The following is a 144,179-nucleotide window of genomic DNA, read 5'->3' as shown; positions in this document are numbered from 1 at the left end:
GAAATACATTAGCAATAATTAATTTCCTATTTTGAGGCACAAATCAAAATTGCTTCAAGTAGTGTTCTTGTCCCCTTAATTGACAAAAGGTTTAGCGTGATAATTTATTGCAGCCTAATGTTACTATGTCTACGGTACAACAAAAGTCTGTTTTAAACGTCAAAGTTCTGATAAGGACTGGTATACATTATGTATCTACTGTGCATTGGTAGATATTTTGATGGGGAATTAATGCCAGGACTTTTTTTTTTCTTGTTTATAAAAATCAACTGTATGGCAATTTAAATTTTTTTTTTTTTTTTTTAAATAGTGTTTGCAGATGACCTAAAACTCTGTAAAGGAATACAATGTGAGCAATATATTACTTTGCTGAAGAGGGATTTAGATAGACTTGGGGACTGGACACTCAAAAGGCAGATGAAATTTAATGGAGAAAAATGCAAAGTTATGCACTTCGGCATCAAGAGTGCACAAGCAACTTATACCCTTAATGGAAGCAAATTAGAGATAATCACACACGAGAAGGACTTGGGAATTGCTATAGACCACAAACTATGCAACAATGTGCAATGTCAATCAGCAGTGGCTAAGACCAGTAAGGTATTGCCATGCATGAAGAAGGGCATTCATTCTCAGGATAAGAATATAATTTTGCCTCTTTATGAATCACGGGTAAGACCTCATCTGTTCTAAAGAAGGATATTATGGCACTAGAAAGAGTGCAGAGGAGGACTACACAATTAATAAAAGGAATGCAACATTTTAGCTGTGAAGCGAGGTTAACAAATGTAAACCTCTTTAGTTTAGAAAAAACGTCGCCTCAGAGGGGATATCTTAACATTATACAAATATATTTGTGGCTAATACAAACCATTGTGTGGAAATCTATTCACAAACAGGACTTTACATGGGACACAAGGTCATGCTTTTAGACTGGAAGAAAGAAGATTTAGTCTAAAGCAAAGGAAATGTTATTTTTTACCATAAGAACAATAATGATATGGAATTATCTGCCTGAAGAAGTGGTTTTATCTGAGTCCGTACATATGTTTAAACAGCAACTAGATGCAAAAACAGAATATTCAAGGATATAATTTTTCAATCTAGGGTAAATGCTTGATTAATCTGACTGCCATTCTGGGGTCAAGAAGGAATTTTCTTCCTAGTTTGTTGTAAAATTGGAAGTGCTTCAAACTGGGGTTTTTGCCTTCTTTTGGATCAACAGCAAAAAACAAATGAGGAAGGCGGAACTTGATGGACACATTTTTTCAGCCTATGTAACTAACTATGTAAACGTAAAGAAATAAACATGGAATGTTCCTGCTGATAAATCCACTTTAGTTTGCCACAATGCATAAATGTGGAAAATTGTTTTTATTATACACACACAGTTTTGCCAGCGCTTGAATTAAAATAGTAGGTCTGTCCCCCTGTTACACCTCTTCATCAAAACTTTACATAGGGCCATGGGATTGGAGATTTCTGATTTCCCTTGATCTTATTCCTACGTATCTCAGCCACACTTCATCTCCTTCTCTTGCCCCGCCTCTCACTAAAATTCTCAATCTCTACCTCTCCTCTGGCATATTTCCATCATCCTTCAAACATGAAACTGTAACCCTGATTCTAAAAAAGCCCAAACTTGACCCTAACTCCCCATCCAACTACCCCATCTTGCTACTGCCTTTTGCATCCAAGATCCTTGAAAAACTTGTGTACTTGTGTATGTGAGACTGACAGACTTCCTAAGTCCAACTCTCTGCTCGACTCACTTCAATCTGGTTTCCTGGCTCAGTCCTTTGTGGAAACAGCTCTGACCAAAGTATCCAACGATCTACTTGCTTCAAAAAGATCATGGTCACTATTCTATCCTAATGCTCCTTGACCTTTCCGCTGCTTTTGACACTGTTGATCATCAACAGCTTCTTCTCATCCTATGTAATCTCAGTCTATGAAATATTGCTCTCTCCTGGTGCTCTTGCTACCTCTCCCAGCACTCTTTTAGTGTTTCTTTCTCTGGCGATGCCTCTTTCTCTCTCCCCCCTCCCCCTCCCCCCTCCAACGCCTCTCTGTTAGTGTCCCCCATGGTTCAGGCCGTGGTCTCCTACTGTTCTCGATCTATACTGCCTCCCTTGGTAAAACTCATCAGCTCCTTTGGCTTCCAAGATCACTTCTATGCAGATGACATGCAAATCTATCTGTCCTCTCCTGATCTCTCCTCGCAGCACTTGACTAGAGTCTCTGACTGCCTCTTTGCTATTTTGAACAGGATGGCTGCCCACTTCCTTAAGCCCAACTTGTCCAAAACAGAACTTCTGGTCTTTCCTCCTTCAGGTGTTGCTACTCCTATTTCTGTCTCCCTCCACATTAATGGTGCTATCATCAGTTCCACCACACAGGCTCCCTGTGTAGGTGTTCTATTTGACTCCAACCTCTCCTTCACCTCTCATGTCCAGTCGGTCCCCAATCTTGACACTTCCATCTCAAAAACATTGCACGCATCCGCCCCTACTGAACGCCAGATGCAGCTATGGTGCTGGTCCATTCCACTGTCCTCTCTCACCTTGACTACTGCAATCCGCTTCTCAGTGGTCTTACGTGCTCCCAACGTGCCCCATTACAGTCTATAATGAATGTGGCGGAGAGGCTCGTTTTTCTGTCCGCCCGCACCTCCCACGCCTCACCCCTGTCAGTCCCTGCATTCGCTTCCCGTAAGATATAGGGCTCAATTTAAAATTCTGGTTCTTGCTTTCAAATCTCTACATAATGCTGCTCCCACCTATCTATCCTCCCTAATACACAAGTATGTCCCGTCTAGGCCCTTATGCTCTGCCCAAGACCTACGTCTATCCTCTGTTCGTACTCCCACCTCTGATGCTCGCCTTCAAGACTTCTCTAGGGCTGCATCATACCCTCCCCTTTTCCGATAGACGCTCACCCAGTCTCCACTTCTTCCAAAAAATAAAAATCATCAAAAACTAACTTTTTCACAAAAGTATATCAATTAAACTGTAAATGGGTCCCAACTGATTCCTCTCTTGCAACTGTCCTTTAAAAAAAACAAAAATAAAACCAACACACTAAGTCTTCAGTGAATACTATTCTACTTCCCTAATACTATCCTTACCTTTTGTGTCACTTTACCCCACTCATGTAAGCTCATTAAGAATGGCCCCTTAACCCCTCTGGTTCCTGGGTGTCAAACTTGTCTGGTACAATTACATGTTTGTTAGTCCATCCATTGTAAAGCGCTACAGAATGTGTTGAAGCTATACAAATAATACAAAAATATTTCGCCTCTCTGCCAAATCTCTGAATGAAAGGCCTTTGCTTTGGATTTTCATTTTCGTAGGCTTAATCTTCATCAACACTGTGGTCTGGACACAGATAGAAGATGTTTGAAGCAGAGTCCTTTCATTTGGTGCCACATTATTCAGGATTCCCTGGTTCTGGATTACTATAATTACCTACTCTATGCAAACACCTCAAGGAATAGGAAAAAGAGAGCTCAGTCGTTGAGCCAGCCACCTCTCACTACATTAACAGCACCCTTCATGGAGGTGGTTAGAGAATAGTGTGAGCAACGCACTGACTCACCCTTGGTTACATGCGGGTTTCTGAAACCCCATCACAGAACGGGTTTGACCCACAAAAATGCAATCAATTATTTTGTTCCCTTTCATTCTCTAGTTTGAAACTGTCCTAATCAGTCATACTCTTGTGGTTTCTATTGTATTCTATATCCAACAAAACTAACATTAATAGTAGACACAAATCAGGAAACACAGTTGAACAACTTACCGGGATTCTGTTCTGAACAATCTGTGCTCCTCTCCATATATTCTAGAATAGTCACAACACACCTGCGATTCTCTTCCATCAATGCCAGGTCCGAAGCACTGTTTCCATCCTAGGCAAGGGGGAAAAATAAATAAAAAATGTCTAAAAGTACTGTCCAAATTATCGATTATATTTTTTTCCAACATGTATAATGGCATAAATACAAATGGTTTAGAGTGAAAATCTAGTTCCAAAATAGAAATTTTAAAAATATTTTCAAATATACACACCCTAGGTGGACAAATCTACTCATTTTTGAGCTCTGGCATTTCGGTAACATCCATTGCATAAAATCAAGCACACCACCATGAAATCTCCATAGACAAACACTGACAGAACAATGGGTCATAATGAAAAGCTCAATGGGTCTAGGATGAAACAAGTCAGTTTGTGTAATGTATGCCATATCACATCGTCCTCAGTCAACTGTAAGTGCTATTATTGCAAAGTGAGGTGTCTAGAGACAATTACAGCGTAGCCATGAAATGGCAGACAATACTCCCTCAGAGAGAGCCAACTGCTGAGACACATAGTACATAAAACTCATCAACCATCTGTTGCATCACTCACTACAGCATTCCAAGCTGCCTCTGTAAGAGACATCAGCCAAGAAATCTACTTAAAGCTTCTTCAATAAATATTTCCATGGTCAAGCAATAGTACACAAGGTAAGTAAAAAAATAAATAAAAAAATAAATTTTACACAATTTTAGGCAGGGGGACCTACCTAGAAATGCCCTAAAGGATAATATAGGTTAAAAAAAAACAACTCATGTAACCCTTTGAGGAAGAGGTTCCAGGTCCAAGATAGCCTACTACATAGGCCGTATCATCAGTAGATAGCAGATATGGCTCACATTATGAAATCTTACCTGTGGCTATAAAAAGCAGGACTATAAGACACTAAAAAGCTCTAAGGTACTAAACCTAGCTGCACAGAAACAGCCAATCAGCACCAGACAGAAAGAAGCGGAGGTCTATCACGTTCATAGTGTGTTTGATTATCTGATATTTCACTCTGTTTTACATCCTTTCTGACCTGTGTCACCCTTGACCCAGCTTTGTATGCATCTTACCTGATCTCTGGCTCATCTCTGACCTCTCTTATCATTTGCTCCTCATTATATACATTAAGCCTGGCCATTCTAATTACCAGTTATAAATTACTGCATTCTCTGTCAAATCAAAAGAGGGTTCATACACTGTGTGGTAGGGTATATACCATGGCAGGTGACTGTCTAGCAAGGGCTCTTCAGTAACCACATTAAATTCTTTGGGGGTTTTTCCCCACTATTTTCCTGTTGGCTAACAGCACTGTAATTTGGTGACAGTTACATTTACCGGGCAATCATTGATCCAGTACTTCTACTACACTCAGAATCCTCATAAGTAAGCAAGTTTGGATAAAGTTTGTTTAGAATGTGTCCCCTCCTAGATTATATGCTTAGGTTAAGGTTACACAAATTTGTATAATTAATCTTCATTGTATAAACAAATATACATTCTTGTATTATGCAGTAACATTTTAGTTCTAATATGTGCGAATGAGTGCCATCTAGTGGAAGCAATAATCAAGCCTAGCAGTTTATATTAAAAGGACCACTCTAGGCACCCAGACCACTTCAGCTTAATGAGGTGGTCTGGGTGCCAGGTCCCTCTAGGATTAACCCTTTTTTTTTTATAAACATAGCAGTTTCAGAGAAACTGCTATGTTTATACTGAGGGTTAATCCAGCCTCCAAAACCTCTAGTGGCTGTCTCATTGACAGCCGCTAGAGGCGCTTGCGTGCTTCTCACTGTGCAAATCACAGTGAGAGCACGCAAGCATCCATAGGAAAGCATTGTAAATGCTTTCCTATGCGACCGGCTGAATGCGAGCGCGGCTCCTGCCGCGCATGCGCAGCCGATGACGTCGCAAGGAAGAAGGAGAGAAGGAGGAAAGCTCGCCGCCCGGCGCTGGAGAAAGAGGTAAGTTTAACCCTTTCCTCCCCCCAGAGCCCGGCGGGAGTGGGTCCCTGAGGGTGGGGGCACCCTCAGGGCACTCTAGTGCCAGGAAAACGAGTATGTTTTCCTGGCACTAGAGTGGTCCTTTAAAAGTGTACAAAAATGGTGAATCTATGAGAAAAATAAATTGCAAAGGCACAAACTGTTTCATCTGGAATAGTTTGACAGAATAACAGACCTGATCCAGCAAAGTAGGGTCCCCACCTTTCCGGAGCAAGGCGAGTAGAGCCTTACAACAGCCCCAGGATGCAGCTACATGTACAGGAGTCAACTCCTCTATGGATCTGAAACCAAGAGATAAGAGCATCAACAACAAAGGAAGATGTATTTATCGGTATGCGAGAAAGTTCTTATAGAAATTCTACTTGAAAATTGGCACACTCTAGCCCCCCAAAAATGTGTTAAGCTTTCTCTTTTTTTTTTCCTAACATAAAATAATAATTGATTAGGAAAAGATGAGCTTCTAAAAGCAAACACATTTGATGTTTTGCTGATAAATTAATTTTCTTTCTTGGTGGTGATAGTACATAAACCAAAACAGAAGGAAACAAAACCAGATCTGGTAAAGTCAATGTCTTTCTATATTGTTCCTCCTTGAAATGTCACCCAGTTCTAAGTCTAAGTAAAGTCCAAAAAGGAGAAAGCTCGTATAATACATACTGTGAGAAGCCCACGCACAAGAGGTAGAATATGTAATAGGAACCAGGGAGACCAGAGCAGAATAGCTTTTTGTTCAGAGTTCGAAGAGATCTTCTAAGAATCCATCTGAATTTGTTGGTGGTACATTGTAGCGTTGGTGTGAGAGACTACTGTTCATCAATTTTCACAGTAAGCATTTTACCTTAGCATATAATAAATTGCATATATACAGTTATGCTATTGTCAGCTGCTTCATGTCTTCTCCCTCTATTTTCTTTTTAAAAACTGGTGGATTTAAAGGGACACTCAATATATTCATTGTCTGCTTCTTACAAGGTACTTTGCAGAGGTATAACATGTTCGATAGAAGTTAGAGGATCACCTATCAATCTAGCTATTTAAGACAAATGTAGATGTCTTCAGAGTTTAAACAGTTCTACCTTCCTCTAAAAATGTGAAACAGAGTTCCTATTTGGATATTTTGTCTCCTCGTGTTGCATTGGCCAAGACTTCCCACGTTATAACTCAAGGACTCTACCATCATCTGAAAGAATAGGGAAAAAAAAAATAGAAGGAAGCATACCGGACATTGGGATCACCTCCATCTTGCAGTATCAATGCCAGACATCGAAGGGCACTCTCACTCTCCCTCCCTGAGGCAAGGTGAATGGCAGCAACACCATTGGGCAAAACCAAGTTTGGATCAGCACCACGTTGCAAGAGAGCTTTTACCTCTCTAGAGAAAAACAAAAATGTCATTCTATTTTACATTAATGCAATAAGAGATGAGCAGAATTGAAACTAGGAGCAACTAATTGTGTGTTCATGTTCTTCTCATATTCCAGTTTAATTATTGCAAAACTATTTCTCATTGGTCGCTTTCAAACCTTTCCCACACTACAGTTTATTAGGAATGAATTTATTTTCTGTCACTAAATAAAGGCCTCAATGTTCCCATAAATTACATTCATTCTCTAATTCGCAAGTACTGCTCAGTCACTTCACCTGTCCTTTGTTTACACGGACATCTTCAGCTCTCACTCCAAATACTTCTTGTGGGCAGTACTATTCCTACATGCCCTACCCTCATCTTCTCCAATAATTCCACACAAAATAAATAAATAAGTGTTTAAAGGGACACTAGTCACCAGAACAACTACAGCTTAATGTAGTTCTGGTGAGTATAGTAATTTCCTGCTGGCTTTTAATGTAAGCACTGCCTTTTCAGAGAAAAGTGTTTACATTGCTCCTTACGGACATCTCCAGTGGTAGTCACTCAGACGGCCACTAGAGATGCTTATTGGGTCAATGCTGCACGGTATGCAGCATGGACATTCAGCATCTCCAAACTCTGCATTGAGATGCTGAATGCTCCCCATATAGATGCATTGATTCAATGCATATCTATGAAGAGATGCTGATTGGCACAGCGTGGCTATTTTCCATGCATGCTCAATCATATCCCAATCCCTACAGTTCGCTGTAGTGGTTATGGTGATTCTAGTGGTCTTGTAATACCTAAACCTATAAGAGGAGTAATTTCTATCTTCAATTGTCCAAAAAAGACCATAGCTGATTAAATCCTATTTAGCATGCATCCCACTTTAACAAATTCTGCAGAACTCTGTCATGTCTAAACAGGTACCATTACACATTCAGCACCAATCTGTCAAAATGTTAAAATCAAGAAACTTCGAAATGAAAAATAACTGATATCTAGCTTTTTAAAAGCGGGACACATTTATGTTGGACTTCGAAAACAATGCAAAAAATTACATTTATTTTGACAGGTATTCTCACTACATAATATTTACAGGCTCACCCTTTTATATACACTCTCTACATTAATACACAACGTGCAATTCCCAATACAGCTTCCTGTCTTGATCCTTTCACTCCAGTTTGACAGCCCCAGGCGTTGGGACCTGTTTTGTTATTATAACAAACAAAAAATAAATAAATTAAAGTTGTTATATACTTGGCTTATAATACGAATATACTGATAACTCACTGAGCGTCCTCATTATCCACCGCCTCGCAGAGCTTCCGAGCCAGAGTCTCCATCCTGATACAGAAACATCCACAGTGATTAGGGACAAATAAAAACAGACTTAGAACCCAGATTGGAATGTCGAGAGAATGAAGGGCTGTATGGAATGGATTCTGCTGAGCTTCACGCGATCCATAGTAAACAAGGCATTATGAACATTCTTCACAACAAACTCCACAGGAAACTGACAGCCATGTTTCAGGTAGACAAAAGCAAACAAGCTAGCGATTCAAACATCCCTCCTATAGCCCGGTCCAACCCTCTCAGCTGCTCACCGCCCAATGCATGCCTCCTCCAGAATAGAGGGGGCTGTTACTCTGTGTAGCCCGACCTCTTTTCCGGTAACTCCTTCAGACATGTGTACCTCCTAGTATACGCCTTCACTCCAAACAGGCAGCCATGGCTTTTAAAAAAAAAAAAAAAAAAAAAGGAGCCACCAAACTCCATTTTGCCTGCAGTGCAGTTTATTAGTGGATATAATTCAAGGTAGCATTCACTAATTAGCAACTAGAAGTGATTTGAAATCTGCAATGTGAAAAGTAAGGGGGAAATAGCTGGACGGGAAAAATTATCCAACTAAGCTACACAGGGAACAGGGTTATTTACTAAAGTAAGACATGTCAGAATTATAAAGAGAATTTGAAGTGAATTTAAACGTTTAGAACAAAATAGCTGAAGTGGAAGCAGTTAGATTAGAGGATTTTTTTATTTTTTTTCACCCATTCAGTATTTTGGCCATAAATTTGTTTTTCTCGCCATTCTAAAGATACCATTATTTTCATCATATCACATAATTTACTATAAAAAAATTATAAAATATGATGAAGAAATGGAAAAAAACACTAACTTTGACCCCCAAAATCTGTTACGCATCTACAACCGCCAAAAGACACCCGTGCTAAATAGTTTCTAAACTTTGTCCTGAGTTTAGAAATACCCAATGTTAACATGTTCTTATCTTTTTTTGGAAAGTTATAGGGCTGTAAGTACAAGTAGCACTTTGCTATTTCCAAATCATTTTTTGTTTCAAAATGAACGCAAGTTACATTGTAACATTGATATCTGTCAGGAATCCCTGAATAACCCTTCAAATGCATATATTTTTTTTAAAAGAAGACAACCTAAGGTATTAAACTTGGGGTATTTTGATTTTTTTTTTTTTTTTTTTTAATTCTTTATTTTTGTTGTGCTTTTGAATAAATACAGGTATGCTCATAATGTCACAACAACATTAGTAAGCCGTCTTAACCCCTTCAGGACCGCTGACGGTTCAGGACCGTCAGCGGTAAAACGTGCGTTTGGACCGCTGACGGTCCTGAACCGTCATAACGGTCTGGGGCTACTTACCTGATCGCCGTCGGTCCCACGGCGGCGATCAGTGCTCCACCCGGTCCAGGGGGACTGCCTATCTGCCCGGGCAGTCCCCCCTCGGCAGATCAGGACCCCACGGCCATGTGATCACTCGATCACATGACCGCAATAGGGGTCTTTGTATCTGCCTGCAGGGGGACTGTCTGTGCTGACAGGCAGTCTCCCTGCAAGTAAAAAATCCAAAAAATAAAGTAAAAAAAAAACCAGTGTAAAATCAGTGTAAAAATAAATAAATAATATGTGTATATATATATGATATATATACATGTATTATATCTATATATAATATATGTATATGTATCATATATATATATAATGTCATATTAAGTGTATTTTTATATTTATATATACGTATATTAATATAAAAATACACTTATATTTAAATTACACACGAATATATACAATATATATATAATTGCTATATATATGGTATATATATATTATTATAAAATACAAATAATATGTTAATAAAAATAAATAACAAAAAATAAAAATAATTTTTAATAATTATAAAAAAATATTTATATATGCAATTTTATTCTAACAGTATTTTGATATATATATATATATATATATATATATTTATATCAAAATATACTTAGAATGTAATGATATATATATCTATGTATAAATAAATAAATAAAAACAATACGAAATATACATATGTCCATATACATAATTACATAAATAATTTCATAAATATACACGTAGACGTCAAATATATAAATATGTATATATATTAAAATTCTACATGTGTATTTATGTAATATTTTTACCTAATTAAGTAATTTTAATGATTGCAATTTGAGGGACCTGCCTGCCAACCCAGGCCGAAAGTCCAGATAATTTAATTTGCTAGCACTGTGTTTAACCCTGTAACTTTCTATGACACCCTAAAACCTGTACATGGGGGTACTGTTTTACTCGGGAGACTTCGCTGAACACAAATATTAGTGTTTCAAAACAGTAAAACATATCACAGCGATGATATTGTCAGTGAAAGTGAATTTTTTTGCATTTTTCACACACAAACAGCACTTTCACTGAGGATATTATTGCTGTGATACATTTTACTGTTCTGATACACTAATATTTGTGTTCAGCGAAGTCTCCTGAGTATAACAGTACCCCACATGTAGAGGTTTTATAGTGTTTGTGAAAGTTACAGGGTCAAATATAAGGCTTGATTTTACTTTTTTTTTTTATTGAAATTTGTCGGATTGGTTAGGTTGCCTTTGAGAGCGTATGGTAGCCAAGGAATGAGAATTAGCCCCATGATGGCATACCATTTGCAAAAGAAGACAACCCAAGGTATTGCAAATGGGGTATGTTCAGCCTTTTTTAGTAGCCACTTAGTCACAAACACCGGCCAAAGTTAGCGTTTCTTGCATTTTTAACACACAAACAAATATAAATGCTAACTTTGGCCAGTGTTTGTGACTAAGTGGCTACTAAAAAAAACTGGACATACCCAATTTTGAATACCCTGGGTTGTCTACTTTAAAAAAAATATGTACATGTTAGGTGTGTTTCGGGGATTTATGACAGATAACGGTGTTACAAGGTCACTATTGATACATTTAAAATATATATATATTGAAACAGCAATTTCCTACTTGTATTTATAGGCCTATAACTTGCAAAAAAAAGCAATAAAGCATGTAAACACTGGGTGTTTTTAAACTCGGGACAAAATTTTGAATCTATTTAGCTGTTTTTTTCATTAGCTTTTGTAGATAAGTAAAAGATTTTTCAAGTAAAAGTCCAAAAACATGTTTTTTTTTTTAATTTTTCACCATATTTTATTATTTTTTTTAAATACAATATTGGACATAATACAAATAATGGTATGTAAAGAAAGCCCCTTTTGTCCTGAAAAAAACAATATATAACTTGTATGGGAACCGTAAATGAGAGAGCGGAAAATTACAGCTAAACACAAACACCACAAAAGTGTTAAAACTGCTCTGGTCCTTAACGTACAAACATCGCAAAAACAGGCCGGTCCTGAAGGGGTTAATTAGAGATGTCCCGAATAGTTCGCTGGCGAATAGTTCCTGGCGAACATAGCTTGTTCGTGTTCGCCACGGCGGGCGAACATATGCGATATTCGGTCCGCCCCCTATTCGTCATCATTGAGTAAACTTTGACCCTGTACCTCACAGTCAGCAGACACATTCCAGCCAATCAGCAGCAGACCCTCCCTCCCAGACCCTCCCACCTCCTGGACAGCATCTATTTTAGATTTATTCGGAAGCTGCATTCTTAGTGAGAGGAGGGACAGTGTAGCTGCTGCTGATTTAATAGGGAAATCGATACCTAGGCTAGTGTATTCAGTGTCCACTACAGTCCTAAAGGACTCATCTGATCTCTGCTGTAAGGACAGCACCCCAAAAAGCCCTTTTTAGGGCTAGAACATCAGTCTGCTTTTTTTTTCTGTGTAATCTAATTGTACTTGCCTGCCTGCCAGCGTGTGTGTCAGGCTCACAGCATATACTGTGCCCACTTGCCCAGTGCCACCACTCATATCTGGTGTAATTTTAAAAAAAAATAGCAGTCAGTTTCCTTCACACGTGTGCGTTTCAGGGCCTGCCAGGGCACAGTGTCACACCAGTGCAACTCATATCTGGTGTAACAGTAGTGTACATTAAAAAAAAAAAACCTAGAAATTTGACTGTGAAATAATAGCAGTCAGTTTCCTTCACACGTGTGCGTTTCAGGGCCTGCCAGGGCACAGTGTCACACCAGTGCAACTCATATCTGGTGTAACAGTAGTGTACATAAAAAAAAACTAGGGGGCGTGGCTTGGACGTCGACCGGGATGGCGGCTTAAACTGAGCGCTCCGCTCCACCGGTATCCAGAAAGCCCTACTAATCAGTTTTAAATAGCCCTAATGGGACGGAATCGACGGGGGGAACCTACCAGAACCCCCAGGGAACCCCAACCTAACCAGCAGGGTCCGATGGACGGATTCCTCCACAGCTCCGCAGACACACGCGGTGAGGCCTCGGGATCCAAGATGGCGCCCGCTCCCTCCACACCTGAAGCTTCTCAGGCCTCTACCCTGGATGGCATCGGAGAGGAACTCCACACCATAGCAGCATCCATGGCCACGAAGGCCGACCTCCTGGTGCTCACGACCACTATCCAGGACGCCCTGCGGGCCGAAATGGCTGGACTTCGGGCAGAGGTGACTGCGCAGGGACTCAGGGTGCAAGAGCTGGAACACTCACGCGAGGCCCACAGCACCAGGTTAGCATCCACTGACACGGCAATAGCCAGACAGGGTGACCTGCTCCTACAACTCCGACGGTCTGTAGAAGACCTTGACAACCGGGGGCGACGCTGTAATATAAGAGTGCGCGGCATGCTGGAAGTGGAAGACGAGGAGGACATCGAAGGCACTCTAACGGCCCTCTTCCACCTTATTATGCCCGTTGGTAACCCACTAGAAATCCGATACGATAGGGCACACAGAGCCCTGAGGCCGTGCTCAATAGAGGAAGGCCCTCGGGATATTATATGTTGCCTGCAATCCTTTACTACAAAAAACGCCATAATGAAAGCTGCGAGAGACCGACCCACATGGGAATACCGGGGGGCACACATAACACTATAATGATCTGTCACCGGTAACACTGGAAGCCAGGAGAGCCCTGAGGCCCGTTACGTCACTCCTCAGGGAACACAAGGTACCTTACAAATGGGGCTTCCCATTTGCCCTTTCGGCACGACACTAGAATGGCTGGGCTTCGATCCGCTGGCCGGAGGATGTCCCCAGGTTCCTGGAAGATATGGGATTGCCACCTGTACAGGTCCCAGACTGGATCCTGGGACCGCTGGATGCGGGTCAGAGGCCCGAACGGGCACCTCGCCACCGCAGGGGAAGGTCACCACAGGGACCCCAGCTTCACCGCCAGGGTATGTAAATATAGCTATGGCCGCTCCGAGAGTGCCGACCCGCCGGGGTGGATCTACCATCCCTTTCTCTGGACAACCTCTTGACCTTGGTCCAGCAGCACTAACCCTTATAGGCCCATCGGCCTCCTGGACAGGCTTGCATTGTCCTTGACCACCACAGACACAAAAGCTGGGAGACGGTCATATTGATACTAAGAGAGCCACGTTCCTACCCGCATCAGTATTCCCGCTTTTTCAGGTACGCTCAAAGACTCAACACACCCGCACTAGAAACACGCCAGCGAGAGGCATCAGCTCGGCACAGCCCCCCTTCCCTGGCAGAACATTATACTTCAACACTGACTCTCCTCATCTGCCATTGGGGTTATTATTTTTCCCTCTAGTGACACTGTGAGGGGATCCTGGCAAGTTCCTTGGGTGGGGGGAATCTGGGGGGCAGGAGATTTGGGAATATGACCTGGACTGTCCCCTTCTGCTTCAACCCTCACTGCAACTCCCTGGATGAATCTCACGGGCCTAAACCGCTCACTTTGCCGGGACACTGGAATCTGAGTCTCTCCCCGGCCTGATAAGTATCTTCCATTACCATATACCATCGAGACCACCTCATATGTTGTTCTGCATAATGTATTATACCTGTGCAATTCGGTATTATGATATGGGGTATCCTGGGATTGTACATAGGGACTTATGGGAAGGCAGTAAAAGTGTTGCAGGAAGGGAGAACGCCGACAGAGACGTAGGACAGGGTTGTGACAGAACTGGGGACAGGGAAGGGGAGTAGAGACGACATAAATATGCACGATCTGTACGGTACTTAACTAATCTCCCCCCCCCCCCCCCTCACATACAAAAAAAAAAAAAGGGGGGGAAGGGTGGGAGGAAAGCCGGGAAATGTTGCTGAGTTACACCTACGGCTACTGCAGGGAGGTTCCCACACCCGAGAGATACCTATGAGACGAAGCTAGAGTCTAACCCATACTCGAACTGAGCAGTACTGAACGGACGAGAGATTTAGGGGCCAACAATGGAATGCTCTGAATGGGCACAACTAGATTTCTAATTCACTATAACGAACCCTGACGGCCAACATAGGGGTATATAGGTATGCTCCATGGGGTCAGCCTAGGGGACGGGAAATGGGGCGGTCACACCGGTGGGCTCTGCGTGGAGGGGTGGCGAAATTTGCTAGGACCTTCTACTGTTACTAATGTTTGCCATCAGCTTATGGTTTAGATTGGTGATATGGTAATAGATTGAATAGCAGTTAGTTGTCTGCAAGCGTGTGTGTCAGGCCTACAGCGTCTCTGCCAACTTCTGCAAGTGCACAGTGCCACTCATATCTGTTGTCACAGTAGCTTGCACGCATAGTACCACTAATCGAAAAAAAAATGACAGGCAGAGGCAGGCCACCCCGCAGGGGCCGTCGTGGTCGTGGTGCTGGGATTCCCTTTGGCCCTAGAATAATGCCCAGTGTTCAGAGGCCACGTACCCTGAACTCGAAAAGTTCTGAGGACATAGTTGACTGGCTAACACAGGACACCCAATCTTCTACAGCTTCCGCTCGGAACCTTGACGCACCATCCTCCTCCAGCTTAGCTTCGGGCACCTCTCAAGTTACCACTCGCCCACCTGCCGCCACCACCAACACTAGCACCACAGCCGCTTCACTTGATCTGTCAGAGGAGTTATTTACACATCAGTTGGAAGATTGAGTGATGCGCAACCATTATTGCCAGAGGATGTAGATAACAGGGATATGTCTCAGTCAGGCAGCATTACACACATGGACGTATGGTGTGATGATGATGATGATGATGTTGTACCCGCTGCTGCTTCCTTTGCTGAGTTGTCAGATACAAGTGATGCGGTTGATGATGACGATGCGTCCGTGGATGTCACGTGGGTGCCCGCTAGAAAGAAGAAGAACAGGGGGAAAGTTCAGATGGGGAGACAGAGAGGAGGAGACGAGTTGGAAGAAGGGGGAGGTCGTCGCAAGGAGCTAGTGGCACAGTCAGACAGCGTGCATCGGCACCCGGGGTCAGCCAGACAGCACGCCAATCAACGCATGCTGTGTCCACCACCAGAATGCCGTCATTGCAGAGCTCAGCAGTGTGGCTTTTTTTTGTGTGTCTGCCTCTGACAACAGCGATGCCATTTGCAACCTGTGCCAAAAGAAACTGAGTCGTGGGAAGTCCAACACCCACCTAGGTACAACTGCTTTGCGAAGGCACATGATCGGACATCACAAACACCTATGGGTTCAACACATGAGTACAAGCAGCACACAAACTCAAAGCCGCCATCCTCCTCCTGGTCCAGCACCTTCAGCCACGTCAACCACTGCTGTCCTCCTTGCCCCCTCTCAACCATTCGCCACTCCATCTCTCGCCTTGAGCAGTTCCTGCTCATCTGCCCACAGTCAGATGTCTGTCAAGGACATGTTTGAGCGTACGAAGCCAATGTCACAAAGTCACCCCCTTGCCCGGCATCTGACAGCTGGCTTGTCTGAACTTTTAGCCCGCCAGCTTTTACCATATAAGCTGGTGGAGTCTAAAGCGTTCCAAAAATTTGTAGCTATTGGGACACCGCAGTGAAAGGTACCTGGCCGAAATTTTTTTGCACAAAAGGCAATCCCCAACCTGTACTCGATTGTGCAAGAGGAAGTAATGGCATGTCTGGCACACAGTGTTGGGGCAAGGGTCCATCTGACCACTGATACCTGGTCTGCAAAGCATGTCAGGGCAGGTATATCACCTACACTGCGCATTGGGTAAACCTGCTGATGGCTGCCAAGCATGGAATGCGTGGCTCTGCAGAGGAGTTGGTGACACCGCCACGACTTGCAGGCAGGCCTGCTGCCACCTCCTCTACTCCTCCTACTCCATCCTCTTCCATAACCTCCTCGGCTGAGTCCTCTTCTGCTGCTGCGTCTTGCTCCACATCAACGGCACCCCCCCCCCCCCCCCAGCTCCCCAGGTACTATTCCACATCCCGGATACGGCAGTGTCACGCCGTCTTGGAGTTGACTTGCCTGAAAGCAGAGAGTCACACCGGACCAGCACTCCTGTCCGCCCTGAACGCACAGGTGGATCAGTGGCTGACTCCGCACCAACTGGAGATCGGCAAAGTGGTTTGTGACAACGGAAGAAATTTGTTGGCGGCATTGAATTTGGGCAAGTTGACACATGTGCCGTGCATGGCACATGTGTGTAATCTGATCGTACAACGCTTTGTGCATAAGTACCCAGGCTTACAGGACGTCCTGAAACAGGCCAGGAAGGTGTGTGGCCATTTCAGGCGTTCCTACACGGCCATGGCTGTCAGGGTACCTGAGGCCTCTACCTCTAAGGGAGGTAGAGACTTGGTGGTTTATCCGTCCAGGCGAGCTGTTTCCTCCGTTCCTCGCGGTTCATCCAGTCACTTAAACACCGGCCGCGAGGAATCCACGTCCTTTTCTAGCAGGACGCTCAATACGTGACGTCATGACGCTATCACGAGCGACCTGTCACTCAAGTGTCCGATATCCAATCGGTACTTGTCAGAGCCGTGATTACCATCCAGAGCCAGGGTATTTAAGCTTACTTCTCACTTCAGCTCATTGCCCTGTCGTGGTTCTAGCTTGTCTAGTCACTCAGTGCTCTGGTATTCTAGTTTGCTCTATTGGTTTTGACTCGGCTCGTTGTACTTCCCTGCTTCTCTGTTATCCCTTGACCCGGCTTGTCTCTCGCTTATCTGTCTTCTCGTTCCCTCGACCTCGGCTTGTCTCTGACTATTCTTTATTACTCTCGGTACGTTAGTCCGGCCATTCTAAGGCCCGGTATACGTACCTTTCCACTCTTTGTACTCTGCGTGTTGGATCCCTGTCCCGATCCTGACATTACGACAGGGCCAATGGATCCTGCAGGTACAAACAGTCAGCTTGGTTCTTCGGATCCCAGGTTTGACGCCATGGAGCATAGGATGGATCAGATGGCTTTGGCACTACAGGCACTTTTGTCTCGTGCTAGTAATCCACCTGAGGAGACACGTACTCCTTCTATTTCTCCTGCAGTCTCAGGTCTAGAGGTAGCCACTGTAGGTGCTTCTTCCCGTATTACCCCACCAGTACGTTATGGCGGGTCACCGGAGAAGTGTCGTGGCTTTCTAAACCAGATTAGCATCCATTTCGAATTACAACCCCGCTCTTATCCTACAGATAGAGCGAAGGTTGGATTTATTATTACTCTACTCATTGAAAAAGCTTTGAGATGGGCCAATCCTTTATGGGAGAATGATAATCCACTAGTCTATAATTATAATGCCTTTGTAGCTGCGTTTAGAAGAACTTTTGACCCTCCTGGTAGAAAGGTCAATGCAGCTAGATTACTGTTGCGCCTTAGACAGGACAATCGAACACTTGTGGATTATTCACTAGAGTTCAGGTCCTTGGCGGCAGAAATTAAGTGGAACGAACAGGCTTATATAGATGTGTTTCTGAATGGGTTATCAGATGTAATTCTTGACGAGGTTGCTACTAGAGAACTCCCTGAAAATTTGGAGGATTTAATTTCTTTTATATCTCGTATTGATGAACGCTTAAGAGAGAGGCAGAACACTCGAGATAGGACCCGTAGACCCTCCTTTAAACTAGCGCCTACCTTTCAAATTTCTGAGTTCGAGGACTCACGTATTCCTGAACCTATGCAGATAGGCAGTACTCATCTCACAGAGAGGGAGAGACAGTACAGGAGAAGGGAGGGTTTATGTATGTATTGTGGAGTCAGGGGTCATTTACGCCTAAATTGTCCCAATCGTTCGGGAAACGCTCGCACCTAAGTTCCTCTAGAGGACAGGCCTTGGGTGTTTCTACTTTGTCCTCTATTCACAACTACAAAGAGCTCAGGCTTCTGTTACCCGTTTCTTTAAAGTGGGAGAAGGGAGTAGTTAAGACTATGGCACTAATCGATTCTGGAGCTGCTGAGAGCTTTATAGATCAGGGTTTTGCTGCCAAGCATGCTATTCCATCCCAGTTAAAAGAGACACCACTGGCCGTTGAGGCCATCGATGGTAGACCGTTACTTGAGCCTGTTATTTTCCATGAGACCATACCGATTAACTTAACTGTTGGCATCCTACATAGAGAAGACATATCCTTACTGCTCATTTCTTCTCCGTCTATTCCCATAGTTCTGGGGTACTCCTGGTTGAGGAGACATAACCCTATTATTAATTGGGAGTCAGGGGAGATAGTTTCGTGGGGAGAGAATTGTCAAGAGAAATGCTTGCGGAAAGTCTCACCTCTCGGCTTAACCAATACATCGGCTAACTCTGACAATCCTACAGAGACACAAATTCCGTCTCAGTATCTAGATTTAAAGGCTGTATTTGACAAAAAGAAAGCCGATACCTTACCCCCACACAGGTCCTTTGATTGCAAAATTAACCTACTCCCTGGTACCATGCCGCCCAGAGGTCATGTATACCCGTTATCTACGAAAGAGAACTCAGTTCTAGAGGAGTATATTCACGAAAATTTAGACAAGGGATTCATTAGAAGGTCCTCCTCCCCTGCCGGGGCTGGATTTTTTTTTGTTAAAAAGAAGGATGGTTCTTTGAGACCTTGTATTGATTATCGAGGCCTAAATAAGATAACCATTAAAAATGCCTACCCGATCCCCTTGATTACCGAACTCTTCGATCGTTTGAAGGGCTCTACAATTTTCACCAAGTTAGACCTCAGAGGGGCATATAACTTGGTGAGAATCCAGCAGGGACATGAGTGGATGACGGCATTCAATACTCGATATGGTCACTATGAATATACTGTTATGCCTTTTGGGTTATGCAATGCACCAGCTGTATTCCAGGATCTGATAAATGAGGTTCTTAGGGAATTTCAGCAAGATTGCGTCATTGTATACCTAGATGATATACTCATTCATTCTAGTGACATTGAGATTCATCACAAGCAAGTCAGGAGGGTTTTGCACAAGCTCCTCCAGCATGGCTTGTACTGCAAGTTGGAGAAATGTAGCTTTGATCAAACCCAGGTAACCTTTCTCGGCTATGTGATCTCTGGGGAGGGATTTAAGATGGATCCGGATAAGCTCCAATCCATCCTAGAGTGGCCTTTACCCAAAGGTCTGAAAGCCGTACAGAGATTTATTGGTTTTTCTAATTATTATAGGCGCTTTATTAAGGGCTATTCTTCCATTATCGCACCTATCACTAACATGACCAAACAGGGGGCTGATACTAAGAATTGGACTACTGAAGCTCTCCTGGCGTTCAAAACTCTCAAGGAGCTTTTCGCTTCCGCTCCAATTTTAGTTCACCCCGACACTTCTCTGCCTTTTTTACTTGAGGTAGACGCATCAGAGACTGGTTTAGGTGCTGTCCTATCTCAAAGGTTGGGTATTGATAAACCATTACATCCATGTGGATTTTTCTCTAAAAAATTGACCGGTACTGAGAGCAGGTATGACATTGGTGACAGAGAATTACTAGCGGTTATCAAGGCTTTGAAAGAGTGGAGACATTTATTGGAAGGTACTTTACATCCTGTTACCATTCTGACAGACCACAAAAACTTGTCTTATATCGGAGAGGCCAAGCGTCTGTCCTCCAGGCAGGCTCGTTGGTCGTTGTTTCTTACCCATTTCAATTACGTTCTGACTTACAGACCTGGGTCAAAGAATTCTAAAGCCGATGCGCTATCTCGCCAATATGAACCCTCTGCCTCAGTTGAACCACTGTTGTCCTCCATTGTACCCAAATGCAATATTATTGCTAATACCAGTCTCAAAATTCATTCTCCGCTACTTGACCAGATCTTGAAGTCACAACATCTAGCTCCCGGAAACACTCCTGAGGGAAGAAACTTTGTTCCTCCTGAACTTCAACTGGAGCTCTTACAATGCTTTCACGAAAGTAAAATAGCTGGTCATCCTGGTATTCGCAAGACATACTCTCTGATATCCAAGGATTTCTGGTGGCCTTCACTTCGAAAAGATATTGAGGAGTTCGTCGCAGCTTGTGAGACTTGTGCCAAGACTAAACTACCTCATGCATCTCCATGTGGCCTGTTACACCCCTTGGACATTCCTGAGAAACCTTGGTCCTGTTTGTCCATAGACTTTATCGTTGATTTGCCTGCTTCCAAGAGACAGACTGTTATTCTCACGGTGGTGGATAGATTTACTAAGATGGCCCATTTCGTGCCATTACCTAAACTTCCGACTTCTCCTGAATTGGCGGAGATTTTTGCGAGAGAGGTTTTTCGCCTACATGGGATTCCTTCGGAGATTGTTTCTGATAGAGGTTCTCAATTTGTCTCACGTTTCTGGAGATCCTTTTGTTCTCAAATGGGTATCAAATTGAACTTCTCCTCTGCCTATCACCCTCAGTCTAACGGAGCTGCTGAACGTACTAATCAAAAGATCGAACAGTATCTGCGTTGCTTTGTTTCCGAACACCAGGACGATTGGGTCGGTCTGATTCCTTGGGCAGAGTTCGCACACAATAACCTTGTTTGCGATTCAACTCGCTCTAGCCCTTTCTTCATGAACTATGGCTTTCATCCTTCGATTTTTCCTTCGGTTTCCTCTTCTCAGGGGATACCGTCGGTTGATGATCATGTCGCCAACCTGAAGAAATTATGGGATCAGACTCGGCAAATTCTATTACATAGTTCCTCGCTGTTCAAGAAACACGCTGACAAGCATAGAAGAGCGGCTCCTGTTTTTGTTCCTGGGGATAGGGTATGGTTGAGTACTAAGAATATTCGCCTAAAAGTTCCATCTATGAAATTTGCTCCTCGCTACATAGGCCCTTACAGGGTTCTCACTCGTATCAATCCGGTTGCGTATCGCCTTGCTCTGCCACCTGCCTTACGCATTCCTAACTCCTTTCATGTCTCCTTGTTGAAACCTCTTATTTGCAACAAATTCTCCTCTAAGGTCTCCTCACCTCGTCCTGTTCAGGTGGAGGGTCGGGAGGAGTACGAGGTCAGCTCCATCATTGACTCCAGAATTTCAAGGGGAAAATTGCAATATCTGGTCAACTGGAGGGGATATGGTCCTGAGGAGAGGAGTTGGGTACCTCAGGAGGACGTTCATGCTTCTCGCCTTCGCAGAGCATTTCACCTCCGCTTCCCATCTCGCCCCGGTTCATTCCGCCCGGTGGGCGTATCTGAGAGGGGGGGTACTGTCAGGGTACCTGAGGCCTCTACCTCTAAGGGAGGTAGAGACTTGGTGGTTTATCCGTCCAGGCGAGCTGTTTCCTCCGTTCCTCGCGGTTCATCCAGTCACTTAAACACCGGCCGCGAGGAATCCACGTCCTTTTCTAGCAGGACGCTCAATACGTGACGTCATGACGCTATCACGAGCGACCTGTCACTCAAGTGTCCGATATCCAATCGGTACTTGTCAGAGCCGTGATTACCATCCAGAGCCAGGGTATTTAAGCTTACTTCTCACTTCAGCTCATTGCCCTGTCGTGGTTCTAGCTTGTCTAGTCACTCAGTGCTCTGGTATTCTAGTTTGCTCTATTGGTTTTGACTCGGCTCGTTGTACTTCCCTGCTTCTCTGTTATCCCTTGACCCGGCTTGTCTCTCGCTTATCTGTCTTCTCGTTCCCTCGACCTCGGCTTGTCTCTGACTATTCTTTATTACTCTCGGTACGTTAGTCCGGCCATTCTAAGGCCCGGTATACGTACCTTTCCACTCTTTGTACTCTGCGTGTTGGATCCCTGTCCCGATCCTGACAATGGCGCACTTTTCAGATATCCAGTGGCGAAACAACATGCCAGTGAGGTGCTTGATTTGCGACAGCCCGACACGTTGGAATTCAACACTCCTAATGTTCAACCGCCTGCTCCAACAAGAAAAAGCCGTTAACGACTATTTGTATGACCGGGGTGCTAGGACAGTCTCTGCGGAGCTGGGAATTTTTTTGCCACGTTACTGGACGCTCATGCGCAATGCCTGTAGGCTCATGCGTCCTTTTGAGGAGGTGACAAACCTAGTCAGTCGCACCAAAGGCACCATCAGCGACATCATACCATTTGTTTTCTTCCTGGAGCGTGCCCTGCGAAGAGTGCTGGATCAAGCCACAGATGAGCGTGAAGAGGAAGAGGAAGAGTTGTGGTCACCATCACCACCAGAAACAGCCTTATCAGCATCGCTTGCTGGACCTGCGGCAACGCTGGAAGAAGATTGTGAGGAAGAGGATTCAGAGGAGGAATGTGGCTTTGAGGAGGAGGAGGAAGACCAACCACAACAGGCATCCCAGGGTGCTCGTTGTTACCTATCTGGTACCTGTGGTGTTGTACGTGGCTGGGGGGAAGAACATACCTTCAGTGAGATCACTGAGGACGAGGAACGGGACATGAGTAGCTCGGCATCCAACCTTGTGCAAATGGGGTCTTTCATGCGGTCGTGCCTGTTGAGGGACCCTCGTATAAAAAGGCTGAAGGAGAACAACCTGTACTGGGTGTCCACGCTACTAGACCCCCGGTATAAGCAGAAAGTGCCTGAAATGTTACCGAATTACCGCAAGTCGGAAAGGATGCAGCAGTTCCAAAATAAATTAAAAAGTATGCTTTACACAGCGTATAAGGGTGATGTCACAGCACAACGGGAATCTAACAGGGGAAGAGGTGAAAGTATTCCTCCTCCTCCCACGACCACGCCGGCAAGGACAGGACGCTTTACAGACGTGTTGTTGATGGAGGACATGCAGAGCTTTTTAAGTCCTACGCATCGCCACAGCCCTTCGGGGTCCACCCTCAGAGAACGACTCGACCTACAGGTAGCAGACTACCTCGCCTTAACTGCAGATATCGACACTCTGAGGAGCGATGAACCCCTTGACTACTCGGTGTGCAGGCTTGACCTGTGGCCTGAGCTATCCCAATTTGCGATAGAACTTCTGGCCTGCCCCACTTCAAGTGTCCTGTCAGAAAGGACCTTCAGTGCAGCAGGAGGTATTGTCACTGAGAAGAGAAGTCACCTAGGTCAAAAAAGTCTAGATTACCTCACCTTTATTAAGATGAATGAGGGATGGATCCCGAAGGGACTGACAGTGGGCAATACATTCGACTAAAAAAGGCCTGATGAGGGGGACGTAACAGGGATTAAACTGATAAGAATAGTACTACCCTATCTGGTGGCACATTAGATTGCACGCGCAGTGCCCCAAATTTGAAGTAGGAGGACCGACCAAGCATCTTTTTCCATCTCCCGGTTCCTAAAATCGATGTCATATACACGTCCCCTGATAGGGGACGTAACAGGGATTAAACTGATAAGAATAGTACTACTTAACACACCACTCCTATCTGGTGGCACATTAGATTGCACATGCAGTGCCCCAAATTTGAAGTAGGAGGACCAACCAAGCATGTTTTTCCATCTCCTGCTTCCTAAAATCGATGCCTTATATACACGTCCCCTGATAGGGGACGTAACAGGGATTAAACTGATAAGAATAGTACTACTTAACACACCAGTAAAAAATAGGTCGCAAGAGAATACTGAGAACGGGCAGCAACTGAAATAGCCTGCCCTTCGGTCGGTCACCGCTCAGTTCTCAAGCTGTTTTTTGCTCATCTTGTGCCATTACAGAGAGAACTTCTCTGAAACATATCAGACTGGTCCCACCCATACGGGCAGTCCAGATCCGAAATGCCAGCAAGTTCCCTCTGCACGAGAGACACAGCAACCCCAGACGATCGTTTCAGCCTTGTAAGGCATCATCAGTGAGGCATAGCTGATATCTCCCTAGGCACCGTGAGCAAGGGGTCCACGTCTGGATTATCCCTTAAACTTGTGGAGAGTAAAAAATAGGTCGCAAGAGAATACTGAGAACGGGCAGCAACTGAAATAGCCTGCCCTTCGGTCGGTCACCGCTCAGTTCTCAAGCTGTTTTTTGCTCATCTTGTGCCATTACAGAGAGAACTTCTCTGAAACATATCAGACTGGTCCCACCCATACGGGCAGTCCAGATCCGAAATGCCAGCAAGTTCCCTCTGCACGAGAGACACAGCAACCCCAGACGATCGTTTCAGCCTTGTAAGGCATCATCAGTGAGGCATAGCTGATATCTCCCTAGGCACCGTGAGCAAGGGGTCCACGTCTGGATTATCCCTTAAACTTGTGGAGAGTAAAAAATAGGTCGCAAGAGAATACTGAGAACGGGCAGCAACTGAAATAGCCTGCCCTTCGGTCGGTCACCGCTCAGTTCTCAAGCTGTTTTTTGCTCATCTTGTGCCATTACAGAGAGAACTTTTCTGAAACATATCAGACTGGTCCCACCCATACGGGCAGTCCAGATCCGAAATGCCAGCAAGTTCCCTCTGCACGAGAGACACAGCAACCCCAGACGATCGTTTCAGCCTTGTAAGGCATCATCAGTGAGGCATAGCTGATATCTCCCTAGGCACCGTGAGCAAGGGGTCCACGTCTGGATTATCCCTTAAACTTGTGGAGAGTAAAAAATAGGTCGCAAGAGAATACTGAGAACGGGCAGCAACTGAAATAGCCTGCCCTTCGGTCGGTCACCGCTCAGTTCTCAAGCTGTTTTTTGCTCATCTTGTGCCATTACAGAGAGAACTTCTCTGAAACATATCAGACTGGTCCCACCCATACGGGCAGTCCAGATCCGAAATGCCAGCAAGTTCCCTCTGCACGAGAGACACAGCAACCCCAGACGATCGTTTCAGCCTTGTAAGGCATCATCAGTGAGGCATAGCTGATATCTCCCTAGGCACCGTGAGCAAGGGGTCCACGTCTGGATTATCCCTTAAACTTGTGGAGAGTAAAAAAAAGGTCGCAAGAGAATACTGAGAACGGGCAGCAACTGAAATAGCCTGCCCTTCGGTCGGTCACCGCTCAGTTCTCAAGCTGTTTTTTGCTCATCTTGTGCCATTACAGAGAGAACTTTTCTGAAACATATCAGACTGGTCCCACCCATACGGGCAGTCCAGATCCAAAATGCCAGCAAGTTCCCTCTGCACGAGAGACACAGCAACCCCAGACGATCGTTTCAGCCTTGTAAGGCATCATCAGTGAGGCATAGCTGATATCTCCCTAGGCACCGTGAGCAAGGGGTCCACGTCTGGATTATCCCTTAAACTTGTGGAGAGTAAAAAATAGGTCGCAAGAGAATACTGAGAACGGGCAGCAACTGAAATAGCCTGCCCTTCGGTCGGTCACCGCTCAGTTCTCAAGCTGTTTTTTGCTCATCTTGTGCCATTACAGAGAGAACTTCTCTGAAACATATCAGACTGGTCCCACCCATACGGGCAGTCCAGATCCGAAATGCCAGCAAGTTCCCTCTGCACGAGAGACACAGCAACCCCAGACGATCGTTTCAGCCTTGTAAGGCATCATCAGTGAGGCATAGCTGATATCTCCCTAGGCACCGTGAGCAAGGGGTCCACGTCTGGATTATCCCTTAAACTTGTGGAGAGTAAAAAATAGGTCGCAAGAGAATACTGAGAACGGGCAGCAACTGAAATAGCCTGCCCTTCGGTCGGTCACCGCTCAGTTCTCAAGCTGTTTTTTGCTCATCTTGTGCCATTACAGAGAGAACTTCTCTGAAACATATCAGACTGGTCCCACCCATACGGGCAGTCCAGATCCGAAATGCCAGCAAGTTCCCTCTGCACGAGAGACACAGCAACCCCAGACGATCGTTTCAGCCTTGTAAGGCATCATCAGTGAGGCATAGCTGATATCTCCCTAGGCACCGTGAGCAAGGGGTCCACGTCTGGATTATCCCTTAAACTTGTGGAGAGTAAAAAATAGGTCGCAAGAGAATACTGAGAACGGGCAGCAACTGAAATAGCCTGCCCTTCGGTCGGTCACCGCTCAGTTCTCAAGCTGTTTTTTGCTCATCTTGTGCCATTACAGAGAGAACTTCTCTGAAACATATCAGACTGGTCCCACCCATACGGGCAGTCCAGATCCGAAATGCCAGCAAGTTCCCTCTGCACGAGAGACACAGCAACCCCAGACGATCGTTTCAGCCTTGTAAGGCATCATCAGTGAGGCATAGCTGATATCTCCCTAGGCACCGTGAGCAAGGGGTCCACGTCTGGATTATCCCTTAAACTTGTGGAGAGTAAAAAATAGGTCGCAAGAGAATACTGAGAACGGGCAGCAACTGAAATAGCCTGCCCTTCGGTCGGTCACCGCTCAGTTCTCAAGCTGTTTTTTGCTCATCTTGTGCCATTACAGAGAGAACTTCTCTGAAACATATCAGACTGGTCCCACCCATACGGGCAGTCCAGATCCGAAATGCCAGCAAGTTCCCTCTGCACGAGAGACACAGCAACCCCAGACGATCGTTTCAGCCTTGTAAGGCATCATCAGTGAGGCATAGCTGATATCTCCCTAGGCACCGTGAGCAAGGGGTCCACGTCTGGATTATCCCTTAAACTTGTGGAGAGTAAAAAATAGGTCGCAAGAGAATACTGAGAACGGGCAGCAACTGAAATAGCCTGCCCTTCGGTCGGTCACCGCTCAGTTCTCAAGCTGTTTTTTGCTCATCTTGTGCCATTACAGAGAGAACTTCTCTGAAACATATCAGACTGGTCCCACCCATACGGGCAGTCCAGATCCGAAATGCCAGCAAGTTCCCTCTGCACGAGAGACACAGCAACCCCAGACGATCGTTTCAGCCTTGTAAGGCATCATCAGTGAGGCATAGCTGATATCTCCCTAGGCACCGTGAGCAAAGGGTCCACGTCTGGATTATCCCTTAAACTTGTGGAGAGTAAAAAATAGGTCGCAAGAGAATACTGAGAACGGGCAGCAACTGAAATAGCCTGCCCTTCGGTCGGTCACCGCTCAGTTCTCAAGCTGTTTTTTGCTCATCTTGTGCCATTACAGAGAGAACTTCTCTGAAACATATCAGACTGGTCCCACCCATACGGGCAGTCCAGATCCGAAATGCCAGCAAGTTCCCTCTGCACGAGAGACACAGCAACCCCAGACGATCGTTTCAGCCTTGTAAGGCATCATCAGTGAGGCATAGCTGATATCTCCCTAGGCACCGTGAGCAAGGGGTCCACGTCTGGATTATCCCTTAAACTTGTGGAGAGTAAAAAATAGGTCGCAAGAGAATACGGAGAACGGGCAGCAACTGAAATAGCCTGCCCTTCGGTCGGTCACCGCTCAGTTCTCAAGCTGTTTTTTGCTCATCTTGTGCCATTACAGAGAGAACTTCTCTGAAACATATCAGACTGGTCCCACCCATACGGGCAGTCCAGATCCGAAATGCCAGCAAGTTCCCTCTGCACGAGAGACACAGCAACCCCAGACGATCGTTTCAGCCTTGTAAGGGATCATCAGTGAGGCATAGCTGATATCTCCCTAGGCACCGTGAGCAAGGGGTCCACGTCTGGATTATCCCTTAAACTTGTGGAGAGTAAAAAATAGGTCGCAAGAGAATACTGAGAACGGGCAGCAACTGAAATAGCCTGCCCTTCGGTCGGTCACCGCTCAGTTCTCAAGCTGTTTTTTGCTCATCTTGTGCCATTACAGAGAGAACTTCTCTGAAACATATCAGACTGGTCCCACCCATACGGGCAGTCCAGATCCGAAATGCCAGCAAGTTCCCTCTGCACGAGAGACACAGCAACCCCAGACGATCGTTTCAGCCTTGTAAGGCATCATCAGTGAGGCATAGCTGATATCTCCCTAGGCACCGTGAGCAAGGGGTCCACGTCTGGATTATTCCTTAAACTTGTGGAGAGTAAAAAATAGGTCGCAAGAGAATACTGAGAACGGGCAGCAACTGAAATAGCCTGCCCTTCGGTCGGTCACCGCTCAGTTCTCAAGCTGTTTTTTGCTCATCTTGTGCCATTACAGAGAGAACTTCTCTGAAACATATCAGACTGGTCCCACCCATACGGGCAGTCCAGATCCGAAATGCCAGCAAGTTCCCTCTGCACGAGAGACACAGCAACCCCAGACGATCGTTTCAGCCTTGTAAGGCATCATCAGTGAGGCATAGCTGATATCTCCCTAGGCACCGTGAGCAAGGGGTCCACGTCTGGATTATCCCTTAAACTTGTGGAGAGTAAAAAATAGGTCGCAAGAGAATACTGAGAACGGGCAGCAACTGAAATAGCCTGCCCTTCGGTCGGTCACCGCTCAGTTCTCAAGCTGTTTTTTGCTCATCTTGTGCCATTACAGAGAGAACTTCTCTGAAACATATCAGACTGGTCCCACCCATACGGGCAGTCCAGATCCGAAATGCCAGCAAGTTCCCTCTGCACGAGAGACACAGCAACCCCAGACGATCGTTTCAGCCTTGTAAGGCATCATCAGTGAGGCATAGCTGATATCTCCCTAGGCACCGTGAGCAAGGGGTCCACGTCTGGATTATCCCTTAAACTTGTGGAGAGTAAAAAATAGGTCGCAAGAGAATACTGAGAACGGGCAGCAACTGAAATAGCCTGCCCTTCGGTCGGTCACCGCTCAGTTCTCAAGCTGTTTTTTGCTCATCTTGTGCCATTACAGAGAGAACTTCTCTGAAACATATCAGACTGGTCCCACCCATACGGGCAGTCCAGATCCGAAATGCCAGCAAGTTCCCTCTGCACGAGAGACACAGCAACCCCAGACGATCGTTTCAGCCTTGTAAGGCATCATCAGTGAGGCATAGCTGATATCTCCCTAGGCACCGTGAGCAAGGGGTCCACGTCTGGATTATCCCTTAAACTTGTGGAGAGTAAAAAATAGGTCGCAAGAGAATACTGAGAACGGGCAGCAACTGAAATAGCCTGCCCTTCGGTCGGTCACCGCTCAGTTCTCAAGCTGTTTTTTGCTCATCTTGTGCCATTACAGAGAGAACTTCTCTGAAACATATCAGACTGGTCCCACCCATACGGGCAGTCCAGATCCGAAATGCCAGCAAGTTCCCTCTGCACGAGAGACACAGCAACCCCAGACGATCGTTTCAGCCTTGTAAGGCATCATCAGTGAGGCATAGCTGATATCTCCCTAGGCACCGTGAGCAAGGGGTCCACGTCTGGATTATCCCTTAAACTTGTGGAGAGTAAAAAATAGGTCGCAAGAGAATACTGAGAACGGGCAGCAACTGAAATAGCCTGCCCTTCGGTCGGTCACCGCTCAGTTCTCAAGCTGTTTTTTGCTCATCTTGTGCCATTACAGAGAGAACTTCTCTGAAACATATCAGACTGGTCCCACCCATACGGGCAGTCCAGATCCGAAATGCCAGCAAGTTCCCTCTGCACGAGAGACACAGCAACCCCAGACGATCGTTTCAGCCTTGTAAGGCATCATCAGTGAGGCATAGCTGATATCTCCCTAGGCACCGTGAGCAAGGGGTCCACGTCTGGATTATCCCTTAAACTTGTGGAGAGTAAAAAATAGGTCGCAAGAGAATACTGAGAACGGGCAGCAACTGAAATAGCCTGCCCTTCGGTCGGTCACCGCTCAGTTCTCAAGCTGTTTTTTGCTCATCTTGTGCCATTACAGAGAGAACTTCTCTGAAACATATCAGACTGGTCCCACCATAAAAAGGCTGAAGGAGAACAACCTGTACTGGGTGTCCACGCTACTAGACCCCCGGTATAAGCAGAAAGTGCCTGAAATGTTACCGAATTACCGCAAGTCGGAAAGGATGCAGCAGTTCCAAAATAAATTAAAAAGTATGCTTTACACAGCGTATAAGGGTGATGTCACAGCACAACGGGAATCTAACAGGGGAAGAGGTGAAAGTATTCCTCCTCCTCCCACGACCACGCCGGCAAGGACAGGACGCTTTACAGACGTGTTGTTGATGGAGGACATGCAGAGCTTTTTAAGTCCTACGCATCGCCACAGCCCTTCGGGGTCCACCCTCAGAGAACGACTCGACCTACAGGTAGCAGACTACCTCGCCTTAAAGGGACACTCCAGGCACCCAGACCACTTCTGCTCATTGGAGTGGTCTGGGTGCCAACTCCCACTACCCTTAACCCTGCAAGTGTAATTATTGCAGTTTTTCATAAACTGCAATATTTACATTGCAGGGTTAACTCCACCTCTAGTGGCTGTCTATTAGACAGCCACTAGAGGTCACTTCCTGGGTTCTAGCACAGGTTTCCTGTGCTAGAGCGTCGCTGGACGTCCTCACGCTGTGTGAGGACCTCCAGCGTCGCTCAAAACCCCATAGGAAAGCATTGAAATTATTTTTCAATGCTTTCCTATGGGGAGACGTAATGCGCATGCGCGGAATTTCCGCGCATGCGCATTAGGTCTCCTCGGCCGGTGAGCGAGATTAGTCTCGCCCACCGGCCAACGTAATCACTAGGAGGAGCGTCGCGGAGGCGGAGACAGCGGCGAGGGACATCGCCGCTGTCCCAGGTAAGTCACTGAAGGGGTTTTCACCCCTTCAGTAACCGGGGATTGGTGGGTGGGAGGGAGAGGGACCCTCCAGTGCCAGAAAAACGGATCGTTTTTCTGACACTGGAGTTTCCCTTTAACTGCAGATATCGACACTCTGAGGAGCGATGAACCCCTTGACTACTCGGTGTGCAGGCTTGACCTGTGGCCTGAGCTATCCCAATTTGCGATAGAACTTCTGGCCTGCCCCACTTCAAGTGTCCTGTCAGAAAGGACCTTCAGTGCAGCAGGAGGTATTGTCACTGAGAAGAGAAGTCACCTAGGTCAAAAAAGTCTAGATTACCTCACCTTTATTAAGATGAATGAGGGATGGATCCCGAAGGGACTGACAGTGGGCGATACATTCGACTAAAAAAGGCCTGATGAGGGGGACGTAACAGGGATTAAACTGATAAGAATAGTACTACCCCTATCTGGTGGCACATTAGATTGCACGCGCAGTGCCCCAAATTTGAAGTAGGAGGACCGACCAAGCATCTTTTTCCATCTCCCGGTTCCTAAAATCGATGTCATATACACGTCCCCTGATAGGGGACGTAACAGGGATTAAACTGATAAGAATAGTACTACTTAACACACCACTCCTATCTGGTGGCACATTAGATTGCACATGCAGTGCCCCAAATTTGAAGTAGGAGGACCAACCAAGCATGTTTTTCCATCTCCCGCTTCCTAAAATCGATGCCTTATATACACGTCCCCTGATAGGGGACGTAACAGGGATTAAACTGATAAGAATAGTACTACTTAACACACCACTCCTATCTGGTGGCACATTAGATTACACGCGCAGTGCCCCAAATTTGAAGTAGGAGGACCAACCAAGCATCTTTTTCCATCTCCCGGTTCCTAAAATTGATGCCATATACACGTCCCCTGATAGGGGACGTAACAGGGATTAAACTGGTAAGAATAGTACTACGTAACACACCACTCCTATCTGGTGGCACATTCGATTGCACACGCAGTGCACCAAATTTGAAGTAGGAGGACCGACCAAGCATCTTTTTCCATCTCCCGGTTCCTAAAATTGATGTCATATACACGTCCCCTGATAGGGGACGTAACAGGGATTAAACTGATAAGAATAGTACTACTTAACACACCACTCCTATCTGGTGGCACATTAGATTACACGCGCAGTGCCCCAAATTTGAAGCAGGAGGACCAACCAAGCATCTTTTTCCATCTCCCGGTTCCTAAAATCGATGCCATATACATGTCCCCTGATAGGGGACGTAACAGGGATTAAACTGATAAGACTAGTACTACTTAACACACCACTCCTATCTGGTGGCACATTAGATTGCACGCGCAGTGCCCCAAATTTGAAGTAGGAGGACCGACCAAGCATCTTTTTCCATCTCCCGGTTCCTAAAATCGATGCCATATACACGTCCCCTGATAGGGGACGTAACAGGGATTAAACTAATAGGAATAGTACTACTTAACACACCTTATAATAACGCAGAGAGAGGCAATGCAGAGAGAGGAGTCTGAAGAAGAGGAGTCAGAGGAGGAAGGTGGCTCTGAGGAGGTGGAAGACCAAACACAGCAGGCGTCCCAGGGGGCTTCTTGTCACCTTTCAGGGACCCTTGGTGTTGTACGTGGCTGGGTGGAGGAAGAGACCTTCAATGACATCAGTGAGGACAAGGAACGGGACATTGTTAGCTTGGTATCCACATTGTGCAAATGGGGAGTTTGCGGTTGTGCAAATGGACTGTTTGCGGGTGTTTGCGGTGCGTTAAACGGGGAGTTTGGTCTGTCACTGTGAAGCGGGCGTAACCCTTACACTACCTGATCGATACAACATCATACCTGATGTTTTAAAGCACGTTATTCCAAACAATTTAGGAATGTTAGGTGATTCATGCCCTTTACTGATTAAAACCAGACTCTGCATCAACTATGTAGTTTTCCATGGGAGTTTTGCCATGGATCCCCCTCCGGCATGCCACAGTCCAGGTGTTAGTCCCCTTGAAACAACTTTTCCATCACTATTGTGGCCAGAAAGAGTCCCTGTGTGTTTTAAAATTCGCCTACCTATTTAAGTCTATGGCGGTTCGCCCATTCGCGAACATTTGCGGAAATTCGCGTTCGCCGTTTGCGAACGGAAAATTTTATGTTCGCGACATCTCTAGTCTTAATGTTAAACACGATAAAAAAGCATTGGTATGACATTTGCAGAAACAGCACATTTTTAGAGAGTAGGAAAGCAGGCTAGGTTTAAGCTAGGCAGTTATGTCTAAGAAGGTAAATATTAGCATTATTAAGAACATAGCAGGGCATTCGATTTAAACTTACAACAAATACTGTTAGGTATGCACAGATGAGGTATGAGAGTTTGCTAAATAGTGGGCTTGGCTGTCAGAGCAGGCTAGGCGTGCTAAAATTAGTGTCGCCATGGCTGACAGCGTGTGGTGTTAGTTAAGTAATGAGGCAGGGTGGTGTTTTATAACTACTGTGTGGTATTAGTTGAGCTGGCGTTTGATGTTAGTTATATTTTGACTCTTTTCATGCAACCATTTTACCACCAATCTATGCCAAATTTTAAAAAAAAATAATAATTGGTGAATTTTTTCTCACACATAGCAATTTAAGAATACATGTACTGAGAACTTTAAGGGTTACTGCCAAAGATCACACAAAAAAAGTGTTCAGCAACATCTCCTGAGTACAGTGATACCCCCCATGTATAGGTGTGTCGGGACCTCTGGGGGCTAAAAGACCTTAGTTGGAGGGTGCGCATTCCAGTTTTCCAACTTGGAATTTTCACAGTGATATCAATATATATTAATTTTAAAATACAGTTAGAACGAATTTACACACACATATATATATATATATATATATATATATTATTTTTTTTACGTATTTATATATTTATTTATTTTATATTATATATATATATATATTATTTTTTTAACGTATTTATATATTTATTTTTTATTATATATATATATATATATATATATAATCAATATCATTCTACATGTATTTTGATAATTATATATATTAATATTAAAATACACTTAGACAGTGTATGTGTATGTATATATATATATATATATATATATATATATATATATATATATATATACTTAGATCATATATGTTATACATATGTATATGATCTAAGTATATATAATTTAATTTTAAACAGTTTTAAACAGTTTTTAGTTTTTTTTTCAGGCAGCAGGGGGAGTACCTGTTATTACAGGCACTCCCCCTGCTGGCACTGACATGGACGGCTATGCCGTCCATGTGATCGCGAGGTCCTCGCAAGGACCTCGCGATCATATGGCCCAGGGGCACGCCCACCATCCTTAAGGGGTTTAAAATGCAGAGTTGTCATTGAATGAGAAATTTTCAAGCTGGACAAAAGTGGCAAGTGGTGCCCCTTCAGGTTCTTTTCTGGGATCCCTTCTATTTAATAAATAAATATACACATATATGTATAAACAAATCCAAGAGGGCTGCACTCACCTGAACATGCATACATTATAGGTTGCTGCTGGGGCCAAAATATACAAAATACAGAATCCAGCGCACTCGCTTATTCACTAAACAATGATTTAAAATCTTAGAGATTGTAGTAGTTTTATTTAACCCCTTAAGGACTGAGCACAATGTACACGTTGGGGGGGCGGAGCCTGACCTCCGAGCAGTGCAGACGTGCACACCACGAGCTCCTGTCTGTCGGGCAGAATTGGGGGAATAATCGACGGCTATATAGCCACAAAACATACCGGGGTGCACTACCCACACTCGGGGTGCACTGCTGATTCGTGAGATACCTCTCCGATACCTGTCGAGGTCGGGAGACCGGAACACCACATGCGGCCTGCTGGGGCAGGAGCTAGGGAGAGGCGGCCGCTCTCCCCGGCTCTGGACTCACTAAGTGAACCTGCTGATCTCCTATCCCCCCCCCCTTGGACCGGTAGGGGTTATCCCGGTCCCCCCAGGGTGAACAGACAAACGTACCCATGCAGCATCAACACACCGATTGCAGCAGCCACCTAACGGTGCCCAGACCACACAAGATGGCGGGGGCCCTCTCACAAGCCTCACAATCCTGCAACCAGACACAGAGGCACACGCAAAACACCATAGAATCTAGGCTGGACGCAATATTCCAGGCTTTCTGGGACAAGCTGCAAGCACGATCCACCGCCATCCAATCCAAACAGGGGGCGGCAGGAGGAACACCTCCAGGCAGCACATCTACCCAACAGCCTACCAGAATCAACGGACGCCTTCCCAGGCAGAAATCCACCAAAGGCATGTCCCTAAGACACCGACCACACAGGGGGAAGGTCGCACGCCGCAGGCAGCAGATGATATCCCGACCTCCCAACTGCCCCATGAGGGGCCAGGACCTGGCCGTGCAACGGTACCAAGTCCGTGGATAGAAGGTGTCAGCTTTCACAACAACCTGGGGTTGGAGAAATGTCTCCCATGACTGCCACCCCCCGGATAATCCCGAGACCTCGCAAACTTGCTCAGCGGACTTACCAACCCAGGGAATTGGCTGAAACGGCGGCGGACCCTCAGACCGGCAAGTAACAGCTGTTGGGAGGAACAGAGGCCACTCAGGACTGACCCCATCAAGCAGTGAACACTGCCCGTTTTTTTTAAATCATGCGCCCTACTCCCCCACCTACCGTTAGAGCAGCAATGTGTCACACTGTCAGCCTCACGAAAGAGCCTACAACCTGACAGAAAGCCCAAAGCAGTTGACATTACCTATATGTCTACTTACCGATGGCCATGGACTTAAGAATTTCCTACGCTAGATATAAGCCAGTTGAAGTCAGCTAAAGGCTGTTTGTGATGGTTTTGATGCTTTGTCTTTTATTGCTATGTTTGAAAAGTCATACAGATGCTTCTCAATATACATGACATGTGCCAACTCGTTTGCATGCTGCCAGAAGCCACATACACCACAGCCTAACACGCATTATCGTTCCTACATACCATGCTTCCCAGTCACTATGCAACTTTTTAATGACCTGCCAGCAGGTACTGAATCGCAGCCATTAGCTCACAGCCCTCCGGGAAGTCAGCCAGCACAACATGCTTAGATGCTACGGAAGTACATTACACATAATAGCCAGTTTGTTCACCCAATCGCTTACGAAACTACCTTATCGTTCTCCAAACCGGTTCTACACATAACAACCAAACACTAAACGATCACGTCTCTTTACTCCTGATACACAACTTGTCTTTCTCTGCGACATGGTAAAACACTAAACTTGTTCATAATATAAAAATGTACATACCTTTTCCTGCCACTGTTTTGCTTGTTTATAAATGTGTACGCTGTCGTGGCGTCTCGAAATTTTTTGTACTCGCCCAGGGCCGGACTGGGACAAAAATTCAGCCCGGGCAATTAAAGGCAGAGCAGCCCACTATTAGGGGCGGGGCCAGAAAGGGGGCATGTCATGTCACCACCATTGACACGCACACACCCTTTCCCCCCACCAAATGAGTATGTTAATGTAACACTCCTCCAGAGCATCCAGTGCTCCTGGATAAAATAAATGCCATGATTTTTTTTTGGGGGGGGAAAGGGAGGGTTGAGTTTGTGCTGCGTTTGCTGGCGATTTGTCTCTGGTGTCCTCAATAGTGGGATACCAGAGTGTTGTGCATGTGTGGGGATGTTCCTTGTGTTGTTGTAAATGTTTGGACGTTGCATGTGTGTAGAGCAATTGTGTGTGTGAAGAGGTCTGTTTGTGGTGTACTGCATGTGGCTAGGGGCTGTAGTGTGTGTGTCTCTGGGTTGTAAAGTATGTGTGTTTGTGTGTGTGTGTGTATTTATATAGGGCCTGTGGAGTGTGTGCATGTAAGGAGCTGTACTGTGTGTTTGTGAGTGTATCTAGGGGCTCTAGTGTGTGTATGCATATAGGAGCTGTAGAGCACGTGTATAGGGGGGATAATGTATGCATAGGTGGTGTAGTGTGTACAAGGGGTGCAGAATATGTATTTATAGGGGATATAAATTAGTGTGGGTGCATGCAGGGGGTGTAATGTGTGTGTTTATAGGGGTATCACGTATGAGAGTGCAGGGAGTGTAGTGTAGGTTTATGGGGTATAGAGTGTGTTTAGTGTGTGTATGTGAGTGTCAGGGGAATAGTGTGTATATAAGGGGTATAGAGTGTGTGTAGTGTGTTTGTGTGTAAGTGCAGGAGGTACAGTGTGGATATAGGGGTATAGAGTGTGTATTGTGTGTTAATGCAGGGGCTGTAGTGTTTATGTAGGGGTATAGAGTGTATGCAGTGTGTTTGTGTGTTAGTGCAGGGGGTGTAGTGTGTTTGTGTGTTAGTGCAGGGGGTGCTGTGTGTGTAGTGTGTTAGTGCAGGGGAGCAGTATGTTTGTGTGTTAGTGCAGTGTGTGTTAGTGCAGGGGAGCAGTATGTTTGTGTGTTAGTGCAGTGTGTGTTAGTGCAGTGTGTTTTAGTGCAGTGTGTGTTAGTGTGTTACTGCAGTGTGTGTGTTAGTGCAGTGTGTGTTTGTGTGTTACTGCAGTGTGTGTTAGTGCAGTGTGTGTTTGTGTGTTACTGCAGTGTGTGTGTTAGTGCAGTGTGTATTAGTGCAGTGTATGTTTGTGTGTTACTGCAGTGTGTGTTAGTGCAGTGTGTGTTAGTGCAGGGGAGCAGAATGTCTGTGTGTTAGTGGTGCAGTGAGTGTTAGTGCAGTGTGTGTGTGTGTGTGTGTTAGTGCAGGGGAGCAGAATGTGTGTGTTAGTGGTGCAGTGAGTGTTAGTGCAGTGTGTGTTTGTGTGTTAGTGCAGGGGAGCAGAATGTTTGTGTGTTAGTGGTGCAGTGAGTGTTAGTGCAGTGTGTGTTTGTGTGTTAGTGCAGGGGAGCAGAATGTGTGTGTGTTAGTGGTGCAGTGAGTGTTAGTGCAGTGTGTGTTTGTGTGTTAGTGCAGGGGAGCAGAATGTTTGTGTGTTAGTGGTGCAGTGAGTGTTAGTGCAGTGTGTGTTTGTGTGTTTGTGTGTTAGTGCAGGGGAGCAGAATGTGTGTGTGTTAGTGGTGCAGTGAGTGTTAGTGCAGTGTGTGTTTGTGTGGTCTCTCTCCCTCTCGCGAGCGCTGTTTTTTCAGAGCGTTGCCGCGGGTTACCATGGCAACGCTCTGATAATCTCAGAGCTCGCAAGAAGAAAAGAAAGGAAGCTGTTCGCCGTGCGCGGAGGGAGACCGGCTCACTTCCCGATCTCCCCTCCGGCCCATGATGGGATAGAACTCCATCTTGGGGCCGGTGCTGCTGCGCATGGGCCGGCAGGGGAGATTTCTTGATCTTTCCTGCCGGCCTCGGCCCATGGCCATCGCGGCCCACCGGGCATTTGCCCGGTTTGCCCGATGGCCAGTCCGGGCCTGTACTCGCCTGCACAACAAAAATTAAAATAAAATAAAAATAAAAAAAATAAAAGTACACGTTGTGAACAAAACAAAACGTAAACAAAACCTGGCATTTGCGCTACATGTCTGTCCAACCGTAATTCACCTCTTTCATATTAAATGCACCCACACTTATTATATATCATTTTATTCAGGGGAAATAGGGCTTTCATTTAATATCAAATATTTAGCTATGAAACATAATTTAATATGAACAAAATGGGAGAAAATAAGAAACATTATTTTTTTAGTTCTACATGACATTTTAACTGTCAATGTCATAATACTGTTTGCTTTTACTGCAATAAAATACACATTTGTATTTATCAAAGTCTCACATGTAAACAGTACCCCCTATTTACAGGTTTTATGGTGTTTTGGGAAGTTACAGGGTCAAATATAGCACGTTACATTTGAAATTCGCCAGATTGGTTACGTTGCCTTTGAGACTGTATAGTAGCCCAGGAATGAAATTTACACCCATAATGGCATACCATTTGCAATAGTAGACAACCCAAATGGGGTATGACCAGTCTTTTTTAGTAGCCATTTGGTCACAAACACTGGCCAAAGTTATCATTAATATTTGTTTGTGTGTGAAAAATGCAAAAAACGCCAATTTTGGCCAGTGTTTGTGACTAAAAATGGCTACTAAAAAAGACTGGACATACCCCATTTGCAATACCTTGGGTTGTCTACTATTGCAAATGGTATGCCATCATAGGGGTAATTTTCATTCTTGGGCTACCATAGGGTCTCAAAGGCAACGTAACCAATCTGGCGAATTTTAATGTGAAAAAAATGAAACACAAGCCTTATATTTGACGCTGTAACTTTTGAAAACACCATAAAACCTGTACATGAGGGGTACTGTTGTACTCGGGAGACTTCGCTGAACACAAATATTTGTTTCAAAACAGTAAAAATTATCACAGCAATAATATCGTCCGTGTAAGTGCTTTTGTGTGTGAAAAATGCAAAAAACTTCACTTTTACTAGCGATATCATCGTTGTAATACATTTTACTGTTTTGAAACACTAATATTTGTGTTCAGCGACGTCTCCTGAGTAAAACAGTACCGCCCATGTACAGGTTTTATGGTGTCTTGGAAAGTTATAGGGTTAAATATAGTGCTACAAAATTTAATTCCCTATACTTTCGGCATGGGTTGTCAGGCAGGTCCCGCTAATTGTAATTAATTAAAATACCTAATCATGTAAAAATATTACATAAATATATATGTAGAATTAATATATATATATATATATATTTTTTTTTTATTTATATATGTGTATATATATAGTGATATAGATATTATTTCGTTCTACGTGTATTTTGATATAAATATATATATATATAATATAACAATAACAAAATAACACACATCTATTTATTTTTTTATTTATTTTTTATTATTTGTTATTTTTATTTTTTAACGTATTTAAATTTTTTTATATTATATATAAATATATATAACAATAATTATATATATATTTAATCAGTATCAGTCTACGTGTAATTTGATATTAATATATATATATATATATAATTATATATATATTAATAGTAAAATACACCTAGACAATGTATGTGTGTGTATGTATATGTGTGTGTGTGTATGTATATATATATATATATATATATAAAATGTATAATGCCAACAATGGGGTACATTGACGGTGTGGCAGGCTTATGCAATATATGATCATATAATGTAACTAAACCCCCATATATTTTTGCCTAGGTGAGGTGTTTTTAAATAAAACTACTACAATCAACAAGATTTTAAATCATTGTTTAGTGAATAAGCGAGTGCGCTGGATTCTGTATTTTGTATATATATATACACACACATACATACATATATGTATGTATATATAAACAAATAATCTTGACATAGGCATTAAAAGCAATGTTTCAGTGTTTGCAGATTACACAAAACTCTGTCAAGTAATACAATGTGAGCAACATATTATTTTGCTGCAGAGGGATTTAGAAAGATTGGGTGACTAGACACTTAAATGATAGATTAAATTTAATGTACAAAAAAGCAAAGTTATGCACTTCCGGATAAAGAATGCACAAGCAAATTATACCCTTAATGGAAGCGAATTTAGGGATAACAACACACGAGAAGGACTTGGGAATTGTTATAGACAACAAACTATGCAACAATGCGCAATGTCAATCAGCAGTGGGCGAAGGCCAGTAAGGTATGCATGAAAAAGGGCATGAATTCTCGGATGAGAATATAATTTTGCCACTTTATAAATCACTGGTAAGACCACACCTTGAAAATGCTGTGCAATTTTGGGCACCTGTTCTACAGAAGGATATTATGGCACTAGAAAAAGTGCAAAGGCAGACTACAAAAACCTTTTAGTTGGGGGGCGGAGCTAGCTGCAGACCAGTAATGACGCATGGTGCACAGCTCTGCACCAAAAATTAGGGAAAAACACCTAAAATTGGCGGAATCAGGGCACCTACCTTTCCCAAACCTCACCCACCGACTGAGGAGAAGACAATGGGCAAGAAAAATTAAAGTCGGACAAAGCCCCTTTCAGCCGCGACATCGGCGAACTCCTCCGGAACACACAGAGGGCCGCATGGGAGAAAATGGCACTGAGGACAAGTACTCTGACTCCTCTGTTGACTTCTACCCAGACCAGGGAGAAGGGGCTCCGATAAATCAGCCCTTGGTGCCCAAGTCCAAAGCACCCCCAGCGACAGGAGAACCAGTAACAGCAACCCTGCTGACCAAAATGTTGACAGAGCTCAGGCAGGACCTTGCAGCAGACCGAGCATACCTCAAAGAGGCCATAGAGGGGGCCACCACGAGGCTCACCCAGCTGGAGGCCAAAACAAGCTCCTATGACACGCGCATACACAACTTGGAACTTAAAATAGCAGATCTTTACAAGCAACAGCAGAGCACAGGAGAGAAAGTGGAGATCTTGGAAGAACAAAGGCGAAGAAATAACATAAAGGTTAGAGGGATACCCGACGAAATAGGGCCTACTGACCTCCCACACTATGTGAGGCGCCTAATAGCGACCATCCTGCAGCCCAAACGGGCCAAACCAACAAACGCACCCCCAACCGCCTAGGCCGACGTTATTGTAAAATTTCAGACTCACCAAGACAAAGCCGCTGTCCTGGCAGCGAGCCGGCAGAAAACCCCTCTACTATTTGAGGACTCCCAAATTGCGTTATTCCCTGACCTCACAAGAAGCACACTAAGTTGGCAAAATACACTGCAACCAAGCTTCCAACTTATGAGAGCCAATAACATCCAGAAGCGCTGGGGCACACCGCGGCTGATCACATTCACTGCCAAGGGGACTGCCTACCAGGCGAGAAGCCCTCAGGACCTAGATACTTACCTGGACCAATTGGGCCTAAAAACCTCGCACACGGAATCCACGACCACCTCAACCAGGCTCGACCCCACCAAGGCCAAGGAATTCATACCCAGGTCATCCCGTCAAGCCACACCAGCAGGCAACACAACCTGAAGGAACCGCATAGATCGGAGAATTCTCCACCATCTCGGATGCCACAGAGCCCGCCGCCAAAAACCCAAGACTACAAAAATAATAACCACATTCAATGGTGTTTTTCTTGTTCACTGTTAAACACTCTAGCGTACAACCTCAGAGACAGAGACCTTAAACCTTAAGATCACTAATGCGCTGGAGAAGACTGAAGTTTCACCCTAACCAAATCTTTTTTTTTTTTTCTTCTCTGTGTAGTGTTTTTGTTGTTGCTCTCCTCTTCACCCTTAATCTTGTTAGGTTAAAAAAAAAAATTCTTCAGAGAAGAGCACACTAGCACCACAACAATCCAACAGATAGGTATATTTGATGCGGTGTATCCCCAGGGGGGGGCTTTTCCTCTCCCTGGAGTAGGTACACCGAAAGGAGATAACCTGATAATAGCATAACCAATTGTTAATCATAAGCTCAGGGGCTGTTCTAATATTATTGTGATATTTTATTGTTGACTAACATCTTGAAAAAATCAAAACCCACTCAGCATGACCCCCATGCACTGGACATCTAATATGCTTCTGTTCTTGTATGTATACCAAAAGGGCATGACCCACTCTGTTTATTACATTGCCTTTTGTACATGCTGAGTGATCAAAATATAGAATTTAAAACGCAAAGCACCTGCATAGTATACAGACCTGTCAGTTTAACCTGGGTTCACTGGTTTGTCTCTTATTTTTACTGTTCCCTTAAAGTTAACCCATGAATAACTAAGCATTTAAAATTGTGCAGATTGCTTGCAATATATGACTAAATATAGTACTATGAACTCAAGCAACATTGTTCTAGATAGCATGTATAACCTGATTGTTCTTTCTATTCTGTTATGCCTGTCTATGTTTACTCTTGAATTTCTAATCAACAAAAAAAAGTGCACTGTATTCTGCAGTACTGAAACTTGTAATTATCTATGCACTTTCAAAAATAAAGAATTAAAAAAACCAAAAAAAAAAACCTTTTAGTTATGAAGAAAGGGTAACAAATTGAAACCTCTTGTGCTTAAAAAAAAAAAAAAAAAAAAAGGCCCTTCAAAGGGTATATGATAGCATTATACAATATATTTGGGGCCAATACAAACCATTGTCTCATTGTCTGGAAATCTATTAACCCTTTAACCCCTTAACACCGCAGCCAAATGTACAAGTTGTGAACGAAACAAAATGTAAACAAAACCTGGCATTTGCGCTATATGTCTGTCCAACCGTAATTCACCTCTTTCATATTAAATGCACCCCCCCTTATTATATATCATTTTATTCAGGGGAAACAGGGCTTTCATTTAATATCAAATATTTAGCTATGAAACATAATTTAATATGAAAAAATGGGAGAAAATAAGATTTTTTTTCATTTTTTTAGTTCTATATGACATTTTAACTGTCAATGTCATAATACTGTTTGCTTTTACTGCAATAAAATACACATATTTGTATTCAGCAAAGTCTCACGTGTAAAACAGTACCCCCTATGTACAGGTTTTATGGTGTTTTGGGAAGTTACAGGGTCAAATATAGCGCGTTACATTTGAAATTGAAATTCGCCAGATTGGTTACGTTGCCTTTGAGACTGTATAGTAGCCCAGGAAATAAATTTACATCCATAATGGCATACCATTTGCAATAGTAAACGACCCAAGGTATTGCAAATGGGGTATGTCCAGTCTTTTTTAGTAGCCATTTGGTCACAAACACTGGCCAAAGTTAGCGTTAGTATTTGTTTGTGTGTGAAAAATGCAAAAGATGCCAATTTTGTCCAGTGTTTGTGACTAAGTGGCTACTAAAAAAGACTGGACATACCCCATTTGCAATACCTTGGGTTGTCTACTATTGCAAATAGTATGCCATCATAGGGGTAATTTCATTCTTGGGCTACCATAGGGTCATAAAGGCAACGTAACCAATCTGGCGAATTTTAATGTGAAAAAAATTAAACACAAGCCTTATATTTGACGCTGTAATTTTTGAAAACACCATAAAACCTGTACATGAGGGGTACTGTTGTACTCGGGAGACTTCGCTGAACACAAATATTTGTGTTTCAAAACAGTAAAAAGTATTGCAGCAATAATATCGTCCGTGTAAGTGCTGTTTGTGCGTGGAAAATGCAAAAACCGTCACTTGTACTGGCGATATCATCGTTGTAATACATTTTACTGTTTTGAAACACTAATATTTGTGTTCAGCGAAGTCTCCCGAGTAAAACAGTACCCCCCATGTACAGGTTTTATAGTGTCTTGGAAAGTTATAGGGTTAAATATAGTGCTAGCAAATTAAATTCCCTATACTTTCGGCATGGGTTGTCAGGCAGGTCCCGCTAATTTTAATTAATTAGGATACCTAATTATGTAAAATTATTACATAAATATATGTGTAGAATTAATATATGTATATATATATACATATGTGTGTATATATATATATATATATATATATATATATAATTTTTTTAATATTTTTATTTATATATAGCTATATATAGTGATATATACGTATATATTTATGTATATAGATATATATATTATTTCGTTATAAGTGTATTTTGATATAAATATATATATTAATATCACAATACAGTTAGAACGAAATAAAACACATCTATATATTTTTTTATATTTTATTTTTAATTATTTTTTTATTTTACGTATTTACATATTTTTTTTATATTATTTATAAATATATATATATAACAATATTTATATATATATTTAATCAGTATCAGTCTACGTGTAATTTGATAATTAATTATATATATATATATATATAATTATATATATATATATATTATTAAAATACACCTAGACAGTGTATGTGTGTGTATGTATATGTGTATATATATATACTTAGATCATATATATATATATATATTATATATATATATGATCTAAGTATATTATTATTTTTTTTTACACTGTTTTAACATTATTTTAATTTGATTTTCAGCCAGCAGGGGGACCAACTGTCATTACAGTTGGTCCCCCTGCTGGCAATGCAGCAGGCAGCTAACCCGGCCATGTGATTGTGAGGTCCTCGCAAGGACCTCACTCTCACATGGCCGGGAGAGCTCCCGGAGGGCGGACGTGCCGCGGGGGGCTCCCTGGGAGTCCCCCCAACCGCGATCGCCGGCGTGGGATCGCCGGCGACCGGGTAAGTTACAAAAAACCGGAGGGCGTACTATTACGCCCTGCGGCGTTTAGAGCCGCTTTTAAAAGGACGTAATAGTACGCCCTCCGGTCATAAGGGGTTAAGGACTGAGCCAAATGTACACGTTGTGAACAAAACAAAACGTAAACAAAACCTGGCATTTGCGCTATATGTCTATCCAACCGTAATTCACCTCTTTGATATTAAATGCACCCCCCCCTTATTATATATCATTTTATTCAGGGGAAACAGGGCTTTCATTTAATATCAAATATTTAGCTATGAAACATAATTTAATATGAAAAAAATGGGAGAAAATAAGACATTTAATTTTTTTAGTTCTACATGACATTTTAACTGTCAATGTCATAATACTGTTTGCTTTTAATGCAATAAAGTACACATTTGTATTCAGCAAAGTCTCACGTGTAAAACAGTACCCCCTATGTACAGGTTTTATGATGTTTTGGGAAGTTACAGGGTCAAATATAGCACGTTACAATTGAAATTGAAATTTGCAAGATTGGTTACGTTGCATTTGGGACTGTATAGTAGCCCAGGAATACAATTTACACCCATAACGGCATACCATTTGCAATAGTAGACAACCCAATGTATTGCAAATGGGGTATGTCCAGTCTTTTTTAGTAGCCATTTGGTCACAAACACTGGCCAAAGTTAGCGTTAGTATTTGTTTGTGTGTGAAAAATGCAAAAAGCGCCAATTTTGGCCAGTGTTTGTGACCAAATGGCTATTAAAAAAGACTGGACATACCCCAATCTGGCGAATTTGAATGTGAAAAAAATGAAACACAACCTTATATTTGACGCTGTAACTTTTGAAAACACCATAAAACCTGTACATGAGGGGTACTGTTGTGTTTCAAAACAGTAAAAAGTATTGCAGCAATAATATCGTCCATGTAAGTGCTGTTTGCGCGCGAAAAACGTCACTTTTACTGGCGATATCATCGTTGTAATACATTTATTGTTTGAAACACTAATATTTGTGTTCAGCGAAGTCTTCCGAGTAGAACAGTACCCCCCATGTACAGGTTTTATGATGTCTTGGAAAGATATAGGGTTAAATATAGTGCTAGCAAATTAAATCCCCTTTACTTTCATCATGGGTTGTTGTCAGGCAGGTCCCGCTAATTGTAATTAAGATACCTAATTATGTAAAAATATTACATAAGGGGCGTGGCTTGCCGTGCATGGAGTGAGTCGCACACCACAGGAGCTCCGCCGCCTCGGACCACAAAGCCCCATATCAATGCCACACTACACCACAGCGATGGGCAGAACGAAGCGCCAGGGCACTCCGGGACCGTCTGGGTCCAGCCCGCAAAGAAAAACCGCGGGTCCGCTCGATGAATTCCTCTCCTTTTCTGATAGCACGAGACCCGCGAGACACGCGGACAAGATGGCGGCCGCTTCCCCAGGGGCGGAGAGTAACGCAGGCTCGGAGCCAGGGGCGGCCGGCGGAGACCCTCTTGCGAGGATCACTGCCGAACTGGCAACCATCTCAGCCAACATGCTCTCAAAGTCTGACAAGACCGCCCTAGTAGCGGAGCTGCGGTCGGCGATACGAGAGGAGATACAGGAGGTACGGAGAGACCTTTCAGCGCTAGAAGAGAGAGTCTCGGAACTAGAAGGGGAGAACCTCAGGGCCATACAACACTCCCAATCGGCAGACCATGCCACAGCTAGGCAAGGCTCTGTGCTGCTTGACCTCCGAAGACAGGTGGAAGACCTGGACAACAGGGGAAGGCGCAATAATATTAGAATTCGGGGCCTACCTGAAACTGACCAAGAAAACCTGACCTCAACCCTCACACAGTTATTTACCCACATCCTGGGCGACATCGCCCCAGAGGACTTTCAAATAGAACGTGCTCACAGGGCCCTGCGCCCCCCCAGGAGAGACGGCTTGCCACGTGACGTGATCTGCTGCCTCCTGTCCTTTCAACTCAAGGACGCCATCATGAGAGCAGCACGCCCTCAGACCATCACCTTCCAAGAGGCCACTATCTCGCTATACCAGGACTTATCCACCCTCACTCTGGATGCACGAAGGGCTCTGAGGCCTCTCACGCATGCACTCCAAGAGAAACGTATTCCCTATAAGTGGGGCTTTCCCTTCAGCCTCCAGGCCAAGCGAGGGAACACGTGGTGCACACTGAGGTGGCCCAACGACGTACCCAGTTTCCTGAGGACGATGGACCTGCCACCGGTTTCCATCCGCAACTGGATTTTGGACCAACCCCCGGCCCGCCCGGACCATCCTGAAGTACCGGCTCCGCTACGCAACCAGGCACGGAGCGACACACAGCCCACGCGATGGGGAGGCCCTGATGAGCCCGAAGAATAATCTGATCCATACAGGCCCCGGAGCCTCCCTGCCCTTCTGCACTGACTTAACCTGCTGAGACTACCCCATGGCTCCGCGATATCAGATAAGTACTCACACTTTCATCCACTGGGGTACTGCCATGTTCCCCATCCTGCCAAGTGTAGGGGGACCTAGGGCCTATAGTTCTGACCATCACGGGTTATTGGGGTGGGCCTGCTCCTCTCACGATCTGACTGTCTCTTGGGTGGGGTACGGGCGTGGGATTCACCGATGCCTTCCGGGTCAACCGTGCAACGGAACTCACCTTACCGGGGTTCCTGAGATGAGGCATACTGGTTTTGTTTTCCCCTCATGATATGCCATTGCCCCGGTTCCTTCTCGTGGACCGACTTACTGGAGGTCTACCTCCCCCCCTGCCCCGCAGACCACCTCGCCAGTAACTGTCGACCCGCATGACAACCCATAAACTGGGGCCGAGTGGACACACACTGAACCAGGGTTGGGTGGCGGGGACTTGGGTATATCGGGGGTTCTTTGCTTAGGCTGGAATGTCACATGTTTAGTGAAATGTAACCTGCCCTGTTCCTTACACACCTGCATGCTATCGTTTGATCTTTCTGTTTGGGGCTCTTAGCACTTTGAGCAGATTTGATGGCCACACAGCAGTGACTCCCTAACTCACGGGCACCAATTGCCCCCCACCCACACGATGTGCCGCTCAAATGATTCCCTTAGCTGGGAGGGGGGAAGAGGGCCCCTTGGGGTGATCTGATCTAACCTTGATGCTGTGTTGGGCCTGCTTGTCCCCCAGTTCTGTTGTATGTCGGTCCACATGCCTCCACGCACCCATAAAGTTTGTTTTCTGTTAATTGCTTTTATGTTATGCTTGCCATGCTGCTGTCGTGTTTTCGCTCCCGGGGCTGAGCGGACCGCCCGTGCTGTCCATGGGACGGCCCGCGCTGCCACTGGACGAGAGGCTCTGGGGGCGGGAGGGCCTGGGTATGGTTTCACTCAATGGGGATATTGAGAGCAATGTATGACTTTGCATGATATGTACTGTTTGTGAACACCCGACTAACTCTGCCTATGTGTGCGACGATCCCTGGACTGGCTTGACTGACGTACCCTCATATACTGCCACCCCGATTGGCCCAGGGTCGGCCCGTGAACCAGAACACGGATTCATCCACTACACCTGACCCACCATGGCATGGCTGGAAGGCCCCTATCGTTGCTACCCCTCTAGAGACATAGCATAAGACATAGTGCCCCCTTCCCGGTGCCCGTCCTCCGGATGCTCTGACGAACCTGACGGTTTACGGTAGGACGCCCCTGGGGATACGCGTTAATCCTGCCCGGACTTAATTCCCTGCCCGCCCACTCCAGCTACCTAACGAGACCCCCAGTAGACTTGCCGAGCGATAACGTGGTCCGAGGGGCCGCGGTCCCTGGTATATCCTGACAGACCACACCCGCAAGACTTCCGTGACCCCCTGCGACCGGCCCTCTTGTAAATTAGGTCACCCTAGCTAGACCTAGGGCTACGGTTGCCTATACCACAGAACCCCTCCACGGGCTAGCACCCTAACCTCTCCTATCCACCCCCCTCCCTACTGCCCCTCTCTGCCCTTTACATCCCTTTTCCCCCTCCTCCTTTCCCCCGGCGCCCCGCTCCCTCCAGGAGTACGGTGCCGCTGCTCGGACATGGCATCGGGCTTCAGACCCTCGCCTTTGCTCCTGAGGACACATAATGTCCGCGGTCTTAACTCCCCAAATAAAAGGCGCCATCTGCTGCACACTCTATGGTCACAAAAGGTTTCAGTAGCTTTTCTACAAGAAACACACCTGAAAGGAGATGATGCCCCGCGGATTAAAGACAGGAGATTTCCATTGGGATTTTATGCTAACCACCCCGATGCTAAACGTGCGGGGGTTGCCATCCTCTTCTCCCACAACACCCCGTTTCTCAGCTCAGCGACACAGGCTGATCCCATGGGCAGATTTTTATTTGTTAAGGGCACGATAGCTGGCCACGCATACACGTTCGCTACAATTTACTGCCCCAATAAAGGGCAACACCGATTCTTGGCTAAATCCCTCGTGAAATTGGAGAGGTTCCGGGAGGGAACTCTGATCCTCACCGGTGACCTCAACATCCCCCTGGACCCCCGGATGGACTCTTCCGCGGGCTCTAGCGCCATTCCCCCGCACTGTATCCGGCAAGCTAAGCAAGCCCTGTCCAGATCGGGCCTGGTGGACTGCTGGAGGGTGGCGCATCCTGATGACAAAGATTTCACATGCTACTCGGCAGCACATAATAGGTATAGCAGAATTGATTACATCTTCCTAGCACAGGAATACCTCCCCTTCCTCATGTCCTCCTCGATAGGGTTACAGCACGACTCCGATCACGCTCCGGTCCAAGCCACCATAACGTCACCACTCTTCAAACCCAGTGACCGCCACTGGAGGCTAAATGAAACTATCCTGACGGACAACACTATCGCCACACAAATAACCCAGACCCTGACCCAATACTTCCATGACAATGTCAGGCCCGACACTGCACCCCTCACGGTCTGGGAGGCACATAAATGCGTGATCCGGGGACACATGATTAAATTGTGCTCCCGGCGGAAAAAAGAGCGCTCGGCCAGAACGCAGGAGCTGCTACGCGAAATAACCGCCTTAGAGACAACCCATAAAAGTGACCAGACGGACGAAACATACCGACGCCTCACAGACACACGAAGGCAGCTTAGAGACCTGTTATCACAGAACTTACTTCAGACCTTACGCAAATCCCACAGACACTTTTATGAGTTTTCTGACAAATGCGGTAGGACACTAGCCCGCTCACTGCAGCAGACACGGAGACAACACCATATCCACCAGATTAAAGGGAAGGACGGGACACTGAGAAGGACTCCGTCGGATATCTTGCACACGTTTAGGCTTTTCTATGAGGAGCTATATAATCTAGATACCACGACACGACGATCAGATAGACCCCAACACCTGCACAAAATAAATGCCTTCCTCACAGAACACGTAGGCCGAACGCTCCCGGAGGAACTAGCCGAGGAGCTAGAACAGCCTCTGACGGGGGAGGAACTCGCAGCCGCACTTAAAAGCTCTAAATCGAATAAAGCACCGGGCCCCGACGGTTTGACGGTCTCATACTTGCGAAAGTTCAAAGACATACTGTTACCACATCTGTTACAGGGTCTCAACTCCTTGCTAGACGGCGGGCGGTTCCCGACGGACACCCTCCGTGCCACGGTCACGGTCATACCTAAAGAGGGGAAAGACCCCACTGAATGTGGGAGCTATAGACCGATCTCGCTCCTCAATGCCGATCTTAAGCTTTTCGCAAAAACCATCGCAGTGAGACTCGCCCGCGTCCTCCCCACTCTGGTCCACCCAGACCAGGTGGGGTTCATTCAAGGACGGGAAGCTCGCGACAACACCATCCGAGCCCTACATATGATCCACTCGGCTAGAACGACAAACAGCAGCCTAATCCTGGTCTCCACAGACGCGGAGAAGGCCTTCGACCGGGTCGACTGGCAGTACCTTGAAGCCACCCTCAGTCACATGCGGTTTGGCCCCCACATACGCTCGTGGATCCTCGCCCTGTACACGAACCCAACGGCCCGCATTCGGATTAACGGCGGTCTCTCAGCCCCCTTTGCCATTCGGAACGGCACCAGGCAGGGCTGCTCCCTGTCCCCCCTCCTGTTTGCCCTCTCTCTAGAACCCTTCCTAGAGGCGGTCAGACGGGACGGGGGAATCACCGGGTATAGACACCACCACTCTGAACATAAAGTAGCCGCCTATGCCGACGACATGCTGTTCTTTCTAGATAACCCCGCGGTCTCCTTCCCTAATCTCCTCCGGGCCTTCCGAATCTTCGGTGAGATCTCCAATCTCAAGCTAAACCTCAGCAAATCGGAAGCCTTGCCGATCTCACTCGCCGCCGAGAGAGTCGCGCACTTAAAGTCGCAGTTTCGCTTTTCCTGGTGTGATACGAAACTCAAGTATCTCGGCGTCTGGTTGCCCAGTGACCTAACACTCCTGTTCCAGTTAAACTTTCTCTCCATCCTTTCAGTCCTTCAAGCGGATCTTCACCGTTGGAAGGGCCTCTACGTCTCGTGGTTTGGCCGAATTAATGCCGTGAAGATGAATGTACTCCCGCGCCTCCTGTACTTGTTTCAAGCCATCCCCATTACGATACCCAGGTCCTTCTTCCAAACACTAGACACAGCGATACGGCAGTTTGTTTGGAACGGTAAGGCGAGCAGAATTAGCAGGAAGCTCCTAGAGCGCCCTAAAAGTAAAGGAGGCGCGGGACTCCCTTCCCTCCGGGGATACTATCATGCGGCACACCTACTCAGGGTTGTTGACTGGCACGCACGCCCCACGGCCAAACTGTGGGTCCCCATGGAGCGGACACAGGCGGGGGGAGTACTCCCCTCCCGCCTATGGCTCAGTTCGCTCACTCTAACAGCGCTACGAACGGGCAACCCGCTGACCGACGCCACACTGCGAGTCTGGTGTAAACTACGGTTCACACATCAACTCACCACCACCGACGGTCCCCTTACACCCATTACACATAACCCACGGGTGGGAGGGGGACTCACACCTTCAGACTTACGCGCCTTCTCAGACACCGGTTGGCTCAGTTTTCGGCAGTTGCTGCGGGGTACCCACCTCAGACCTCTCACCGATATACTGGGGGACAAGACACCAACTGGAATAGATCACTTTCATTACGCCCAAATTCGAGCTTACTACGCGACCTTCCCTAATAAACATTGCCTGACCAGACCGCCCACGCAGTTCGAATCCCTTTGTATAGCACAAATCCACCCGGAAAGGGGGGTCTCACAGCTATATGCGACCCTACTTGACGGCGAACATCAGCCCCCTCCGAGGTACATCGCGAAATGGGAATCGGACACGGGGTCTACACTCACGGAGCAGGAATGGGACAAGATCCTCATACTGACCCACAAATGCTCCATCAGCTCTAAGCTTCAAGAGACTAGCTTTAAAATCCTCACACACTGGTATAGAACTCCGGACATCATACACCGTATAGACCCGAGTATACCAAACGAATGCTGGAGGTGTGGGGCCCCTGATGGCTCTTTTATTCATATCTGGTGGAGTTGCCCTGACATCACTCCCTTCTGGTCAGAGATCAGGGAGACCATCCGTCTCATAACGGATATTACCATTCCTCTCCAACCCCTCGCTATGCTCCTTCACCACACAGACATGCCCATCTCTGCATACAAAAAATCACTACTCAAACACCTGCTGTCCGCGGCAGCGGCATTAATCCCAACTAGGTGGAAACAGAAGGATGCGCCTACCCTCTGGCAGTGGCTGGACAAGGTGGGAGAGATACACCATATGGAATCACTCACGGCAGCGCTCTATGGGAGGCTTGAGAAATGTGATCGTACCTGGGCGCCGTGGTTGTGGTACCTTATGATGGATGGAGCGGGAAGCCGGAGGCCTTCACCCCCTTCCCCCCCCCCCTCTCCTCCCTCCCCCTCCTCCCCTGTCTCGCCCCCCCTGACTGAATAATGGACAATTGACCATTCGACTGAATAGGGACCCACCCTACCTCATAAACGCCCACCCCCTCTGGACGTCCCCTGTGTTCATATGTTCCAACTCCCACCGTACCCCACACCCACTGCTACTTACTTGTACGGCCTTGAGATGCCCGGACTCCGGCATCGACAATGCTTACAATGCACAGGCCCAATGCCTGAATGCCGCCCGCACAAACCCAGACGTGCGATTTGCTCCTAGACATGACCAGATGCCCGACAATCGGACCTAAGGGACCGGAACTGCCGACATAGTATACCCACACGTAATAACCTCAGACAGGAGGATAGCAATAATCTGACGAACAAGACGGTACTCACTTACCATATGACTGAAATATTACTCTCACCGGGTACATGCATCTGGATAAATGCGCACCCCACTCGGGGTACTGACCTCCCCATTTCGCCCACGATACGTCCTACATGCTAGCGGGGGATTACCCCTAAAGCGCCCCCTCTGGTAGGGACGCCCCGAGCTCCCGGTTCCCTGTTCAATCGCTGTCACCCATTTTGATAGGAAGCAATCACTGTTACAAGTTTTACCCTCAATGGTTGTTATGGTGCATTTATAACAAATGAATAGTAGATATTGTTGTTACTAAACCGATGTTAACTTTATTAGCCAATTAACCTGTTTTCAATGACTATTGATATAAGTACACCTGTACCTCCCTTTTGATGTCTGTCTACTATAAAACGAAAAATAAAGATTGTCTAAAAAAAAAAAAAAAAAAAAATATTACATAAATATATATGTAGAATTTATATTTATATATATATATATATATATAAATATTTTTATTTATATATAGGTATATATAGTGATATATACGTATATATTTATGTATATATATATTATTTCGTTCTACGTGTATTTTGATATAAATATATATATATTAATATCACAATACAGTTAGAACGAAATAACACATTTATATATTTTTTAATTATTTATTTTTAATTTTTTTTACATTTTATTTCAACGTATTTACATATTTTTTTATATTATATATATATATATATAATATAAAAAATATGTAAATACGTTGAAATAAAATGTAAAAAAAATTATATCTATAATTATTATATATATATATATATATATAATAATTATATCTATATTTAATCAGTATCAGTCTACGTGTAATTTGATATTAATAGTAAAATACACCTAGACAGTGTATGTGTGTATTATATATATATATATATATATATGATCTAAGTATATTGTTATTTTTTTTTTTACACTTATTTAACTTTTTTATTAAATCTTTTATTTGATCTCCAGCCAGCAGGGGGACTAACTCATTACAGTTAATCCTCCTGCTGGCAATGCCTCAGCCAGCTAACACGGCCATGTGATTGTGAGGTCCTAGCAAGGACCTCACTCTCACATGGCCAGGGGGGTTGCAAGAAGACTGATGTGCCGCGGGGGGGCTCCCTGGGAGTTCCCCCAACCGCGACCGCCAGCGTGGGATCGCCAGCGACCGGGTATGTTAAAAAAAAAAAACGGAGGGCGTACTATTACGCCCGGCAGCGTTTAGAGCCGCTTAAAATAGGGCGTAATAGTACGCCCTCCGGTCTTAAGGGATTAATAAACAGGACACAAGGTCATGAGTTTTGACTATAAGAAAGGAGATTTAATCTAAGGCAAAAAAAAAGTTTCTTTAGAGTAAGAGCAATAAGTATGTGGAATTCCCTGCCCGAAGAGGTGGCAAAATTGGAAGTGCTTCAAACAGGTTTTTCTTTTGGATCAACAGCAAAAACAGATGTGAGAAAGGCTGAACACGTGTCTTTTTTCAGTCTATGTAATGATGTGAATGTTCAGGAGTTAAAGGAACAATAGAGGGTCAGAAACACAAACATGTCTGACCCTATAGTGTTAAAACCACCACCTAGCACACTCTCCCCCCTCACTAAATATAGTAAAATCTTACTTATATTAGTCTGCAGCTGCTGCCCCTTATCTGCTTGCTTGCCTGACATCATCAGAAGTGATTCTCTGAGCCAATCGCAATACTTTCCTATAGGATTGACTGAGACGGTCAACAAGGCAGATCGGGGCAGAGCCAGCACAAGTCAAACACAGCCCTGGCCAATCAGCATATCCTCCTAGAGATGCATTGAATCAATGCATTTCTATGAGGAAAGTTCGGTGTCTCCATGCAGAGAGTGGAGAAACTGAATGGCAGTACTTCCCCAGAAAGCACATAGTAGTCATCTGAGGAATGGCCAGTGGAGTTATCACTAGGCTGTAATGTCAACACTGCATTTTCTCTGAAAAGACCGTGTTTACTGCAAAAAGCCTGAAGGGAATGATTCTACTCACCAGAACAAATTCAATAAGCTGTAGTTGTTCTGGTGACCATAATGTTCCTTTAATAAGTCAATGTATTTCTTCCAATATCTTTGCTGGCCCTTTGATTTTGCACACAAATTATCTGTATACAAATCTATTGTTTAAGCTCAATTGCAAACAAAGTAAAGTGCAATGTTCTGCACATCTCTCTGTGGTATTCAGAGATTTTCATTTTGCAACTAGTGTAGATGACCGAGGAATACAGATTACTCACATTATTTCTATGTGTCATCTCATTATGTTATGTAAATTCAATGCAAGTACTATGGTTACCTGGTCAACATATTTATTCGAACACCACATAATCGCCTATGTTATCTGGGGAGTTGAAAGTGTGTAGTCACACATTTATAATCATACATTAATAAATATAGAATTTTATTAGTTGTATTTTTATAGTTTTTAATTAGACAGATGCATACACAATTTTGTTTTGAATTTTTTTTGTATATTTAATGTATACATTTAGGTCATCACAAAAGGCAGACAATCACTTTGTATGGGATCATACAATTTCATACAAACACAGGATTATTCACTAAAGACCAGCCTACGCTGTTAGAAAAGTTATGGTGGAGATTCACACTAAAAAAAGGTTATTTAGGTTATTAGGTTTGCTGGGTATTCACACTAACTTCACAGTTAGATTCACATTTACAGCCCAAATAGCCTAATTGAAACCAGAATAGATTTGGAGATTTTTTTCCCCCTAATTGCTATATTTTTGCCAAAAATGTGAAATTCCCTTTGAATTCCTGACAGCAGTGCTCGCTTTAGTAAATAAACCTATGAATGCGGATCTTCACGTAAACCTTTGTACATAGTAACTCCTTAACAGTGTACATTACTATTCTCACATAAAATACAAAGAAACAGACTTAAAAAATATTGTCATAGTTTGGCAGTAATAATTACAAATATAGAATTAGACATTATATTTGAATATATGATTAATTATCTTTTTTAAATTACCATTAATTCCATCATTGTCTTTGGAACAAAAATAAATAATAAAACTAAGGAAATACTGTTATTCTATGCTTAATTTAGCAGATCTTTCAGTTGATGATTTCTCAGGTAAAAGAGAAATGTACTAGTATTGTTTAACTTCATGTTCATCTCATTCAGCAAACATTCAGAGGTGTGCTCTATTTACCAAACCGTCAACAGAAAGATCTCACTCCATTACCTCCTCATTCCCTTTCCATATTATCAGTGGCTGCTTATTCTTTAATTCTCTCTAACCATCACCACAATATTCATCCTGCAATCTCGTCTCAACTTTCATTTTAACCTTTAGATCGCAAGCTCATGGGCTATCTGGCCAAGCACTCTGTATAAAAACTTTGAAGGCTAGATCACAGATCATGTGCACATTGGTGCGTTAGAATTAGCAGTAATAATTACAGTAACAGCCTAGTTAATATAGAATAAAAGCATTCCGTGTATCCCCATGTGGTGGAGCGGTTTGGGTTTTTTCTGAGTTGTGTTCTTTTGACAAGCATGTCCTGAGTAGTCGCATATAGCAACATAGCAGTAAACAAGTCATGAAAGTGCGCAAATAGTTCTGAATTCAATACAGACTCAGGGATTCCACCAGTATGGAGAGGTTTTCCATCTTCTAAATGTATATGGGATTCATATTCTTTAACCACAGGATTACTATGCCTGCTTGGCCGTGCTTTGTTGTTCTCCAGTGATGTCTTTCCAGATATCATGCTTGAAATGGAAAATAACCTCTCACTCACTGAAGTCCAGTAAATGTTGCATTTTTTTTGTCTCCATGATAGAGATGTTATCTAATAATTCAGTCCTGTAGTATTTGCAGACGTAGAAGATGAGGGACACCATATCCTACTTTTTAGGAAGGTTAGATTCCATTAGTCCAGATATGGAAAAACTGCAATGATTAATCATTAATCTGAAAGACGAGGTTCCAGCAAGGGGCAGGGGGAGGGGGGAGGGGGGGGGAAAGGATAAAATATACAGAAATATAAGAATCATTCAGTGTTTGGATCATCGTTTTAGTGCTACTGTACAGTAGAACAGCATACGGAGAGACTTCAGGTTAATTTGCTTTCACTTAGAATGATACATCTTCAACCAGCATACTTGTGAGACAAAAAAAAAAATATCCTTAGCAAAAAATATATATATATTTTTTTAACTTATGTATAGTCCAAGGCAACTTTGTGTCACCAAACCTTGCATACAACAGCACAGTTATAACAGTATCTCTTGAAGACTGGCAAGTTTGGTGGATTGAGATTTAAAGATTTGATAGCTACAGCTACTATCACACTAAGTCTTACTTTCTCATTTAATAAAGTAATTATTGACTAATTATTAATCTTAATGAATCATGTTGGTGAGCCCCTTATCGGACAAAAAGTCTACCAAGGACATTATGGGTTCCAGTGGTCAATTTGAATTCACTAGGCTCATGTATAAAATATTTTGCTTTTGCCATCAAACACTTTCATCCAGTGTCTTTGGCAGAGGTGCACTAATGAGTTGCTCAGGAGTGCTTGGCAATTTTGGGTCGATAACCAGGCTTTCCATGGTTTCTGCCGTCTGAAAAAAAGGGGGGAAAAAAGGATTAATTCAAATAATTTTATGTTAGATATATACTATTTAAAGGAAGTGTTTTGCTAGTGATTAAAAATGTATTCAAGAAAGTGAGAATTCAAAGGGTTACAAATTTAAAGGGTTTCTCCAACCCCTTTTAATTTATGATAGCAAAATGCCCTATTGGCATTATTTTATCAGTCTCGTTTGAAAAATTCTCAAACAGCGTTTTTAAAATAAAGTTTTCTTAAGCCAGCGTTGGGTGAAGCTCCTCGATGCGGTTTGGCGCACCCCTATCTAACCTCACGGGAGTCTCGCCGATGTCCAATCAAAGGTTTCTCACAGAGAAGCCTTTAAATGGATAATTTTACTGGCGTATGCATGCGCTCTGAGATGGCGATGGGAGAGGGAGGGAGCCAAGAAGAAAGAGGGAGGGCAGGGATAAAAAAAAAAAAAAAAAAAATAATAATAAAAAAAAGTAAAATAAATAATAATAATTGCCGATAGGATTAGGAGGAGGGAGGGGAGACAAGAGCCTGAAAGGGAGAAGCGGTTACATCTGTTGGCAGCGTGCAGTGACATTTTATTCACAAAATTGACAGCCCAGCCTATGTCACGTGGGCTGGTGGTTCAACTTGCCCCCGACACTCAAGTGCCAACTCTGGATGTGGATGTGCAGTGTTACAAATTGAAACACTGCACATCCAGACTCCTACCACCATGACCACTTCAAAAAGTGGTGGATGGAGTAACCCTTTAAACTCGAAATAGTAGAATTTGGAAAATTCTCTAATTCAGCTATTCTTCCAGTTTAGCTTTCTTGGCATTCAATTTTACTTTGAATTCTCACTTCAGTGAGCTGCATTGATTCATCACAAGAGACGTGACATTCTGCATTTATACCTCTTAGCCTTGTAGGAATCGTGATTGTGCAAAAATAGAATAAGCCCAGTTTCATGCGGCTTATTCTAGATACCATTGATAAGGCCTCCACATGTGGCAAAAATAAGAAAAACAAATGTGAGATGGCCTCACAAAAAATAAAAAAATAAAAATAAGGGGGGGGGGGAATAGAACCCCATTTAGAGTAAGGCGGCAGTGAATTATAGAGGAAAGAAGGGTAGTGACACAGTAAGTGAGAGAGTAAACACCATATAACAATTCTGAATTCATGAATGCAAATACACACTGACCCCACTTCCCACATATATGAATGCATTAATTCATAGACTATAAACAAAGTACACATACACCCCAGCAAAGAAAAAAAAATCAACATAAATACACTTCATGCTATGGACAAAATACAAATCAAATAATGACACAGGAAGGATGGCACAAATTTTGAATGCGTCTTTGATATTGGTTGAAATAATAAGACACTATAGGCACCCTTAGATAATCTGCAATTTTACAAAAGACAGAACTAGAAGCGCTTTCTGGACTTTCACAGAGTTTAACTTGCTTTGCATGAGCACGTCCAGCGTCTTCTAAAACCCCACATGGGACTTCCTAGTGGGAAAGCTTAATTCCCCCCGTGCTTGTTGCGTATGCACATTAGATCTCCCCATCGGGTGATGAAGAACCCGACCCAGCACAGAGGGACTTAAGTGTTGGAATCAGGTACAACTTGACACTAAAGGGAGAGAAGGGGGGAGGGAGGGAGCTAGGGATCCATCTTTAAATTCATAGCACTAAAGTTTTCCTTTAAGTAATGAGACACAAATATTTTTCACATTTCTCCCTCTCTGCCCATCAGGTATTTATGTAATATACGTAAACACAACACAGATTAAAGTATTCAAATTGTCCTGAACAAATCATTCTTAATATCAGACAAAGTTATATAGCCCGTTTTCATTATGACACAGAATTGGAGTAAAGTGATATCTTCACTATTTACATGCAGAATTCTTATATTGAAACATAGCCTTACCCTATGTTTGAGATACGATAGGTAAGTATCCCATCCCACAGTGATCACATTAATGTAAATTACACGGTACTTTGGAGGCAAAAAGTAGAAGTTCACCATTTGAGCTGCAGGCCACACAGTCCAGTCTGCCTGAAAAGATTGAAAAATTTGTCATTTAAGATTGCATTTACTTAGAAAATTCAGGCCCAATATATTCTGATCAAAAGTACAGCCACCAAAAATGCACGATGGGGACAAATATGTAAAGTGAAAAATTCACTATACAAACAAACAAAAACAATGTATATACTGATTTTCTTTACTTAACTGGTTTGCGACTATCGCTGTACATGGAAAAAAAATGGCATTTTTATATATTCTACTTTTCAACAGTAGTGCATTCTACAAGTCAGCAATACAGTGCTTAATGACTAAAAATTATACAAGTAACACTCTAAGAACTAACAATTTCGTATGAATGAGACTACCCTGCACAAACTTTTGGCTCTGAGAATGGCTGATAATTAAAGTGATTTGTAAAATCCCACAATTCCATGCTGCCTATCAATTTCACCACTCACTCTGCACACACAACCTGAACTAAGCTCACTTGCCATCAATTTATTGAGCTATTCCATGAATCTTATCCATCAACCTCTGGTGGGTGGAGGATTATGGTATATGAATAGACCCCCAAAAGACCAGAATGAGATGCTCCTCATTGGTTTGTCACTTTCTGGAGATTGAGGGGTCTGCCGCTTGGACAGTGTTAGCAATTTTAAAAAGGTGGCAGAGACACATGGAGGGGCTGGGGGCGGAGGGACAGAGACAGAGACACATGGAGGGGCTGGGGGCGGAGGGACAGAGACAGAGACACATGGAGGGGCTGGTGGGGGAGGGACAGAGACAGAGACACATGGAGGGGCTGGTGGGGGAGGGACAGAGACACATGGAGGGGCTGGTGGGGGAGGGACAGAGACACATGGAGGGGCTGGTGGCGGAGGGACAGAGACACATGGAGGGGCTGGTGGCGGAGGGACAGAGACACATGGAGGGGCTGGTGGCGGAGGGACAGAGACACATGGAGGGGCTGGTGGCGGAGGGACAGAGACACATGGAGGGGCTGGTGGCGGAGGGACAGAGACACATGGAGGGGCTGGTGGCGGAGGGACAGAGACACATGGAGGGGCTGGTGGCGGAGGGACAGAGACACATGGAGGGGCTGGTGGCGGAGGGACAGAGACACATGGAGGGGCTGGTGGCGGAGGGACAGAGACACATGGAGGGGCTGGTGGCGGAGGGACAGAGACACATGGAGGGGCTGGTGGCGGAGGGACAGAGACACATGGAGGGGCTGGTGGCGGAGGGACAGAGACACATGGAGGGGCTGGTGGCGGAGGGACAGAGACACATGGAGGGGCTGGTGGCGGAGGGACAGAGACACATGGAGGGGCTGGTGGCGGAGGGACAGAGACACATGGAGGGGCTGGTGGCGGAGGGACAGAGACACATGGAGGGGCTGGTGGCGGAGGGACAGAGACACATGGAGGGGCTGGTGGCGGAGGGACAGAGACACATGGAGGGGCTGGTGGCGGAGGGACAGAGACACATGGAGGGGCTGGTGGCGGAGGGACAGAGACACATGGAGGGGCTGGTGGCGGAGGGACAGAGACACATGGAGGGGCTGGTGGCGGAGGGACAGAGACACATGGAGGGGCTGGTGGCGGAGGGACAGAGACACATGGAGGGGCTGGTGGCGGAGGGACAGAGACACATGGAGGGGCTGGTGGCGGAGGGACAGAGACACATGGAGGGGCTGGTGGCGGAGGGACAGAGACACATGGAGGGGCTGGTGGCGGAGGGACAGAGACACATGGAGGGGCTGGTGGCGGAGGGACAGAGACACATGGAGGGGCTGGTGGCGGAGGGACAGAGACACATGGAGGGGCTGGTGGCGGAGGGACAGAGACACATGGAGGGGCTGGTGGCGGAGGGACAGAGACACATGGAGGGGCTGGTGGCGGAGGGACAGAGACACATGGAGGGGCTGGTGGCGGAGGGACAGAGACACATGGAGGGGCTGGTGGCGGAGGGACAGAGACACATGGAGGGGCTGGTGGCGGAGGGACAGAGACACATGGAGGGGCTGGTGGCGGAGGGACAGAGACACATGGAGGGGCTGGTGGCGGAGGGACAGAGACACATGGAGGGGCTGGTGGCGGAGGGACAGAGACACATGGAGGGGCTGGTGGCGGAGGGACAGAGACACATGGAGGGGCTGGTGGCGGAGGGACAGAGACACATGGAGGGGCTGGTGGCGGAGGGACAGAGACACATGGAGGGGCTGGTGGCGGAGGGACAGAGACACATGGAGGGGCTGGTGGCGGAGGGACAGAGACACATGGAGGGGCTGGTGGCGGAGGGACAGAGACACATGGAGGGGCTGGTGGCGGAGGGACAGAGACACATGGAGGGGCTGGTGGCGGAGGGACAGAGACACATGGAGGGGCTGGTGGCGGAGGGACAGAGACACATGGAGGGGCTGGTGGCGGAGGGACAGAGACACATGGAGGGGCTGGTGGCGGAGGGACAGAGACACATGGAGGGGCTGGTGGCGGAGGGACAGAGACACATGGAGGGGCTGGTGGCGGAGGGACAGAGACACATGGAGGGGCTGGTGGCGGAGGGACAGAGACACATGGAGGGGCTGGTGGCGGAGGGACAGAGACACATGGAGGGGCTGGTGGCGGAGGGACAGAGACACATGGAGGGGCTGGTGGCGGAGGGACAGAGACACATGGAGGGGCTGGTGGCGGAGGGACAGAGACACATGGAGGGGCTGGTGGCGGAGGGACAGAGACACATGGAGGGGCTGGTGGCGGAGGGACAGAGACACATGGAGGGGCTGGTGGCGGAGGGACAGAGACACATGGAGGGGCTGGTGGCGGAGGGACAGAGACACATGGAGGGGCTGGTGGCGGAGGGACAGAGACACATGGAGGGGCTGGTGGCGGAGGGACAGAGACACATGGAGGGGCTGGTGGCGGAGGGACAGAGACACATGGAGGGGCTGGTGGCGGAGGGACAGAGACACATGGAGGGGCTGGTGGCGGAGGGACAGAGACACATGGAGGGGCTGGTGGCGGAGGGACAGAGACACATGGAGGGGCTGGTGGCGGAGGGACAGAGACACATGGAGGGGCTGGTGGCGGAGGGACAGAGACACATGGAGGGGCTGGTGGCGGAGGGACAGAGACACATGGAGGGGCTGGTGGCGGAGGGACAGAGACACATGGAGGGGCTGGTGGCGGAGGGACAGAGACACATGGAGGGGCTGGTGGCGGAGGGACAGAGACACATGGAGGGGCTGGTGGCGGAGGGACAGAGACACATGGAGGGGCTGGTGGCGGAGGGACAGAGACACATGGAGGGGCTGGTGGCGGAGGGACAGAGACACATGGAGGGGCTGGTGGCGGAGGGACAGAGACACATGGAGGGGCTGGTGGCGGAGGGACAGAGACACATGGAGGGGCTGGTGGCGGAGGGACAGAGACACATGGAGGGGCTGGTGGCGGAGGGACAGAGACACATGGAGGGGCTGGTGGCGGAGGGACAGAGACACATGGAGGGGCTGGTGGCGGAGGGACAGAGACACATGGAGGGGCTGGTGGCGGAGGGACAGAGACACATGGAGGGGCTGGTGGCGGAGGGACAGAGACACATGGAGGGGCTGGTGGCGGAGGGACAGAGACACATGGAGGGGCTGGTGGCGGAGGGACAGAGACACATGGAGGGGCTGGTGGCGGAGGGACAGAGACACATGGAGGGGCTGGTGGCGGAGGGACAGAGACACATGGAGGGGCTGGTGGCGGAGGGACAGAGACACATGGAGGGGCTGGTGGCGGAGGGACAGAGACACATGGAGGGGCTGGTGGCGGAGGGACAGAGACACATGGAGGGGCTGGTGGCGGAGGGACAGAGACACATGGAGGGGCTGGTGGCGGAGGGACAGAGACACATGGAGGGGCTGGTGGCGGAGGGACAGAGACACATGGAGGGGCTGGTGGCGGAGGGACAGAGACACATGGAGGGGCTGGTGGCGGAGGGACAGAGACACATGGAGGGGCTGGTGGCGGAGGGACAGAGACACATGGAGGGGCTGGTGGCGGAGGGACAGAGACACATGGAGGGGCTGGTGGCGGAGGGACAGAGACACATGGAGGGGCTGGTGGCGGAGGGACAGAGACACATGGAGGGGCTGGTGGCGGAGGGACAGAGACACATGGAGGGGCTGGTGGCGGAGGGACAGAGACACATGGAGGGGCTGGTGGCGGAGGGACAGAGACACATGGAGGGGCTGGTGGCGGAGGGACAGAGACACATGGAGGGGCTGGTGGCGGAGGGACAGAGACACATGGAGGGGCTGGTGGCGGAGGGACAGAGACACATGGAGGGGCTGGTGGCGGAGGGACAGAGACACATGGAGGGGCTGGTGGCGGAGGGACAGAGACACATGGAGGGGCTGGTGGCGGAGGGACAGAGACACATGGAGGGGCTGGTGGCGGAGGGACAGAGACACATGGAGGGGCTGGTGGCGGAGGGACAGAGACACATGGAGGGGCTGGTGGCGGAGGGACAGAGACACATGGAGGGGCTGGTGGCGGAGGGACAGAGACACATGGAGGGGCTGGTGGCGGAGGGACAGAGACACATGGAGGGGCTGGTGGCGGAGGGACAGAGACACATGGAGGGGCTGGTGGCGGAGGGACAGAGACACATGGAGGGGCTGGTGGCGGAGGGACAGAGACACATGGAGGGGCTGGTGGCGGAGGGACAGAGACACATGGAGGGGCTGGTGGCGGAGGGACAGAGACACATGGAGGGGCTGGTGGCGGAGGGACAGAGACACATGGAGGGGCTGGTGGCGGAGGGACAGAGACACATGGAGGGGCTGGTGGCGGAGGGACAGAGACACATGGAGGGGCTGGTGGCGGAGGGACAGAGACACATGGAGGGGCTGGTGGCGGAGGGACAGAGACACATGGAGGGGCTGGTGGCGGAGGGACAGAGACACATGGAGGGGCTGGTGGCGGAGGGACAGAGACACATGGAGGGGCTGGTGGCGGAGGGACAGAGACACATGGAGGGGCTGGTGGCGGAGGGACAGAGACACATGGAGGGGCTGGTGGCGGAGGGACAGAGACACATGGAGGGGCTGGTGGCGGAGGGACAGAGACACATGGAGGGGCTGGTGGCGGAGGGACAGAGACACATGGAGGGGCTGGTGGCGGAGGGACAGAGACACATGGAGGGGCTGGTGGCGGAGGGACAGAGACACATGGAGGGGCTGGTGGCGGAGGGACAGAGACACATGGAGGGGCTGGTGGCGGAGGGACAGAGACACATGGAGGGGCTGGTGGCGGAGGGACAGAGACACATGGAGGGGCTGGTGGCGGAGGGACAGAGACACATGGAGGGGCTGGTGGCGGAGGGACAGAGACACATGGAGGGGCTGGTGGCGGAGGGACAGAGACACATGGAGGGGCTGGTGGCGGAGGGACAGAGACACATGGAGGGGCTGGTGGCGGAGGGACAGAGACACATGGAGGGGCTGGTGGCGGAGGGACAGAGACACATGGAGGGGCTGGTGGCGGAGGGACAGAGACACATGGAGGGGCTGGTGGCGGAGGGACAGAGACACATGGAGGGGCTGGTGGCGGAGGGACAGAGACACATGGAGGGGCTGGTGGCGGAGGGACAGAGACACATGGAGGGGCTGGTGGCGGAGGGACAGAGACACATGGAGGGGCTGGTGGCGGAGGGACAGAGACACATGGAGGGGCTGGTGGCGGAGGGACAGAGACACATGGAGGGGCTGGTGGCGGAGGGACAGAGACACATGGAGGGGCTGGTGGCGGAGGGACAGAGACACATGGAGGGGCTGGTGGCGGAGGGACAGAGACACATGGAGGGGCTGGTGGCGGAGGGACAGAGACACATGGAGGGGCTGGTGGCGGAGGGACAGAGACACATGGAGGGGCTGGTGGCGGAGGGACAGAGACACATGGAGGGGCTGGTGGCGGAGGGACAGAGACACATGGAGGGGCTGGTGGCGGAGGGACAGAGACACATGGAGGGGCTGGTGGCGGAGGGACAGAGACACATGGAGGGGCTGGTGGCGGAGGGACAGAGACACATGGAGGGGCTGGTGGCGGAGGGACAGAGACACATGGAGGGGCTGGTGGCGGAGGGACAGAGACACATGGAGGGGCTGGGGGCGAGGGACAGAGACACATGGAGGGGCTGGGGGCGAGGGACAGAGACACATGGAGGGGCTGGGGGCGAGGGACAGAGACACATGGAGGGGCTGGGGGCGAGGGACAGAGACACATGGAGGGGCTGGGGGCGAGGGACAGAGACACATGGAGGGGCTGGGGGCGAGGGACAGAGACACATGGAGGGGCTGGGGGCGAGGGACAGAGACACATGGAGGGGCTGGGGGCGAGGGACAGAGACACATGGAGGGGCTGGGGGCGAGGGACAGAGACACATGGAGGGGCTGGGGGCGAGGGACAGAGACACATGGAGGGGCTGGGGGCGAGGGACAGAGACACATGGAGGGGCTGGGGGCGAGGGACAGAGACACATGGAGGGGCTGGGGGCGAGGGACAGAGACACATGGAGGGGCTGGGGGCGAGGGACAGAGACACATGGAGGGGCTGGGGGCGAGGGACAGAGACACATGGAGGGGCTGGGGGCGAGGGACAGAGACACATGGAGGGGCTGGGGGCGAGGGACAGAGACACATGGAGGGGCTGGGGGCGAGGGACAGAGACACATGGAGGGGCTGGGGGCGAGGGACAGAGACACATGGAGGGGCTGGGGGCGAGGGACAGAGACACATGGAGGGGCTGGGGGCGAGGGACAGAGACACATGGAGGGGCTGGGGGCGAGGGACAGAGACACATGGAGGGGCTGGGGGCGAGGGACAGAGACACATGGAGGGGCTGGGGGCGAGGGACAGAGACACATGGAGGGGCTGGGGGCGAGGGACAGAGACACATGGAGGGGCTGGGGGCGAGGGACAGAGACACATGGAGGGGCTGGGGGCGAGGGACAGAGACACATGGAGGGGCTGGGGGCGAGGGACAGAGACACATGGAGGGGCTGGGGGCGAGGGACAGAGACACATGGAGGGGCTGGGGGCGAGGGACAGAGACACATGGAGGGGCTGGGGGCGAGGGACAGAGACACATGGAGGGGCTGGGGGCGAGGGACAGAGACACATGGAGGGGCTGGGGGCGAGGGACAGAGACACATGGAGGGGCTGGGGGCGAGGGACAGAGACACATGGAGGGGCTGGGGGCGAGGGACAGAGACACATGGAGGGGCTGGGGGCGAGGGACAGAGACACATGGAGGGGCTGGGGGCGAGGGACAGAGACACATGGAGGGGCTGGGGGCGAGGGACAGAGACACATGGAGGGGCTGGGGGCGAGGGACAGAGACACATGGAGGGGCTGGGGGCGAGGGACAGAGACACATGGAGGGGCTGGGGGCGAGGGACAGAGACACATGGAGGGGCTGGGGGCGAGGGACAGAGACACATGGAGGGGCTGGGGGCGAGGGACAGAGACACATGGAGGGGCTGGGGGCGAGGGACAGAGACACATGGAGGGGCTGGGGGCGAGGGACAGAGACACATGGAGGGGCTGGGGGCGAGGGACAGAGACACATGGAGGGGCTGGGGGCGAGGGACAGAGACACATGGAGGGGCTGGGGGCGAGGGACAGAGACACATGGAGGGGCTGGGGGCGAGGGACAGAGACACATGGAGGGGCTGGGGGCGAGGGACAGAGACACATGGAGGCGAGGGACAGAGACACATGGGGGGCGAGGGACAGAGACACATGGAGGGGCGGGCGAGGGACAGAGACACATGGAGGCGAGGGACAGAGACACATGGAGGGCGAGGGACAGAGACACATGGAGGGCGAGGGACAGAGACACATGGAGGGGCGGGGGCGAGGGACAGAGACACATGGAGGGGCTGGGGGCGAGGGACAGAGACACATGGAGGCGAGGGACAGAGACACATGGAGGCGAGGGACAGAGACACATGGAGGCGAGGGACAGAGACACATGGAGGCGAGGGACAGAGACACATGGAGGCGAGGGACAGAGACACATGGAGGCGAGGGACAGAGACACATGGAGGCGAGGGACAGAGACACATGGAGGCGAGGGACAGAGACACATGGAGGCGAGGGACAGAGACACATGGAGGCGAGGGACAGAGACACATGGAGGCGAGGGACAGAGACACATGGAGGCGAGGGACAGAGACACATGGAGGCGAGGGACAGAGACACATGGAGGCGAGGGACAGAGACACATGGAGGGGAGGGACAGAGACACATGGAGGGGAGGGACAGAGACACATGGAGGCGAGGGACAGAGACACATGGAGGGGAGGGACAGAGACACATGGAGGGGAGGGACAGAGACACATGGAGGGGAGGGACAGAGACACATGGAGGGGAGGGACAGAGACACATGGAGGGGAGGGACAGAGACACATGGAGGGGAGGGACAGAGACACATGGAGGGGAGGGACAGAGACACATGGAGGGGAGGGACAGAGACACATGGAGGGGAGGGACAGAGACACATGGAGGGGAGGGACAGAGACACATGGAGGGGAGGGACAGAGACACATGGAGGGGAGGGACAGAGACACATGGAGGGGAGGGACAGAGACACATGGAGGGGAGGGACAGAGACACATGGAGGGGAGGGACAGAGACACATGGAGGGGAGGGACAGAGACACATGGAGGGGAGGGACAGAGACACATGGAGGGGAGGGACAGAGACACATGGAGGGGAGGGACAGAGACACATGGAGGGGAGGGACAGAGACACATGGAGGGGAGGGACAGAGACACATGGAGGGGAGGGACAGAGACACATGGAGGGGAGGGACAGAGACACATGGAGGGGAGGGACAGAGACACATGGAGGGGAGGGACAGAGACACATGGAGGGGAGGGACAGAGACACATGGAGGGGAGGGACAGAGACACATGGAGGGGAGGGACAGAGACACATGGAGGGGAGGGACAGAGACACATGGAGGGGAGGGACAGAGACACATGGAGGGGAGGGACAGAGACACATGGAGGGGAGGGACAGAGACACATGGAGGGGAGGGACAGAGACACATGGAGGGGAGGGACAGAGACACATGGAGGGGAGGGACAGAGACACATGGAGGGGAGGGACAGAGACACATGGAGGGGAGGGACAGAGACACATGGAGGGGAGGGACAGAGACACATGGAGGGGAGGGACAGAGACACATGGAGGGGAGGGACAGAGACACATGGAGGGGAGGGACAGAGACACATGGAGGGGAGGGACAGAGACACATGGAGGGGAGGGACAGAGACACATGGAGGGGAGGGACAGAGACACATGGAGGGGAGGGACAGAGACACATGGAGGGGAGGGACAGAGACACATGGAGGGGAGGGACAGAGACACATGGAGGGGAGGGACAGAGACACATGGAGGGGAGGGACAGAGACACATGGAGGGGAGGGACAGAGACACATGGAGGGGAGGGACAGAGACACATGGAGGGGAGGGACAGAGACACATGGAGGGGAGGGACAGAGACACATGGAGGGGAGGGACAGAGACACATGGAGGGGAGGGACAGAGACACATGGAGGGGAGGGACAGAGACACATGGAGGGGAGGGACAGAGACACATGGAGGGGAGGGACAGAGACACATGGAGGGGAGGGACAGAGACACATGGAGGGGAGGGACAGAGACACATGGAGGGGAGGGACAGAGACACATGGAGGGGAGGGACAGAGACACATGGAGGGGAGGGACAGAGACACATGGAGGGGAGGGACAGAGACACATGGAGGGGAGGGACAGAGACACATGGAGGGGAGGGACAGAGACACATGGAGGGGAGGGACAGAGACACATGGAGGGGAGGGACAGAGACACATGGAGGGGAGGGACAGAGACACATGGAGGGGAGGGACAGAGACACATGGAGGGGAGGGACAGAGACACATGGAGGGGAGGGACAGAGACACATGGAGGGGAGGGACAGAGACACATGGAGGGGAGGGACAGAGACACATGGAGGGGAGGGACAGAGACACATGGAGGGGAGGGACAGAGACACATGGAGGGGAGGGACAGAGACACATGGAGGGGAGGGACAGAGACACATGGAGGGGAGGGACAGAGACACATGGAGGGGAGGGACAGAGACACATGGAGGGGAGGGACAGAGACACATGGAGGGGAGGGACAGAGACACATGGAGGGGAGGGACAGAGACACATGGAGGGGAGGGACAGAGACACATGGAGGGGAGGGACAGAGACACATGGAGGGGAGGGACAGAGACACATGGAGGGGAGGGACAGAGACACATGGAGGGGAGGGACAGAGACACATGGAGGGGAGGGACAGAGACACATGGAGGGGCTGGTGGGGAGGGACAGAGACACATGGAGGGGCTGGTGGGGAGGGACAGAGACACATGGAGGGGCTGGTGGGGAGGGACAGAGACACATGGAGGGGCTGGTGGGGAGGGACAGAGACACATGGAGGGGCTGGTGGGGAGGGACAGAGACACATGGAGGGGCTGGTGGGGAGGGAATGAGACACATGGAGGGGCTGGTGGGGAGGGAATGAGACACATGGAGGGGCTGGTGGGGAGGGAATGAGACACATGGAGGGGCTGGTGGGGAGGGAATGAGACACATGGAGGGGCTGGTGGGGAGGGAATGAGACACATGGAGGGGCTGGTGGGGAGGGAATGAGACACATGGAGGGGCTGGTGGGGAGGGAATGAGACACATGGAGGGGCTGGTGGGGAGGGAATGAGACACATGGAGGGGCTGGTGGGGAGGGAATGAGACACATGGAGGGGCTGGTGGGGAGGGAATGAGACACATGGAGGGGCTGGTGGGGAGGGAATGAGACACATGGAGGGGCTGGTGGGGAGGGAATGAGACACATGGAGGGGCTGGTGGGGAGGGAATGAGACACATGGAGGGGCTGGTGGGGAGGGAATGAGACACATGGAGGGGCTGGTGGGGAGGGAATGAGACACATGGAGGGGCTGGTGGGGAGGGAATGAGACACATGGAGGGGCTGGTGGGGAGGGAATGAGACACATGGAGGGGCTGGTGGGGAGGGAATGAGACACATGGAGGGGCTGGTGGGGAGGGAATGAGACACATGGAGGGGCTGGTGGGGAGGGAATGAGACACATGGAGGGGCTGGTGGGGAGGGAATGAGACACATGGAGGGGCTGGTGGGGAGGGAATGAGACACATGGAGGGGCTGGTGGGGAGGGAATGAGACACATGGAGGGGCTGGTGGGGAGGGAATGAGACACATGGAGGGGCTGGTGGGGAGGGAATGAGACACATGGAGGGGCTGGTGGGGAGGGAATGAGACACATGGAGGGGCTGGTGGGGAGGGAATGAGACACATGGAGGGGCTGGTGGGGAGGGAATGAGACACATGGAGGGGCTGGTGGGGAGGGAATGAGACACATGGAGGGGCTGGTGGGGAGGGAATGAGACACATGGAGGGGCTGGTGGGGAGGGAATGAGACACATGGAGGGGCTGGTGGGGAGGGAATGAGACACATGGAGGGGCTGGTGGGGAGGGAATGAGACACATGGAGGGGCTGGTGGGGAGGGAATGAGACACATGGAGGGGCTGGTGGGGAGGGAATGAGACACATGGAGGGGCTGGTGGGGAGGGAATGAGACACATGGAGGGGCTGGTGGGGAGGGAATGAGACACATGGAGGGGCTGGTGGGGAGGGAATGAGACACATGGAGGGGCTGGTGGGGAGGGAATGAGACACATGGAGGGGCTGGTGGGGAGGGAATGAGACACATGGAGGGGCTGGTGGGGAGGGAATGAGACACATGGAGGGGCTGGTGGGGAGGGAATGAGACACATGGAGGGGCTGGTGGGGAGGGAATGAGACACATGGAGGGGGCGGGGGGGAGGGAATGAGACACATGGAGGGGCTGGTGGGGAGGGAATGAGACACATGGAGGGGCTGGTGGGGAGGGAATGAGACACATGGAGGGGCTGGTGGGGAGGGAATGAGACACATGGAGGGGCTGGTGGGGAGGGAATGAGACACATGGAGGGGCTGGTGGGGAGGGAATGAGACACATGGAGGGGCTGGTGGGGAGGGAATGAGACACATGGAGGGGCTGGTGGGGAGGGAATGAGACACATGGAGGGGCTGGTGGGGAGGGAATGAGACACATGGAGGGGCTGGTGGGGAGGGAATAAGACACATGGAGGGGCTGGGGGGAGGGAATGAGACACATGGAGGGGCTGTGGGGGAGGGAATGAGACACATGGAGGGGCTGTGGGGGAGGGAATGAGACACATGGAGGGGCTGTGGGGGAGGGAATGAGACACATGGAGGGGCTGTGGGGGAGGGAATGAGACACATGGAGGGGCTGTGGGGGAAGGAATGAGACACATGGAGGGGCTGGGGGGAGGGAATGAGACACATGGAGGGGCTGTGGGGGAGGGAATGAGACAAATGGAGGGGCTGTGGGGGAGGGAATGAGACAAATGGAGGGGCTGTGGGGGAGGGAATGAGACACATGGAAGGGCTGGGGGGAGGGAATGAGACACATGGAAGGGCTGGAGGGGAGGGAATGAGACACATGGAGAGGCTGTGGGGAAGGGCATGAGACACATGGAGGGGCTGTGGGGGAGGGAATGAGACACATGGAGGGGCTGTGGGGGAGGAAATGAGACACATGGAGAGGCTGTGGGGGAGGAAATGAGACACATGGAGGGGCTGTGGGGGAGGAAATGAGACACATGGAGAGGCTGTGGGGGAGGGAATGAGACACATGGAGAGGCTGTGGGGGAGGGAATGAGACACATGGATAGGCTGTGGGGGAGGGAATGAGACACATGGAGAGGCTGTGGGGGAGGGAATGAGACACATGGAGAGGCTGTGGGGGAGGGAATGAGACACATGGAGAGGCTGTGGGGGAGGGAATGAGACACATGGAGAGGCTGTGGGGGAGGGAATGAGACACATGGAGGGGATGTGGGGGAGGGAATGAGACACATGGAGGGGTTGTGGGGGGAGGGAATGAGACACATGGAAGGGTTGTGGGGGGAGGGAATGAGACACATGGAAGGGCTGGGGGGGAGGGAATGAGACACATGGAGAGGCTGTGGGGGAGGGAATGAGACACATGGAGAGGCTGTGGGGGAGGGAATGAGACACATGGAGAGGCTGTGGGGGAGGGAATGAGACACATGGAGAGGCTGTGGGGGAGGGAATGAGACACATGGAGAGGCTGTGGGGGAGGGAATGAGACACATGGAGGGGATGTGGGGGAGGGAATGAGACACATGGAGGGGTTGTGGGGGGAGGGAATGAGACACATGGAAGGGTTGTGGGGGGAGGGAATGAGACACATGGAAGGGCTGGGGGGAGGGAATGAGACACATGGAAGGGCTGGGGGGAGGGAATGAGACACATGGAAGGGCTGGGGGGAGGGAATGAGACACATGGAAGGGCTGGGGGAGGGAATGAGACACATGGAAGGGCTGGGGGAGGGAATGAGACACATGGAAGGGCTGGGGGGAGGGAATGAGACACATGGAAGGGCTGGGGGGAGGGAATGAGACACATGGAAGGGCTGGAGGGGAGGGAATGAGACACATGGAAGGGCTGGAGGGGAGGGAATGAGACACATGGAGGGGCTGTGGGGGAGGGAATGAGACACATGGAGGGGCTGTGGGGGAGGGAATGAGGCACATGGAGGGGCTGTGGGGGAGGGAATGAGACACATGGAGGGGCTGTGGGGGAGGGAATGAGACAAATGGAGGGGCTGTGGGGGAGGGAATGAGACACATGGAAGGGCTGGAGGGGAGGGAATGAGACACATGGAGGGGCTGTGGGGGAGGGAATGAGACACATGGAGGGGCTGTGGGGGAGGGAATGAGACAAATGGAGGGGCTGTGGGGGAGGGAATGAGACACATGGAAGGGCTGGGGGGGAGGGAATGAGACACATGGAGAGGCTGTGGGGAAGGGCATGAGACACATGGAGAGGCTGTGGGGAAGGGCATGAGACACATGGAGGGGCTGTGGGGGAGGGAATGAGACACATGAGGGGCTGTGGGGGAGGGAATGAGACACATGGAGAGGCTGTGGGGGAGGGAATGAGACACATGGAGAGGCTGTGGGGGAGGGAATGAGACACATGGAGAGGCTGTGGGGGAGGGAATGAGACACATGGAGAGGCTGTGGGGGAGGGAATGAGACACATGGAGAGGCTGTGGGGGAGGGAATGAGACACATGGAGAGGCTGTGGGGGAGGGAATGAGACACATGGAGAGGCTGTGGGGGAGGGAATGAGACACATGGAGAGGCTGTGGGGGAGGGAATGAGACACATGGAGAGGCTGTGGGGGAGGGAATGAGACACATGGAGAGGCTGTGGGGGAGGGAATGAGACACATGGAGGGGATGTGGGGGAGGGAATGAGACACATGGAGGGGCTGTGGGGGGAGGGAATGAGACACATGGAAGGGCTGGGGGGAGGGAATGAGACACATGGAAGGGCTGGGGGGAGGGAATGAGACACATGGAAGGGCTGGGGGAGGGAATGAGACACATGGAAGGGCTGGGGGGAGGGAATGAGACACATGGAAGGGCTGGAGGGGAGGGAATGAGACACATGGAGGGGCTGTGGGGGAGGCCCATATCGATTTTACACACCGGGACCTGGTGGTTTCTAGTTACGCCTCTGGACAACAATACAGAATACAGAAATAATACAGTTTCTACAACAAAGCAATGTTTTACATGGCAGGGTTAAAGTTACAAGGCCACTGCACCCAGACTACTTAATTGAGATGAAGTGGTCTCTTAGTTACATATCCTGGGAGGAAGGAGGGTCTAATGTCTAGAACATATATACTTTTGTGTAGTTATTTTTAATTATGTGCCTGTTATTTGTTGTTATTTACATAGAACCAACTTATTCCACAGCAATTTACAATATTAGAAAAGGGGAAAATTTAACAATAAATGAGAATTACAAAAAGACCCTGCTCAACCGAGTATACAGTCTAAAGGAGACCACATTTTCAAAGGTTTAGATTCAAAACCAAAATTTGCTAAATAATTCAATAGATTTAAAAACATTTGAAAATAATAATAAAAAATCATAGACATATGAGGCATTTTAACAGACACGACTGATAAAAGAATAGCCAAAATAGATACACTTTTGTGTTGCACTAGTTGTAATTTTAAGCAAAGCTAGAAAAAAAAAATTCTTACTAATGGTTTTCAAATATAATTTAGTGCCATAAATGGTGGGTATCAGAAAAAAGCCCTATTTGTCCTATAACAGTATGTAACTATGCATACACTTAATGGAAAAGCAGGAAGCTACTGTGGGGGAAATCAAAAGTAAAAAAAAATAAAGGCCTCATAAATGCATGCAATCCTATAAAAGTCTCAGCCAAGGGCTAAGTAAAGTTAATGTAAACAAAACCCCAAGACCAGATGGTATACACCCACTTAGCATAAAAATAGCAACAACAACAAAAAAAATAAATTAATTTGTAGGATTCTTTTCTTTTGGCAATTGTACCAGGGGACATGAGCAATGCATAAGTTGTGTCCATGGTTAAAAGGGAATACAAATCTCAGCATTAAAATTACATACAATTAGCTTAAAATGGCTGTCACTTTTGAGTATTTCATTAATAAATAATTTTTATGAAACTCATACTGACTGCAATCAGTTTTATGAGAATGTTCTTCTCAGTTCAGAAAGTAATGGAAATTTGTAATGTTGTATGAAAGTTATTCTTTCCACGTTTATATATAAATATAGATACGAAATCTATATTTATATATTGGAGCAGCATAAGGGCTACTTAAATGGACACTCCAGACCACTAAAGCACTTTAGCTTGCTGAAAAGCTATTTGTGTGAAGAGTGTGTTCTTTTATTTAATTTAGCGGCAAGAGCAGATTTCAATAGAAATTTACACTTTTATAAATTAATTAATCTTGTTACACTCCCTGGCTTTTTAAGCAGACAACAGGTTACTTCCTGGTTTTGGTATCTCAGTGGAGCTAAACAGCTAAATTTAAGAGAAAGCAATCATTTCGAAAACTCATTGAGCTGCATTGGGAAGTCTGACTGAACAGGCACAGAAAGTTTGGGTGGGGTTGGAAGGGGAGAGATTGCAAAGGAATAACTGCAACTTTTTGCAAGCTGTTTTTAGATATACCTCAATAAAAAAATGCTAAACAGTGATTTTTTTTTTTTTTTATTATTTGGGAAGTGCAGTGTCCCTTTTACCCTGCATTAACCAACCTAATGGCTACTCAAAAGGAGCTCCATAAGATCACATTGAATTAGACAAATATTTACCTATATTTACTCTTGCATGAGGTTTTTAACAAAACAATATATTGGAATTTGATCTTGTTGAGCTTACTGGTTTCTAAGCTTCCCCAACAAAGCAATATGGTGTGGCTTGAAAGGCATCAGGCAAATAAGTTCCTATATGTAGAACAGTGATCTATTCACATGGCAGGGTTAGTACACTGCTTATGATGACCCTCTCCAAAGGTAAATAGAAAAAGAGTTCAGCATTAACACACATTTTCTCATACCTTGTAAAACTCCCAAAACTTGTTCCGAAATTCTTTCCAACTTTGTTCCAGACTCTGTCCTTCCATGGAGCCCATTCCTGAGCAAATAAACAGTAATCAGATTATATTTTCCGACAAATACTTTTGACCAAAAAGGGAATTGTGGGGAACAGGCATTAAATGAATCGTACGACAAACATGGTTTGCAACTTCTACAGCACCAGACATGCAGAGCTGCAATGGGAGTAAATAACCATTACAAAAGCACAACAACTATACTAGTCATGTTTGTATGTGTGTGTGTGTGTGTATATATATATATATATATATATATATATATATATATATATATATATATATATATATATATATATATATATAATTTATATATATATATATATATATATATATATATATAATTTATATATAGTGTTGATTTTTTTTTTTTTTTTTTTTAAATCAACACCTTGTTCTACCCACACTCCTTTAATACATCAAATATATTTTCTGATCTATATATAGATCTGTGGGATTATCCACACACTGTTTAACTTTCAGTACCCACCATAACACATAACTAGGATACAATAATTGAACTTTATTGTGTATGTGCAGTGTACTTTAATGCTACTAGTTTCAAACATTAAAATGGAGAGTGTGTGCGTATAAAAAGTTACTTGCGCACTATCCCAAATCTCTATATATGTGTGTTTGTGTATATGTATATGGATGTAAATATATATACCCGGGGCGCCACACACACACAGGGATAGTGAGTAACTTTATTTTATGTATTGGGGCTGATGTCTACTATAGTCATTGCTTCCGCCCAGGAGTGGGTGTTTGAGTGCAGGGTTTAATTTTGTCTGTTTGTATTTCATACCCATGTTACAGTGCGGCTATTAAAGGCTAATAGAAAAATACCCTTCTCTGTCTTACAAGATATTTTGCCTTTTAGCTGAAAGCAGCAAATGTTAGTGTAGGATTCACCTCAGAGATTTTGCCTTGACATGGCAGGTGAGCTTACACCTAAATGGCTATTGGAGGGATACTAAAAAAATAAATAAAAAAAAAACAATTATAGGAAGTGCATAGAGATTTTGCATAGTGCAAAAGTAACAATTGTTATTGTTCATATTGGGGCTGATGTGTAGTCATTACCGCCCAGGAATAGTGGGAGTTTGAGCGCATGACAATTTTGTATTTAAAAAACAATTTTTTGTAGAAGTGACATATTGCACTATTATTTTTCTTCTTCTCTCTGAGATATTTTGAGTTGTTACTCATTAAGCCCCTACAGAATGTAAGTATATGGATGTATAGCACAATAGGGTCATTTTAAACAGTTTATCACATTTCTCTTTGTCACATTCTGTACCTCACGCAAGGTTTTGGGAATCCTTGTAGATTTACTGCTTCTACCTATTGGATAATTATAATGGGCACCTTAACCTCTTCCTGTACACTTAATTTTGTATGTTTGTCTTTGCTTTTGTGTTAACAGGCCCAGTGTTTTCTTCATCTGAAAATGTTCCACTGATCTGACTACTTAATAGATATGTATATTCTAGATATACATAAAGAGTATATGTATATCTAGAATACATATACTCTCTGTGTCCTATCTTACTTCCTAATTACTGTCAACTTTAACTTGATCATACCTCCCAACTCCGGTGTCCTGATAATCAGGACGCCGGTGGGAGCAAGGTAATGGTGGCGGCCTGTTGATGAGATTGTGTCGCCTCAAAGGGGGAGGAAGCACCCAGAAAAGGGGAGGGTCTGCCTGACTTACCGGCAGATCAGCCTAGCGCAAACACATGCCATGAGGGCTGGCCCTGCAGGGTCTAAGTGCCCTGGATATTGCCTGAACGCGTCTCATGATGTGCTCGTACTAGGGTTGTTGGCGATAGTTCTCTGGTGTCCCCAGAAGCAGAACAGCAAAAAACGTACGCGAGACAGGACCCAAAAATCGAGACTGTCTTGCCAAAATTGGGGCAGTTGGGGGGCATGCTTCATAGCCTCAGAAAGCCATTGGGATGGTTATTGGGCTGTATTTTTTCCACACAATCTATATGTTGATATTATACATTTAAGCCAGTAATACACAATCAATATATAAAATAAAGATAATTCTCATTCTACACACACATGGCATTAAATAATTATTTTAATGGATGTTCATGGCATGGAAGATCACTATGTGTGTGAATGCAGTGGTGCATTGAGTGTGTGTTGATAAGCTCAGTACTGTATCTGTATTGGAGGGTGTTATTTTGTGAAAAGGCAGTTTGCAAATGAAGGTGAGTGCATGGAGAGCTGGTGTGGAAATACAGTGGTGTATTGTGCATGTTAATTTTTCTATGTAACTTTCTACCCCTTCCCCTCAACAAAGTCACTTCCCATTTGCTAACCAGGTCACTTAATCACTTCCTCTACAACCACATCACCTCTCAACATGCCCCTTACTCATATGCACTTGTAAGTCAGTTCAAATTTTATTGTAATTAACAATCTTACCAAGGAAGTACCAAATTCCAAGTGTTGGCGAGGCCACTAACTGGTCAATTAATACTTTCTTCACCACTACTCTGATCCCTTGCCCAGGGAATGACCGATCCAGCCAGCCATACCAAAAGTGCATTGCAGGTCCCATTGAGCAGCCAATCGCAAACATTCTGACTGGTAGGATGGAATGACATGAATAGTTAAACAAGATAAATAATGCATTCAGATTAGACATTTCAAAGGTGCATATATTTAGTTTTTTTTTTTTGTCTGTTAATCAACTTGTTACATTGCATAGGTTACACATTCTTTTTGCATGCAAAATATAGAAAGGACAATAAGTAACATAACCACTTTAGCTTAATGAAGCAGTTTTGGTGTATTCATGTCCCTGCAATCTCACACCTCAATTCTCTGCCACATGGAAGTTAAATTACCTTGTCTATGCCACAGCCTCCATGAAACAAACAAACAAAAACAACACAACTTGTATTCCTAATGCTACAGTGACCCTGTCCCTAGTTATGTTAAAGGAACACTATAGTGACAGGAATACAAACGTGTTCCTGTCAGTATAGTTACTGAAACCACGTTAGGCCCCAAACCCTCCAGGAAGCCAAGTAAAAGGTGAGATTACTCGCATTTCTTCCAGCGGCGTGGGGGACTGTCACAACTGGCTCAGCCCAGGCTCCACCCCCTTGGCTGAAATCATAAAATTTGATTATCTCAGCCAATCCAATGCTTTCCCATAGGAAAGCACTGGGAGGCTATTGCACATGTGCGGCAAAAAAATACTGCGCCAATCAGCATCTCCTCATAGAGATGCATTGAATCTGATCACTGTACATTGTATGACCAGGGCATTGTGACTTTATTTATTAGTATTTGTTAGTGTACACACAACACTTCCTTTCCTGCTGGCAGGCACCACATCCTGGCTACGATGAAGAGACATACGTGTGAACAAATGCTGCAATTTCAGCATTTTAATGATGACGTGCGGTGCCCCCTAGAAATGACCCCTTGTTATACAAAATTCGTCCCATGATCAAACACCTGTCTGCAAAGGTTACAGAAAATTACATCGACAGGAACACCTGTGTAGATGAATCACTTGTGAAATTCAAGAAAGATTGCTTTTTAAGCAGTATATTCCATCTAAGCATGCACACTATGCAAAATGTTTAATGTTATAAGTTGTGTGAATGCACTTCAGGTTATACCTGAGCATTTTGCAATGATGAAGGGAAAAATCTTGATCCACCCGACTGCCCTGATACTATTGGCACAAATGGCAAAACTGCGTGGGATCTCCTCCTACCCTTAATTAACAAGCTATACCATCATGGGTTGCCAATTATTAGAACAGCATAGATATATTTAAAACATATATGACTTGGACACCGTAGCCCAGGGGTATGCAATCTTTAATAGTAATGTGCCAAAACAAGATCTTGACGTCCCTTGGTGTGCAGGTACTAATTTATTTTAAACTGGAGGTGTGTATGTTGCCATATTCTGCTTTTGTTTTTTATGGGTGCTGTAGTTGCTTTGTAATGTTGTCTTTGTGGACTGTTATATTGTATATGTACATGATTATCTTGTGGCATTATGTGGTTTGAGTGGGAATGATATGTTGCATTCTGTGGTGTGTTTTATGTGTGGGTCTGCTTATGGTATTGAATGTGAGAGGCTGCTTGTGGGTTAGTGTGCGTGTATGTGGATAGCCAGTGGTGCTTTTATGAACGCAGTCACTTAGGAAGTCTAGAGCTACTAGACGAAACGCATATAAACTATTTTGTTTTTACAGTTATTTTGGAATACATATCTATATCTGCACCCGGTGATTCTGAGTATTCCTGTGGAGACTTAAAATCTATTTGGAAACACTATATATTTATGCTCAATCTATATTTCCAGCATTTTACCAATTCATTGACTAATAATTGATTTTTATACGCTGTTAAACATTCTTAGCTTCCCATTACATACTCTATGATTAATTTCTTCATATGGTCTTCGATAATTCAGTTTAGTGTTTTATTTACACGTATTTTTTCACTAATATTTTAATCAACAAATGAAACGTTATGTTTTAAATCAATTTATACCATAAGACAAGTGTCTCTCTATCAAATACCAGCCTGCAATCATGTCCTAAGTCAAGGGTAGGCATCCTTCGGCACTCCAGATGTTGTGGTCTACAGCTCCCATAATGTTTCACAGCCATAATGCTGGTAAAGCATACAGGGAACGCAGGTCTGGAGTCTTTAAAGCAGCACTGTCATGGCCGTATCCGCTTTTCTTTTATTTTCTTTAATCCCCCTCCCAACTCCACTACATCCAATTGCCCCCCTAGTCATCTCCAAATGCCCCTAAGCCCCCCATATTACCTATTTTTTTTCATCTTTACTTTGTGCCTGGACCTAGGTGTGGGCAGATGAAGGCCCTGTGGGACCTGTCATCTCCCCACACTAGCTAGCGATGTAAAATTCCCACGCATGCCAAGTTAAACAATGGGGCATTCGCTATTGTCCGAAATTCGGACGGGAATTTCGTCTATTCATTAATTCGTCAGAAAGACGAATGAATGAATAGAAATTTCAGACAAACAAACACAGAATGTCCCCCGTTTAGTTGAATAGCCCCCACTCGCGAGGCATTGGTGGAGGCTCGGGGGGACACTATGTCCACCCCGCTAGTTAATAGATGCCCACCATGAGGGCAATTTATTAGAAGGGGCAAAAGGTCTCCCCCCTCACCTTCCTATTTTCTTTTAGGGCCCCCACCCGCAGCTCATGGGTAGAGGCCGAGGGAAGGACAATAGGTTTTTGTTTTTAACAACAATGAGCAGCCATTGGCTGCTTACTGTTTACTAGACATGCCTCTACTCGCGGCATAGCGAGTGGTGGCAGATTAATTACTAATACTAAGTAATCTTTACTTAGTATTAGTAAAGTTGTCTGAAAGACCAATCTTGGTCTTGGTCTTTCTTGGTAGATTGCTTCTTAATACTGTGGGAAGAGGACGCGTTTAGAAAAAGGTAAGTTCGGCATGACAATGCCGCTTGAAGGTTGCCTAAATAAAGGAAGTCTTGTAGGCACCCAGAACACTTCATCTTAATGAAGTGGGGTGGGTGTATTACCCCTATATCTTTTTAACCCTGCAATTGAAAACATTTCTGTTTTGCCTCTATTCTTGGTCTTCATAACATCCACTAGAGGCACTCCCACAGCTTTAACGGAGAAACTCTAACAGTTGACTCTCAGACAAAGGCATTTGACTGGCACAGTGCAGTGTTTTGCTGCACATGTACCCTAGCCTCCCAATGCTTCACTATAGGGAAGCATTGGATTAGCTGATCTCAGCCAGGGAGGCAGCACACAGACCATGTGACTTAAGGTAAGTAAATTGCAAGGGTGGGGTGGGGGCATCTACATAGGTAGCGAAATACTTAAAGGAACACAATGCAAATACATGTTTGCATCATGTTCCTTTAAATCTAGTGCATACGTGCATAGCCCTGGACAAAATAAGGTCCTGTGTCTACAATACATGTTATTAAGGAAAGTCCAGGCTTCCATTGTCTCCTAATATGTACTACAAATTGCATCAAAAACAAATTTATTTCTGTAATAACTGTATTACAATATGAAGGTGTTAATATGTAGTGTAATGCTGCTTTTGTGTATGTTAACATAGCTGTATTTTTTATGTCAATGTGTGCGTCCTATATCAGTTTGAGCACAACTAGTACATGCATGCAGCCATGTGAGTGAATGGCTTCATATGTGTGTGCAGTGTCAGTATATATTTGTATGCAATGTCCATGCATAGTTCCCCTTCCAGATGCCACATACTCCTCCCTCATTCCACATATTGCTTCCCCCGACCACCTCATGCTTCACATTCTACCCCCAAGCCACCCTAGTGGCAGGCCTGGTCTTACCTCACTTTTAGAGGGATTAGGTTCCCTGTCAAATGCAGTTTCCCCTCAGCAATCATCAGAATTCCCCATCCCTCTGGATCACTGTGGCTGTAGAGGCAGTTTGTTGATGACCTGCAAGGTAAATAAAGTTACTGTTACAATGAGCCTTACAGCTAGGGGCATCACTGCAGCTCAGGGCATTTAGGGTTGAGGTGAGAGTTCAGATTAGGGTTAGATTTACCATAGACATTTGCCATAATGTCTATGGTTAACTGTAGCTTTAGAGCTAGGGTTAGAAAAAGACTTGTGTGATTCTAAATTAATTCCGAACCCTAATTTTAACCCTAAAAGACCTAAGTCCCAATGCTGCAGCGAAGCCCCTAACTGCAAAGCTCAGTGTAACATTAACTTTACTTACTTTTGCAGAACCTCGACGTGCAGACTCTTTATCCAAAGCCACATGGATACCAAGGAAGCCCATCGGTCACAAAGGGATTACTGTAAACAGATTCACTGCTCAACACCCAAGAAATAATGCTCACTGTTCAGCCATGTTGATGATGCAAAATTAACACATCCACATTATCAATGTTGATTTTGTTCAAAATGGACTGAACTGATTGGCTGTGAACAAATCTAACCCACCCCACCACTCTGTTAATGAATACGTTCCACTGCTGCTTAGAGTGATCCTTTAATCAATAGACATGCCAGGGAGAAATAGCGTAAAGGAATATAAATTAAATTAAAGGAAGGCGATATAGGGAATTCATTTATCCAGAATAGACATTTGATAAAGAGATGATAGCATAAATGTTGGCAGCTGTCAGCTGACACCAATATAAAAACAGGTGTATGTTTTAATGGAGAGAAACTGAAATAAGGAATGGGTAATGGAAAAATACAAATCAGAGAAACTTGAATGGGGCCTTGGACTTTTTCTGTGTGTTATTCAGTTTGCCAATTATTGGGCATTCTACATATAAATCTTTGATTGCTGACCCATAAAATAATGAATGGGTCAGCAATCATAACAGGTGATGACAACCATGCAAAAAAGCATATTTTTATTAGGGTTGCATGTAAATGTTAGTGAGCCTATCCTAAATTCACTAAAATAAGAGTACTACAGGAACCCACACAAAACAAGGTCCTATATAAAAGTATATTTTTTTATATGGAGGCTCACAAGACATTAAATCAAGCAGATTTAATGGTCACGGCCAGGTTTCGACCTGTACCCAGGTCTTTATCAAGCTTGATAAAGACCTGGGTACAGGACAAAATGTTGCCGTGTCCATTAAATCTGCTTGAAGTTATCACAGTGAGTGCCTGAGATTTTTTTCTTTTGATATCGGATTGATGGGGTATGCGGACCCATGCTCAGTTAGTACCCTGTGATTTTTATGATTGACTGCAACCCTCTTTTTTCTTTTGATTCCTACTATCACACTAGAGAAACAATATTTTTCTTCTTTGCCTTTGTAAACATTGTAACGGAAACAGCAGGTGTCAATTTGAGTTTATAAATCACATTATTTTTGCCTTGTGTCATTTTAATTTCCAAGTAAAAATAAGTTAAAGGGATTCTCTAGTGCCAAGAAAACAAACCAGTTTTCCTGGCACTGTAGAACCCTGGAGTGCCCCCCTCCCTCAAGCCCCCCATCCCATGTCGCTGAAGGGGTTAAAACTCCTTCAGTCACTAACCTGAATCCAGCGCCGATGTCCCTCGGTGTTGGGTCAGGCTCCACACATGCACGGCAATGGCAATTAGACCTCCCCATAAGAAAACATTATTCAATCATTTCCTTCATAGGGATTCTGGTGATGCTAGAGGTCCTCATGCAGAGCGTGAGGACGTCCAGCGTCGTTTAGACAACCAAAAGTCCCTGGTAGACAGCCACTAGATGGGAGCTTAACCCTGCAAGGTAATTACCCTTGCAGGGTTAAGTGTGATGGGAGTTGGCATTGAAGTGGTCTGGGTGCCTAAAGTGTCTCTTTAAAGAAAACTACTATAGTGATTATGGTGCCAGGAGTGTCATGGCAACCTCCCAGGGTAAGTAGTCAAACTATTTAAAAATGGCTTGGCAACGTACCTGGGGTCCGCTGGACACCTGTTGCTGCCTCCTCTGGAGCTGCAAAACTCCACTTAAGTATAAAAGCTGAAAACATCAGCTCAATGAGTGCCTTCATGCACTGCCAGGCTTCGTTCAAAGCTTTCAAGATTTTCTTTTTTTTTTACACCAAAATTTTCATTTTAGAGCAGACATTTGAGAGGTAATAAAGATATGCACTATATGAAGTAACCAGAAGTAGTGGCACTCTTTTTAAAGGAAAATTTCAACCATATGAGTGTAAAAAAAAAACCAAAAAAAATAAGCCAATGCATTTTTTAATTGGGAGTATTCATCAAGGCAAAACAGGTGCTGTTCAACGATAAATAGCAAAATAAGGACCAGTCAATATTTAAAACCAATAATATCCCAAATAACACTTGTTTTGCCTTGATAAACCTCTGTAGACTCTTAAGTAAACACATGCACATTAATCGCAAGATTAAATATGCACACACTTAATATTTACTCACATATCAATCTCTAATAGACACGGTTATAATCTGTGCTTTACAAACATGGATCAGTTGTCTCTAGTGCACTTACATGTTCTGAGCCAGTCTCTCCTTTTCTCTGAATCTTTCCTCCGCTCCCGAGTCTGTTGAATAGTGTCTCCAATGCCCAGCAAGATCCCACAGCTTACAGTGTTTGTGACTATTAAGAAACGACCTTTAAACAGAGGCTTCCAATAGCCAGAAAAACGAGCCAACAGCAATCTACCCTGTGGCAACATAATGTCTCAAAAGAAAAAAAAACTCCAACCAAGAAAACCTGCTGCACCACCTAGGGAAAAAAAACATCCAAATTACAAAACATGACAATGCAGTAAAATAGTCCAAACCAGGTTATAGCTCACAGAACTTACCTTAGTTTTATGTTATCTGCCAGTCATACATGAGTATTTCACCATTGAAATCACCACTGGCTTTGCTACAAAAAATATAAATAAATTAACTATTAGACCAATACTGACGCAATTAAATGCAACATGCAATAGCAAGAAAGTCCCAGGAGAGAGCTACTACCACTGACATAGCAGCATGTCTTCGTAGAACTCTAGTGTTACTCCTTGCTGTGGCGTTCACTGATTGACTGCTGGAAACAGACACAGCTCACATGGGCCAGTAAGTCAAAATCCCTGCTTCCGCATTGAGCTGACTTCACGCAGCTACGGAGTGCGAGAGGGATCGTGTACCGATTGCGCACGCGCAATGGGCTTCCTTAGCTAGAATAGTTGCTCGGAACGTTCTACTCTCTCTCTCTAAAATTTGTTGATATTTTATTAGTTTAGTTTTCTCATGGTGTTATAACTATATTGATCATTATGCATATGGTAGGATGGCAAAACAATATTTAGTAGATATACCATTGAAATAAATATATTGACGTGAACACAATGGCTATAGCTTAAATTTATATTTATAAATAATTTTTATTTGGTATTTGCTGACTGTTGTTATGTTGTGTGCAATATCTTGAGGGCGCACTTAACACCTCCAAAGTATCCCTATTTAGGAGAGTCAGTCCCTATTTTGGATTAGAATCACTGTCACTATTTTCTGTTCTAATAGCCTTCTTTTTTTAAGAGTTACATCGTGTTGGTGTGTCTAAGTGTATAACATAGCTCTGCAGCAATACTGCTTAAAGTAATGTCTTTTAACTGCAGTAGATTTTTTTTTAGAAATCAGTCTGTGTAAATAAGATACATCATGTTTGCCTACCTCCCAACTTTTCAAATGAACAAAGAGGAAAACTTTAAAGGGACACTATAGTCAACAACAGAACATTTACATCTTAATGCAGTTGTTCTGGTGTTTATAGTCTGTCACTGCAGGCATTTTAATGTAAACACTGCCTTTTCAAAGAAAAGGCAGTGTTTGCTTTGTTACCTTGTAACAACTCTAGTGGCAGTCATTCCGATGGCCACTAGAGGTGCTCCCTGTGTCAGTGCTGCACAGTGTGCAGCATTGATGTTCAGCCTCTCCACGCTCTGAATGGAGGTGCTGAATATTCCTCATAGAGGCTAAGTGTGGAGGAGCCAGCAGCAGTATTTTCACAACTATAGGGACAGGAATACATGTTTGTATTTCTGTCACTATAGTGTTCCTTTAAAGAAACAGACTTGGTTTGCTTGTTGTTTACTTAAAGCAGGGGTTCCCAATTCATTTTTCCCGTGGAACCCTTTGACATAGTGTATCAACATCGTGGAACCCACCCCAGAAAAAAAAAAATCGCCATTTTTTTGTATGTGCCGGTGTGTGTCTGTTTGTCACGGTGTGTGTATCTGTGTTTGTATGTGCCAGTGTCTGTGTGTCAATGTGTATCTGAGTGTGTGTGTATGTATCTGACACACAGAAACACACACACACTGGCACATAGTGGCACACAGATACACACACTGACGTACAGATACACACACCTTGACACGCAGTGTGTATCTGTGTGTGTGTGTGTGTATGTATCTATCTATCTGTATGTGTATCTATGTTTTAAAGTGTGTGTATCTGTGTTTGTATGTGCCGGTGTGTGTCAAAGTGTGTATATCTGTGTTTGTATGTGCCAGTGTGTGTATCTGTGTGTGTGTGTGTATATACACTGACACTGACACACAGACACACACTGGCACATAGTGGAACACAGATACACACTGACACACAGATACACACACTGACACACAGACACACACTTTTTGACTCACAAATACACACACACACTCAGATACACACAGTGACATATACACACACTTGCACCGACAGATACACACACTGGCACATACACACACTCAGTTATACACATTGACATATACACACAGTGTCGTATACACACACTGACATACACACACACACACTCAGATACACACAGTGACACATACACAAACCTTGACACACAGATATACACACTGACACACTCAGACACACATACTATTCGACAGACACACATACAATGACAAACACACATCCTCTTTGACAGACACACATACAATCTCACGGAAAAACACACATACTCTTTTACAGACACACATACAAACATATACCTGAAAAGCACACATATATTCTCACTGACAAAAACATACACACTCACTGACAAGCACACATACACTCTCACTGACAAACACACATATACTCTTTTACATACACACAAACACTCCCTAACAGACACACATACAATGTATTTATTTTTTAAAATTTTACTCCACCCAGCCACCTACCTTTGGGAGTGCTGGCATGGAGTCCAGGGGCGGACTGAGAACCCTCAGGGCCCCCGGGCAAAATAAATCAAGGGCCCCCTTACAGGCCCCACCCATACTCTGCAGCAAGCGCCACCCATGTCCCGCCTCCATGCACCGCCTCCAGCCACACCCTACACAATCTTTAGACACAAGGAACAAAAGTGCAATAATCCCTTCAAGGCCCCAGTAGAGACTACAATTGAGGGCTAATGGGCAGGGCCGGTGCTAGGATTTTTGACTACACAGGCGAAGATGCATTTTGACGCCCCCCCCCCCCCCCCCCCGCACCCAAAAAAACCCAATGCATCTTCACCTCTGTGTCTCGTAGCCCCCCTTTTGAATTTTACCCCCATTAGTGTTGCATATCCACTCTCTTACCCCTCTGGTCCCTTTGTGCCTTACACCCCCCTTTAGTGTGTCTCATACAACCCCTCTTATGTATTTCTAACTTCCCCGTCAGACACTTTCTATCTCTTTTTTCTCCCATATAGACATAGACATAGATACAGGCAAAAATACATACATGCACAAATACACAAACATACAGACACACAACCATACAAGCACACAGACATAATTATTCAGGCACACAGTCACAAAGATATACAGACACACAGTCATAAAAGGCACACAATCAAACAAACACAGTTATACAATCTACACATTCAGGTACATTGTCGTACAAACACAGACATACATTCATACAGACACAGGCACACACAAAAATACAGACACAGACATAAAGAAACATAGAGATTGGCATATAGAGACATACATACACAGTGATACAGAGACATACATACGCAGACAGTCATAAAGAGACATACAGACAAGGCATACAGAGACATACAAAGACAGACAAACAAAGAACCCTGCACACTGATACCGTGTAAATGCTCCGGCCATCCACAGTGGTAGTTGCTCCGACGTCAGGCAGACATCGCTGGATCCACCAGTAAAGTCTTCAAAAGGAATAAATGCAGGCAATACTCCAATAGTAAGGATGGTATATTTATTGATAGGTGACCAACCCCATAGAAAGTGTGATGTTTCAGCTCAGCAGAGCCTTAATAATGCAATAATGCTCTGCTTAGCCGAAACGTTGCACTTTCTTTGGGGTGGTTCACCTATCAATAAATATACCATTATTACTATTAGAGTGTTGCCTGCGAATACATACACAGATCATCATACAGAGACATACAGACTGTATGTCTCTGTATGACGGTCTGTGTATGTACACAGGATGGCTAAAAGATAGACCCCCATCTGTCGTGCAACTTTAACAATGCTTTGAAAGCTGGGGCTCTACCGATTCCCCATGCTTGCAGGATTGTATTTAGCACGGAGCGTGTTTGACTGTAAGTATGTGTTTGTATAGAGTATGTTTGTGTGAATGTAGGGGTGAGTTTGTATGTAGTGTTTGAGTTTGAATGCAAGCATGCATTTAAGTGTAGTGTTGGGTTTTTGAATGCAGGTGTGTGTTTATATATAATTTTGGTGTCTGATACAGACGTGTGTTTGTATGTAGTGTTGACATTTGAATGCAGGGGTGTGTTTGTATGTAGTGTTGAAGTTTGCATGCAGGTGGTTATTTGTGTGTAGTGTTGGTGTTTGAATGTTGAGATGTATGCACATATACACATACACTGCCACACACGCACACACTGACACACATGCAGATACACATATACACAAACGGATACACATTCAGATAGACAGACACACATATACAGATACACACAAACACTGACAGACATACAGATAAACACACACTGACATACAGACACACTGACAGACATACAGATACACACATACACAATGATAGACATACAGTTACACACACAGACACACACACACACTGACAGACATGGATACACACAGACACACTGACAGACAGATATATACACACACAGACACACTGACAGACAGAACACACAAGACACTGACAGACAGAAACACACACAGATACACTGACAGACATACAGGCACACTGACAGACATACGCACACACACATACACACACAAAGACACACTGACAGACATACACAGACAGACACACTGACAGACATATAGATACACACAGACACACTGACAGAAAGATATACACACACACACAGACACACTGACAGACATACACACACGGACACTGACAGACAGAAACACACAAGACACTGACAGATAGAAACACAGACAGACATACAGGCACACTGACAGACATATACACACACAAAGACACACTAACAGACAGACATACACAGACACACTGACAGACATATAGATACACACAGACAGATATATACACACACAAACATGCTGATCAAAATATACACTTTTCTAGCCATACACAGGAGGGTGGCTTACCTGGGATCTAGAGTGCTGGCTCAGGTAGTTGGGAGTTGGAGTTAGTCCTGCCCAGCCCCCCTCCTCTCTGCATTCTGCTCTCTGCAGTCTTCTTGGGAGGAAGTCCTCCCATGCTGAAATGAAGGTGGCCAGCGTTAGCTCCGCCCCTGCTGGGCGCGCTGTGTGCTACAGAGGGAGCAGGGATATGACGTGTTCATATCCCCGCCCCCTCCACACAGTCCGCGGCACTGTAGGGAAGAAGGCTGATTTGTGGGGATGCTGCTGCCGCTCGGCCACGCTTCAAGAAGTGACCGGCAGGAAAGGGACGCTGTGCGCTTCCCTCCTGCCGGTCACCCCGACATTTGCGCCCCCGGGCCGGTGCGCCCTAAGGCGGCCGCCTGTGCCGCCTTGTGGACGCGCCGGCCCTGCTAATGGGCTATGGAGGGGGGTCTTTCTAGCAGAGGCTATCTCAGTGTCTTTTAGAGAGTGTGTTAGAATCCCCTCCAGGCCCTATTAGAGACTACAATGGAGTCTAATAGGCTTGGAAGGGGGTATTTCTAACAGAGGCCATCTCAGTGTCCCTGCTGGAAACAGTCGCCTCCAGGCCCCAGTAGAGACTACAATTGAGGGCTAATGGGCCATGGAAGGGGGGGAGCATTCTAGCAGAGGCTATCTCAGTGTCCTTTAGAGAGTGTGTTAGAAAGAATTTCCTCCAGGTCCCATTAGATACTACAATGGAGTCTAATGGGGCCTGGAGGGGGGTCTCTCCAACACTCTGGTTCCTATTCACAATATAGCAACACAACATAGCTCGCTGATACCTAGGCCAAGTTGGCTCCTCTTACCTTAATTACTGTTGCTGGCTGGCAGTCTGTGGGCTTGCTGGAAGGCTGTGGGCTTACTGGCTGCGGCTGGCAGGCTGTGGGCTTGCTGGCAGGCTGTGGGCTTGCTGGCTACTGCCGGCAGGCTGTGGGCTTGCTGGCTACTGCCGGCAGGCTGTGGGCTTGCTGGCTGCGGCTGGCAGGCTGTTGGCTTGCTGGCTCTGGCTTGCTGGCTGTGGCTTGCTGGCTGGCAGGCTGTGGCTTGCTGGCTGCGGTTGGCAGGCTGTGGGTTTGCTGGCTTTAAGCCTAACTGGTGGCCTGTGGGCTGGCTGGCTGGCTACTGGCCAGCCTGTGGGCTGGCTGGCTGGCTGGCCGGCCTGTGGGCTGGCTGGCTTGCTGGCTACTGGGGCACTCGTAGATTATTTAAATAAATAATCCATGCACAATAACCACTACTGCTCTGTGTAGTCGTTATGGTGCCAGGAGGGCCGGGCCCCCCTCCCAGAGTAAGTAGTCAAACCGTTTAAGAACAGTTTGACAACTTACCTGGGGTCTGCTGGGATATGAGGCTGTAGTAGGGTATAGGAGCAGTGGTGCAATGTGTAAGGGGTGCAGTGTGTGTGAAAGGTTCAGTGGGTGTGAGGGGGTGTAGTGTGTGAATGTGTAGGGTGTGTGGGGCAATGTGTGTACGAGGGGGCTGTGTATGTGTGTGGCACTGTTAGTATGGGGGGCGGTGTGTTTATGGGTGGGCAGTGTATGTGTGTGTGTGTGTGTGTGAGTCAATGTGTGTAAATGTGTATGGTGTGTGTGGGGGCAGTGTGTGTGTATGGGGGGCAGTGTGTGAATGTGTATGGTGTGTGGGGGCAGTGTGTTTATGGGGCTAGAGTTCACTCTCACCACTGCGACCACCAGGAATACCTGGTGGTCACAGTGTTGAGAGTGAACTGTAGCCCGTAGCTCCAGGGCAAGAGTTTACTCTCGCAAGAGCCGTAACGTTGCCGTGGTAACCGCGGCAACGATCTGTGCTCGCACAAGAAGGACCCAGAGGAGCTGCAGGCTGAGCTCCCGGGTCCTCTCTTCCTCCCTCCCCTGCCGGATGCCCGCACGGTGCCTGCGGACAGGGGAGGGGGCAATTGCCCTCCTCTTACTCCCCCCTCCCCCTCTTCTTACCCCCCCTCTTCTTACCCCTTTCTTACTCCCCCCTCACTCTCTTCTTACAACCTTCTTACTCTCCCCCTCTTCTTACTCCCCCTCACTCTCTTCTTACCCCCTTCTTACTCTCCCCCTCTTCTTACTCCCCCCTCCCCCTCCCCCTCTTCTTACTCCCCCCTCTTCTTACTCCCCCCTCCCCCTCTTCTTACTCCTCCCTCTTCTTACTCCCCCTTCCTCTTTTTACTCCCCCCTCCCCCTCTTCTTACCCCCTTCTTACTCCCCCCTCTCTTCTTACTCTTCCCTCTTCTTACCCCCCTCCCCCCTCTTCTTACTCCCTCCTCCCCCTCTTATTACCCCCTCCCCCCTCTTCTTACTCTTCCCTCCCCCTCTTCTTACTCCCCCACCCCCTCTTCTTACTCCCTCTTCCTCTTTTACTCCCCCCTCCCCCTCTTCTTACCCCCTTCTTACTCCCCCCTCCTCTCTTCTTACTCTCCCCTCTTCTTACCCCCTCCCCCCTCTTCTTACTCCCTCCTCCCCCTCTTATTACCCCCTCCCCCCTCTTCTTACTCTTCCCTCCCCCCTCTTCTTACTCGCCCACCCCCTCTTCTTACTCCCCCTTCCTCTTTTACTCCCCCCTCCCCCTCTTCTTACCCCCTTCTTACTCCCCCCTCCTCTCTTCTTACTCCCCCTTTTTACCCCCCCTCCCTCTCTTCTTACTCCCCCACGCCCTCTTCTTACTCCCCCTTCCTCTTTTACTCCCCCCTCCCCCTCTTCTTACCCCCTTCTTACTCCCCCCTCCTCTCTTCTTACTCCCCCTTTTTACCCCCCCTCCCTCTCTTCTTACCCCCCTCCCTCTTCTCACCCCTCCCCTCTTTCTCTCTTCTTACCCCCCTCCCTCTCTTTACCCCCCTCCCTCTCTCTTTTTACCCCCTCCCTCTCTCTTCTTACCCCCCCTCCCTCTCTCTTTTAACCTCCCCCTCCCTCTCTCTTTTAACCCCCCCTCCCTCTCTCTTTTAACCCCCCCTCCCTCCCTCTCTCTTTTAACCCCCCCTCCCTCCCTCTCTCTTTTAACCCCCCTCCCTCTCTCTCTCTTTTAACCCCCCCTCCCTCTCTCTTTTAACCCCCCTCTCTTTTAACCCCCCTCTCTCTTTTAACCCCCCCTCCCCTCCCCTCCCTCTCTCTTTTTACCCCCTCCCCTGTAGCGTGGCCGAGCTGCTCTCCGGTCCGCGGTGCCCGGCCGGAGTGATAGGAAGGTGCACACAGAGTGTGCACCTTCCTGTCAGTCCGGCCGGGTACAGGAAACAAACTCCTGTTCCACTCTTAAGAGAGCGCTCAGGCGGCTGCAGCATTTAAAGGGGCGGGCGGGCCCCCTGATGGCGGGCCCCCCTCCCGGCCGGGCCCTCGGACCATGTCCGAAGTGCCCGACCGGTCAGTCCGCCCCTGATGGAGTCTATGTCCCTGTGGTCCAGTGGGGATGCTGGGCTGAGGGTGCGGTCCGTGGGGTCCAGTGGGGCTGCTGGGTGGCTGTGTGCAGTCCCTGGGATCTAGTGGGGCTACTGAGTAGCTGGCGTGCAGTCCCAGTGATCTCCCTGCTCAGCTCCCTCACACACGTCTTAGTGATGCCGAAGCGACGCACTGCTGTGCGCGCAAGGGAGCTGAGCAGGAAGACTACTGCCCACTGCTCCCTCGCCAACCGCAGCCATTTTGTTTTTATAAATTTTGGCTGAACCCCAATTGGGAAACGCTGACTTAAAGGAACATTATAATGTTAGAAATACAGGCATGCCTTCCTAAGGCTATAGTTTTAATCTATCTATACTAGTGTTCCCTTGTTGTGTGAGGGTTTGGAAGGGTGAGTTTTGCTTACTTACCGAGTTCATCATTAGAAGGCTAGTGTGCATGTACGGCAAAACACCGTGCTACGCCAATCATATGGTCTCATAGAGATCCTCTGATTGTAATTGCCGAGTTTCACTCTGCTGTTTCGGCAAATGACAGCTACTATAAGCATTTTAGCCCTGCCATTTAAACATTGCCATTCCTGCAGAACTGCAATGTTTTCTTTTACAAGGTTAAAACGACAGGGACATGGCACCCAGTGAGATGGAGTGGTCTAGGTGCCTATAGTGTCCCATTAAGAACACAAGCCATTTTTGTGTGTGAGTTCAACCACAATTTCCATCTATCTCACGTATGGCACTAACACATGCTATTTACAACTTTTGTTTAATGTGATTTATGCATAAATACTCATTTAAAAATATATATAATTTTTTTTCACAGTTTTGGAAATATTAATGTGTGTATAATTAGTGCAGCTTAAGGAAAGTAATTCAAAATAATGTCATTTATTTATCCTGATTTACAGAGTACGTGATATGTGTATTGTTTCAGCTATTTTTGGTAGTTACAGGTTACATTTCAATGTGAAGCTATTTTAGAATTTGGTATGTTTGTCTTGTAAGCATAATAGCCACCAAACCCCGCCCCCCCCTCCCCCCCACTAAATTGCCATACAAAACAGTATATTTATACAAATATATATATATTTATATAAAGTATACACTTTTGCATAGCCATTTCACTGCCAATCTCTACAAAATATTGTTGAGGGGGTTGTAAAATTGTGGGGTGGGAGGTTCTGATCTTTAATATACACAGATTACAAGGTCTTTTTTAATGTGTATCACAGATTACAAGGTCTTATTTAATGCGTAATGCGTATCACAGACACACAGATGCACACACAGACACACATGCAAATACAGAGTCACACAAACTAACACACAGATACACAGACTCATATATACGCACAGACACATGCAGATACACAGAATGAAGCTCCTACAGACAGGACCGGACTGGGAAGAAAATTCGGCCTGGGCATTTTTAAATTACAGCGGCCCACTAAAAAGGGGGCGGGGCCAGATAGGGTGTGTTTTGTCATCACCAATGACAAGCATGCCCCATCACAAAGTGAGCATGTTGGTTCAATGCTCTTCCAGGGTAGACCATGCGCAGAGCTCTGCTGAAGAGCTCTAGCATGAGAAAAAGACCCTGTATTTGTTCTGCACAGCGCAAGCAAATTTAATAACATGCTTGCACTGTGTTTGCTTGAAATTTGTCTCTGGTGTCTCCATAGATGAGATACCAGGAGACAAAAATGCTAGGAAAGCATATTGTGCAGTGTGTGTGTGTGTGTGTAAGGAGTGTACTGTGTGTGTGTGTGTGTAAGGAGTGTAGTGTGTGTGTGAGGGTGCTGTGTGTGTGTGTGTAAGGGGTGTAGTGTGTGTCAGGGGTGCAGTGTGTGTGTGTGTGTGTGTGTGCTGTGAGTGTCAGGGGTGCAGTGTGTGTGTGTGTGTGTGTGAGTGAGGGTACTGCGAGTTTTAGGGGTGCAGTGTGTGTGCTATGAGTGTCAGGGGTGCAGTGTGTGTGTGAGTGAGGGTGCTGTGAGTTTGAGGGGTGCAGTGTGAGTGAGGGTGCTGTGAGTGTCAGGGGTGCAGTGTGTGTGTGTGTGAGTGAGGGTGCTGTGAGTGTCAGGGGTGCAGTGTGTGTGTGTGTGTGTGTGCTGTGAGTGTCAGGGGTGCAGTGTGTGTGTGTGTGAGTGCTGTGATTGTCAGGGGTGCAGTGTGAGTGAGGGTGCTGTGAGTTTGAGGGGTGCAGTGTGTGTGAGTGAGGGTGCTGTGAGTGTCAGGGGTTCCTCTCCTAGCTGTCTCCCTCACTCTCTCCCTGCCGGCGGCCGCAATATACTCTATGTGGGCCAGTAAGGGAGATCTTTGATCTCCCCACCGGCCCGCTGTGGACTACTGCAAGGCCGGCGATACTGCAGGGCCGGCGATGGCAAGTCCGGGCTTGCCTACAGATACAAACACTGACACACATACAGACACATGGACACATGGACACACATGCAGATACACAGACACGTTTAGTCACCCTTCAGTTTCCTACCTTCTAAGTGCAGGAGGGTGACTTCCCTGGGGTCCAGTGGCTGGCTCCAGCTGATGGGAGCCAGAGTTCCCATTCTGACTCCCTCCTCTCCTTCCTCCTCCCGTGCAGCTCTAGGTGGTTGCTGGGAGGAAGTGATCATGGCTGTCACTTCCTCCCAGCATCTAAAATCATCACAGGGGGCCAGGTCACGCTGTTAAAGCACTGCAGTGCTGACCGGGCCCCGTGGAAATTAATTCCTGAATGCGCGGTCCCCGTGGTTATACCGTGCAGGCCGGGGCCGCATTACATATCCGGGCGGCACCCAGGTTGCAGGGGTCCACAGAGAGACCGGGCCCCCTAAGGTGAAGTGCACAGTCACACCTGCGACCGCGGTTGTTCCGCCACTGCTCCCCATAACCCTCACTTTCTCCAATTGTTCCCTTCTCTCATTCCCCTCTTCCTAAACTTTTTCCATATTTTTTCACCATCCCTCACTTGTACCCTCTTTTTTATGCCCATCCCTCACTTGAACTCCTCTTATCTTCTTCTTATAGCACCTGTTCCACCCTGCTTCACACAGCTATTCTCCTCTTTTCTCCCCCACCCATCACCTGTTCCCTCTAATCTCATTTTTTAATCACTTGTTCTCTCTCCTTTTCACTCACTTGTTTTCCTCTTCTCTCTCCACTTCACCAGTTGTTCAGTTCTACTCTTACCTCCTTCCCCTTTGTCTCACTTTTAATTCGCCACCTGAGCACACCTTGGCCAGCTGTGTTGGGGCTTCAGCAATAACTGCAGGCAGCCAAAGGAACAAGAGGTCTTGCGGGGTTATGACGCTGATGTAATCTCTGTGCGTTCTCCTGCAGTTCTTCGACTGCCAGGGGGGAGAGAGGACCTGCCATCATGGGTACCGTGCGAGAAAGAGCTATTATCCTTCCATCTGTGCACTCCTGCTGTACACCAATGATACAGTGTTCCTGCAGTGCAGCCTCACTCCAGCCCAGAAGCGTAACTAGAAACCACGGGGCTTCTGTGCGAAAAGAGCCCTGGGACCCCCATGTACGTCAACCCGCCCCCGCCGCCATCCTCCTCCCGTAGTCTATCGTTCCTCTGCCATACGTTACCCCCTCCCCACACACATGCAAACAGATACACCTACATACAAACACACACATACAAACACACACACACATACATACACACACAGAGAGACATACAGTAATACAGACAGACATACCCACACTCACACACACACACACACAGACACAGACACACACAAACAGACACACACCTACAGACAGACATACAGGCAGACATACACACACACACACATACAGACATACACTCACATACCTTTAAGAACAGGGGAGAAGAGCAGGGGCGGGCTGGGAAGGGGGGCAGGGAGGCAATTGCCCCCCAGGCCGCCCTAAACCCAGGGCTGCCCGCATCCAGCAAAAAAGGGAAAAATCTGAATCCCCTGCCTCTGGTTGGGGACTCGGATTTTTCAACTTACCTCACTCTTCCTGCAACCTGCAGCCAGTGGAGTCGGCTGGCCTCTCCCGATGATGTCAGGAGGAGGGGGTGTGACTTCCACTGCTCTTCTCACAGGAACGCTGGGGAGTCTGGAAGAAGAGCAGAGAAAGTCACGCCCCCTCCTCCTGACATAATCAGGAGAGGTCGGCCGACTTCACTGACTGCAGGCTGCTGTATGCTGGTTGCTGGTTGCAGCTCCCCTCCCTGGCCTAAGATGAGACTGTGGGAGGGGGGAAATACACTTTGTTTATTTTGTATTCCCTACCTCAGCCCTGTCCCCTTAGTCAGCCCCTGTCCCCTTAGTCAGCCTCTGTCCCCTTAGTCAGCCCCTGTCCCCTTAGTCAGCCCCTGTCCCCTTAGTCAGCCCCTGTCCCCCCTCCTCAGCCCCTGTCCCCCCTCCTCAGCCCCTGTCCCCCCTCCTCAGCCCCTGTCCCCTAAGTCAACCCCTGTCCCCCCTCCTCAGCCCTGTCCCCTTAGTCAGCCCCTGTCCCCCCTCCTCAGCCCTGTCCCCCCTCCTCAGCCCCGTCCCCTTTCGCAGCCCCGTCCCCTTTCGCAGCCCCTGTCCCCTTCCTCAGTCCCTGTCATCCTTCCACAGCCCTTGTCCCCTTGCTCAGCTCCTGTCCCCCTCATCAGCCCTGTCCCCCCTCATCAGCCCCTGCCCCCCCTCCTCAGCCCTGTCCTTCTAGTCAGCTCCTGTCCCCTCCTCAGCCCCTGTCCCCCCTCCTCAGCCCCTGTCCCCTAAGTCAGCCCCTGTCCCCCCTCCTCAGCCCTGTCCCCTTAGTCCCCCCTCCTCAGCCCTGTCCCCTTAGTCAGCCCCTGTCCCCCCTCCTCAGCCCTGTCCCCCTCCTCAGCCCCTGTCCCCTTCCACAGCCCCTGTCCCCTTCCTCAGCCCCTGTCACCCTTCCGCAGCCCTTGTCCCCTTGCTCAGCCCCTGTCCCCCCTCCTCAGCCTTGTTCACTTAGTCAGCACCTGTCCCACCTCCTCAGCCCTGATTCCTTAGTCAGCCCATGTCGCCCCTCCACAGCCTTGTCCCCTTAGTCAGCCCCGGCCCCACCCTTTCCCTGCTCCTTTCCCCTCTCAGCTCTTGCCCCCTTCATCAGCCCCATGCCCCCCACTAAAGCCCCATAACATCCCCACTAGAGCTCCTCTTCCCCAATTGCAACCCATATTACCCACACCACAGCCCCTTTCCCAAATTGTAGTCATCAACCTACTTCAGCCCCTATCCCCCTCTACATTTTCTAAACCCCCAATTACAGCTTATACTCTCCACTACAGCCCCTGACCCCCCCCCCCCCTCCACTATAGCCCAGTCCCTTTACTCCGCCCTGTCTACTGGTTTTAAAAGTGTAAAGTTTGGTGTATGTGTGTGTATGAGTATGTCTGTGTGTGTCGTATGTCTCTGTCTGTGTCTGTGTGTCGGTATGTCTGTATCTGTGTGTGTCGGTATGTGTGTGTGTGTGTGTGTGTGTGTGTGCACCGGTATGTCTGTGTGTGTGTGTACCAGTATGACTGTGTGTGTGTGCGCCAGTATGTCGGTCTGTGTGTGCCAGTATGTCTGTCTATGTGTGTGCAAGTGTGTCTGTGTGTGTGCCAGTATGTCTGTCTGTGTGTGTGTCAGTATGTCTGTCTGTGTGTGTGTCAGTATGTCTGTCTATGTGTGTGCAAGTATGACAGTGTGTGTGTGCCAGTTTGTCTGTGTGTGTGTGTGTGTCAGCCAGTATGCTTGTACGTGTCTGTCAGTATGTCTGTGTCTGAGTCAGTATGCCTGTAACAGTGTGTTTTTCTGTGTGTGTCTGTGTGCCTGTCAGTGAGTGTGTGTTTTTTAGTATGCGCCATATCAGCAAGTGTGTGTGTGCCTGTCATTGAGTTTCTGTTTAGGTGACTGCCCCCCCTTTCAATTACATGGGAAAGGTGTTTTTACTCTCCTCTTGGTCAATGGGCCACTTGACTGGATTTGCCCCCCAGGCCTAAGGCTGCCAGCCCTCCCCTGGAGAAGAGCGCTGTTAAAGTGCTGACCGGGGCTCCTGGATACATAGCATCGGGTGGCCCTAACCAATTAAACAAATGGAGGTGTGTTGACGTTGGTAGGTGGGCTTACCCTCTCATGGTCATTGGAGGTAACCAAAAACCTCCATTTGTTTAACCCCTTAAGGACCAAACTTCTGGAATAAAATGGAATCATGACGTGTCAGACATGTCATGTGTCCTTAAGGGGTTAAAAATACATAGGGATTAAGGAGAGAGCGCAGGTAACTTGTTTTTCTTTGGTTTTTACTATATATTGGGGCTGATGTGTACTGTAGTCATTGCTGCCGCCCAGTAGTGATGGGAGTGAGCGCAGGACTTTTTCTTTTTGCATTTGTATCCACTTTTTGTATCACACAGCTTTGTTACAATGCTGCCGCCCATCCCTATTAAGGGTTAATAAATGTATAGGGGTGTATATAAAAAAAATACCCCCTTCTGTCTCATTAGGGATGTCTTTGCCAGAGGCTCAAGGAAGCAAGGTGAATGGTTAGAGTTAGGACCCACCTAGGGGGTCTGCCTTGACGTTGGCAGGTGGGCTTACTCTCTCATGGCCATTGGAGGTAACTAAAAACCTCCATTTGTTTAAAAATACATAGGGATTAAGGAGAGAGCACAGATAACTTATTTTTCTTTGGTTTATACTAGGACTAGGTTAATTAAAATTGTCTCCAAAACAAATTATCTAATTTCTAAACTTTTTGGGAAGCCTGAGACTACTTATGGTATGTGCAGAGCACACTTTGCAGAAAGATACTCCAGGTCCACTACTAGTAGCAATGGTGCAGTAAACACTACTAACGTAACTTGCAATATCACCAGCATCTCCACTAGTACAGCAGCATTAGTCCACGTTTTGAAGCTACGACCAGTGCACAGTGGCTGGTGACTACTTAAGTTGGTTGGGCACCAGACTGGACACATGGATTTGACACTGTCCCCAATATGTTTTTATGGCACTACTATCTCCAAAATATGTGGACCATACCATATATATGGAATAACCAATGTAAACATATTCCTATTAATTAGTTAAATAGACTATCTTGAAGCTAAACACAAATTATAGGTGTAATACAGAGTTTAGCCACAAGATGCCACCAATGTATTACTTTTAATTTTTTATTGATTCATTTAGCAATAGAAATTGATTAAATACTGGAGCAGTGCCTGTCACTATGTGGCATTTTTGAGTGCTGGGCTCAGGGCAGGAAGGGACCGAGGGCCTCTTTAATGCTTACTGACATAAAAGTAAAGCCGGTTAGAGGGGAGTCAGTGAGCTTGGCTGCAGACACCTGATGGTAATATGGTGTCTGCCATCAATCTAGATGCCCACACTGGAGCTTGAGAAACGGCAGCAGTTATACTGCTAGGAGGGGAGGGAGCTGAGGCGTCTGTGAAGTTGGTGGCAGACACCTCATGTTAAAGCGGTGCCTGCCCCTGTTCTTAGAACCCAGAACCAAGCCATATGAGCAGCTATCACAAGGCTTCTAGTGATGGGAGGGGAGGGAGCTGTGGAAGCTGCTAGTGTGGGGAGGGAGCCAGACAGCCACAGTACTTCCATAGCCAATGATCCTCTACTTCGACTGCATCATGGGAAGTAGAGCTTTAACAACTCCACCCCTGGGGCAAACTACCAACAAGAGCCCTATAGGCAAGCCTGTCTATTTGGGCTGCTTATTTGCTGCCATAATGGGCTTCATTCACTAGCAACAAGCAGGGCCGGACTAGGGATAAAACCCTGGGAAAAAATCTATGCCAGCCCCATAAGTCATTGAGCCATATATTGTCACATCTAATATGTAAGGCTATGTCTTGCACATATATATAACATAAATATATATTTATTTTTCTAATATAAAATATTGGTCATTTCCTAATAAAATTTTTAATTATACAGTAAGCATACTCACATGCAGACACAGAAAATCTCACTGACACAAACAAGCTTATTGAAACACAAACAATCTCATGATATATATATAAGCTCATTGACATAAAAACACAAGCTCGCAGATGCACACACATAGGCTCACTGACAGACAATCTCACTGACACACACAGACTCGTTTATTGGTATACACACAAACGTAGTACAGACAAACTGACACACACAAGATCACTACACACAAGCTCACTGTCACACAAATGCTCACTACAGACAAGTTCACTAACACACACCATAAAAAAAGCTCACTGACACACACATGCTCCTTACAGAAAAGTTTGTAATAAACATGGTCTAGAAATTCTGTGGCCACCCTTTACTTTTTCCTGTGAACGAGTCATTGGCACAATGCCACACCTACAATGGAACAGATATGATGATATGCTTCTAAAACTTTGCTTTAAGCAGGGATCTGGTTATATATGCAGTGGAGAACCTCAGGCTTTATCAAACTGTTCCAAAACAATCTGACAGAATTCACAAGGAGTATGCACCGATTTATAGAGCTGTACCAATGACACATGTACACACACAAGCTCACACACACAAGCACTTACTAGCAGGCACACAAACACACAAGCTCACTCACTAGCAGGCACACACATACACAAGCAAGCTCACTCACTAGCAGGCACACACACACAGCTTAATGTAGTGGTTCTGGTGTTGATAGCCTGTCCCTGCAGGTCTTTCAATGTAAACACTAACTTTTGAGAGAAAAGGCAGTGTTTACATTGCTTCCTAGTGACACCTTTAGTGACAGTCACTCAGACGGTCACTAGAGGTGCTTTCTGGAGGCGCTGAATGTTCCCCATAGAGATACATTGATTCTACTAAACCACAGCACCCCCCTCTACTAAATCCCAGTCGCCCTTATATACTAAATCTCAGTACCCCTCTCTAGCCAACAAGCAGACTCCACTCACATTGCCGCTGCCAGTATGCAACTCTGGAGTCCGGCCTCTGGTATACCCCAAATGGCGCCGTCCGCACTAAGTGCCAAAGAGGATCCTCCAGCTACTTCTTGAAACCCTGTGAAAGTGGAGCACGTCAACGTCACAATGGAATGTGACGTGGCGTTGTGTGCCTCTGTGCACCTCCAAGTCCTCCACTGATCAGCCACGGCCATCACAACACTGACCAACACACACACACACATACAGACACACTCACTGACACAGACACACACAGACAGATACAGACGCTCACTGACACACACACTTACTGACACACACACACTCACTGACAGACACACACACTCACTGACACATACATACTCACTGACAGACACTCACTCACTGACAGACAGACAGACAGACAGACACACACTAACAGATACACACAGGCAGACACACACACATTTACACATTCTTGCACACACTCACATCATTATATTTATCCCTGGAGTCCAGTGGGGATCTTCTATCTGGAGATCTCCTTCCTGCTGCTCACTGCTCCCTCACGCGTGCATTTTAGTGATGTCGGGTGCCGGAATATGACATCATATTCCGGCACCCGGCATCAGTACAGACGGTGCGTGCGAAGGAGCAGTGAGGAGCAGGAAGACTGAGCTCCCCCAGCGACCTCTGAGTCCCGGACGGGTACATTTTTGCAGAGAAGCACCTGTAATGTGGGGAGAGCAGGTGCCTACTCTGCTTTAACACTAAGCATGTACTCGCGTCTCGCCAGGCAGCAAAGATGTTCATTGTGGGCAGCGAGTTTGACTTGCTTGTTATACACTCAGGCACATCAACAATATTTAGTGTCTACAAACGAGGAACATTAGGATAGAAAAGAGGGATATGGGCACAAAATAGACAGTGTCCCTCCTAAATAAGGACACTTGGAATGTTTGCTTCACCCTTAATGTTCAATAGGTCCAATCTCTGTACTGTTTTGAAGGAGGAGCTGGCTAAGGCTGTTGGTCAGTCAAAAACCCTTTACCATAGCTTTGTGGAGAGCTCCTAGTGGCCAACATGTCTTTTTCTTTTCTTTAAGGCATCCTGGTGGCTGCCCAGTGTGCCTTAGTATGCTGTTGCTGGAAGTTCAGCAGTAGCAGCTGGAACTTCAGGTGTTGGGAGGAAGGGTGGGAATAGTGAAGCAGAGCTTCTGGCCATTCCTTCTCTATGCTGATGTGATGGATGAAAAACACACTTCTAGTACTATTTTGCTGGCATTACATAGGATGGTGTTATTTTGTTTAAGAGAACAGGCTGGCACAAATGACAAATTTGAGTTTGTGGTCAACATGGTTAAAATTCTTCAAGTTGGTGACATTGTTTTAGACGTGCTGTGCAATGCACATTTTACAACTTGTAGTAAAGGCAAAATTTCCAGAAGGCAATTCCACTGTGGCAACCTTACATGATCATTGTGGGAGGATTGCCAGGCATATCCACCATAGTGTGAGCTTGCCAAGTCTTGAGTCAGAAGCAAGAGAAGGCAGACCTTTTCACACACCATCTATGACAAGATGCTAGTACATGATTGAACTCCACTTTGGAAATACTGGAGAGTGTTCAGGAGCAGAAGAGGGCTTACATCTTACCAGTACATTAATGACTCCGCTGTGTAGAGAGGATTGGACAATTATAGGGCAGTTAGTGACAGTCCTTAAACTATTTAGTGATACCACTGAATACCTCAGCCTGGGCACTGCCAGTCTAGGACAGGTGATCCACCAGTTTACACATCTGCAGGGCAAGATGGATGCCTTCTTTCAGAACCACAAGCCATGTTTCAGGAGATACAGGAAGGAAGTACACACCCCAACAGTAAACACCAGGGGATAGAGAATAAACCATAGAGTTAGTTGCATGTAAACCAAACATAACATCCATAACAGTTCCAGGTGGCTCACTATATATTAGTGTAACAGCAATGGCGAAGAGGCTCAAGGATCCGCTGAAAGTTCACCTGTGTGAATGACTTGATAAATCTCCTGAACTGATACTAGGATGAAGGGGAAGCTATCACTCAGATCCAACAGCCTGCCATGTTGGAGGGTGAAGCTTATCAATAGGGTGTCCCAGAAATAGTCAGAGTATTCCTCTGTGAACCTCCTTTGCCCCCTACTGCTGACCATCTTAGATACTGGGATGACAAAGAAAGCATGTGGTCTGCACGCTCTCTGGTTGCCTAGGAACCGGTCATACCCACAAATGACTGTTCAAAGTGAATGCGTGTTGTCCGTTACAAGGAATTTACAGAATCCTCAGTGCTCAGAAATGTCAAATTTGCCTTCCTGAAGTTAAATCTGGCCAAGCTGAGGTGCTCTGATTTACATTTTGATACTAATTCTTTAAGTTATGGTTTCTCTTCTAGTTGGTATATGTGAAAAATCAGATGTGCGGGTGAAAATAAATTATAACTGACAATTTTCCAGGTGATGCAGCACAGTGAGAATTATATTCTTCTTTTTCTACTTTCTGGTGATAGGTTTGAAATAAATAACTCACGTTTCCACAATTGGATCCCTGTTGCTTCTACAGGACTCTGTGTGTGTCTAAGAATATGGATCTGTGTCTGTGTATCTCTGTGTGTCTGTTCACATGTGGATCTGTGTGTAAGCATTGGGTAGTGAAGATCTGCAACTCTCATGAGAGTGGATGACTTGCGTTAGTAGTACCTCCGGGTAATTGTGTTGGAGACCCCTGCTATAATGGAAGTGGAGGTTTCCTGTTTCCACATCATGTTAAAAACAAAGAAACTAAACAAAATATTGACACACTCATAGAATAATGATGTAACTAGTTTGACACAATATAATGTATTACAGTGTTACAGAAAGCCATATTGCATTAGACACAGAGTAACAATTTGCTTTCAGACATACGAAAAGAGAGCTAGGAAATACAATTTTTATTTATTTTACAAACTGATTCTGCAGAAAGCCAATTGCATAATATTCTTGCTTACTCAGTGCTAAGTAGTTTTCCAAAAATAACTGCGTCCTAAATCTTAATAATTGACTAAGGGAATGACTTTGACCTTCATGTGTCAAAGCGTGGGCCAAAGTGTTACAAAAGAAATTCAACAGAACCTAACAGACAAAATGTAAATGAGCACTCCAAGCACCATATTTACAACAGGGCACTTTAGTATTTATGTGCCACGGGTGCCCAATCCTCCATCGCCTAGTGCAAGTTGTCAAACCATTTTAGAATGGATGGACTTCTTACCTGGGGTCCATCGAGCTCTGATCCCCACTTCCATTACTTTCTATGTTTGAGCTTCTGTAAGCTGATCACTCTCAGGAATGAACTTCCAGTTCTCTGTGTGAAGTAGTTGAGGTGAAGGACTACTCCTGACGGGACCCATGTAAGAAGTCAAACTGTTTGAAAACAATTTGACTTCTTATAATGTGCGGGTGTCAGATGGTATCTGCCATCACAACTACTACAATACAGTACTACGGTAGTGGTTATGATGCTTATAGTTTAGAAAACATTTGTCCATCTGAAAGACTGCATGTAGTAGAATATTTACACGCAATGACACCTAAATAATAATGAAAACACCTCTTAGCTTTGGCCAAGTTGGCTTAAAATATTGAGCCGTATGGGTTAAAATATGTGCATATGTCTCTATCACACTTATTTGTATTTGTTAACATCACAGTAATGTGTGTTTTGTACTAACATTAACCTTATTGGACATACCTTACCTCGGAAAATTCAACACATTTCTTAAAGTATACATTTGTCACAGTGAATGTTGTACTTGAGGGCTGGAAATAGCCACAGGGCTAGTTCTGAGACAAAATGCAAAATAACTAAAATTTTATGAGGGGATATTGGGAAAATCTTTCAAATGGAATAGGTTAAAACATGACATAGGGCATATGCACACAGCTATTCTAAAAAAAACAACAACAAGGAGTATATAGAGGAGATGGACTAAATTGGACAGTTAATTATAACATAGCATTGTAACTTATCATCTAGATTTTAAAAACAATACTTCTTAAGACAGGGGAAGTGGAATATGAAAACAGAAAAAGAGGGGAACAGCAAATGATTCACTTTAGACAGAGCAATTCCCTTTTTAATGGAATCACTTCCTTCTTCTGCGAACAAGCACCTGGCTTGGAACCCTGGTTCAAAAGAAAAATATAAAGGAATGAGCATTATTTGAAGCCTGAATGGCCCCTAATTAACATCTTAGGCTTTACATTTAAAAACATGTCATGTTTTAAGAATGATAGATAAACTCCAGTAGACATAAATTGATAATAAATACAATATTATGTATGTAAAATGTGTAAATAAGGCTTTTCAAATATAGATTTCCGTTGCAGCTTTGCTTTCAATTTTCTGGCTATGAGGTTTCTAATCAACATAGAAAAAAGTCTGTCAATGTTTAAGTATATATAGTTCATGTAGTATATTGGATCACACAATCTAAAGGGACTCTAAAGGCAACCGGACCACTTCATCTCAATGAAGTGGTCTGGATATCACATTCCTCTAGTTTTATCCCTGCAAGTGAATAAATTGTCGTTATACAGGAATAGTAATGTTTACATTGCAGGATTTAAATGCCTCTGACAGCCATTAGAGGCACTGCCAACTGCTAAGAGGAAAAGGTAGGTATGCGTATAATAACATCTATTATAAACTGTGGGGAGGTTAGAATAAACACTGCCACCCCACACCCAACAAACGTAACTACCCATAAACAACATCACTGCAACTCATGCACAGTGACGCACAATTACATACAAACAGCAACAAACATCAGCCACAGCTGCCCACACGCATCACTAACAGCTAGACACACAGAAGAACACAAAGTAGCCCTAGTTACCCACACACAATCAGTCACAACTGAAGTTCCGATATCAGCTTTTCACTTTTGATAAATGTTAGCTGAACTACAACTCATGGAAAGTTTATCTGTGCTTCTTGATGGTATAAACTTGTGTTACCAGCCACAAGGGAGTACTTAAAAAGGATGGAAGTTAGACAGAGGAGGCAGTCTTAAGATGCAGAATGCTTAATCCCTCCCCTCCCCTCCCCCACCCCTCACCCCCCCTTGAGCATGCAAGTAATCAGCTAATTATATAGGCCAAAAGCTATAAAATAAATAATTTACTAGTTTATTAAATATGTGTCAAAGACATTTACTTACTGTGTATGTTTCACAAACAAGGTTGAATAGTGCGTTCTGAGCCCGATTTTGAATATCATCAGTGTGTTCCTAAGAGAAATAAAATGATTAAATCATGTAATTAAATTCAAGATGTGGAACATTAATGCTTAAACGATTAAGGATCAAAGAAATGTTTGTGATTGATTTTCAACTCATACTAGTTCTGTTATCCACAACATGTGGACTGAAAGGTCCACTTTCAGCAAATATAGCTGAAAAGAACTGATGCACGGGTCAACTGCCTTGTTAAAAGAACACTCAAAGCACTACAACCACTAGAGCGCGATTAAGTGGTGGTTATGGTGCTAGGAGTGCGCTCACCTCTCTGCCCCTTCCCATTGTAAGGAGTCAAACTCTTTTTGAATGGTTTCACTTTGTCAGGTGCCACAAGCTGTGTCCACCTTGAAGGAGAATCTCAAGTCTTGAGCAAGAACTTCCGTTAGCTCTCCTGAACTAAATCCTGAAATGCAGGGCTAGCTCATTGGCTGAGAATGTCAGCTGATTACACACAGCCAATTAGCTAAGCCCTGCACTGCAGACCTTATCATCCAGCTTTCTGTGGTTAGTAGTGGAAAGGTGATTGGTGACCTGCAGACCCCAGGTAAAAAAAATAAAAATATGTTCTAAAACTCCTTATAATGGGGTTGGGGTGGTTGTGGTGTTATACTGGTTGTGGTGTTCTTTAACCCAGTTCTAAGTACATAGCATGTATCTCTAAGTTCCTTGGCTACATACCAGTTTTGGTAAGGTAACTATACCTTGGTTTTTAGCAAAGTTTTAGGTGGTAATAAATTAATATTTTGTACATATTGCGCCAGAGACATTTTTTGTTTGTTGTTTGTATTTTATTGGAATCTGGAGGAATTGCAGTCTACTTGGCAGCACTGATTGTGTGCATAGATGCACAATTTTGATTTTTTTTTTTGCACATTCATGCACATTGACACTTTATACATAGTAGCACATTTGGTATTTGTTTGCACATAAATGTTGTAACTTGAATATGTGTTATTGGTAGACCCTTGCATTATCATACAGGGTTCCAGGTGGATGCCAAAGATTGAGGAACATATGACTATGCATTAGTGTATCTTCTAGACTTGTCCATAACGAGATATTACGCTTCTGATGAATAATTTTTTCTAAAGATAGGAAATTTTTTAGGGCACTAGAATTTCGACCAGATGTCGGTTCAGCTCGACTGAATACCGGTTCATGAAATAAATCAGGAGAACAACCCAAAAAAGGTGCAATAATAGGACAATCAACGTGTAGCAAAATACATACATAATATAATATTTTACAGTACAAGCAGTTTCCCACCATTTGGTTAACAGATCTAGTGAGAAAAATAACCAATAGAAAGATAAAGAGGAGGAGTTAAAAAAATCTTTATTTATATATTATATATTTATTAAAATCTAGATTTAAAAAACTTTTCTTACGGCTCCTCCTATTTTACCTACCTCACTTCCTATCAATCATCTCTTTTTTTGGCAATACTTTATCGAATAGCAGTCAGTCAATAAATAGAGGAAATTGGCAGTGACAAGTACGTTTTTGGCCCTGCTAGTAGCATAGGACTTCATATATTGACACCTGTCATTAAATCGGCATTGTCACCCCCCACGAAAAAGTTTTGATTGTGTTGGAATTTCACTTAAATTTCAACCCAGTCAAGAGATATACAGAGATAAAGTAGGGACTTCTTTGTCTCTGTATTTCACCTTCACCTAACTTTCATAGACTCAGGGCGGAGGCTAAGAGTCATCCCCGACAGCCATCACTAGTGCCGGCTGCAGAGAATTGGCTGTGTCTATGGAGGGTCTTGCGGGATCCTCCATAGGCATCAATGCTAAATTCTCACACATGCACGAGAGTACAGAAGTGATGCCGGCTCCTGGCACTGTAGCACCATGAGTTTAAGAGAAGCAGAGAGAGAAGGATGGCACCAGCGAGGGGTACCTACCCCCGGCCACTGAAACCCCAGTGACGATGTCACCATTGGGGGTCTTTGTGAGTTTGGCAAACTTCCCAGACTGTGAACAGATTTTTTCACTGAAAGACTAATAGGATATTTGTTATTAAACTATAAATTTTCTTTTAAATATTGCATAATCTGGAAGTTTGAACACAGTGAAATGTATGGCTCATTTAACCCCTTAAGGACACATGACATGTGTGACATGTCATGATTCCCTTTTATTCCAGACGCTTTATCCTTAAGGGGTTAAACCAGTTGAGCTAGATGGTAACTTTATTAAGCAGAAGATGGCACTCACCCCATTGAGGACAATCCAAGGTACATATTGGTGTGGAGGCTTTAGGCTCCCTGTTTTCAGGGCATTCTGGTGCATCAACTTGTTTCCCAAGTCACCACTTGCACATTCTCTCACTTGTTTGGATGATAGGGCTGGGTTAAAAGCTGTAAGACACTTTGTGGAAATGAAATAGAAAAATGATTTAGAAGCTTGTAGCACAGATGCCATATAGTTGAAAGAGGTATGCATACAATAGATCAATAGTCTCACCTATCAAGTAAAATACATTGTAAATGTGGACAAACTTTTTTAAACATATGAACAAGAGTCTAAAATAAACAAGGTAAAGTTACTGTTGGGAAAAGTATCTACAAATACTCTCCAGTTACTTATCTTTAAAACCCTTGTAATAATGTTAGGTATATATATATATTGGCTAACTTAGTCATTTTGCATTGCATAATCTAGTGGGGATTCATACAATAAGTATAATGAATAAAGTATAATAATATTTTATATTTTAAAGGGACATTCTAAGCACCACTACATCTTAAAGGAACACTATAGTGAGAAACTGTTTTGTTTTTAATTAAACATGTTTGTGTAAAATCCAAAAATAATCTTTTTTTTTCCCAGCACCAAGATACAGTCCTTGCAGCAGCCCAATCCATCTCCTTCGTGGTCATCAAGCTTGATTACCTTCCATCCAATAATTTGCATAAGAAAACAATGTGAACAAAAAGGTCTTGAATAGCCAACCAAATGCTTCTTAAAGAGAAGCATTGGATCCAATGCTTCTCCCCCCCCCCCTCCCCCAGGGATTACTGCAGTATAATGCAGGCACACTCAAATCTGAGCTGACTGCATTATTAGTAGTAGTAAGTGAACATTTGGCGTCCTTGTGCATTGCGTGAGGATAGGGCCGTCTTTAATATTGACCGGACCCTGGGCAACCATTTGCTTGGGGCCCCTGGATCCTGCCCCCGCCAGACATAATAACACACATACATAGCGACATACACTGACAGACATACTGACACACATGCAGACACATACACTAACACACACACATTGACAGAAATACTGACACACACACAGAGACATACACTACAGACATACTGACACACACACACACACACACACATACACTGCCAGACATACTGACACACACACAGACACATATACTGACACACATACACAGACATACACTGCCAGACATACTGACACACATACACAAAGACATACAATGACAGACATACTGGCATACACAGACACACTGACATACACAGACAGACATACTGACATATACACTGACAGACATACTGACACAAGCACAGACACATACACTAACAGACATACTGACATAAACATACACTGACAGACATACTGACACTAGCACAGACACATACACTGACAGACATACTGACATAAATATACACTGACAGACATCCTGACACAAACACAGACACTTACACTGACAGACATACTGACAAACATACTGACAAAAACACAGGCACATACACAGACAGACATACTGACATAAATTTACACTTTTAAACCCACCCTCTAGTTTCCTACCTTGGAAGGTGGTTCCCCAGTGTCCAGACTGAAGGCTGAGGCTGTTGGGATCTGCCTCTCCCGACACAGGCTCCCTCCTTCGTCTCCCGCGCGGCTGCTCTCCTTAGTGGGAGGAAGTGACTCGCAGCCGTCACTTCCTCCCAGCGCTGCCAAAAATCAAAGGGCCCGGTCGCGCTGTTAAAGGGCTACAGCGTGCGACCGGGCTCCTGCTTATAATCCCCTCCCGGTGGCCTCCTTAATGTGCGGGCCAGCAGACCCATGGGGGAAAAATTGTTGAGGGCAGCGGGGCCCACGGGGCAGCCTCTTTGGCCCCCCCAAGAGTAACTGGGCCCGGGGCAGCTGCCCCATTTGCCCCGCGTTAAAGACGGCCCTGCGTGAGGACATTGAACGTAAAGTTTAAAGTTCAATCTATTCTCAACAAGGAAACACCATCATTGTTGTATTTCCGAAACAGTAATGATTTACATTGCTGTCAGGGTCACAATACCATGACCACTTCATTAAGATGAAGTGGCATTGATGCTTAGAGTGTCCCTTTAAGTTAGTGGTTCTGGTGCAAATAGATTGTCCCTGCAATCTCAACAATGAGAAACAGGTAGTGTTCACATTGCTTCCTAGGGACACCTCTAGTGTCACTCAGACAGTCACAAGAGGTACTTCCTGCTGCAGTCCTGCTATTTAATAATGTCCCCACACCAGTCCCCACCTATTGGCGCCAGGTGAGGATTCTAATAATATACAGGGGGTCTAATGTTCCCACCCACTAATAATATTATTCTTGGAGGAGGACCTAATGTTCCCTCTTCAAGTGGGAGTTCTAAATAATTATACAATGAGACATGGACATGGAATTGTCCACCCCCCAAAATTGCTATTTTCTCGCTCCCCTGCAGTCTTAAGGGTCCCCAATTAACTAGCCATACCCACTAGTCTGAAATCTTCTTTTTTGTAAATCTTATCTCCAGTGCCAAAAATGGCCAAATAAGAAAGTATAATACAGCAGAGCAACTCTTACAATAATGTATTTTTCTTTTTTTAAACGGATACAAAAATAACAATTGCACACAAAAAAAAAACAACAGATCAGTCCTCCCCACGAGGTCTCCTCACAGAATGAGGCGTCACAGTAGGAAAAGCCCTTTAAGAGAAAAGCCCTTTCCCACACATTGCATTCCCATTAGAGCACTCTAATTCGTTGACTTGTAAGCTAACCAACCAAAGCAATATGACAGGCAAGTCTCACTTCTTTCGAGACTTGCTTTGGGAATATGAATGACAGTGAAGGATAATTTGGGAATGTGTATCCTATAGGATGCATTTGGTCCTAGATTTTAGTAAAACCACTACCTTGCAAATATTCTGAATCCTATACTTTGTATAGGATTTAGATATGAAAGCAATAATTTAAATTCTGACCATATTTGGCTTTAGTAAATTTGAGAATTGGGATATTAATGGCAATTAATGATAATTTGCAAATGTGCACCCAGCCGGATGCATTCGGTCCAGAGTTTTAATAAAACTGGTGCTTTATTATTCTGAATTCTATATGTTTACACAGACACAGACACAGTGTCGTGGCTCTCCGTTCTTCTGCTGGCGTGGCCACACTTAAACTAAGCGGCCACACCGACAGAGATATTGTATACTTACCTTGGTCGTGGCAAACCGCTGCCCAACCTCCTTCCGTTCCGGTCCCCAGCGAGTATGACGTTCCTAGAGACGCCAGCCGCTGCAGTTTCAGGTTTAATAGGAAACTCACCTTCGCCCACATCAAAGATGGTGCCAACGTGCGTGCAACGTCAAGTCATAGACGAGCATGCACGTTTTGGGGTCAGCAGCAATTACAACCTTAAGAGGGCTATCTAAACCCAAATTACCTTTTGGTCAGTCGTGGTTTCCACTAGCTGGTTATCCGAGATTGTGTTCCTGATCGTGTTTTTTCTGGTATTTGACTTTGGCTTTGTTTTGACTTCCCTGATTTCTGGTATTCTTGACTTCTGGCTTTCCTCATCATTGTGTCACGTTCTGTGTCCCTGAACTCAGCAAGTATTTTGACTACTCTCCGGTACGTTAAGTTCGGCCATTCTAAGGTCTGGTTAAACGTTATCCTTAGTCCTCCTAGGTGTGATACTATTCTGCGTGCTGGATCAATTATAATCCTGACACACATACATTAGTACTACAAGGGCACTCTGGCCATGGGCTAGCCTTTGCAGGATGGAACATCTCAATTGCACAGAAGGCTGATCTACCTCCTCCTACTGTGTGACTAAGGGCACAGTTTCAACTGATCTGCCCCACCCAAGGCCTCTTTATAACTACCAATATAAGAAGATACAATCAAATGAAAGCCTTCTCTATTCTTAAAAAAAATATATATATATATATATATATATATATATATATATATATATAGTACCGGTATTTTTAGCTGCAGTGAATGAGAAGGACTTTACAGTTGAACAAACACACAGCACAAATTACAAAATGTATCTGGTTTTTATTGTGAAGCATAAAATAGGCAGTAAACAATTGTAGAGGTTAACTTACTGTTTCGAAAATCATGCTGACGTTTCCAGAATATTCCATACAGAATATAACTGTAAAATAATCATCCACGTTTTTCAGAAAATACATTAGGCAGGCCTGTGTGGAGATACACAGAGATTAGATATAATTTAAGTATGCATAAATAATATATATAATATATAAACTTTATCAAGTAGATAGTACAACTTCTAAATTGTATCTCCGTTCGAAGTTTGTAATGTTTGTGTTAGCATGCCGACATCTTTGTTTACCTGTGCTGACAGTAACTTAAGACCACGTACAGGTCAGCATCTAGGGCTCTCATGTTAAACAAGAAGCTAAGACCACCAATTAAGTAAGTTTACAGTCTAAAATTCCAAGACCTTAAACACACCAACAATATGGAGCTCTTAGAAAAGAGGAACATTAGGATAGAAAAGAGGGACAAAGCGCTAGGGGCTCAAAATAAGGAATGTCCCTCCTAAACAGGGACACTTGGGAGGCATGGATGTCTGAGCCGTTGATGTTACTAAAACAACTAGCAAACAATACATATATAGCATTATTGAGCATTTGTTAAGAAAACACAGTAAGGTATCAGTGTAGAATCTACATAAAGTTCATTGGAAAGCTTACATAATTGAACAGGAAGTCAAAGTTAGGGAAATTCCCTGGATACATTGTAGCTATATTAGGCAGCATTGCAACATTAAAATGAATGTAAATGTTATATAAATTCTAATAAGAGTTAAAGGGAAATTACCATTACTGAAAATTAAAGATCACTTGTAATATAGCCTCCTTGTTTATTATTGTGCAATGAATACGCATAATTTAATAAGTTTTTAGGTCATCCTCTGATTAATCCATGCTATTTGAAGGAAACCATCTTTACCTCTATTTGACCATGAGAACCAAGTATCTGTGAAGATCATGGACAGTTTGGAGGTCTTAAAGAATCCCAGAGTACATTTTGAGATGCACTCTAGGTCTTTATTGACTGTGTGGTTTTCTTTTTATCAGATAAACTGTGCTTCAAATCGTCATCCCCCAGAGAGCTAAGAAAATCTTAAGATATACCAAAAAGAGGTATTTACTTGTATTTATGCATTACAAAACAATATGCAAAGAGGCATGTAATCCTTCATTTCTACATAGTAATAAAAAAAAAAAGCTGTCTGTTTTTCTTTGTTCCAGCATAGGTCTGTCATAAGGGCAAAAAAAGTGCTCACCAAGAGAAGCTATTGATAAGACAAGGTGGAGTGCAAAACACAACTGTAAAAGTGAAAAACATTTCATACCCAGCAAAGTCGGCAGCCATTTTCTGCCATTGTGTGCAGGTTCATGTAAGATCCAGTAATTGAGGTCTATGGGCAACCAACACTGGTGGTATTTGAAAACTGCAAAGACACTGAATCTTCCCTGTTCTTTTAATTAATAACTAAAATGCAGGTAACCTCAGCACGCTGCAGAGACGACACTGGAGCATACTTCACAAGGCACACAATAACAAACGTTATTCACTAATGTGTGTAACTGGAAGTATTACAAAATATTATTGGGGAAAAAAAAGTAGAAATTGTCTTTTTATATGTTTACCATAGGCCTATCTATGAAGTCATATGGGCCGTTCTCATAATATAATTTAACAATTTCTATAATGGGTTCTCAATGCAGAGTTAAAAAATATCATACCTCGATCATGTTTCCCAAACATTCGTCTGGTCCGTGTTGACACTGAAATTCCCATTTTCCACTGTCATTTTTCTCCTGTGGATTAAACATACACATTTAGATATTACATATTGGAAAAAAAAACAAGTCTATAGGATGATGTTGGCACTAATCTTTATGGAACACACAGCACTCTGTAGTGGTTTTGGTGCTGGGAGTGCCCTAGTATCCAACCAATGTAAGGAGCCAAACCATTTAGTAATGCTTCACTTCTTACCGGGGACCTCACCGTTCCACATCTGCTCTCCTCCAGAATCTCTTCACTAAGACATTTGTTTGACCAACATGATAACTACAACTACTTCTCTGCTATATGGTTATAAAATTTTCCCATACTATAATATATAGATTTACACATTTACCCACTGTTTGATACACTTTACTACCTCTATTTCAATATTTAAACAATTGTAATACTTTTTTGGTTAACTACCTCTAAAGTGCCAGTGGGCTATCAAAATATATAACCAAAATATGGTTTTTACAGCACAGTCGTAGAAACAAACTTTACGTTGGCGAATCAAAAACCTGATTAGATGCAAAATAGAAAAGAAAAGCCTGATGACAACACAGATGCAAAATGCAAGACAAACAAGTGTTCAAATTTGCATTCGGATATAAACTTCCTGTTATGTCATTAAACTCTCTATAAATAATGATAGTATTCTAGGAGACGCATATGATAATGGGGCATATCCCAGAGTTCAATCTAAAACAAGATGGAGTAGCAATCCTAGAAGTCATACTCTCATTGGTTCTGGCATTGTGCTTCAAAATGGATCAAACACAATGAAAACTAACACACGGTTTATAAAACTTTGTATCCAACCTGCTTTATAAATAACCCAGTATATGTTCTCTTAGATTAACCCTATACATTTTATAAAATCACCATATTATTATACAACTTAATGTTACTGTAATATGCACCTCCTCATAAAATATTTATAGCCTGTGTGACCATTTGCTTTATTTAGAAGGGGTTGGTATAAAAGTGTAGCAGCAAATGTGTTTGCTACAAACTATTTTTAAGGTAATGACAAAAACAAACCAAACATGATTTTGATACGTATACATAAAATAAAAAGTACATTATGTGTAATTGGATCTTACCATTGCATTCCCATAAGGCACCAGTGTAATGTTCATGATGTCACCTAGCATCAGCCACGTGGGATAGAGTTGAGTAATTATAAAATTGCGACAGCCCCCACAAAGGGATTCATAATACAGCTCTACCTGCACAGCAGGCGAGGAAGACTTCTTAGTGTTAACATGATTGTAAAACTCCAAGCACTGTTTCTCCACCTGTGGATTAAGCAAAGAGTTTGTATCATTAATACTTAACATTCTGACAGAAGACATTTTAGGGTTTCAAACTAATTTACTGTCATAAGCAGCGCAAGCTTCTGTTCTAAGCTCTTTAAAGCTATAATCAAAAGATGGTCTTGTATTCTTATACATAGCTATATTCCCTCTCTCACTCCTTTAATGTATTATGTATTCTGTTGGGACAGCACATGTTGATACAGTGGCTTCACAATTAATAGGGTTGTTTAAAGGGACACTTTGGTCACCAAAACAACTTTAACTTAATGAAGCAGTTTTGGTGTATAGATCATGCCCCTGCAGTCTCACTGCTCAATTCTATGCAATTTAGGAGTTAAATCACTTTGTTTATACACCCAATCACACATCCCTGCATATGACTTGTACAGCCTTCCTAAACATTTCCTGTAAATTGAGATCCAATGTTTATATTTCCTTTCTTGCACAGTCTGTTTAATTTAGAATTTCTTATCCTTTGCACTGTTAATAGCTTGCTAGACCTTGTTTTCGTGCAGGCTGTGTGAGTCACAGCCAAGGGAATTGATTGGGCTGCATGAACAGACTCAGACGTGTTTTCACTACTAAGTGGCAGATAAACTGAGAAGTAAGACTGCAGAGGCATTAACTATACACATAAACTGCTTCATTAAGCTAAAGCTGTTAAACCAGAGGAAGGGTCAAAACAATAACTTTCTCCTTTAAGAGAACAGAATATATTTTGATGAGATTATTAGAGCAATGGTCAAATTAATGTTTTAAGGTATTGGTTCAGATTGAATATAAATTAACAAGTGCGCCATATTAAATGCTTCAGTTATAAAGCAGGTCTGACTGGTAAGGACACACGGGTCTAACCGTATACATAGGGGATCATATCTTCTCTAAAATTGATATAATTTACTGCTTTAGCACCAGAGACAGTCAGGCAGTGAGGAAACGAAAATGTGGGTGGTTTATGGGTAGAAATCTCTTTGAGAGATAAGAGGAGCAATACCTTATGTTGCAAGCCCCCAAATATTGATAACAATGAGGAAGATCAGCTGTTAGCAGAAACTGAAAGCTAAACATTTGGGTAAGACTTTTTATTTTTAGATTGTAATCTCTTAAAACTGAGCTAGTTTCCCAACTTCTGAACCAAAACAAAACATATAACTCCTTCTATGTGCTTGTCCACCACAATGAAATAGTTCCCCTTCAAAGGAACACTCCAATGCTGAAAAAAAGTTTTCCAAAATCACTGATTAGTGTATATATACAACCCCAATAAATATATGTTAACGGAAGCAAAAAACAAATGTCCCTCAGGGAGATTCTCTGAGATTCAGTACTGACATCAGCAGATGGATTTTCTATCTTATAAAACACAGAGCACTCTGTAGTCAAGGTGAAATTCGGTTTGGTAGAATATTGGAACCAAGATTCCAATTTGGAATAGATATTATACCGCTCAGGTGTGGGGGCCCTAAATAACAATAAAAAGGGGGGGACCTATTGTCCTTTCCCCCAGCCCCCACCCCTGAGCGGCGGGTGGGGGCCCTAAATAACAATAAGGGGGGGGGGGCTATAGTTCTTCTCCCCGGCACCCACCCCAGAGCGGCGAGTGGGGGCCCTAAATGAAAATGTGGGGGGGGACCTATTGTCTTCCCCTCCGGCCCCCACCGGTGAGCGGTGGGTGGGTGCCCTAAATTACAAAAAGGGGGGTACCTATTGTCCTCCCCTCTACCCCCACCCATGTACAAATGTGTACAAATAGGACCCACCCCTTATTGTTATTTAGGGCCCCCACGCGCCGCTCATGGGTGGGGGTCGGGTGGAGGACAATAGGTTCACCCCTATTGTAATTTAGGGCCCCCACCCGCCGCTCACCGGTGGGGGCCGGCAGGAGGACAATAGGTTTTCCCACCCCATTTTCATTTAGGGCCCCCACCCGCCGCTCATGGGTGGGGGCAGAGGGGGGGGGCAAGAGGTCCTCCCTTCAGTTTATTAGCCCCCATTCGCTCGGGAGGGGGGATACTAAGGTGGCTCAATCAAGAACCCTATGAGCTATTACTTTAAAGAGTTGCTCCATTACAGTTTAATGACCTAATGCTTTTTGGACTAAAATCAGACAGAACACACGTGAGATTGCACATGTAAATAAACTAAGGGACCACAGCATTTAAAACCTATTTTGGGGCTGCGAAACACTTGCTTTGCTGCTTTTATCAGTCCTGAAAGAACCATTAAAAACCTTTTTCGTACGATGCAAATACCCATCTCACCTCCTCTGGCCTCACCAGCGCCATTGACACCTCCCTTGGCTCCTGCTATTTCCAGCCAACACATACTGTACAGAGTGAGTGTTTTTGAGCAGATGAGGATCAATCACAACCTCACCCTCCATGAACTTTTTAGTCAAAGTAAAATGGTGACCTGTTGCACACAGCCACCATGAAGGGCAAGCGATCCTGGCTTTGTTGAAAGCGAACTATAATGTCTCTTGTAGTTCCTTGAACACTTGTAGCTGGTCTGGGGACTCTTTACCAGCCATCCAGAGGCATAGACTTAGATGGAATTCAGCGGTCTTCTTGAGAGTATTTATTTATTTTTTTTCTCATTTTCTTAGGCTTTGTCTTCATCTTTATACTCTCACTGACTAGTTCAACACTTTAATTTAAATCTGTATATTTCTGCAGTTGCAAAATAACAAAACAAAAAGTTTGGGGCTTTCCAAATCCGATTTAGAAGGTAGGACAAATCAGAAAAAGAAGTGTTTCCAAAGAATCACTCTACATGTACACGTTTTGGCACTATACGGTTTAATGAACTTAAATGTTCTATTTTGCACAATATTAAAACCACTGCTCCTTTGCAGGTAAAACAGAGGATGCAATTGTGTGTCAGAAAGTAATCTGAAACTAATGTTATTTTATTTCCTCAAAATGCTGGTCACAGGGAGTCTGTGGCTGTATACAAACAAATAAACACATATTATTTAGAGGAGACAAAAATATTTCTAATTTTATTACAGTATCTCACAAATGTTTTTGTAAATATTTTATTATATCATTCCATGTGACAACACTGAAGAAATGACACTCTACTACAATGTAAAGTAGTAAGTGTACAGCCTGTATAACTGTAAATGTGCCTGATATTCCGTAGTCATTAGGCTAGTCAATTTCATAACTTTTTTCTTTACATCGCTGTACCCTAAGAGGCACCTTCTTTCTGCCTTTTGGCTTGTCTGAATAATTCTCCAAATATTTTTCATAGACGATATTTAGAATTTATTTTATTTTTGGACAAAGTTTTTTTTGCTGTGCACAAGTTTAGAAACAAGTATGTTTGTACAAGAGCATGAGAACACGGTATCAAAGATATAATGGAGTAAAAACCATCAGTATAAACCGTACCTTATGCATCACTAATAATTCTGTCAAGCACGTAGTAACAAGAAAAGTATAAAATGAAACAGTAAAATTTCCTGTTAGCAGCCGTTACAACTGTGCTGACTAAGAATTATTCATGGCTTTGCTATGCTTGACAAATTATTTGTTTTGTTTTACTTGTTAAATTCAAAAAAGTGTATGTAAATGATTTAATATGCACCTTTGACATTGTCTCTGAACCATGTCTGATTTCCTATTGCTGATATACTGGACAAGTATGTTGTATTTTGCATTCACAATAAAAAATGTATTTAAAATAAAGTAACATTTTAGAAATAACAGCATACCGAGGTATCTCTGAAAAGTATAGATTGGAGGTGATGTAGAGAGTATCTGAGTAAAGTTGTTTTGGTAGTACAAAAGAAGAGAATACAGAAGTAATTTTGAGAATAGAAAGATATAGGAGCAGCATATGGGAGGATGGTGAACAAAATAGTTGGGAGGAAAGTGGGGGAACCAAGGGAATGTGACCTCTGCTATAATTTTGGAGAAAAGGAGACAAGGGATGTCGGCATGGGAAAGACAGAAACACATGCAGTCTTCACTCCGTAGGACTGATAAAGGCTGCATTTAGCTTAAAGGAACTCTATAGTGCGAGGAAAATAAACTCTTTTTCCTGGCACTATATGGTCTTTAGGTCCCCCCCCCCTACCCCCACCCTCAGGGTCCCACTCCCGCTGGGCTGAAGGGGGAGGAAGGGGTTAATCACTTACCTTTCTCCAGCGCCGGGCTCCCTCGGCGCTGGGGAAATCTCCTCCCTCTTCTGACGTCAGCGCTAACAGTGCATGCGCGGCAAGAGCTGCAAGCGCATTCAATAAGTCCATAGGAAAGCATTTCTCAATGTTTTCCTATGGACATCAGCGTCTTCTCACTGTGATTTTCAGTGAGAAGCGCGGAAGCGCTCAAGCGGCTGTCAATGAGACAGCCTCTAGAGGCTGGATTTACCCTAATATAAACATAGCAGTTTCTCTGAAACTGCTATGTTTACAGCTGCAGGGTTAATCCTAGATGGATCTGGCACCCAGACCACTTCATTGAGCTGAAGTGGTCTGGGTGTCCATACTGGTCCTTTAATGAATATTCATTGTGGCCAATCGTGAGTATTTTGCTATTAGATGAAGCACACTTCAGAGAAATTATACAACATTTCACAATTCACATTTTAAATAGTTGAACATGTACAATAAACCTGGAGATTAAAATTCAGAGAAGCAGGGCATAGAGCTAGCAGCTATACTGAGAGGATGCATCTCCCCTGAGCACCTTTCTGAAGGCATGGGGCATGGAAGCAAAAAATACAAAGCGAACAGATTCTCTACAACCGCCAACATTGGTAATCTCCTGCGGAGACCTCCCAGAGGCCTGCAAAGGTGTTGCAGCTGAATGGGCCCTCACACGCATCTAGCAAGGCGAGCTTGGCTGATGAGGGTGAGTAAGATATCCGGGCACCAAGTTGACCCGCACACTCACCTTCCAAGCCTGCCGAGAAACCTCCAATCTCAGAGGAAAAGCTGAGGGACCTGCTGGACGAGCTGCGTTGTACTATCACAGGTGATATTGGTTTGTTCCAGCAGGAGATTGGCGGAATGATGGCGCGTCTACATAATGCTGAGCTGAATAACGCTGCCCATGAGACTTGCAACCATGGAACAACATCTCATGACCCTGCTGTAAAGCTATAACCCAATACGCAGAATGTAAATCAACCAAAAGAAACAGAGACAGATAAAAGGTCCCTAAACCGGTCCTTAGAATGGCCGGACAATAGTATATAAATTCTAGGAATTTGAATAAATTACCTTATCACTGAGGCATGCCCAGATGCTTAATTGTAACAAGGGACTCTGGAAATCTGAAAATCTGCTATGCAAGGGAAATACCTGATACAGTACAGAAGCTTGGGATGTCAGTGCAGGTCATTTTGACAACTGACCCTTTAATGCTGATGACCTCTACTGCTTGAGATCCCGTGAAGGTTCAGCCATTCAAACCCTCGGCTCAACATGGAGATGCTTAATTCTCTGCATGCAATCTTACTGTTAGACATGTGCAATTTGTTTTGTTCCGAATGTACATTCATACGAATTTCATGCCATTCGGATGCTTACGAATGTCCGAAGTACCAAAGCCCCAAAGTGACGAAGTTCGGTAGTGCCGAAGCTCCGAAATGACAAAGTGGTTTGGATTTCTGAAAAGTGGCAAAACAAGAGAGAGGGAGGAAAAATTCCGTGAAGGATGACAGGAATCTTGACCAATAAGCTAATTCCTTTTGTGCAATGTAATGCTTGCTTGCCCAATTCGGTTTCACGATTCCTTGTCTAATGAAATGAGCAAACTTTTGTAATTGATTTTAGAGGACAGCTAATTAATGGTGATTTTGTCACTGACAATTGGCCAGTCATCTTACTGTTCAGTATTACTTATTATTTTATAAAATTCACGATGCTCTGAATTATGCTGATATTGTCCCATAATATGTTACTGCTTCTGATTGTCACACATTTCCTCTTACCATAGTGATCTCTGTACTGACTGTGGATTGTGTATGAAAGATTAAAAAAAAAAAAAAAAAAAAATTTAGAGAAGCCTTTTGGATAAGAGAGTTAAATTATCTGTATTTGGAAGGCCTGAACCAAGAAATATGATGTCTCTGCTTTAATAGAGAGTATTTTTGACCTTTACAAAAAGCTTAAAGGGACACTCCAGGCACCCAGACCACTTCAGCTCATTGGAGTGGTCTGGGTGCCAACTCCCACTACCCTTAACCCTGCAAGTGTAATTATTGCAGTTTTTTTAAAACTGCAATATTTACCTTGCAGGGTTAAGTCCTCCCCTAGTGGCTGTCTATTAGACAGCCACTAGAGGACACTTCCTGCTTCATAGCACAGGTTTTCTGTGCTAGAGCGTCGCTGGACGTCCTCACGCTGTGTGAGGACCTCCAGCGTCGCTCTATTCCCCATAGGGAAGCATTGAAATTCATTTTCAATGCTTTCCTATGGGGTGCGCTAATGCGCATGCGCGGCATTGCCGCGCATGCGCATTAGGTCTCCTCGGCCGGCGGGCGAGATCAGTCTCGCCCACCGGCCGACGTAACCAGAAGGAGGAGCGGCGGGGGAGGAGGAAGCAGCGACGTGGGACCTGTCGCTGCCCCTGGTAAGTGACTGAAGGGGTTTTCACCCCTTCAGTAACCGGGGATTGGTGGGTGGGAGGGAGAGGGACCCTCCAGTGCCAGAAAAACGGATCGTTTTTCTGGCACTGGAGTTTCCCTTTAATTTTTAGCTTTTTTTTTTTTTTTTAGAACTTTGTCTAATGGGTGTTGGTGTGCACATATTATTCAATTGGTGGTTTGTGCACACATTATCATACATGCAATATATCAGGGAAAATACATTTTTCTTTTAATACTTAGTTTACTAATGAAATTTGCACTGTCACTTCGCCTATAAATTAAATTTGCACTGTCCTTTTCAAAAAAAATTCATATAAAGTGATATTGTAAATTATGAGTAAATTACCTATCACATAAAATGCAACCTGCACCTGTGATCTTAAATTACTTTGTATACATGATCAGGGCAGGATTAAGAGCACACTGGGCCTGGTGCTGACAATTATGATGGGCCTAATTACGGAATCTTATCGACCAAAAACACTAAAACAGTCATACCTCCCAAGCGTCATGTATCTGATGGAGATGGTGCTGGAGGGAAACTCATAGGATGCAGCTATAAGAAAACACATACTCTATGCTAATCTCTCTCTAATTTATGCTTTCATCTTTCAAGTACATCCAAAACCCTTAACAGCAGTGTCCAGTGAAGCAGGAAGTCAACGGGCGGGGTAAAAGGGTGGGCCACTGGTGCGAGTCACGTGACCAGACCTGCCAAAAGGGGAGAACATGCCCAAAAAGGGGGCATGTCTGTCCAAAGAATTGGAAGGCCAGCCTGGCATGAATGTATGTCAGGCTGCAAGCAAATCATGCAGGCTGTCCAACTAATGGCATACTATGCAGGCAGCACCCTGAGCTGTACATAAATGCGTCTAATGATGTGCTCACTCCATGCTTTCTGTCCCCTAGCACTCGCTGGTCCACTTGTCTCCTTACCTTCTTACTAGCAGGCAGAAGTTCCTGGTATATAGTCTGAGACAGATACAAGGTGTATGCAGAGTGTAGAAGAATGGGGACATGCCACAGTGTTAGAGAGACCAACGTCTGTATTACCTAAACTAATTTTATTGTCAGCCAGTCCACACAAGTTTTGTTCCCTTACATCCCTCTTAAGATTCCAAACTTAAAGGGACACTATAGTCACCAGAACAACTACAGCTTATTGTATTTGTTCTGGTAAGTAGAATCATTCCATTCAGGCCTTTTGCAGTAAACACTGTCTTTTCAGAGAAAATGACTCCACTGGCCACTCCTTAAATGGCTGCTAGAGGTGCTTCCTGGGGCAGTACTGCCTAGTGTGCAGCACTGCTATTCAGTGTCTCCAACCTCGGCATGCAGACACTGAACTTTCCTCATAGAGATGCATTGATTCAATTTATCTTTATGAGGAGATGCTGATTGGCCAGGGCTATGACGTGTGCTGGCTCTGCCCCTGATCTGCCTAGTTGACAGTCTCAGCCAATCCTATGGGGAAGTATTGTAATTTGCTCAGACCACCACTTCTGATGATGTCAGCAGACAGTCAGTTCAGAGGCAGAGCCAGCAGCTGCAGACTTGAATACAAGTTATATATTACTATAGAAGGGGCCATGGTGGTGGTTTTAACATAATGAAATACATGATTGTGTTCCTGACCCTATAGTGCTACTTTAAGCAAGAGTATGTGAAGAGTAGTTAGGGTTGCCACCTTTCTTGGAAAAAAATACCAGCCTTAATCATTTGTAGAGAAAATTCTGTAAAATCACCAACAAACTACTCACAGTTTGATTCTGCTGTATAGATGGATTGTTCCCAGTGTCTCAGTCTCGCAAGTCACCCAGTGTCTCAGTGTCCCTATGTATGACCCGGGGACAGAGAGACCCAGGGACACAGAGACCCGGGGACACAGAGACCCGGGGACACAGAGACATGGGGACACTGAGAGACCCGGTGACACTGGGAGACATGGGGACACTGAGACATTTAGGGAAACTGGGAGAAATAGGGACACAGACACTAGGGACACAGACACTGGGAGACATTGGGACATTGAAACATTTGGGGACACTAAGACACTAGGGACATAGAGACATGGGAACACAGACACTGGGAGACTAGGGGCACTGGGAGACTAGGGGACACTGGCTGGGAGACAGACACTTGGGGACACTGGGAGACATGGGGACAGTTGTGGACATAGACATGGGGACACTGGGACATATAGGGACACTGGGAGACATGGGGACACTAAAACATTTGGGGACACTAAGACACTAGGGACACAGAGACATGGGAACACAGACACTGGGAGACTGGGGGACACTGGGAGACTGGGGGACACTGGGAGACTAGGGGACACTGGCTGGGAGACAGACACTTGGGGACACTGGGAGACATGGGGACAGTTGTGGACATAGACATGGGGACACTGGGACATAAAGGGACACATGGGGACACTAGGCACACTGAGAGACATGGGACACAGACACTGGGAGACTTGGGGACACTGAGACACTAGCGACACTGGATGGGGGACATGGGGACACTGGGAGAAACAGCGTCCCCATGTGTCTCAGCATCCCCATGTGTCTCAGCATCCAGTGTCTGTGTCCCCATGTGTCCTAGTGTCTCAGTGTCCCCTAGTGTCTGTGTCCCCATGTGTCCCCTAGTGTCTCAGTGTCCCCATATGTTCCCTAGTGTCTCAGTGTCCCCTAGTGTCTCAGTGTCCCCATATGTCCCTGCTGCCTTTCCCCCCATCCCTCACTTACCTGAGCTGTAGAGCTGCTGTCTGGACTCTGTGCTGTGTTGCTGCTCCCCACGGATCAGTGAGTAGTAGAGATAGGCAGGGATATGCATAGACATATAATACCTAGACGCCGCATTGACCACTACTTCCTATTGGCGCTGATTTGCCTAGACGCCGCATTGACCACTACTTCCTATTGGCGCTGATCTGCAGAGCAAGGTCCTCAAAGTAAACATGGTTAGTCTTAAAATTCACCCGGAGGGTGTACTGTATAGATCCAGTAGCATGGGATATTAAATAAAATTAACTGACATTTGCTGCTTTAAGACCTCTGTGGTTATTTACGTTATCGACTAAGTTTACTCATTACATTGAAATTATTTGAATTACCAGATTGAAACTATGCGTTGCATTTGGATTTAGATTTGCTAAAATTAAAAGTTTAGTGAACTAACCCCACAATCTATCATCTTAATATACATGTTTTAAAGTGGGACGGGATCTTTGCCTGATTTGTAATGTATTTACTTTTCACCTATTTTTTTACTAATATGGATTTTGGAACTGTGCAAAATAAAATGTAGATATCTACAACTTTTTATTATTGTGAGCTCTGTCTTTTGCACTTTGAAGTCCGCATGGAGATAGCATAAAGAGAATAGGAGAAACCAAATAATCACATCACTATTTACTAAAGTGAGATTTGTCACTAAGTCAAAGTAAATTTAAAAATTAGGGACAGAAGTCCTAATATATAGACATATAATACCACACCAGGTGACCGGCCCAAAATGGCGCCCGCATTTCATGGCCCCCCGAGGTCAATACGGCGTCTAGGTATTATATGTCTATGGGTATATGCTGTAACTTCCTATCCCTGCCTCTCTCCACACACAGTGACCCCTACTGGCCGGTGCTGGTATTGCAGAGTAATCTCCACTTATTCTGAGAAAAATATCTGCATTTGTATTGCCGGTATTACTGCAATACTGGCACGGCCAGGCAGCCTCAAATACCAGCTGTGCCAGTAAAATACCAGTCAGGTGGCAACCTAAGAGTAGTGTGTGTGTAAAAATAAAATAAAAAAAGTGTTTTTTTTGTTTGTTTGTTTTTTAAATGGGCCTATTCCATGGGCCTGGGCCTGGAGCTGCAGCTCTATCAGCCCCTATGTTAATCCGGCCCTGTACATGATGACATTAAGCATTGAAAGTAAACTCTTTTTTGTATACCTCAACCTTTTAAAATATTTTTTACCATTTCCTACTTTGTGATCACTGTACCGTGTCAGTGATCGGTCTCATCAGACTGTTCTACCTGATCAACCTGACCCGTTAACTTTTTTTTTGTTAAAAAATAATAATAATTAAACCTTTCAGTGCTGATCACAGCCTGTTATACTGCAATCAGCCAGTTCTCTACTTTGTACTCTAATTTTCTACTTTACTAATTTAAGCTGACATATGACAAAGAGGCACAACAACAACAATGAAGTGCTGGCCCTTCGGTACACAAGCAGAGAATACGTGTACATGCTGTCCACAATACACAAGTGCCCGTGTATATTAGAAGTGATGCACAAGTAGAAACACAGAGTGCATTATTGAGTACAGAAAATACATGGGGGAGTAGATTTAGCTGGCAAGTGCGTACAACCATATCTGGTTTACCCCAAAACTGAGACCTGGTACAAAAAACATTGACCTATACCAAACCCAGATTGCGGGGGGGCGGGGCTGGGCCGCTGAGTTGACTGGAAGCAGAATATCATGGCTCCGGGCCTGAGCTCCTGAAAACGGCACTAAAATCACAGACAGCTCCAAAACTGCCGAAACTGTTTGGAGAATAACCCCAGCTCCAAATTGATACCAGCCACCTGCATATCGGGAGCACTGACGCCAATACCCCCGGCCTACACGCCACCACAAGCCTGGCAGTCAACACGCCGCAAACATGGTCACTCGACCTCTAGTTTTGGAGGGAGCCCTGAGGCAATTGTCCCCACAGCCCAGCGGGATCGGACATTGCTTGCCTCCGGCGGACCGGTAGCTGTGAGGCCACACGTCCTCATTCCTGAATAAGTGGCCGACGATGGGAGAGATACGCAAGAGCACCAAGTGAACATACTGGGGTACCAGAGATCCAGGGGAGGTGCAGGAGGCACTGGGACTGCAGACTCTTGAGGGGTGAGGCTGCATGCACTCAGGTTGCCCCCGAGTGCCCACTAGACTATGGTGCTTGCAGTGGGAGGCTTACGCGGACCTGGCGGAAAGCTTGAGGGCCTGGCACCCTGGGACACCGTACAACACCATTATCCCCGCTGACTTTATATGCAACCCTGAAGTTCCATGGTTTTCCACTCTGCCAACCTATGTTGAGCCAGATGCAGTGCCTTACATGATCAATGCTATTTTGTAATGTATTTATGCTTTGCCTTTCTTACTTTACATTGCTGCTGGGCAACAGACACAGTTTCACCGACATGCCACTGGCGGTAGTCTAATCAGCTAAGACCTAGTAGCACAATATGATTATGTTATAGAGTCCAATGTAGTACCCATGTTTAATTTAGCTGTGTCTTTTATATGCTTGCAATAAGGCTCCGATGGCACAGTAATTACAATATATCAGAAGACCTAGTTTATTTTTTATAGGGCTGTGTTTTGGCCATTATGCTAACTATAGTAATGACACAATCTCTGTGAACGTGAATGCTCCTGTTTGACACATACCTAGACCCAAAATCCCGCATATCACTTTTGCTTCCGCACTTATGTTATACTTAAATTTATGACTTCACCCTTAAACTACCTGCACGATAAATAAGTATTTAATATAAAAAAGTGATAACAGAAACAAACAAAAAAAAAAATAAGGAAAATTAGAAACAAAACCAAACTATATCTGTTTTTCTATAACGTATGTATGCACTGTTTACACCTCGTCCCCTGCGTGAGAATACTGTTTATTGTGATGACCTAGGTGTTTGAGATTGTTTCAAGGTTTACCATATGAGTTAAAAATAAGTCAAAAAGTCTGCATGTGATTTGATTTACTAGTTATTCTGGATTCCTGACCTTGTTATGTGTCGGTTACAAGTTGTCAACTGCCTGTACTGATTTATTGGCTTGCTATGCCAACTGCTCTAATTTCTGGATCTCCTGAAAATGGTATGCCATTTTCTTTCCAAGGGTGCCATGCTGACCCAAAAGCAACATAGGCCCAGAAAATCACTTTAGGTGCTGCATACAGTTTCACCAGCTGACAGAGGATGCCTCAGGTATAACTTTTTACCTGGGTCTTCTTGATGTGAACATACAGCACTTTGTCCAGTATGGGGCCACCAAATCTGGTACCAGTTGAGAGATGGGAACACAGGGTATTGAACGATATCTGGGGTTCCCCTGTTACCAGCAAGTAAAAAGTCCCTGCTGGAAAAATACCAAGTGAAGTCATGAGGAAGTAAATTATGAACAAACATATACCTCAAATTCTTGGTTTCGTTTTTGGTTCAGAACGTGGACAAAAGCCTTAAGGTATTATGATACATTTTAAATATGATGGCTGCTTTCTGAATATGAACCAACCTGCGTGATTTATTAAGATCCTGGTTCTGTAATCGGCTCGTTATGTAATTGGATAAATTACTTTGTGGTGGCATTATATACATGGGTGTTCCAAGAATTAGGTACTTTTAACATATTGGATTGTGAAAGAGAACACAATATACATTGTTTGGACATTGCATTTTTTTTTTTTAGATAAATTCGATTTTAGATAAATTAATTCACAAACCACTTATTTATAAACTCTCATTAACTGATTTATGACTGAACTTTTTTTTATGTTTTCATGATTTGTCACCATCTGGGAATTTTGCATAATTTGCAAAGACCCCCAATGGTAACATCGTCTCTGGGGGTCCTGTGGCTGGGGGGGACAGACAAAGGTGAGTTTTACTTAACTGAATTTGTATCTTGCAGGCACCGCGATCATTCACCATCTGCTCATCTTCCGTTCCTGGCACTTTAGCCACCAGGAGCAGATGTCACTGCTGTATTCTCATGCACGTGCAAGAGTGCAGCACTGAGGTCTATGGGTGATCCCAGGAGACACTGGGGGAAATGACAAGGCTTGACTTTGTTAGATCTTCCCATTGTCAAGCTTTGCCAAGCAGAGGAAAAACACAGACAAAAAGGTCCCTACTTTGTCTCAGTATATCTTTTGACTGGGTTGGAATTTCAGTGAAATTATTTTTGTATGTTGTTCTAGATGTATTATTGAACTTTGCTGCCTGAAATGTTTGTTTAAATGCCATATATATATATCCTTAAGTTATGATTGCTATGGCAAAGACTTGAAAAGCACTAATTTTCCTGCTTTATGTTCAAGTTCCTAATGGCGGATAATAAACACAGGGTGCTATCTGAAAGGACAGATAAGACAGGGTGCTATCTGAAAGGACAGATAAGACAGGGGGCTATCTGAAAGGACAGATAAGACAGGGGGCTATCTGAAAGGACAGATAAGACAGGGGGCTATCTGAAAGGACAGATAAGACAGGGGGATATCTGAAAGGAGAGATAAGACAGGGGGCTATCTGTAAGGACAGGTAACACGGGGGGGGGGGGCTATCTGAAAGGACAGGTAACACAGGGAGGGGGGCTATCTGAAAGGACAGGTAACACGGGGGGGGCTATCTGAAAGGACAGGTAACACGGGGGGACTATCTGAAAGGACAGGTAATACGGGGGGGGCTATCTGAAAGGACAGGTAATACGGGATTGCTATCTGAAAGGACAGGTAACACGGGGGGGCTATCTGAAAGGACAGGTAACACGGGGGGGGCTATCTGAAAGGACAGGTAACACGGGGGGGCTATCTGAAAGGACAGGTAACACGGGGGGGGCTATCTGAAAGGATAGGTAACACGGGGGGCTATCTGAAAGGATAGGTAACACGGGGGGGCTATCTGAAAGGATAGGTAACACGGGGGGGCTATCTGAAAGGACAGGTAACATGGGGGGGCTATCTGAAAGGACAGGTAACACGGGGGGGCTATCTGAAAGGACAGGTAACACGGGGGGGGCTATCTGAAAGGACAGGTAACACGGGGGGCTATCTGAAAGGACAGGTAACACGGGGGGGCTATCTGAAAGGACAGGTAACACGGGGGGGCTATCTGAAAGGACAGGTAACACGGGGGGGCTATCTGAAAGGACAGGTAACACGGGGGGGGCTATCTGAAAGGACAGGTAATACGGGGGGCTATCTGAAAGGACAGGTAATACGGGGGGGCTATCTGAAAGGACAGATAATACGGGGGGGCTATCTGAAAGGACAGATAACACAGGGGTGCTATCTGCAAGGGCAGATATTAGCAGCATTTGGCTGTAAAGCAAGGTCCAGGAGGTTAGAAACCTGTTTGTTAACTAGTTAGTCAGAAACCTGTTGGTATATAGTGTCTACCACCTGTTGTTAATTACAAGAGCTCACTGCTGATATTAAGCAACCATATTGGAAATGAGCCCCTATTGGATTAACTTTGTAATTATAAGCAGCCTCACCACACAAAGCTGGGAGCAATGTATGATTCCTGCTAGCTTGTATTTCTCTTCTTCTTGGGAGTGAGAGATAAGAGTTGTGGTGCATGTGGTTTGTGCATTTTTATATACGAATTTATAAAAGGACACAAAATTAAAATTGGCATTGTCTGTTTTTTATTTTTGCATGTTGTTCTGGGAGTATTATTGAACTGCGATGCCTGAAATGTTCTTTTCAATGCCATATATATCTCCTTAATTCTTAATTCGAGGTGTCAGCCTTTCCTGCAAATAAATGCCCTCTAAACTTCTTCCTCAATACAGCTAGTATGACTCATTCTAGTTTATCAACTTGTCATTCCCGCACCTCCACTATTTATTTAGACAGACAATCATTTCCCGATACCGGTCAAATGAAAACCCAAACATGACATTAGTAATTTGTCGGTACAGTGCCAATAGATTAGATTTGTATTTTTTTTTGCAACAAAAACTGGGGTGGAGGGCAACCACCTGCCCCTATGGACCAGCCTCCACTGACTGAGCCATCTGGCAACCCTTGGGATATTTGGCTTATACATTCTGTCCTGGGTTTTTTGGAATTGTGCCCAATCAAAGCTGCATGAGCACTTCTTTGGATACATTCACTCTGCATGCTTTCGATTAAAGGACCACTATAGTGCCAGGAAAACATACTCATTTTTCCAGCGCCGGGCAGGAGACTCTCCTCTCATCCTCCTTCTCATCGGCTGAATGCGCATGCACGAGCCGCGCGCGCATTCAGCCAGTCCATAGGAAAGCATTCTCAATGCTTTCCTATGGACGCTGGCGTCTTCTCACTGTGAAAATCACAGTGAGAAGCAAGGAAGCGCCTCAAGCGGCTGTCAATGAGACAGCCACTAGAGGCTGGATTAACCCTATTATAAACATAGCAGTTTCTCTGAAACTGTTATGTTTATAGAAGAAAGGGTTAATCCTAGCTGGACCTGGCACCCAGACCACTTCATTAAGCTGAAGTGGTCTGGGTGCCTATAGTGGTCCTTTAAGTCTTGCAGTGCTCTGAGCATGGGCTGCCCTGAGTTGGGCTTGCCAGACACAATGACAGTCAGCCAGCCATCCTTTTCAACCAGCCTGCTTCCTCCTGGTCTACCCACGATTGCACCCACCTTTCATGTGTATGATTGTTGGTAGGTAGAGAATCACATAGAAAATATAAGATTTGTATCTTTATTAAAAACTGGATTTCTAGTACCAGGTGCATTTGCTCTATGAGAAGCATTTGCTTGGAAGAGAAGTGAGCAAGCATGCTGTAATACTGGTATGAAAATTGTTATTTTAAAAGGTCAAAGTTAGGCCAGGACACATAAAATAAATATATAATATATTAATTTGTGTGACTATATTTTTCCTTTAGGAATCAATGTGCATGCTGGAAATCAAAGTATTTGAACATCTCCAAAATAAAAAAAATAAAAGAATTGTCATTTTTGTAAACATCAATTCGCATTGCTTAACCAGCTATCACTGGAATATTAGTTTTTTTGAAAAAAAATCGACAGAATATTTGTGAACTAACATTCTTTGATAGTCAGCTGCTGAGCATCCTGGAAATTGTAGTTCACAAACTTCCTTTTTAGCTGTCCATTCATTCCACCTGCCTCTTCAGGCATGGCATGTGCCATGTGAAGGGGGTAAGAGTTAGCAGTCTTGCTAGTGTCAATGTAGATAGGGAATCTGCCAAGCAATCCCTGACTTACCCCCTATACACAAAAATTTAGCAGAAGCAAAATACAACACTTTCACTCTAAAAGTGAAGCTTTGTGTCTATTTGCTTGAATCAAGATCATGATCCTTAGGTGAAGCCCCCCTTTAACTCTCCCAAGCTCACCTTCAAAAGAGACCTGATATGAAGTGAAATTAGGATATATACGGACACAGAGTGTGGCTCAAGCAGACTGATAGGGTGTCACACATTCTAGAGCCATCACAATTCTCCAAACTCTGGCTCTCCATCATGGGAGCTGTAGTTCAGCATCTGGAGGGCCGAGGTTTGGAGAACCCTGATCTGGTGTCATCTCAAACAAAGCACTCTGTAGTGGCACAAACACATTTCTATTGACACAACTCCAAATATTCCTGCAGCAGGGTTACATTGTTCCTTCGTCATTTTGGACATGACTCACACTCTGTTTAGGGAGTCATGTCATTCTTGCATCTCTTAAGACTCAACCTATCTATAATGAGTCGCACCATTTTTGTGTAATTGTTGATGCAATTCATCCCACAGGTCAGTAACGTTCTTCCTGACATCATTGGTGACATGAAAACAGCATAAAGCTATTTGTACCATCTGGAGCATGGGACTAACACGAACCAAAAATGTTGAGTCTTTAAACTGCTCCTGCCATGCATGGCAAAGGTGGACACAATTCACATAATGGAGCAGTACATGTGTACTGAATGAAAAAGAACAAGACAGTATGAAGGGAATCTGATACATTGAGGATGAGATACATGAGGACACCCTATAAGGCTTGCAGAGAAGGTGAGCTTTAGATTTAGGAGAAAATATGCATACATAAATGGGTGGGAAGAGAATAAAAAGAAAGAAGGAGGAAGTTAATTTAGAGGAAGCTAAGTGAAGAAAGAAGGCACAGACAAGATAAAAAGGGAAGGGGGTACTGAAATGAGGAAATGGTGGTTAAAAATGTTATTTTAAACATTTCAGATCTGTCACTTGATTTTCATAGTATATCAGTTACGTGGGATTAAAACATGTGTCACTAAATTAAGTGGGAAAATAAAAGTTTAAGAAGACAAAGCTTATTCACTAAAAGTAAAAATACCAGAATACAAGATCATGATTTAAAGGACCACTATAGGCACCCAGACCACTTCAGCTTAATGAAGTGGTCTGGGTGCCTGGTCCATCTAGGGTTAAGCCTGCATGCTGTAAACATAGCAGTTTCAGAGAAACTGCTATGTTTACATATGGGTTAATCCAGCCGCTAGTGGCGGTCTCATTGACAGCCGCTAGAGGCGCTTCCTTGCTTCTCACTGTGATTTTCACAGTGAGAAGACGCCAGCGTCCATAGGAAAGCATTGAGAATGGCTTTCCTATGGACTGACTGAATGCGCGCGCGGCTCTTGCCGTGCATTCAGCAGATGACGTCCAAAGGAGGAGGAGCGTCCCCAGCGCAGAGGGAGCCCGGCGCTGGAGAAAGGTAAGATTTTAACCCCTTCCTCCAACTTCAGCCTGGCGGGAGGGGGGCCATGAGGCTGGGGGCGCTTACAAACGAGTTTGTTTTCCTGGCACTAGTAGTCCTTTAAGGGTTAAAGATTTGGGGGGAATGTGCATTGTGCATGCTAGGAAGAATTCAGTGTTCTTAGTCAAACCACATGTAGAGGTAAGCATGTGCTTTACTTGTATATGCTGGACAAGTCATCACAGCTTTAAAACTTTATCGGAGTAAGTTAACATTTTACTCTAACAATGGTTTGTTATAGGTATGCTGTAGGATGTTACGATGTAAAGCACTTTATGTTAAACTACTTAATATTATTTTGGATCCCATCCTTTGAGGACCATGGGATAGGGAGGTATATCATTGCTGTTTCAGTTTTGCTTTTCTGGTCTCATTATCATGGCAGGCTAATACACACTACATTAATGTGCTCAACAGAGGAACGAGGCTTTAAAAAAAAAACCAGAGCCACGGAGGAAGATATCGAGGAAATCCGTAGTGATATGTCCACTATAAAAAAAAAAACATACTCTAAAAACAAGCTACTCAGCAGACTCTAATGCTGCAACTGCCCTCACAGAAAGACCAGTACTGCCACAACCATATTAAGATCTGCAGCATACCCCCGTGATAACCATAAAGGAATTACCACACTATGCAAGAAGGCTAATAGGCTCTCTACAACCACCTGCTAGATTATATCGTCTTCCTACAACAAACAAGCCTCCTGTCCCAATTACTGTAGATGTCATCCTCTGATGCTCCTCATCTTAAGATAAAGGCCACGTCATAGTGGCATTGAGGTAAGACTCCACTGTTATTTGAAGATTCACAATTGTCTTTCTACCCAGACTTGACTAAGGGCCAGACTGGGGTACCCAACAAGGTACCTGGCTGTCCTGGGCCTGCTATCTACCTTTGAGCCACAGCAATTCCTAGTTCTTATTCTAGTCTGAGATTGATCAGCCATCAGCCATCAGCTGGGTACATAAGCACGGTCTCGCCCTGGGAACATTATCAAGTTTTTGATCCTGTTGTGTGTGTTCAGTTCCTGTGTTCCAGTCTCTTGAACTTTAACTCCATATTGACCCTGGCTTCTGTCTTCGTTTATCCGGATCTCTGGCATCCTTTGAGTTCGGCTATCCCTTGACTATCCTGCTGTTTGTGTCTGTCGGTGCCGCATTGGAATCACCTTTCCCGCACAGCCCCCGTTTACAGATTCACCGTCCAGGTGGCTTCTTATCTGGTCACCTTGGACTGTGTATCTGGAAGGGTGAGCAAACATATCTACAGACTCCCATCTCAGATAAGAAGCCTGACAAATCCAGTTCTACTACTTTCCCACTTTGTTGTTTGGTTGTTATCTCCCTGGATTTTATTGTGTTTTTATTCCCCCCATCCACTAAACTATAAGTTTGTTTGAGCAGGGTCCTCATCAACCTATTGTTCCTGTAGCATTTTGTAATTGTCTCATTTATTGTTAAATTCACCCCTTTTATAATATTGTAAAGTGCTGTGCAATAAATTGGTGCTATATAAATGTCATTATTAATAATAATAATAATAATAATAATAATATGTAGCAATCGCAACGGTTCGTTCATAGAGAAGGATTGAAACCGAAACCAATGTTTCTCTACAATAAACTCTCATAGCTGCTTTTAGTGAGCACTTAACCACCAAGAAACTTTATAAATGTGCCTATTTCTCTTGAAAGGGGGAACTATTTGAAAGAAGATAAAAGATACATGCTGTTAATCCCTAAAGCACTTCAGTAATCTTACCCCCTGAGTTAACCCGTAGAGCAATTACTGAAGCAAACGTTAGGGATTTGGAGTGTGTTCTTTAAGATCGATAAGATATCTCTGCTGTATTTATTTATTTTTTTAAATTCATTGATTTTTAATTTAAAAGCACAATACCAGTGCCTTTTATTATCGTATTTCTAATTGCCTAAGCCAGAAGCTTCCTATATTCTCGTGCACTTGTGTGATAGGCATTTGACCAGCACAGTTCAGCTAATATTATTCAAAGAGATAGTAACGTAATGCTGCATTAATTCTTTTGGGGAAATATTTGGTAGACACTTTTCTGAATAAATCCAGGCAATTTATAGTAAGAGGTTTCTTATCAATACCGAATAGCCCAACATTTAAATCCGTCACTACAAATCTTCTGATTAAAACCATAGCATGGCTAGCTGTGATAAGGTGTATTGAATTTTCAGCGACGGTATAAATATTTCCCCTCTATTTCGGAGAGAGGGGTATGATATCAACTCCGTGGTTTCTGAACAACTGCAGAACAAAGATGACTAATCCGGGCCAGGAGTTGAAACTAACTCCAAACTTCCCTCAGCTGCAAGGTACTATTTAGTGGGGGTAGACATTCAGAGGGGAGAGAAACTTGTTGCAGCAAAGAATGATGAAAAATCCAAATATACAGTAAATATGAAGGTTTATGAATCCGGTGTTTGTTAGTTTAACCTGAAGTAGGAAAGGGATGTTCTACTTCAACTTGTTAGTGCACAGATGAGCTAGGATTTCCTTTGTAGGGAAATTGTATGTTTTAAGTTGCCTGCTACTGTACATTGAATATGGACAATGGTCATTATTGCAGACAATAAACGGAGTGCTTTGTGTCTCTATAAAGCTCTGGTTAATCAATACGTAGAGGACTGTGCTATTTTCTAAAGATCTGATGCCCTGTGGGGGAGCAGGATCACAATATCATAGAAAGCAGCCTACTGGGTGCATTACGTTATTATATAGCAGGGATAACCAAATATTGGAGCCCTTGTTTTTTTTATAGAACCAAAATCTCTAGGATTCTTGGACCGGCTATAGGTGTAGTTTAAAATATGATCTTTTATTACAATAATACTATTAATAAAGTGCCCATTTTCTGCAGAACTGCACATTGAGTCCACGAACCATACAACTATGTTTGACTTGCAAGTTTAACTTACATGTTACAAGTGCTAATGAGGACCTTGCTCACATGAGCTTACAATCTAAACGAGATGGGGTACAGATAACCAAGAAGTAAAGGGATTTTCTTAAAACATTTTCTCATGACAGAACACAAATGTGGGAGAGAAGTTCTAACTAAAAGTAAACATTATCTTATAACAAGTGGTCTTACCTGGCAAGCTTTGGCAGTCTCCCATGAATTACACCATTCGCTGGGAGGAAGGTTACAGGTTTCCTGAGATGTAACAGCTAGTAAAGGGACAGCGAGGAGAAACAGCACAGCGTTCATTGTGTTCAAAGTTTGCTGTGTGTTTGGAAGCTGCATAGAAGCAAGTCATGCAGCGAGTTCCTGTCTTCAAATCTCAGCATTCTTCCTGATCCTCCCACAAATGACAGCACTGTGCAATTTGCCTGTCTTACAAAGAGCTTATTGGTAAGCCTTTTGGTTCTATGAAGAAAACTTTCGGTAGGATTGTTTCTCATTAGACCCCTACAGAGTTATTCACTAAAGTGAGAATTCCAAGTAAATTCAAAGTGGATTTCATTTACAAGGCCAACGTAGCCGAACAAGAAGCATAGCTGGCGTCGAGAATATTTTCCATTTTGACTTTTTCTACCTTAAATCTAAAATTTGCTTTAAACTTGCATATCTATCTTTAGTGAATAACCTTGTTCGATAATGTAACTTTTTTTTGTTTGAAAGCGCCTGGTAATGCATGTCTTTGTTTGTTTGTTTTTTGTTCTTCCAGACTCATAGAATATGTATTGTTTGTTTTCCATGGGTAACGTATTGAGTGTCAAGACAGTTGAGTTGTTTGTGTTTGCTTCTCCCCCTCCTCCCACACAGGATGCTATAAAAATAAGCTTGAGCTCTTTAATGTTTATCTCGATTAACAGCATAGGTGTACCTAGGCACACCCTAATGCAGTCAGAGGGCTGGCACAGAGATAAAAGGGTCTCCTGACAAGCCCTGTGTTCCCTGGTAATAGGGATAACTTTAAGTGCCTCAGTCCCTCACCTCCTTAAGTCAAGCCATGACGATGGCTGCAGCCACTGATACAGAGGGGTAACAGGAAGAAATTGGTCTTACAGACTAAGTTCTCCATTTCGTCTACTCTATTAGAGCATTACCGCAGCCAGGGTCGGCCTTACGGCGCCCTATGCAAAACAAATCGCCACAGCACCGCTTCCCGGTCATACCCCTTCATAGTTAGATAGCTGAAAAGAGACTTGCGTCCATCAAGTTCAGCCTTCCTCACACCTGTTTTTTGCTGTTGATCCAAAAGGCGCAAAAAAAAAACAAAAAAAAAACCCCAGTTTGAAGCACAATTTTGCAACAAGCTAGGACAAAAAATTCCTTCTTGACCCCAGAATGGCAGTCATATTTATCCTTGAATCAAGCAGTTATTACCCTACATTGAAAGATTATATCCTTGAATATTCTGTCTTTGCAAGTATGCATCTAGTAGCTGTTTGAACATCTGTATGGACTCTGATAAAACCACTTCTTCAGGCAGAGAATTCCACATCCTGATTGTTCTTACAGTAAAAAAACCTTTCCTTTGCCTTAGACGAAATCTTCTTTCTTCCAGTCTAAACGCATGGCCTCGTGTCCTATGTAAAGTCCGGTTTGTGAATAGATTTCCACACAATGGTTTGTATTGGCCCCGAATATATTTGTATAATGTTATCATATCCCCTCTCAGGCGACGTTTTTCTAAACTAAATAGGTTTAAATTTGTTAACCTTTCTTCATAGCTGATATGTTCCATTCCTTTTATTAATTTTGTAGCCCGCCTCTGCACTTTTTCTAGTGCCATGATATCCTTCTTTAGAACAGGTGCCCAAAATTGCACAGCATATTCAATATGTGGTCTTACCAGTGATTTATAGAGAGGCAAAATGATATTCTCTTCCCGAGAATGAATGCCCTTTTTCATGCATGACAATACCTTACTGGCCTTGGCCTTCATTTATGTATAGTGTATGCAAAAGGGTGTAGTGTTTATATAAGGGATTTATTAAATGTGTGTGAGAGGCGTGATGTCTGTGTGTGATATGTATGCTATGTGATATTTGTGATGGGTATTTAATTCAGTAAAGAAATATGCATGTAGGCCCATGTGTGAATTCAGGTATGTATTTTTGCAGCTAACTTAAATCCAACATGTTGTCAGGATCATCATTGTGTTTTACACAATATTGTGTATTTGGCTCTGGCTGGGATCGAACCTGAGTTGCCTGCATCCCAGTCAGGATCCTTACATTAGTCTCCACGCATCTTTGACTGTTTCTAGATGTTCTTGGTATCCTGTAGCCTGAGCCTGTTTGCCTGGGATTTGCACACCTGTTCCTGGTTCCATGATCATTGCTTGAGACTCCCTATTTAAACCCCGCAAGTCTGGTTCTTGTTGTCAGATCGTGTTTCCTGTTCCGTTTGGTTTCACTGCTGTTCATCTGACTCCTGGTTTTGATCTCCTGCTCGTCTACTGTTTTCGCCTGATTGCCGCCAGCCCTGACTTCTGATTCTGTTACCAACTACTCTTCTGGATTTCCCTTGTCTGTACTGCGTTCCAGGAAGCACTGGTTATTTCAGCCCCAGTGCACTGTGTCACACCCTTGGGGATTTCTGTCCTGAGTCCCCTCGGTCTGTGCCGAATTGCAAAGGGTGCCTTAACTCTGCCTGCCAGACTCCCACTCCAGGTAAGATCCCTGACAGTACGATCTGACCAAATGGAGTCTGCAGAGTTGAGGAGTACCGTTGCAGCCTTGACCCAGCAAGTTTCCCAGCTCACCCAGGCTTTGCAGGGCTTACAGCAGGAGCTGGCTTCCCTTAAAGGGAGAGTAACCTATGACTCTGGACTATCTGAACCGCTGGCTGCTCTACCTGAGAAATTTTCTGGGATCCGGTCTAAGTTTGACACCTTCAAAGTTGACTGCGAGGTCCTGTTCTCCTTGAGACCACTTACCTATGCCACAGATGTCATTAAAGTGAGGACAGCAATTACCTTATTGTCGGGGCACCTTAAGATTTGGGCCCACCAATTGTTACTCACCAAAAGCCCAGTCCTGGATTCCTGGGAGTCCTTTATTCGGTCCTTGGGGTTACAATGCAACAAGACACAAAAGTCCTATGTACAGAGAACACCTACTGTTGCTTCCCATATATTGCAACCCGGACTGGAAATGGTTTACACTACTCCTTTCACTCGGACTGATGTTACTACTAACCCTACCTCTCCCAAGTCTCCTGAAATGCCTGAAACATCCTATACATCTGGCAGCGAGGCGGAAGAACCCATGGAGATTGGACTGGTTAGGTGCCGTCAGTCATCTCAAGAAAGGGCAAGAAGGGTGGCGCATGGACCGTGTTTTTACTGTGGGGAGAGGGGGCATTTAATCTCCTTTTGTCCCATTCGTCCTTCTAGGCCTCGGGTTCTCCGTCTGGGTACTACTCCGGCATATCCTATGAGACCTGTCTGCCAACATGCTGCCCGTCCTTGCTTGACCACTTTGAACAATCCTCCGTCTTCTACAGTTGTTGCCCCTGAGGAAGTGCTGGAATCAGTTACGAAAGAACCTGAGATCGCTATTTCCACTAAAGAGTCTGCTTCTAGGAAGGCAAGCACCACAACCACTACAAGTCCCTCCTGCTGGTTGTACCTATGCCTCTAATGGGACTCTAGTCCGGAAGGAGCACTTGCAAGTTTTTGAAAAGGCCCTAATAGCTATGACCTCCACTCCTACAAGTACTACTAAAACCAAGAGAACTAAAAAGTAACCTCCTGGGTCATACTTGCCTTCCTCTTCTCGCCTACGGCATCTTTGAAGGGGGGGTAATGTCAGGATCATCATTGTGTTTTACACAATATTGTGTATTTGGTTCTGGCTGGGATCAAACCTGAGTTGCCTGCATCCCAGTCAGGATCCTTACATTAGTCTCCACGCATCTTTGACTGTTTTTAGATGTTCTTGGTATCCTGTAGCCTGAGCCTGTTTGCCTGGGATTTGCACACCTGTTCCTGGTTCCATGATCATTGCTTGAGACTCCCTATTTAAACCCCGCAAGTCTGGTCCTCGTTGTCAGATCGTGTTTCCTGTTCCGTTTGGTTTCACTGCTGTTTATCTGACTCCTGGCTTTGATCTCCTGCTCGTCTACTGTTTTCGCCTGATTGCCGCCAGCCCTGACTTCTGATTCTGTTACCAACTACTCTTCTGGATTTCCCTTGTCTGTACTGCGTTCCAGGAAGCACTGGTTATTTCAGCCCCAGTGCACTGTGTCACACCCTTGGGGATTTCTGTCCTGAGTCCCCTCGGTCTGTGCCGAATTGCAAAGGGTGCCTTAACTCTGCCTGCCGGACTCCCACTCCAGGTAAGATCCCTGACACATGTATTGTCTGTATGACTGTTTCTGTGTGTACATGTGACACTAAGTGTGCAGTTATAGATCATGCCTCCTAACTGTCCTGCTTTTAGCAGTTTTGGGATGCATCTGGAGACACTAGAGAACTGTCCTTGAGCAGCACATTGTGAGCACATAATTAAACTTACTTGCACTGTGCAGCGGGCACTAGGACCATATCGGGATCACTTCAGCAGCACTCCCTCCATAGTACTCATAGCTGGGGATAGGCAGGGCTGCCTGTCATGTGGCGGGCCTGTCTTTCCTTTTTTTTTTTTTTTGGTCTGGCCCATCCCTTCTTGGATAAGACCACGCCTTTTCAGCGGTTCTGCCCACTGTGGGCGCTGCTAGCCGGGCCAGCCTTAGGTCATTAGGCGCCCTGTGCGAAAAGTCTTCACGGCACTCCCCCCCTACCAAGTTGCCTGTATACAATTATACCCACAGGCACAGGTAGACAGTCACACAAACAGTAACAAGCAAACAGTCAGACATGCTCAGTTACAGGCAGACAGTCACACACACACACAGTTACAGGCAGACACAGTAACACATGCTCAATTACAGGCAGGCAGTCACATAGCCAAACACACAGTTACAGGCAGACAGTCACACACACAGTCACAAGCAGACAGTCACACATACTCCATTACAAGCAGACAGTCATACACACTCAGTTACAGGCATGCAGACACTCACGCACGC

At 45.6% G+C, this 144,179-nt stretch overlaps 3 protein-coding genes across 6 annotated transcripts in view; all 3 read right to left on the bottom strand.

The window, feature by feature from the left end:
• Positions 1-8,890, bottom strand: part of ANKLE1 (ankyrin repeat and LEM domain containing 1) — a 19,563-nt gene extending 10,673 nt beyond the window's left edge. The window contains exons 1-5 of the mRNA XM_063456584.1: positions 8,808-8,890; positions 8,494-8,547; positions 7,066-7,218; positions 6,022-6,127; positions 3,802-3,910 (exon numbers count right to left, since the gene is read on the bottom strand). Of these exons, the coding sequence (XP_063312654.1) occupies positions 3,802-3,910; positions 6,022-6,127; positions 7,066-7,218; positions 8,494-8,547; positions 8,808-8,890 (505 nt within the window). The remainder of the gene's footprint in view (positions 1-3,801; positions 3,911-6,021; positions 6,128-7,065; positions 7,219-8,493; positions 8,548-8,807) is intronic.
• Positions 8,891-56,138: 47,248 nt separating this feature from the next.
• MPV17L2 (MPV17 mitochondrial inner membrane protein like 2) lies at positions 56,139-86,575 on the bottom strand. Of its 2 annotated transcripts, none has more exons than XM_063457381.1 (7): positions 86,448-86,575; positions 86,288-86,352; positions 85,969-86,205; positions 79,393-79,554; positions 76,894-76,970; positions 60,169-60,297; positions 56,139-58,238 (listed from the first exon to the last, which is right to left on the bottom strand). In XM_063457381.1, the coding sequence occupies exons 3-7, from the start codon at positions 86,153-86,155 to the stop codon at positions 58,134-58,136; spliced, it is 660 nt and encodes a 219-aa protein (XP_063313451.1). In that variant the 5' UTR covers positions 86,156-86,205; positions 86,288-86,352; positions 86,448-86,575; the 3' UTR covers positions 56,139-58,133. The 2 variants fall into 2 exon arrangements, with proteins under 2 accessions (XP_063313451.1, XP_063313450.1); XM_063457380.1 differs by having other exon boundaries at positions 86,455-86,575.
• A 19,677-nt stretch (positions 86,576-106,252) lies between these two features.
• IFI30 (IFI30 lysosomal thiol reductase) lies at positions 106,253-139,449 on the bottom strand. 3 transcript variants are annotated; one of them, XM_063455585.1, is made up of 8 exons: positions 139,248-139,449; positions 130,610-130,746; positions 117,778-117,972; positions 116,626-116,700; positions 114,952-115,047; positions 110,842-110,994; positions 108,539-108,607; positions 106,253-107,501 (listed from the first exon to the last, which is right to left on the bottom strand). In XM_063455585.1, exons 1-8 carry the CDS (start codon positions 139,270-139,272, stop codon positions 107,427-107,429), a joined length of 825 nt encoding a protein of 274 aa, XP_063311655.1. In that variant the 5' UTR covers positions 139,273-139,449; the 3' UTR covers positions 106,253-107,426. The 3 variants fall into 3 exon arrangements, with proteins under 3 accessions (XP_063311655.1, XP_063311656.1, XP_063311657.1); XM_063455586.1 differs by having other exon boundaries at positions 130,610-130,743; XM_063455587.1 differs by lacking the exon at positions 130,610-130,746 and having other exon boundaries at positions 139,248-139,447.
• Positions 139,450-144,179: the final 4,730 nt, after the last annotated feature.

This window comes from Pelobates fuscus, chromosome 5 (assembly GCF_036172605.1).
Source record: "Pelobates fuscus isolate aPelFus1 chromosome 5, aPelFus1.pri, whole genome shotgun sequence".
In the NCBI taxonomy this organism is placed as follows: Eukaryota; Metazoa; Chordata; class Amphibia; order Anura; family Pelobatidae; genus Pelobates; species Pelobates fuscus.
The sequence above is the reverse complement of the archived record's forward strand: the minus strand, read 5'-3'. Positions and strand labels throughout refer to the sequence as shown.

What these genes read in the sequence shown, in the direction of transcription:
- MPV17L2 (XM_063457381.1), bottom strand. Translation starts at nt 86,155, where the DNA reads ATGTTGCCACAGGGTAGATTGCTGTTGGCTCGTTTTTCTGGCTATTGG. An exon ending in GAGAGACTGGCTCAGAACAT is followed by an intron (nt 79,555 to 85,968) that starts GTAAGTGCACTA and finishes CCATCCTACCAG; the next exon opens with TCAGAATGTTTGCGATTGGC. An exon ending in TATCGTATCTCAAACATAGG is followed by an intron (nt 58,239 to 60,168) that starts GTAAGGCTATGT and finishes CCTTTTTTTCAG; the next exon opens with ACGGCAGAAACCATGGAAAG.
- IFI30 (XM_063455585.1), bottom strand. Translation starts at nt 139,272, where the DNA reads ATGGGAGACTGCCAAAGCTTGCCAG. An exon ending in AGACTGCCAAAGCTTGCCAG is followed by an intron (nt 130,747 to 139,247) that starts GTAAGACCACTT and finishes GTATTTTTCCAG; the next exon opens with CAGGGACTTTTTACTTGCTG. An exon ending in CTTGGATTGTCCTCAATGGG is followed by an intron (nt 108,608 to 110,841) that starts GTGAGTGCCATC and finishes TATTTCTCTTAG; the next exon opens with GAACACACTGATGATATTCA.